General features: G+C 41.3%; 3 protein-coding genes across 3 annotated transcripts in view; 2 read left to right on the top strand and 1 right to left on the bottom strand.

The window, feature by feature from the left end:
- LOC137632066 (glutamate receptor ionotropic, delta-2-like) overlaps nucleotides 1-14,909 on the top strand; it is a 17,937-nt gene extending 3,028 nt beyond the window's left edge. Inside the window, exons 3-9 of the mRNA XM_068364044.1 lie at nucleotides 1-23; nucleotides 889-1,114; nucleotides 1,859-2,007; nucleotides 3,039-3,134; nucleotides 12,442-12,611; nucleotides 13,961-14,087; nucleotides 14,781-14,909. The exon at nucleotides 1-23 is cut by the window's left edge and continues 99 nt beyond it. Coding sequence (XP_068220145.1) covers nucleotides 1-23; nucleotides 889-1,114; nucleotides 1,859-2,007; nucleotides 3,039-3,134; nucleotides 12,442-12,611; nucleotides 13,961-14,087; nucleotides 14,781-14,852 — 863 coding nt within the window. The 3' untranslated portion in view covers nucleotides 14,853-14,909. The remainder of the gene's footprint in view (nucleotides 24-888; nucleotides 1,115-1,858; nucleotides 2,008-3,038; nucleotides 3,135-12,441; nucleotides 12,612-13,960; nucleotides 14,088-14,780) is intronic.
- Nucleotides 14,910-17,938: 3,029 nt separating this feature from the next.
- Nucleotides 17,939-74,126, bottom strand: LOC137632075 (vinculin-like). The gene is made up of 16 exons (XM_068364056.1): nucleotides 73,969-74,126; nucleotides 72,539-72,766; nucleotides 70,776-70,985; nucleotides 70,431-70,610; nucleotides 62,017-62,133; nucleotides 60,821-61,003; nucleotides 52,326-52,475; nucleotides 49,599-49,770; nucleotides 46,750-46,949; nucleotides 44,845-45,022; nucleotides 36,533-36,748; nucleotides 34,990-35,202; nucleotides 33,530-33,678; nucleotides 29,362-29,470; nucleotides 27,538-27,642; nucleotides 17,939-19,634 (listed from the first exon to the last, which is right to left on the bottom strand). Exons 1-16 carry the CDS (start codon nucleotides 74,035-74,037, stop codon nucleotides 18,940-18,942), a joined length of 3,174 nt encoding a protein of 1,057 aa, XP_068220157.1. The 5' UTR covers nucleotides 74,038-74,126; the 3' UTR covers nucleotides 17,939-18,939.
- Nucleotides 74,127-76,288: 2,162 nt separating this feature from the next.
- Mccc2 (methylcrotonyl-CoA carboxylase subunit 2) lies at nucleotides 76,289-115,223 on the top strand. Its single transcript, XM_068364055.1, has 12 exons — nucleotides 76,289-76,464; nucleotides 84,864-84,969; nucleotides 87,187-87,334; nucleotides 89,077-89,317; nucleotides 91,019-91,197; nucleotides 92,408-92,507; nucleotides 93,557-93,697; nucleotides 102,157-102,328; nucleotides 111,755-111,911; nucleotides 112,442-112,556; nucleotides 113,607-113,692; nucleotides 115,099-115,223. Exons 1-12 carry the CDS (start codon nucleotides 76,336-76,338, stop codon nucleotides 115,214-115,216), a joined length of 1,692 nt encoding a protein of 563 aa, XP_068220156.1. The 5' UTR covers nucleotides 76,289-76,335; the 3' UTR covers nucleotides 115,217-115,223.
- The last annotated feature ends 17,277 nt before the right edge of the window (nucleotides 115,224-132,500 follow it).

Genomic DNA, 132,500 nt, shown 5'->3' with positions numbered 1-132,500 from the left:
TATTTTCTCCATTCCAACCAATGGTATATACTATTTAGTAGCATGAATTTAACTCATACATGTTTTATGAACTGAATCTGAAAGTTTTATTTGATATTTTAAAACTTGGTTAGTCAGGAAATTGGAAAGCTAGCTCTAAATTCTGTTCTATTCTGGCTGCAACACAACGATCAAATACCTACCAGATATATAATTTACTAATAAGGGGGATACAGGCAGAGCTGTGCTTACTAGAATATTGTGGATCCCAAGGTAGAAAGAAATGTTCTCTTTGACAGATAACCAGATTCTTCGCTTGTGACCATCACCAATAAAATTTCATTTCAGTCCAATTTAAGAGGATTATTAACTAAATAATATATTCTTGCAGTCTAAAAAGTTCTGAAAATCCCCAGACAACTGGGACCATAGAATTTACAGTCTACTGACATATGCTCATTAAAAAAGCACTCTACACCTTGAATTTAAATGACCATCCCTCGAGTAGGGGGGGGAGAGGAAGTAGTCATACCCTGGTGCGAAGGGGTACCCAGAGAGGTACACGCAGAAACCACAATCTGTGTGTGTGCATGTTTATCTAAACATTTAGATAGGTCGAGTACAGTAGTTCTATAAAAGGGATTTTGACAAAGGAAAAATATATTTCTGGGCGAGGAACCTGTGTCGCCCAATGAAATGCTCCTTAAAGCACCATTTCAAAGATATAAATACTGCTAAATATACCAGAGAAAAAAGTTGCATGGAATGCTAGGAATATATCCAGCTCGCTCGCCCTTAAAGGGTGTCGGTATTAAAACTGGGGCGAGTGATACCACTACCAGAGATCCCTAAATATTATAAGGATTCTCTTAAGATAAAAATCTTATTTTTATCCTTTTCCCAAAACAGGTGTGGGCACTTATCATTCTTGCAACCCTGTTCCTCTGTCTCATCCTGAAGACCCTTTCGATGGTAACAGAGTCACGCATGGGACAAACGTCAACTGGAAGTCTCCAGGTGATCTCCTTCAATGTATTCCGGACCATAATCAACCAAGGAAATCTCATTTCAGTATCACTGTGGTCACACAGATGCATTTTCTTTGCGTGGTACAGCTTCTGCATGATCATTTACGGTAATTTATCTTTTTCACAATTTTTAAAGAAGTATTTCTGAGATGTTAAGTAAACTTCTAAACATTGCTTGTACAGAAATTAAATATTTTAGTCCAATTATTGATTGATTTTCCTAATTGAAAGGAAAGAATTGATTCAAAATCTATTACACTTATCTTTAGCTAAGTGAATATTCTACCAATGCACAAATGTTCATTTCTTGCGATATATCTTCCTATCAATACTGTATAATAAAAAAAATAATGAATAGTGAAAGAACAAATTTTTACAATAGATTCAAAATCCTATTGCACTTGACTTAATCTTAGAAAATATTCTATCTCTGCAAACGTGTCCATTTCTTGTGATATATCTCCATATCAATACTGTATAATAAAAATAATGAATAGTGAAGGAACAAATTTGCATTTGTAGTGATATATCTTCATATCTACCATATTATTATTATCATTAAATGCTAAGCTACAACCCTAGTTGGAAAAGCAGGATGCTATAAGCCCAGGGGCCCCAACAGGGAAAATATCCCAGTGAGGAAAGGAAACAAGGAAAAATAGAATATTTTAAGAACAGTAACATTGAAATAAATATTTCCTATATATACTATAAAAACTTGAACAAAACAAGAGGAAGAGAAACTAGATAGAACAGTGTGCTCGAATGTACCCTCAAGCAAATAATGAATAGTGAAAGAACATATTTGACAATCGGTATCAGAGTCTAACGCTATCTTCATAACTTTTCAGCTCTTTACTCTGGGACGCTCATTGCCGTGTTGGCCATACCATCGTACGAAAAACCAGTAGATTCTCTTACCGATCTTCCTTGGGCAGTCCTGCAGGAGGGGTATACCCTTGGGACGAGTCGTATGTCAATGATGGAGTTTCTTTTCAAGGTAAAGTTTAACCTTGAATCAGATGATAGAATTAGTTAAATAGATATAAGTATTTGAGAAAAAAATGGTAAGTATCAAAGGGTCCCAAAGATAAGTAGCACCACATGGAAATGGATATATAGAAGTAAAGATTTCATATTAAAAGATAACATATAAAAAAATAAATACCGTAATAACATAAAGGAATAGATCATGAAAACTCCTTTGATAAATCAAAGACAAATAATAAAAGATGAATAAATTAAGAAAACTTTTAAGATAAATAACAGGTAAACTAAGAAAAAATACTCCTATCCAACTGGTCAGTGAAAAAAGAAATTGCACCAAACTATACCTTTAATTTTGATGGTTCAACTATAGTATATTATTAAGATCACGAAGACACTCGTCCACAGTTGGAATTATAATGTTTGGATGATAAATGTTGTATTAGGAAAGCTTATCCAACTGAGTCAAATAGCCACTGGAATTAAAGAAAGTCAAAATAGCCATAAGAAACAAAATAGAAGACAGAAATCCTCAGAGGAGATAGGGAGCAACAGTTTAACCCTTTTACCCCCAATGGACGTACTGGTACGTTTCACAAAACTCATCCCTTTACCCCCATGGACGTACCGGTACGTCCTTGAAAAAAACTGCTATTTAAATTTTTTCTGCATATATTTGATAATTTTTTGAGAAACTTCAGGCATTTTCCAAGAGAATGAGACCAACCTGACCTCTCTATGATGAAAATTAAGGCTGTTAGAGCAATTTAAAAAAAATATACTGCAAAATGTGCTTAAAAAAAATAACCCCTGGGGGTAAAGGATTGGAAAATTCCAAATAGCCTGGGGGTAAAAGGGTTAAGTAAGACCACTTTCTAAATTACCTATATTGGATATAAAACCAAAGTTTACATGATTGTGTTATTGAATTTATCCAAGTATATAATTATGTACCTTTTAATTATGATTATGAAATTTTAGAGGATCATGTCCAGCAAGTTAGCTAATATTGAATAAAGTCTAATAAAAGCGTTTCTCTCGAAGTACGCCACTGAAGGTATCTACAAGGAAACGTGGGCATTATTCAACCACGAGGATCGAGACCAAAGCTTCATCCGAGGTGACACGGCATATGAAGAGGTAAGACAATTTGCAGTGATTTTCAACATACAAACACACACACACACACACACACATATATATATATATATATATATATATATATATATATATATATATATAAATATATATATATATATATATATATATATATATATATATATATATATATATATATGTATATAGCCTATATATATACTACATATATATATAACGGATTTTGAGCGAAGCGAAAAATCTATTTTTGGGTGAGATAGCCATGGCGTCCTGATGGAAGGTTCCTGTTTGGTAGCTTCCTTGGGTATAAGACTACTAAGATATTCCCAGAGAATTTAACCACAGGTTATCACAGAATTCTAACTTCTGGAGCGAGTATCTCAAAGGTTTCCCTTTAAGACATCGTAATACAACAGGGGACACGCATGTCTGGTCGTGCCACATAGCTATCTCCACCCCGAACAGAGTTAACGCTTCGGTGTGTAAGGGCTGAGAATAGCTGGGAGCCGTTCCACAGCTAATCTCACTCGTGGCTACTACTGATACTCGAGACGTAAACAAACGGACGCCATTGCTCTAATGACGTCACGCGCGTCTTTATCCTGGCGCCAGTTGCTGCCCATCACCATGATACAATTGTGTAGGGTGGGAGCAAACTGAACGAAGTAGTAGGGAGGGTCCATCAGGACGCCATGGCTATCTCACCCAAAAATAGATTTTTCGCTTCGCTCAAAATCCGTTTTTTGGGCTCAAGCCATGGCGTCCTGATGGAAGAGTACCAGAGAATCAATGTATCGTGGTAGATTTTCCCCCAGAGTTAAGTGCCTAGGCATTGACAAAACAGCAAAGTAATCTTAGGTAAGAACCATAGGAACGAAATATCCTGCCCCCCATTGGTAGGAAGTTCCCATGGGCTATGCCGACGTCAAAGTGGTATTGAAGGGCTATTCATCTTGACAGAAAAACTTTTAAGAGCTTAGAGATGAAGCAGAATGTTTGATATTTGTATAGGAACATTCTGAAGTAGGACAGTGGTGGTTGGGCACTGTGTGTAGAGTTCATCTCCTGATTATCAGAAGTAAGTATTCGTGTAGGAACCTTACTGAGGCAAGGTGAATATAATTTAGGAATAGACATCTTAAATTCTTCATGACCATAAGAAAGGAGGAATAAATAAAACTATGACAGTATGTATTTCATAGTAAGTAGGAGCTGAAAGAGACGCATAAGTAATAAAATAGAAATTTTATTTCACAATGCAGAAATTAAATAATTTACAGCAAAAGTAAAGTTCATTTACAGTAATAATAATGTACATAGAAATAAAGGCTTGCTCTTGAATCTGAAAGGGAATTTCAGGATTAGTAGGTACTCGTTCTCGAGGAACGCAAGTCTTTAAATAACACATCATGCTCAAGGCATGCGGCACTTGTGTGACACTATGACATTTCACCTGGGATAAGAACAGTTATAAAAGCACTAAGTGTTTTTAGACATCACTATGAATCACTCGAGGGTCAACATAGGCACCCGAAGAGTTAGAGTCCCAAGTAACTCACTGTTCTACGCAGAGTTAGGTGCAGGTTTCATAACACTACCTGCGGCTACCACAAAATGTTTGATTTCGTGCACTTGTTTCGCATAATGTTTAAAGAAAACTCGCGAGGACTTCCAGCCCGTAAAGTTTTTAAGGCTCTCAAAGTCCATGCTCTGAAAGAAGTTCAGAGAAGATGCCACTTTTCTAGGATCATGACCAGCGGGTGTACTGTTCGGATCCGCTCTGCGAATGAAGTAGGTGATTTTCGCTCTTAATTGTTTCAGTGACAGGTCGCTGCCCGATGTTTCTCCTTTGAAGAGTTGGCCTCCACCAAAGTTTGAAGTTCTGCGAAGATAGACCTTGAGGCTCTCTACTGGACATAGAGAGACATCCTCCTTCAGGGGGCATATTCTCCAAGGGCCCCATCTTTTGGTGGGTAATTCATTTTTGGCGAGAAACGTCGGATCAGGGGAGAGGGTCACTTCTCCTGAATCAGCAAACAGGATGTGTCCCTCTTCTCTTGATAATGCCACTATTTCGCTGACTCGAGCTCCCGAGGCGAGAGCAAATAAAAATATAACTTTCTGAGTCAGATCCTTGAGGGGGCATGAATCATTGTCCAAGTTGGAGGCGAAATGGAGCACCTTGTCTAGTGACCAGGAGATCGGTTTCGGAGGGGGTGCTGGGCGTAGGCGAGCACATGCTTTCGGCAGTTTGTTAAAGATGTCGTTGGACAGATCAATTTGGAAAGCATATAGAATTGGTCTAGTCAAAGCCGATTTGCAGGTTGAAATCGTATTGGCTGCTAATCCTTGTCCATGAAGGTGAATGAAGAAGGACATACAGAAATCAATGGTGATTTCTTTAGGATTTTTTGCTTTAACAAAGGAGACCCATTTCCTCCAGGATGATTCATATTGCCGTCTCGTGGATTCGGTCTTGTATTCCTCTAGGAAGTCTAGACTTTTCTTCGAGATCCCAAACCTCTTCTTTGCGGCAAGGGAGAGAAAATCATGAGATGAAGGTCCTTGATTTTCGATGATGAAGCGAAGACAGTCGACTTCTGTACTTGTTGAGAGAGAACTGGGCCCGGGAGAGGGATCAGCTTGGGCTGCAGCTCCAGGACCAGGGGGTACCAGTTGCTCCGGGGCCACTTGGGAGCCACTAGGGCCGCTGTCCCTTTGAAGGTTCTCAGTTTGGAGAGGACTTTCAACAGAAGGTTGGTGGGAGGGAACAGGTATATCTTCGACCATCTGTTCCAGTCCAGTGACATGGCGTCCACCGCTTCTGCTTTGGGGTCCTCGTACGGGGCTACGTACAGAGGAAGTTGATTGTTGTCGCTCGTTGCAAAGAGATCTATCTGAAGTTCTGGGACTTGATGAGAGATGAAGGAGAATGATCTTGCGTCTAGAGACCATTCCGACTCTATCGGGTTTGTCCGAGATAGAGCATCCGCTGTCACGTTGCGGAATCCTTGTAGGTGAACTGCAGACAGGTGCCACTTCTTCTTCTCCGCCAGACGGAAGATTGGGAGAAGCACCTGATTTATCTGGGGCGATCTTGAGCCCTGGCGATTGAGACAACGAACTACCACCGAGTTGTCTAGGGTTAGACGGATGTGGATCGAGGGCGGCGGGGATAGCTTCTTCAGAGTAAGAAGGACCGCCATGGCCTCCAAGATGTTTATGTGGAACGTCTTGAATAGTGGAGACCAGGTCCCTTGAGCTTGTTTCAGGTGGGAGTGACCTCCCCAGCCCTCCAGTGAGGCATCCGTGTGGATGTTGAGTGATGGAGGAGGGTGTTGGAGAGGAATGGACCTTTTCAGGGCCATTGCTTCCGACCACGGCTTTAGGAGGCGTCGAAGTCTGTTTGGAAGCCGTCTCTTGAGGTCTCTTCGAGCGATGGATGCCGATCGTCTCCAGACTCCCGCGGCATCCTTTAGCTGTGCACGAAGCACTGGGTTTGTCACTGAGGCGAATTGTAGAGAGCCTAGAACTCGTTCCTGCTGTCGTCTTGAAATGCGTTTGGATTTCAGTAGTCGCTTGACAGACCCTGCTATTTCCTTCCTTTTCTTCTGGGGGATGGAAAGGCGGTGTGACTGAAGATTCCAGTGGATTCCCAGCCACTGAAACTTCTGAGCCGGAGAGAGGCGAGATTTCTTCTCGTTGATCTTGAATCCCAGGTGTTCTAGGTACTGGGTAACTTCGTCGCAAGACTTTGTACACTCTTCGGGCGATGGAGCCCAGACTAGCCAGTCGTCGAGGTAGGCCATCACCTGGACGTTTCTTAGGCGGAGCTGTTGTACTATGGCATCCGCCAGCTTTGTGAAGATCCGAGGGGCCACATTGAGGCCGAACGGCATGGCCCGGAAGGCGTAGCTTTTCCTTTGGAGTCGAAATCCTAGGTAGGAGGAAGCGTGATGGTTCATTGGAATGTGCCAATAGGCATCCGCCAGGTCTATAGAGACCGTGTAGGAACCTTGAGGCAGAAGGGTCCTTATTTGTTGAAGCGTCAGCATCTTGAATTTGTTGTTCTCTATGAACTTGTTGAGGGGGGATAAGTCCAGAATGACTCTGAGCTTGTCTGAGTCCTTCTTGGGAACGCAAAACAGTCTCCCTTGGAACCTGGTGGACTTTACCTTCCTTATCACCTTCTTGTTCAAGAGGTCTAGAACATATTCTTCTAGAATGGGGGTCGATTGTTGGAAGAACCGCTGGAAGATTGGGGGTGGTTGCACCCAACTCCAGCCTAGACCGTTCTTGATGATGCTGTGTGCCCAAGGATCGAAGGTCCAACGATCCTGGAATTGGCGGAGTCTTCCTCCCACCGGAAGCACTTCATTGCTTCTGGTGTCCCGAGGACTTGTTGCCTCGGCCGCTAGCTCCCTTTCCTCCTCTACCTCTGGAGGGACGACGAGAGGCGTCTCTGCTTGCACCCCTGGACGAGCCTCTACCTCTGGCATGAAAGGTAGTGGATGGCTGCTCAAAGGCAGGGGTGAAGACCGGTGACTGTGACAACACCGGTTGGGGGACCAATTGAAAGGTCTGTTGTGGTTGGGCAACCACTTGGGAGGTAGCGGGTCCCGGAAACTGACGTCTTTGTTGACGTTGCTGGGGTTTCGGCTTTTGAGGTTTCCTCTTAGGCTGAGGTCCATCGTCCTGAGAGGTTTTCCTTTTTCTGGACATGCCCCACTTGTGGAGAAGGTTCCTATTCTCCGTGGCGGCTCTGTCCGTTATTTCCTTGACAAGGTCAGAAGGAAACAGGTGCTTTCCCCAGATGTTGGAGGAAATCAGCCTCCGGGGTTCGTGTTTCACGGTGGCACCGACAAACACGAATTCACGACAGGCTCTACGAGCCTTTATGAAATGGTACAAGTCCTTCATTACCGTGAGTAAGTGGGATTTGGCCAGTACCATGTAGTGATCGGGTACTGCTGTGTCACAGGCCATAACTTCAAGTTGGACTTGATGAGAAAGAGATGCCGCAAGCCTCTCCTTCGTGTCTTGTTCCCGGCGAAGGAGGTGATCATTGAGCTTAGGGAGGTCTTCATTAAACTGACGTCCGGCGACGTCAGGATCGAGCCTACCCACGACGAAAGTATGTTGGACATCTTTCCATTGTCTAGTGTCAGGGGGTGTCACGATGGAGAAGGGTCTGCACTCCTCCAGTGCAGGGCAGGGTTTTCCTTCTTCCGCCGCTTTAAGGCATGCAGCCAAGGCCTTTTCCAAAAATGGAAGAATCGCAGTGTCAGGTGCGACATATGTAGGATGCTTCTTGCTCAAGGCAGGAAGCTTAGAGCAGGTAAAGCCCCTGCTCTTAAATGCGGAGGCTAGCATAGCCTGGGCCTTTGCGAGATCGAACACTATCTCTTCTTTAGGTTCGGTCTCCTCCTTCGAGGCAGGTTCGGAACGAAGCCGGACGTAACAGTCCGGGTAGGCCTCGAAGCTTGGGAAGAATTCCACATCTTCCAACGGGACCGTGCCGATTTTGTCACTAACAAAGATCCTGCCGGTCGCAATAACCATATGCTCTGCATACCTCCACGGATTGGCATGAGAGCAAGCTGGGAGATCCTTGACCGAGATCTTCTTCGGTTCTCTGGATCCAATCATAGACCTGATGGACTCCTGGTTCTCCTTCAGTCTGTCGTCCATGACAGCTCTAATCAGTCGGATCAGTTCTTGGGTAGAAGAGGAAGGATCCGGGGTCGAGGAGGTAGACGGGATGGACACATCCGTCGGTGTAGGAGTAGGCGGAGGGATGGACGAGGGAGTAGCTCCAATCTCCGACTCGGTGTATTCCACCTTGTCTTCGTCCTCTTCGGCTCCTTGAGCCATAAGCGTCTTCTCCGTGTCTTCCGAGACGTCAGAGATCTGTTCATCATCCTCGGAATCTAAACGACACTCGTGCATGGACTGAGCCATGACCACATCAGGTTCCACCGTAATTTGGACAGTGGGGATTGCTTCCTTTGGAACCACTGAGTCAGGGGAGGCCTTAGGGAACAACAGGGACCTCAGTTCTTCGGTGGCCAGGTACGGTCCAGTAGCATTTCTCTGAAAACCACGCACCCACTTGCGCAGTTTTTCACGAGCAATGTCTCTAACCTCCGCTGAGGGAGGGTTATGGAAGGCCTCAACTAGGTAGGCCTGGCAGACCGTACATTCCAGTGGATTCCAGAACTTCCAATCCCCTTTCTTGTCTGAGCAAGGGGCGTGAGTCCTGCACGCCGTATGTCCGTAAAACTGGGAGCGTTTCACAGCACAGTATGCGAAATCGCACTTCATCTGCTCCTCCTGTGGAAGAAAGAGAAAATGAGTATGGGGGAGTCATAGGAATGGCTCTTAAATTAAGTTAATATTAATCATTAATTTTAACTTAAAGAAGGTGTGATGCATAGAGAATGAAACAGTAAAGGAGAACATGCTCCATGCATCCCGCCCGGCTGGTTACCATAGGCTTGGTCCTGGGATAATCCAAATGACCGAGATCATTGGATATAGTTTCCTAGGATTCCCATTATATTGGAACTCCATGGAAAGCCAAGGACAAGGTTGGGATCGAATTCATTCGGTTCCCAGATAAGAGCCAGAAGGTCTCATTAAGGGAAACTGCTTCTGGCAACCAGCCGCGCTAAGATGCACATAGCATGCTGGAAATAGAAGAATGCAAAGAGACAGCATGGTCACTAATAGAGCAGTACTAGGTACTGATCTTAGAAGCAAAGCAGCTTATCTATTTGCAAGGTAGGGCTATCTTAGTCTTATGATAGCTACAGAGAGGGGGTGCAAGTATTCTTGACGCCTCCGGGGCATCCGGCAAGCCGCCGGCACGCCGGAGCCCGCTCCAGCATAGATTCTGGCACTAGAACAGACAATTTTCAAAGTCAGTTAGATACCAGGATGGCGGCCGCCGGCACAACGGCGGCACGCCGGCAGGGAGCGGCGGCTCCGGCAGCCGGAGGATGCCGGATTGGTGACTGGGGTAAGGATGGTACAGGTAGTATCGGGTTGCCGGCAGTATATGCCGGCACTCCGGAGATCGACCGGCAAGCGGACGATTAGATAGGAGTAGGAGAGCTGCCGGTAGTAGCCGGCGGCAGCCGGCAGTCCCTCGGTACACGGGGGGCTGGCGGCAAGGGTAGGGAAGTCACCAAGAGGGAGGCAGGTATTGCCGGCAGAAGAGGCGGCAAGAGACCGGCACCCGGATAGATAGAGAGACAGGGGAAGGGGGGGAAGGATGCAGGAAGTACCTTCAGGGTTCCAGACATCCCTCCCCCTCCCTGAGGGGGTGTACCCATGATAGAGACAGGCTCTATCATCCATAAGCAGGGGTCACTAGGGACCGGGAGCAGGTAGCCCAAGGGAGGACTAGGGAACACCCAAGAGGGGGGGGGAGACTCCCTTATGCAGAGCCACACTAGTAACTAACCTTATAGGACACTATGAAGGTATATGTACCAGAGCGGACAGCACAGGGAAGCTCGGGTAGCCCTACTCATCCACCCTAAGGAGGATTTGTAGGACAGGGGACAGATGAGTATAAACTAACCTAAGCATAGGCTAGGCTATACAAGAGATAGGTGGGGAGGGAGAAGAGAGGGGTCTTCCCAGGAAGGGTTTCTGTACCAGAGCGGCCACAAAGGGAAGGGAGGACACTCCCTAACCTAAGATTAGGCTGATCGGCTAAAACGGTGCAAGAGTACAGTTTCAGCATGGAACAGAGAAACCTTCCTAACCCGGCCTAGATCAGGGCTAAAAGTCCTGAACTAGGCAAGGAAGAAGACGTATCGCTATCGCAGGAAAGTCGTAGACTATCCTAGCCATAGAGGTAGGCTAGCCTAACCTCACTCTCAGACGCAATCCTAAAGGGGGTTCATTCCTTTAGGGAGGACTGAGAGGCGATATAATACTCTATTAGACAATAAATCCCTTTACTCAGAAAAGGGATCAAGGCTAATTAGAGGGAGTGCCAAGGCAGGGGATGAAGGAAGCATATAGGGGTCCTAAGGTTAGGTTAGGCTAGTAAGAATCACTGACTAGCCTATCCCCTATATGGTCCCTGAAGGCGAAAACATTTGCATCACTAGTCAAAAGTATTGTAAAATAATAATGCCACTATCTTCATAACTTAGTCTAGGATCACTGATAAATCATGCATGAACACTTGTATATAGGCTCCTGGCCTGGGGGCTATAGTAGCCGACTGGTATGAGGTCAATCGATGACCGATAAAAAGCGTCTAAACACGATATAAAAGTTCCTAGCTATGAAGACTAAATAAACTAATGTATTCGATTAGTATATAAGGCCGGAAGCGTTGTTGTGGCTAACTAAATAGGACATGCAAAACAACAACGACGCCATAAAATGGCGGGTCCGGTAGAGGCACAGCTCTGCCACAAAACATCAATTATTTCGCGAAATAATATTTACTTTACGGCCAGAGCTTAATTAAACAATACTGGAACCTTGTACTCAACTTTCCAGAAGAAGGCGAGGCTGAAGGTAACGACATAGCGAAGATGCAAAGCGATAAAGTTCACACAAGGGAAAATCCGTCTCAGTAGGGCAGCTACTAAACAAAGGATAAAGACGCGCGTGACGTCATTAGAGCAATGGCGTCCGTTTGTTTACGTCTCGAGTATCAGTAGTAGCCACGAGTGAGATTAGCTGTGGAACGGCTCCCAGCTATTCTCAGCCCTTACACACCGAAGCGTTAACTCTGTTCGGGGTGGAGATAGCTATGTGGCACGACCAGACATGCGTGTCCCCTGTTGTATTACGATGTCTTAAAGGGAAACCTTTGAGATACTCGCTCCAGAAGTTAGAATTCTGTGATAACCTGTGGTTAAATTCTCTGGGAATATCTTAGTAGTCTTATACCCAAGGAAGCTACCAAACAGGAACCTTCCATCAGGACGCCATGGCTTGAGCCCAAAAATACATATATATACATATATATATATATATATATGTGTGTGTGTGTGTGTGTGTGTATATATGTGTGTGTATATATATATGTATGTATGTATATATATATATATATATATATATATATATATATATATATATATATATATATATATATATATATATATATATATATATATATATACATATATATATATATATATATATATATATATATATATATATATATATATATATATATATATATATATATATCCAATTGGCTTATCAATCAGCCATGTCATCAAAAATGATGTAATTAACATTATGGCTCCACTACAGAAAATTTGTTCTCAATGATGTGACACTTATCTAATTCTAGGTACTAAAAAGAGAAAAGTTTCTCTACATCGGTCCAACGCTGCGAGCGCACACGGAGGCTCTGAGGCATGGGAGAGAGAAGTTCCACATAGGAAAAGACTCTTTCTCTTCCATGTGGATCGGCTACGCATGTGCAAGAGGAGCTCCGTTTAAGAAAGAATTCAACAGATTGTAAGTGTCTCAATGATGAGTAATTCTAATAGTACTCAAAGCTGGTTTATATAGTACAGTATATGTATTTGATATCCACAATGGCTAATTAACCAAATGCAAGGGACGCACGGGTAAACACCGAAGATGCTATGAAAGGAGTGACGTAGTTGGCGTGGGTGGAGATACAGTAGAGGTAGTAGCAATCAGTAGTGGATGTAGAACAGCACCTCGTAGTAATGGGGATATTTGAAGAGGAGATATCTAAATGGCACGAGACCTCTGGTAGTGGTTTTTCATGCCCCAGTTACTATATACCGACACATATTTAGGTGAGCGAGCTGGGTTCATCCCTGGCATTCCTATGCAACTTTTTTCTCTGGTAATACATAGCAGTTATATATCTTAGAAATGATGCTAAAGGAGCATTTCACAGGCACAGGTCTCTCGCCCAGAAATAGATTTTTCATTCGTCAAAATCTCTTCATTCAGGTAAAAGTGACTCGTACAATTCTATCCCTGTATTTTAGCCTTAAAACAAAAGATCAATAAAACTAAATAAGATAGGATATTCCTATCCCAGATGTACAGTAGTATAATGTACAAAAGATTTTACGTATACGTAGATACATAAGCTAAACTAGATTTATATCTGTTTTCATAGCTTGATGGGTTAAAAAGTATTTTGCTGAAAAATCATGTGTACTGGTTTAAATCTTCCAATATGATGAGAAAGTTTCTTCAGTTATTCGTCCCTTAAATTAGGCTTAGTGGTAGCATGTGCACCAAAGAATTACAAACACATTAGTCAGCTACGACGTCATTATCATATGAAAATAAATAAACAAGCATACTACATACATATACACTCGCACACACAGTATATTTATGTACGGTATATATAAACATTAGGAGGATAGATGTGAGAGAGGCAAGAGAGCGTGCTAGAAATAGGAATGAATGGCGAGCGATTGTGACGCAGTTCCGGTAGGCCCTGCTGCTTCCTCCGATGCCTTAGATGACCGCGGAGGTAGCAGCAGTAGGGGATTCAGCATTATGAAGCTTCATCTGTGGTGGATAATGGGGGAGGGTGGGCTGTGACACCCTAGCAGTACCAGCTGAACTCGGTTGAGTCCCTTGTTAGGCTGGGAGGAACGTAGAGAGTAGAGGTCCCCTTTTTTGTTTTTGTTTCATTTGTTGATGTCGGCTACCCCCAAAATTGGGGGAAGTGCCTTGGTATATGTATGTATGTATATATAAACATTAACTGGATAGATAGATATTAGATTATATAATCTAGTTACCATTCTAATCCTCCCATTCTATATAAGATGAATCAATATCGTTTTCTCCGACTCGTAACTTTTCAGGATCTTAAGGATACTTCAAGCGGGCCTCATCATCAAATGGAAAGACGATGAGCTAAGGAAGATGAAGAAGGCAAGACCAGGCAAGGCTCCTTCGAGGCAACGCCCTATAAAGCTAATCTACATGCAGGTGAGATTTGACCTCTGTACTGAGGTCTTCCACTGTTTTGGGTTAGAGTTTTCTTGCTTGAGGGTACACTCAGGCACCTTATTCTGTTTCCTTATTTACTTTCCTCATTAGGGTATTTTCCCTGTTTGAGCCCTTAGGCTTATAGCATCCTGCTTTTCCAATCAGTGTTGTAGCTTAGCTAATAATAATAATAATAATAATAATAATAATAATAATAATAATAATAATAATAATAATAAGTAATAAGTAATAATAAAGGATTATTTATAAACCAAATAAAAATTTCATACATTGGAAAATACAAGGACAGAATAAACGGTCAAAATTGGCAGCAATAATTTGAAACAATGAACACCAGAATTCAGGGCCCAGTAGTAACTAACTAATATTATTATTATTACTAGCCAAGCTACAACCCTAGTTAGAAAAGCAAGATGCTATAAGCCCAAGGGCTCCAATAAGGAAAAATAGCCCAGTGAGGAAAGGAAATAAGGAAATAAATAAATGATGAGAACAAATAAACAATAAATCATTCTAAATCATTTTACACAATAGTATTTTCAGTGGACTTGTAATGACTATTATTCTATAAAACTATAAAGATGAAAGACAAAGTACTTAGATATCTATTATAATGTTGGCTGTATATTTGTCAGCGATATTCTCAAGTTAAACGCACTTCTTTCATTTCAGGCTGCTTTCTATGTGTTGTTACTTGGTTACACAGTCTCAACATTCACATTTCTACTGGAGAGATTTCATTAAGATATTTGTAAAATCAAATACAGTATATACTGTAATCTTAATTTGGGATGAGCTACTGTCTGCTAGAGGATATTACACATTTCGATGGCTATCTGAATTAAATGAAACGACTCAATATTCCATTTGAGAAGGAAAATGTACTATTGACTTTCATGAATAAAGATTTCTGCAAAGCGAATAAATGTATTGTTATTCCTACAAATATCATCTGACTATGCATGTAGAGATTATAAGAATCTTAAAATGACACTTCAATAAGTATGATAAACTTATAAAAATACTGTACCAATTTGAGGCACTTCTAATTTTGAGTGACATAGTACAATTTTTTCTTGGTGGGGTCTGATTGGTAACGTCTCTGCCTGGTGTTTGCCAGTCGGGGGTTCTAGTCCCACTCAGACTCGTTAGTGCCGTTAGTGTCTGCGATCTTACCATCCTTGTGAGCTAAGGTTGGGGTGTTTGGGGAGCCTATAGGTCTATCTGCTGAGTCATCAGCAGCCATTTGCCTGGCCCTCCTTAGTCCTAGCTTGGGTGGAGAGGGGCCTTGGGCACTGATCATATAAAATATGGTCAGTCTCCAGGGCATTGTCCTGCATGCTAGGGCAATGTCACTGTCCATTGCCTCTGCCATTTATGAGCGACCTTTAAACCTTTAAACATACACAGCAATCTATTGTAATGAAATTAATATCATTATTAGTTATGAACTAGAATGTTTACTGAGAGTAATCTATACTGACAGCCTCTTTAACGTTTCCATCGCTTCTAGAATGCTCAAATCACTGGAACATCTGTCCTCAGACAGCCTCTACAATGTTTGTAACGCTTCTAGAACCTTAATAACTTCCAGTTCTCTTTGGCTTATCATAATGCCTTGAATACTTTGTACATTTTGGATAAATGAAGATCTAATTATAGAGTCCTACCTTTTAGTCCGAAACAAATATATGTATAATTTGTAAATCAATAGTTTGTACTGTATATTTGGAACCCTAAAATCTATTTAAACAGCTATCTATTATACATCCCTGAGGAAGCAGTACAAAGGAATGTACCTGTTAGTGGGTGAGTTGCTTTGGCAAGCAGGACTTTTCCTCAACACACATATATATACAGTATACACGATGGCTCCAATAGTAAGGTTCCAAGTCTCTGTAGGAAAAAATGTGTCATGTTTTACAAAGACATTACATTATTATCATCATTGTTGTTGCTTGCTAAGCTGCAACCCTAGTTGGAAAAGCAGGATGCTATAAGCCCTAGGGTTCCAACAAGGAAAATAGCCCAGTGAGGAAAGGAAATAAGGGAATAGATAAACTACATGAGAAGTAATTAACAATTACAATAAAACATTTTGAGAACAGTAACAATAGTAAAATAAATCTTTCATATATAAACTATAAAAACTAAAAACAAGAGGAAGAGAAATAAGATAGAATAGTGGTCCCGAGTGTACCCTCAAGCAAGAGAAATCTGCCCCAAGACAGTGAAAGACAATGGTACTGTACAGGGGCTATGGTACTACCCAAGACTAGAGAACAATAGTTTGATTTTGGAGTGTCCTTCTCCAAGAAGAACTGCGTACCATAGCCAAAGAGTCTCTTCTACTCTTACCAAGAAGAAAGTGGCCACTGAACAATTACAGTGCAGTAGCTAACCCCTTGGGTTTTTTTGTTTGATAATCCGTGTTGTCATTTGCAAGAGGACAGAGGAGAATCTGTAAAGAATAGGCCAGACTATTTGGTGTAAGTTTAGGCAAAGGGAAAATAAACCGTAACCAGAAAGAAGGATCCAATGTATAGTAGTATTATCTAGCCAGTCAAAGGACCACATAACTCTCTAGCAGTAGTATTTCAATGGGTGGCTGGTGCCCTGGCCAACCTACTACCATATAATTTAAAAATTACTTCAGAGCATTGAAAGATTACCTTACACAGCATGAAATATTGCCTGGCCAACCCTGATATTATCACAAAAAGCAAATATTTTACCACAAACAAATTAGTAGTCAAGTAAGTGAATCTGCTAGTCTTAAAAAACCTTCAGATTTTCTTCATGATAGACTCAAGAATGAACTGGAGCTTTTAAATCTTCTCCAAGCAAATATATACAAACTTAAATACGTGAGCCACACTATTCAGGCACTCTGAATTATCTGATATTGTGTTTATAACTTTTAAACATCTAAAGTTACAACACTCATTCCTCTGAGCCGATCAATTATTCTTAGACTCCGCTGAAAACTCACAGGACTGCTTTAAACCGAGAGGTTAACCAGTGTTCCATTAAACCCTAGTAGAGTCCTGAGGTATGTGAATGGGAATGGGTTCCTACAAAACCCAGGAGTGCTCTATACCCTGAAGTTACCTGTGCCCCCTTACATCCATGAGGAGTTCTGTGCCATCCAGTTGCACAATAGTTCCCTGTTAAGGATTGCTTGAGACAGAAAGTCCACTGATGTTCTTCACTGATACCCAAGAAGTGTCCAGGTCAAATAGTTTGCCCCCATGCTCTACTTAAACCTCTGAAGAGTACCCAGGGTTAGGAAATTATCATATTTCTATACGACAGTACAATATATTAATCTAAATATCATCGGCAACAATAAATGTACTTGTAAAAAATATAATTAACTATTATCATCGCTAAAAATTGAATAAATAAAGGAATTTTGACGAAGGAAAAATCTATTTCTGGGCGAGGGACCTGTGTCGCCCAGTGACTAACACGCCCCAGTTACTATACCGACACCCTATAAGGGTGAGCGAGCTGGGTTTATTCCAGGCATTCCAAGCAACTTTTTTCTCTGGTATATTCAGCAGTATTCATACCTTAGAAATGACGCTATAAGGAGCATTTCACGGAGCGACACAGGTCGAGCCCAGAAATTTCAATGTTCCTTTCTATTGAAATATAATAATTTGCATATAATGAAACAAAGAAATATAACATCAAAATCTACACTGAACAATACCATGCCAATAATAGCATCAATAAATCTAGTGAATACTCTTTGGAGCACACAACCTCCCTGGTAAATTATGTTTGATTTCAGAAAGAAAAAACTAAGAAGTTTTATAGAAATATATTCAACATACTGTATATAAAAAATTACAAGCTACTGCAGTAACTAAAGTACAATACATAGTTCCTTCACCAATACTTATATCTTACGTACGATAAATAAAGAAATACTGTATAGCCTACATCTCTACATAATTACTGTACTTTACTTACACCCTCCTACATGATGAGACTGTAGAAGATTGAAGAATATGGTAAAGTATTCTAACATACTGTATAGTAAGTGTTTCCTTAAATATTTTCAAATTCCAGTTATGGATAAAAATTGAGCTTAACCCCTATTTTCCTAGTTGAAAGGTAAAGTACACAGGACAGTTGTGAGACCGGCAATGATGTATGGAGCGGAGACGTGGGCAATAAAGAAGACAGAAGAGAAGAAGATGGATGTGGCAGAGATGAGAATGTTGAGATGGATGTGTGGGGTGACAAGAAGAGATAAGATACGGAATGAGGTAATTAGGGGTATCACAAGAGTTAGAAAACTATCAGATAAGATCCAAGAAAGTAGACTGAGGTGGTATGGTCATGTCATGAGAAGAGATGAACAGTATATTGGAAGGAGAGTGATGGAAATGGAGGTACAGGGAACGAGAAGGAGAGGGAGACCAAAGCGAAGGTGGGTGGACTGTATCAAGGATGACCTTCGATCAAAGGGATTAACCGGTGATGAGGTGTGGGATAGAGGTAGATGGAGAAAGCTGACCAGAAACATCAACCCCACATAGAAGTGGGAAAAGATGTAAACAAAGAAGAAGAGGAGGATAAAAATTGAGCTTGAAAATATCATTGATTTAATATCTTTTTTAACTTAAATTAATTTCTTAAAATATGTTATGAAATGAAAAACAAAATCAATATACCAGTCACATATTCCCCACTGTAATAAATTCAATGTACCATAATGCTACTTCTTTAGACTATAATACAAATATAATTTTGATATATTCTTTACATTAATATTTGAATTATTACAAAAACAACAAGTACCTCATGAAATCAACCATTAAGTCATGTTCTCTTTGAGCGCTCTAAGTCGTTCCTGAACTAACTGAATGTCTTTAAGTCTCTGAGGGGTTCCAAACGTAGCACTGGAAGGACTCACTGAATAATTGGCCGTGAGCTGCTCTGTCGTCCTATCAGTCTCGGGTAAGGAAGTCTGTGAGGCAGATTTCACCAAAAACGGGGTATCGCTCAAATCAGCTATTTTGCTGATCTGATTATTAGCAGGCGATGCAATGCCTCTAACATTTTTACCTTTGCCAAAAGAGGTGAACGAGATTTGCATACCAGAGGGTTGCCAGTTGTGCCAATTGTTAAAGTTACTTGTGAAATCAAAAAGATTATTCTTAGCTGGCGTTTTGGTTTCTAAAATTGCCGTGAAGTCTTTCCAAACCGTAGGGTCTGCACATTCACCCAACGATTTCTCAGAGATGGACGAAGACGACTCTTCGCCCGCATTCTCGGAGGTACGGGGCTCCTCGTTCTCGAATATGACCCCGGACGTGTCGGTGCTCTTTATCTCTGGAAACTTTGGGTTAAAGGACACGTTTTGAATCTTGATACCGTGAAGACTTGAATAACTCTGGTTTTCTTTATCCCCATAACTAAAGTCTTGCCAAGGACACTTTCGCTTCTGCGTCGAAGGAGTAACTAGCGCTGTAAGGTCCCCAGCAAGAGATGTTAAGTCTTCAAGTATACCTACAGAAAGAAATCACTATAAGAGATTCTATCTAATTCTACAAGTACATTACATACCTTATTTAACAAGATGGCAAGGAAGATAATTACAACCCACAGAAGACTCACAACTTATGAAAACTTTTCTTAGGTTGCTTAAAGGCTTTCTTAATGTAACACAATAACTATACTCCACTGCATTTTGTCTGACCTTATACCTTCAGATTTTCCTGTTTAGTAATTACAAAACAAACCCGCAATGGAACTTTACATTCCTCTTTCAAATTAATTAAGAATTATTTCTTTTGTTAGAGTGATTCTATAGTACATTAATAATAATCTTTAAAGAATGACAGAATAATAAACAAAAGTATCGGAGAAACTTTTATTCACATCTGATATACAGTAAAAATTTATTTCATGAGTCTTTTGTCAGCGACGATTTAAAAGCAAATGAACAATACGCGATATGAAACGTTAAATACGCTGAACGAACAAGGTAAAACGACAGTGGAGGTCCTGTAGAGAGTGGGGTTCCCCTGCTATATGGGACTGGAAAAGCAGCCATCAAAGTAAAGTAAGTAAAGTAAGTATTTTATGCATGTCAGAATTTATTCCCCATAAGATGCGAGTCCAATGTGCTACTAATATTAATCATGCCCATGATAGAGTATAGAAACCTTAAAGTATACAGGCTTATCAAATATCTACAACTACAAATAGTTACAGAACTGAGCATTACCAACTACTAAACCAGTTTATGAGTACACAACATCTTTTGTATCTATAATCTATTAATCAACAGTCTTCCAGCTGATCAAAATAGGGTGTTACCTGCTAAACATAATACTGTATCTGTTCATTCATGTAAGTCCCATAATCCACAATCATAATGACATATAAATATGTTATTTTTATTAGTAAAATAAATTTTTGAATATACTTACCCGATAATCATGTAGCTGTCAACTCCGTTGCCCGACAGAATTCTATGGAGGGATACGCCAGCTATCACAATACTAGAAGGGGGTGTACTTACCAGCGCCACCTGTGGCCGGGTACTCAAGTACTTCTTGTTGACACCTCCTCAATTATTCCTCGGTCCACTGGTTCTCTATGGGGAGGAAGGGAGGGTCGATTAAATCATGATTATCGGGTAAGTATATTCAAAAATTTATTTTACTAATAAAAATAACATTTTTCAATATTAAACTTACCCGATAATCATGTAGCTGATTCACACCCAGGGGGGTGGGTGAAAACCAGTGTACAAGATTAAAGGATAGCTAAGTATCCCGTATTTCATATAATCAGTTATCCACAATAACAATGAAATAATAAGTACCTGGTAAGGAAATCGACTTGAACCGTTACTCTGCCTTTAATAAGATCGTCTTCCTTACTGAGCGCAGCGTTCCTCTTGGGAGGCTGAATCAACTCAAAGGTGCTAAAGTATACAGGGCTGCAACCCATACTAAAGGACCTCATCACAACCTTTAACCTCGGCGCTTCTCAAGAAAGAATTGACCACCCGCCAAATCAACAAGGATGTGGAAGGCTTCTTAGCCGACCGTACAACCCATAAAAAGTATTCAAGAGAAAGGTTAAAAGGTTATGGGATTATGGGAATGTAGTGGCTGAGCCCTCGCCTACTACTGCATTCGTTGCTACGAATGGTCCCAGGGTGTAGCAGTACTCGTAAAGAGACTGGACATCTTTGAGATAGAATGATGCGAACACTGACTTGCTTCTCCAATAGGTTGCATCCATAACACTCTGCAGAGAATGGCTCTGTTTGAAGGCCACTGAAGTAGCCACAGCTCCCACTTCATGTGTCCTTACCTTCAGCAAAGCAAGGTCTTCTTCCTTCAGATGAGAATGTGTTTCTCTAATCAGAAGCCTGAATAGTAAGAAACTGAGTTCTTAGAACTTGGAAAAGAAGGTTTCTTGATAGCACACTATAAGGCTTCTGATTGTCCTTGTAAAGGTTAAGACCTTTTTAGATAGTACCTAAGAGCTCTAACTGGGCAAAGTACTCTCTTCAGACCATTCCCCACCAAGTTGGACAGGCTTGGGATCTCGAACGACTTAGGCCAAGGACGTGAAGGAAGCTCGTTTAGCAAAAACCGAGCTGCAAGGAACATGTAGCCGTTTCAGATGTGAAAACAATGATCCTGCTGAAGGCGTGGATCTCACTTACTCTTTTAGCTGTTGTCAAGCACACGAGGAAAAGAGTTTTTAATGTGAGGTCCTAAAAAGAGGCTGATTGGAGAGGTTCAAATCTTGATGACATAAGGAACCTTAGGACCACGTCTAGATTCCAGCCTGGAGTGGACAACCGACGTTCCTTTGAGGTCTCAAAAGACCTAGGGAGGTCCTGTAGATCTTTGTTGGTGGAAAGATCCAAGCCTCTGTGGCGGAAAACCGCTGCCAACATACTTCTGTAACCCTTGATCGTAGGAGCTGAAAGGGATCTTACTTTCCTTAGATATAACAGGAAGTCAGCAATCTGGGTTACAGTGGTACTGGTTGAGGAAACTGCATTGGTCTTGTACCAGCTACGGAAGACTTCCCCTATAGACTGATAGATACTGAGAGTGGATGTTCTCCTTGCTTTGGCAATCGCTCTGGCTGCTTCCTTCGAAAAGCCCCTAGCTCTTGAGAGTCTTTCGAAAGTCTGAAGGCAGTCAGACGAAGAGCGTGGAGGATTGGTGTACCTTCTTTACGTGAGGTAGACTTAGAAGGTTCACTCCTAGAGGAAGAGTCCTGGGAATGTCGACCAGCCATTGCAGTACCTCTAAGAACCATTCTCTCGCGGGCCAGAGCGGAGCCAACCAACGTCAGCCGTGTCCCTTTGTGAGAGGAGAACTTCTGAAGTACCCTGTTGACAATCTTGAACGGCGGGAATGCATACAGGTCGAGATGGCACCAATCCAGCAGAAAAGCATCCACGTGAACTGCTGCTGGGTCTGGAATCGGAGAACAATACAACAGGAGTCTCTAGGTTATCGAGGTAGTGAACAGATCTATGGTTGGCTGACCCCACAGGGCCCAAAGTCTGCTGCAAACATTCTTGAGAAGGGTCCACTCTGTGGGGATGACCTGACCCTTCCGTCTGAGGTGATCTGCCATGACATTCATACCGCCCTGAATGAACCTCGTTACCAGTAAGCTTTCGATCTTTAGACCAGATGAGTAGGTCCCTTGCGATCTAGAACAACTTCCACGAAAGAGTCCCTCCCTGCTTGAAGATATAAGCCAGGGCTGTGGTGTTGTCAGAGTCCACCTCCACCACTTTGTTAAGCTGGAGGGACTTGAAGTTTATCAAGGCCAGAATAACCGCCAACAACTCCTTGCAATTGATGTGAAGTGTCCTTTGCTCCTGATTCCAAGTTCCCGAGCATTCTTGTCCGTCCAAAGTCGCACCCCAGCCCGTGTCTGATGCGTCCGAGAGGAGACGGCGGTTGTGTTTCTGAACAGCCAAAGGTAGACTTCCTTGAGAAGAAAGCTGTTCTTACACCACGCGAGAGAAGACCTCCTCTCTTCGGAAACAGGACTGAGACCGTCTCTAGCGTCATGTCCTTTATCCAGTGAGCAGCTAGATGATACTGAAGGGGGGGGAGGTGGAGTCTCCCTAACACGATGAACAGGGCCAGCGATGAAAGTGTCCCTGTTAGACTCATCCACTACCTGACTGAGCATCGGTTCCTTCTCAGCATGCTCTGGATGCATTCTAGGGCTTGGAAGATCCTTGGGGCCGACGGAAAAGTCCGAAAAGCTCGACTCTGAAGATCCATACCCAAGGAGACAATGGTCTGGGATGGGACGAGCTGAGACTCCTCAAAATTGACCAGGAGGCCCAGTTCCTTGGTCAGATCCATAGTCCATTTGAAAATCTCCAGACAGCGACGACTTGTGGGAGCTCTTAAAAGCCAGTCGTCTGACGGAGCCGGACACAAGATCATGGTACTGCTGCACAGTCTGTGAACTGTCAATCATGGGCAAGCGAGGAAGTACAGTGACAACCCGAATCTGTCTAGACTGTCTGGGTCGTACAGACAAACTCCTTATCGGGTTGCTGAGGTTGCCGCACTGCGTCACAACAAGTCACTTCTGTTGGTTGTTGAACGTCTTCCCCGTGACACATTGACTCCGTAAACAAAAAATCCTCTAACAAGGACTAAGCTTGGACTGCATGTCTTGTAACACAGCTCAAGGTCTATGGGAGCAGGTGTGGTAACAGACGGGATTAGCGACTGAAGTGGAACCATTACCTTCCCTGGAAGCATGTTATGCTTAAATAAAAGTCCATAGGAGGCTATGCAGCTAAAGGCTCCCTCCAAATGACAGAGTCCTCAAGGGAATATCAGAAGGAGGGAGAAAAGAACTTTCTCATCTACAGGGACCATATCCTAGAAAAGCTAAGTTCTCTCAGTGAGGGTTCACTGGTGCAAAAGCAGCAGACTAGAAGGCAACGTTATGAAACTGCTTGACAGTCTAGTGAGTTGGCAACAACCAAAGATGTGTGACTGAGAAGCATGCGGTAAGGTATGCAGAGCATGTTGTATGCAGAGTATGCTGTATGCAGAGCATGCTGTATGTAGAGCATGTTGTATGCAGAGCATGCTGAATGCAGAGCATGCTGAATGCAGAGCATGCTGTATGCAGAGCATGTTGTATGCAGAGCATGCTGAATGCAGAGCATGCTGTGTGCAGAGCATGTTGTATGCAGAGCATGCTGTATGCAGAGCATGCTGTATGTAGAGCATGTTGTATGCAGAGCATGCTGAATGCAGAGCATGCTGTATGCAGAGCATGTAGTATGCAGAGCATGCTGTGAGCAGAGCATGTAAGGTAAGCAGAGCGTGTGCATGGCGTTTAACATTTCTCAGAAATTCCATGACCAGTGCTAGAGTGCTTTATGCATGCTTGCATGGGGTTTTAATATCAACATAATATATACCTTACATTCATAACTCATGATTCATATTTTTGCCATATTTTGCGATATTGTTAAAAATATATTGCCAGGAATACAAATATATTTTTATAAGTAATACAAATAACCTCCATTATCATAGGTTTGAAAATGGAGGTAAGGTATGCTGAACAGCAGAGTCAGAACGAGCTGGAACAACAATAGTTGTGGTTTCCTCTTCAAGACTCTGTTGAGGGAACACCTGAGGCTCAGTCTGCAAAGGCTGATCAGCAGAAGGTAGGCTCATGGGTGGAGGAGGCTGACTCCTGGCATGAGTGGCTGAACTCAAGGGTTGCGCTTGCTGAGTGGTTGGCGGATGCGCAGTAGCAAGTTCCTGAGGAACGAGTTGAGGTTCCTGCGGTGTGAGCTGAGAGCGAAAAGGTAGTGGCTGCGCAGAACGCAGTAAAATTCTCGCAAGTTGAGGCTCCTGAGGCGCAAGGCTAAGGTGTTGAGGTGCTTGCCTTGAGGAGGGTTGAGCTCGCTGCAGCGAGAGCTGAGGAGACTGACTCATGGACGGGAGAGGTTGTTGTACCTCAACCGAGTGTTGCATCACTGGTGGAGCAGCAAGTGGAGGCGGAGGAAGAGAGGTATAATCCTCCTGATCCCATTGTAAAAGTTGCCTTAAGGAAGGCGGAGGCTGAACACCACTGGGAACAGCAAACTCAGAACGTGGCTCAACATCGTACGCCTGGCAGGTGGAACTGCGATCAGGCGGAGCGAGTGCAGGCGGAGGGAGTGTAGGCGGAGGCGCAACACTCTCAACCCGACACTCACGCATCAAGTCCGAAAGCAGTGCTTGCATGGACTGTAGTAGAGTCCACTTGGGGTCGGCAGAAACTACAGTAGGCTGAGGTAAAGCCTTAACAGTCGAGCTCTGTTGTGGCAGAACCTTACTCCTCTTAGGCGGAGTGCATTCAACTGATGACTGAGGAGAGTCAGAGCTAACCCAATGACTACATCCGGGTTGTTGAACTCTAACTTCGTACGTCTGGCATAGGTCTGGACTTTACGTTTAAGAGGTCTTGAGACCTGAGACCAGCGTTTTCTCCCCTAAATTTCTTCTGCAGACGAGCAAAATAAGGGCTCAATCGTCTGCGGGTGGGAGTGACGGTCTCGGTAAGACACGCCCACAACCACCGAGGATACTTCTGTGCGCCGATCAAGGCCTGCTGAACCCTTCTGCCCTTCGACATTGCTTCTCCCCTGGGCTTGGGAGCTTGCAAGAGGTCCCGGACTGGGAGGACGACTGGCGCGCACAGAAGTACCCTCACGCACAACACTGAACTTTGCGCTAATCACTTATCACTTTGATTTTCTGTTTGCACTTATTTCACTGAACTCGAAACTTTAAGTGGTTTGTACCTGAAACACGCAATTCTATCCTTTCTCAAAAGTTAGTAATTGCGAAAACAGAATTACAATGTAACAGAAAAATCTAATGAAAGATAAATAATTCAGTGGCTGGAAAGAGACTAAACACTAGATCACTCTAGAAACGTTTACCTTCTTCCCCTAAAGAGACTAGGGAGAAGAGTAAAAACGATAACAACGTTATTCGTACGCCTGGCAGGCTTGAATGAAACGTTTATTCTCCTCTTTCTCCCTCCGTCTCTATCTCTCTCTCTCTCTCTCTCTCTCTTGACTTAGAACCTGAGAGAAGAGCCCAATCATATATATCGTTAAAACATATTATTGTTAAAGGAAAAAACTGAAATATTTCCCAAAATGAAAAGTTCCTTTATTAGGATCAAAACCATTAAGTTAAGAAAAAATGAACAAAACGCTAGACACGGTTACTCTTACTGCAACGTGAAACCGTGAAACTCTTTCTCTTTCGTAACGATAGAGTGCAAGTTGAACGTTCTGAACGTCAACAACTGCAGAGACAAAACAAAACGTTAGTTCAACTTTGAAAACAGTACTAGACTATCAAAGAAATTCTTTCAAAGACATTAAAATAGCATAATATGTTAACAGGTAAAACCGAAATGACGGGCTCAATGTTAATTAACTTCGGTACCAAGAAAAGACCGCCTACTATTAGGAAGGTCGAATATAAACAAATATAAAAATTAATTTTAATAAGTTTATAATAAAAGGAAGTTAATCGAAGAGGCCTATAAGAGGCGGAGAGATATAAAATAAATCTATAACTTTTGTTACAAAATTAAGAAAGAGAGTCTATACTCTCTTAGACACCAACACTTCCGTCTAAGGGAAGGGTCGGCCATTGAAAGGTGAAAGAGAGTTCATACTCTCTTCGACACCATAATTAATCAAATTAATTCCAAAAGCTAACTAAGCTAATATAGAAGTTTCCAGTAAAGCGACAGCCGAAATCAAAGAGAAATACTTCACCAAAGTCGTGAAAATACTCCAAGAACATAAGCGTATCCCAGAACGTCTTGCCGGAAGCACGACAGAGGAATAATTGAGGAGGTGTCAACAAGAAGTACTTGAGTACCCGGCCACAGGTGGCGCTGGTAAGTACACCCCCTTCTAGTATTGTGATAGCTGGCGTATCCCTCCATAGAATTCTGTCGGGCAACGGAGTTGACAGCTACATGATTATCGGGTAAGTTTAATATTGAAAAACATTGTTTCCCTATTAAAATACAACGAAGTATGTTGATTAAATAGAATAATACTGTATACATAGATGAAGCTTCATAACGCTGAGGTAGCAGCAGTAGGGGATTCAGCGTTATGAAGCTTCATCTGTGGTGGATAACGGGGGAGGGTGGGCTGTGGCACCTTAGCAGTACCAGCCGAACTCAGTTGAGTTCCTCGTCAGGCTGGGAGGAGTGTAGAGAGAAAAGGTCCCCTTTTTTTCATTTATTTGATGTCAGCTACCCCCCCAAAATTGGGGAAAGTGCCTTGGTATATAAATAGAATACTGTATATCTATAAAATAGAAGGAATACTTTACAGCCAGAGACAACTTACCCGATAGCTCATTGCCGATACTTTGTTGGGAAGTCACAGGAGACTTCTCTTGCGCAATAAGTTCAGACACCTCTACGAGAGAACTTTCATCGCAGCTTCCAGAATCTGGTTATATGGTACGAAATATAAATATGTGAACGGAATCATATATTTCATTACAATATCATGTTGAATTATATTCTTTGAATTTTCTAGTGGGAGCATCAATATGAAAATACAAACTTTAGGCTTTGAATTTGAGTCCAGTCACACTTCATTGAATTTGAATCAAGTCACACTTCTTTGAATTTGAGTCCAGTCATACTTCATTGAATTTGAATCAAGTCACACTTCTTTGAATTTGAGTCCAGTCATACTTCATTGAATTTGAATAAAGTCACACTTCTTTGAATTTGAGTCCAGTCATACTTCATTGAATTTGAGTCCAGTCATACTTCATTGAATTTGAGTCCAGTCATACTTCATTGAATTTGAGTCCAGTCATACTTCATTGAATTTGAGTCCAGTCATACTTCATTGAATTTGAGTCCAGTCATACTTCATTGAATTTGAGTCCAGTCATACTTCATTGAATTTTGAGTCCAGTCATACTTCATTGAATTTGAATAAAGTCACACCTCATTGAATTTGAATCAAGTCACACCTCCTTGAATTTGAGTCCAGTCATACTTCTTTGAATTTGAGTCCAGTCATACTTCATTGAATTTGAATCAAGTCACACCTCATTGAATTTGAATCAAGTCACACCTCATTGAATTTGAATCAAGTCACACTTCTTTGAATTAAAGTCCAGTCACACTTCATCAATAACTAGAAATTGCTAGGCAAGTTGGTTTTATAGTTACTATACAAGCCTAAAAATCTTAGCAGCTATGCTCTTCTTATTATAAATGAAGACAGTTAATCTTAATCAATGAAAGGTTCTAAACCTATATCAATGGGTCAATATCATCTAAAGGAAACAAGAGTGTAACTAAATGAATTTTAATCAAGCTTTTAAAGGATCAATAGTTAAAGAAACTGTATAACTAAAGGCAGCTGCGGGAGAGAGAATTGCTAACCAGTTTGCTTCATCACTTGTGGTGTCCCTCAGCAAATATAATGAGATATCTAACCCGGAAAATTTTGTATGTGAAGAACTTTAATATTCATTTCATGAATGGTTATCTAATGTACTTCTCAATGTAAAAACAAGATGGAGATTAGGCACAAGTACTAGGCTTTAGAGAAAATTTATAGTAACTAATAAAATTATTTTCATAATACTCATATAAAAACAACTGGTAACATTATTCTTGTTAAAAATTATCTATAAATACTAAAAACTTCTCAGAAAAAGAACTGGTTTCCATCAATTCTCCAAAAATAGTGACTTACTTGGAACAATAATCAAGTGAATAAAAGAATTATTTTCATAATACTCATATAAACACAATTGGTAACATTATTCTTGTTAAAAATTATCTATAAATACTAAAAACATCTCAGAAAAGGAACTGGTTCTCACCAAGTCTGAAAATAGTGTCTTATCTCAAACAACAATCAAGTGAATAAAAGTAAATGGACAGATGTAGGAGCCAACTGGCAACAAAACACCAAAAAAAAAATTATAGTAACTATTTTCATACTATAACTACATTTGGTAACATGATTCTTATGCTAAAAATTATTTATAAATACTAAAAACATCTCAGAAAAGGAACTGGTTCCCATCAAGTATGAAAATTGACTTATTTCAAACAATAATCAAGGGAATAAAATAAAATGGACAGATGTACGAGCCAACTCACAACAAAACACCCAAAGATTTGCTTATTCTGTTACCTTCGAGTTGTCCCTCCAGATGGAGCCGTCTCTTATCGGGCTGAGTTGGAAGAGGTGGTAAGTCAGGTCTCTTCAGGGCTGCACTGATATCCAAATTTATTTCCTTGACCTAAAAAAATCAAGTGAATGCTTATTCTATCTTATTTTCTCTTTCTTTTTATTTTTTTTTAAGTTTTTATAGTTTACATATGAAAGATTTATTCTAATGTCACTATTCTTAAAATATTTTATTCTAATTGTTAATTACTTTGCTTGTAGTTTATTTATTTCCTTATTTCCTTTCCTCACTGGGCTATTTTCCCTGTTGGAGGCCTTGGGCTTATAGCATCCTGCTTTTCCAACTAGGGTTGCAGCTTAGCAAATAAAAATAATAATAATTTCATAAAAAGGGCTTAATGCTATCCTTACACCTTAATTTTAATGCTAGGGTAAATCAATGCTAACACGGAAAAGCTAATATAGAATTAAGTGTATTAATTGCCTGATATGTGTGTAACACATTCAAAGACTAAAAAACAAACTGAAGTACCAATAACATATTGGTAAAACATAATAAAAAACTTAAAAAGTAATTTGTATCTTTCCTCGTTATACAAACTTAAGTACAAGTGATACCTCGGTACTCGACCATAATCCGTTCGAGATCCGTGTTCGACCTCCGATTTGTTCGAGTACCGAATTTTTTTTCCCCATAAGAAATAATGGTATATATTCTATTCCGTTCCCAAGCACTCGAACAGGCCCAAAATATTAATAAAACGTGTACCTAAACAACAATAATTATCTAAATGTGTATGAAATTGGTCAGAAAATCCTATAAAACAATTTTAAACCATTTACTGTACTAAAATAAAACAATTTTAAACCATTTTCTGTACTGTAGTGAACATACCTTTGAGCAGCGGTTCGATGGCATACAGGGATGGATGTGGAGAGGATGGAAGGGGGAGGTTACTGCTTGGAAGGAGAGTCCCCTTCCATGATGTGGCGGGGTAGTTCTCCTTCAGGAGTTGTTTCTCTCTCCAATGAAAGGGTGGGCAGATCTATTTCAGGGGTTTCTTCTCTTCTTTGTCTCTTCTTTGGAGGAGAAACAGGCTTTGATGTAGCAGCTTTCTTTTCTTTTGTGAAAAACTGGTCTATTGTTAATTGTTTCTTCCTCCTCTGCAGTATTCTTCGAAAATGATACATGACACTATCATTAAACATATGCACTGCCCGGTTTGCTACTGCAATTTCTGGGTGGTATTTTTCAGCAAAAGCCTGCACATCTGCCCACTTGGAACAAATTTCATTGATGAGAGAACTTGGAACATCCTCCCTTACCTCATCCTCTTCTGAAGATTCCTGCTCCACAATCAGATCCTGCTGCTGTTGTTGTTGCAGGTGCAACAATTCCTCCACAGTCAACTCGGTAGAATGGCTTTCTACAAGCTCATCAATATCATCCTTGTCGACCTCAAGCCCCAAACTCCTGCCCATGACAACAATTTCCTCAACGACATCAGTGTCATCAGAAATTACAGGGGTAGCAGTGCTTGGACCCGCCTCTGGTTGGAAACCTTCAAACTCCCTCTCTGTGACACATGATGGCCACAGCTTACGCCAGGCAGAGTTCAATGTCCTATAGGTCACACCTCGCCAAGCTTGGTCAATCATGTTAACAGAGTTGAGGATGCTGAAGTGTTCCTTCCAGAATTCCTTTAGGGTCAACTTCGTGTCACTGGTCACTTCAAAACACTTTCTGAAAAGGGCCTTGGTATAGAGTTTTTTGAAGTTTGAAATGACCTGTTGGTCCATGGGCTGGAGTATGGGAGTAGTATTGGGGGGCAAGAATTTGATTTTGATAAAGCTGTATTCTTCTTTCAAGTCATCCTCGAGACCTGGAGGATGTGCAGGAGCATTGTCCATAACCAGAAGACATTTCATTGGCAAGCTCTTTTCAATGAGGTAAGCCTTAACCTGGGGGGCAAACACTTCGTTTATCCACTCAGTAAAGAATTGTCTTGTGACCCAAGATTTAGTGTTCGAGCGCCACATAACTGGTAGTGCACTTTTACAAATATTATTTCGTTTGAACACCCGGGGGTTGTCCGAGTGGTACACTAACAAGGGTTTGATCTTGCAATCGCCACTTGCATTTGCACACAGCAACAATGTTAGCCTATCTTTCATTGGCTTGTGACCTGGCATCTTCGTCTCGTCCTTGGTAATGTACGTATTGGCTGGCATTTTCTTCCAAAATAACCCAGTCTCATCACAATTAAAGACTTGTTGTGCGATCAAATTTTGTTCATTTATGTACCGATCGAATTCCCCCACGTATTTATCGGCTGCAATTTGATCCGAACTAGCTGCCTCCCCATGCCTAGTAACACGATGAATACCTGTTCTATTACGAAACTTTTCAAACCAACCCCTGCTCGCTTTAAATGTAAATGAATCACTTTCACTGGTACTCGGACTTTTCTTCACTAATTCTTCATAGATATGCAACGCTTTTTCACAAATGAACGCTTCACTAACACTTTCCCCGGCCAACTGTTTTTCTTTAATAAATATTAAAAGCAACTTTTCCATCTCCTCAATCACTTGTGGCCTTTGCTTAGTTACCGCCGTAACTCCCGTTGCAACATTCGCCTTCTTAATCATTTCTTTATGCTTTAAAAACGTAGAAATGGTCGACTTCGCCATTCCGTATTCTACCGCTAAATCGGACACTCGTACACCATTCTCATATTTCGCTATAATTTCCTTCTTCAACTCGATCGTTGTTCGCACTGTTTTCCTCTTCTCCTTCCCCTTAACACTCATTACTTTCTTGGGACTCATTATGAAAGCTAAAAAAGCAATTAAAAGCACTGAAAATCACTAAATCACAACGAATGCTGATCGCGCGTTGTCTGAGTGACGCTCTCGAGAGAACTGATGCTTCCCGAACAAGCGAGAGTGGCCGAGATGGCGCGATCATCACAAAGCCCATGCGGTCGTCACGTGTTCGGCTGGTCGAGTACCGAATTTTTGGTCGAGCACCGCAGCAAAAATTTCTCGAAAATTTTGGTCGAACTCCGAATTGTTCGAGTATAGAGTCGTTCGACTACCGAGGTATCACTGTACTTTTAAATAAGGGAAAATGTAATCACCAGAGGTGGAATGGCCGTTAAAATTGTTAACAAGGTAGTTAACGACAGGTGGTGAAAGCCCACCCACCTGTCACTTTTGACTCAGCTCAAGACTGAGTGGGGTAGTTGAGGTGGAAGGTTTAACTTTAATGAACTCTGGTTTCCATAGCAAGGGAAAATAAAAATTATTTTCATAACTTATTTGTTCCTACGCATATATGAACCTTTTGTCCTTTAAAATAGAGACTCACTTATTGGTGGGTAGGAAGTCCCATTAGAACCAAACTACTTGGTTTTTTTCTACCCTGAAATATGGCAGTCTCCCCAGTCCCTTTAGGGAGTGAAGGGAGACGACTCTATTAACCCCCTATTTTCTCATTGTAGGGATAAGTAGGTTAAATCTGGCCTGTACTTCTCAAGTACCTGCTACATGGTCAAAAAAAGAATCCTTCTCCCTGAAGGAGAGAGTCTGGAATGCTTCGTATGATGACCAAAGGGTTAGTATGTATTACACAAACCTCCCCCTCATAAGGGAAGATGAGGGAGAACTATTTCTGGTCTAATATGAATGGTGCTCAGAAGTGTAGCTTACCAGCATCAAATTCACATTCAAAAGACAGTGGTGAATTTCAGAATTTGATCTCCATCATAAACAAGTATTAACTCATTCAACATAACATTCAAAATATAAGTGTACAAGACAATAACTACATGCTAACATGTTCTCTAGTCTTGGGTAGTGCCATAGCCTCTGTACCATGGTCTTTCACTGTCTTGGGTTAGAGTTCTCTTGCTTGAAGGTACACTCGGGCACTCTATTCTATCTAATTTCTCTTTCTCTTTTGTTAAAGTTTTTATAGTTTATAAAGGAAATATTTATTTTAATGTTATTGCTATTCTTAAAATATTTTAATTTTCCTTATTCCCTTTCGTCACTGAGCTATTTTCCCTGTTGGGGCCCCTGGGCTTATAGCATCCTGCTTTTCCAACTAGGGTTGTAGCTTAGCAAGTAATAATAATAATAATACATACATACACAAACGTCATACCTTGAGAGAAAAATTTCTTTTCGACGAACGTGCCGAAGATAAGGTGTTGGTCGAGCGGCTGAGAAATTTGGTGATATCTATAGACGTAGAGTCCAGACCCAATGTGTCGCTTGTAATAGCTTGCATGGATTTTGAATGATGTCCTTGCACTGCCAAAAGAAACATCAAGTTAACATAAAATTAAATGCTTCAACAAAAATATGTTGTCCTTGCACTGCCCAAAGAAACATCAACATAAAATGGAATGTTTCAACAAAAATATGTTGCCCTTGCACTGCCTAAAGAAACATTAAGTTAACATAAAATGGAATGTTTCAACAAAAATATGTTGCCCTTGCACTGCCTAAAGAAACATTAAGTTAACATAAAATGGAATGTTTCAACAAAAATATGTTGCCCTTGCACTGCCTAAAGAAACATTAAGTTAACATAAAATGGAATGTTTCAACAAAAATATGTTGCCCTTGCACTGCCTAAAGAAACATTAAGTTAACATAAAATGGAATGTTTCAACAAAAATATGTTGCCCTTGCACTGCCTAAAGAAACATCAAATTAACATAAAATTGAATGTTTCAACAAAAATAAGTTGCCCTTGCACTGCCTAAAGAAACATAAAGTTAACATAAAATTAAATGCTTCAACAAAAATATGTTGTCCTTGCACTGCCCAAAGAAACATCAAGTTAACATAAAATGGAATATTTCAACAAAAATATGTTGTCCTTGCACTGCCCAAAGAAACATCAAGTCAACATAAAATGGAATGTTTCAACAAAAATATGTTGATTGTATCAACGGCAACGTTCTCCATACCAATAAGATTCTTCATCCTCATAGCTAAAGGAAAACAGACTTATAAGATAATGATACACTATTACTTTAAATAAGATCTTGAGACCACAGGAACTTCTCTGTAATTCATATTTTCTTTTCCCAACATGCTGGTCATCTTTAAATTTACGTTGTTCTGATGCTTACGTCAAACCTAAAAACAAATCTTTCTTCAAGTCCTATGAGACTGCAAATGTGATATCAGTTTGATCTACCTATTTTATAATAATAATAATAATAATAATAATAATAATAATAATAATAAAATAATAATAATAATAATATGTCAGCCTTGCGAGTATTTAAAACATTATCAAAATCTTTCTAACAATGGACATTTGCCAATAACATACTGTACATCACATATTCACTATGTATTAATCAAATCATTATCATAAATTATTTCAGTGATATCATTAATTCAAGATTCTCGACTCTTAGCTGTTCTTAGCTGAAAGGCAAAAACTGAAGTAAGCAAAGATAAAAAAGTGTGAAAGCTATTTATCAAATCAAGATATTAATTTAGTTATTCTAATGTCAATAAGGAGGTAGTTATTGGCAAGCCTGCATCCACTTATGATACTAGACATTAACCATTATTTAACATAAAAAATCTAAGTAAACAAACTTGTAAGATTTGTATTCGTCAACTTGTATCTTCCTTCGCCAAGTTTTGATGCCGATTTCATAGACTTCAACTGATTCTTCGGTCTCTCGCATCTATTCTCCTCATCAAGTGGTTCTTTCGATGTTCTTGGTGCGGACCTTCCTGTGAATGGTGTAGCTACATCGACTGGAATGTCTTCGATGTTAGAGGTGATCAACTGATGTTTGTCTGTTTCTGTAGGAGAGATGAGAATATTTTTCTATTTAGTTAAATATTAGCTTTATTTCGCTTTCAAATAGTCAATCTTCTGTAGGCTCATGCCACTTCATATATAATACTGAAAATTTCAGTCTCAACTGGATCAGAGCCAACAAACTTGAACTAATATTGTTTGAGTGTCTGACTTGCATTGGAAAAAACCTTATAATCAATATCTCATGAAAGAAAATTGCATTGAGCTAGGTTTAACTTTAACCCCATCGCCTTGAGTTCAGTTGGTACTGCTAGGGTGCCACAGCCCAACCTCCCACATTATCCACCACAGCTGAACTCGGCTGAGTCCCTGGTTAGGCTGAAGGAACGTAGAGAGTAGAGGTCCCCTTTTTTGTTTTGTTTCATTGTTGATGTCGGCTACCCCACAAAATTGGGGGAAGTGCCTTTGGTATATGTATGTACCATCGCCTTGATAGGCAAACTAATTAATAAAACCTCCTTGTGGAAAGAATCCAAATTTTTCTTTGACTCAGCAATGTATTTCATAATTTTATTCATCTCATACAGGTATCAGTTTTCGTTTAGTGACAGGGGTATTGAGTTCTTGACACTGATTTAAAGATATTTCCGTGAAGTCAGGTGCAGCAACTGACAGAATAATGGCTTAGAGGTATATACATGTGAAAGAGACCCATAGGATGATGTATAAAGGCCAGGGTAAAAGAGAAAACACAAAGAGCATTAATAGCAGTCCAAATATTTAATGAGGATGAAGAGCGGCAACGACCGTACACCATCCGAGCCAAAAGCAAAGTGAGCTTATTCGCAGTTGTGTGAGTGGGAGGGGTAGCTAAATATAAATAAAATAAATATCTCCTAATTAAAATAAATATCTCCTATATAAACTATAAAAACTTTATCAAAATAAGAAGAAGAGAAACAAGACAGAACAGCGTGCCCGAATGTACTTGTCATCAAGTTAAGGCGTTTCAATACTACAATAACCATTTTGAAATTTACCCTTCCTAAATCTGCTATGGTTAGGTAATGGTACATCTAAAATAATAAACGGATTTTGAGCGAAGCGAAAAATCTATTTTTGGGTGAGATAGCCAAGTCGTCCTGTCATATATACCCTTAGGAAGCTACTGAAGGAACCTTCCATCAGGACGACATGGCCTAAGCCCAAAAAAAGAAATTACACAAAATCAGAATCTGCTATGCCAAGATAATGGTACATCGAAAAATAATAAGAAAATATAAATCTCAGGCATCAAAGGATTGACCTTAGTTGAAAATGTACTTAGTATAGGATGTATGACCTATACAAGTTCTAAACTGAGTAACATACCACTTAGTCTAGCAGGTAATGGCTTCTTAGTCACTCTTTTCGTGTCTGCATAACTGTATTCTTCCAAGAACTGCAAGTTTTCTTCATTAAGGGAACTTGAAAGGCGAGACATTAGAGTCAGCGTCAGCTGCACTCTCTTGATCAAGCTGCGATGACGAGACAGATCTTTTGGCGAATCTAGAACTAATCCAAGGCTCTTTTTCATCTCTGATATGGCTGTAAATGTTAGAGAAAAGTAAGATTCTAAATAAGTTTCATGATTCATATATATAATACTTGTTTTATCATTTCAATGACTATAATTCTTTTTATTAATGCTGAATAACCATTCATGATAAATGAAACTTATTCCTAAGCTCTGTCATCAAAGTCTACTTAGGATTCACTAATGACTTTGTAGGAATGAAAACCATTCCTAACTAGAGGGGCACTCAGTAGAGCGCAGACCTCCGTCACGGCAGCTTATTTCTCGACCTTGACTTCGACTTTTGACTTTAACATGCATTAATTAGCATGAATTTTCATAAACTCAAATATGATATTTTAATTATAAAATAAATTTTTGAATATACTTACCCGGTGAATATATAATAGCTGAGCCTCCGGCGGCTCGACAGAAAAACACAAAAACTCGCGAGCGATCGCTATGAAGGTTGCGGGTGTGCCCACTAGCGCCAACTATCGGCCAGATACCGCATATACATGTAAACAGACCCAATTCTTCTCATCCCGCTGGGTCTCTATCGGGGAGAAAGGGGGGCCTTTAATTTATATATTCACCGGGTAAGTATATTCAAAAATTTATTTTATAATTAAAATATCATTTTTAAATATTTAACTTAGCCGGTGAATATATAATAGCTGATTCACACCCATGGTGGTGGGTAGAGACCAGAGTTAATTAAGTTTACAGCGTATATGCTCAGAGTTTTTGACAGTTATATCATAACAAAACCCAAATATATATAGGTACCTGGTAAGGAAGTTGACTTAGACGATTACTCTGCCTTGTTAGTCTGTCTTCCTCACGAAGCCCAGCGATCCTCTTAGGATGCTGAGACTCCCAGGAGCTGAAGTATCAAGGGCTGCAACCCATACAACAGGACCTCATCAAACCCCTAATCTGGGCGCTCTCAAGAAATGACATTTGACCACCCGCCAAATCAAAAAAGGATGCGAAAGGCTTCTTAGCCTTCCGTACAACCCAATTAAAAAACATTTCAAGAGCAGATTAAAAGGATATTGGAATTAAGGGAATGTAGTGGTAGAACCCTTACCCACTACTGCACTCGCTGTAACGAATGGACCCAGTGTGTAGCAGTCCTCGTAAAGAGTCTGGATATCTTTTAAGTAAAATGACGCGAATACCGACTTGCTTCTCCAAACGGTCGCGTCCATAATACTTTGCAGAGATCTATTTTGCTTAAAGGCCACGGAAGTTGCTATAGCTCTTACTTCGTGCGTCTTAACCTTAAGCAAGCATCGGTCTTTTTCATTCAAGTGAGAATGAGCCTCTCGTATTAAAAATCTGATAAAATATGACAAAGCATTCTTTGACATAGGCAATGATGGTTTCTTAACTGAGCACCATAATGCCTCAGATCCACCTCGTAAGGACTTAGTACGAGCTAAGTAGAACTTAAGAGCTCTAACTGGACACAGCACTCTTTCAAGTTCGTTGCCTACGATCTCTGACAGGCAAGGTATATCAAAAGACTTAGGCCAAGGACGAGAAGGCAGTTCATTTTTGGCCAGGAAACCAAGTTGAAGTGAACATGTGGCTTTTTCTGTAGAAAAGCCGATGTTCTTACTGAAGGCATGAATTTCACTGACCCTTTTAGCCGAAGCCAAGCACACTAGGAAAAGCGTCTTGAGGGTGAGATCCTTCAGGGAGGCTGAATGTAATGGCTCAAACCTGTCTGACATGAGGAACCTTAGGACCACGTCTAAGTTCCATCCAGGAGTTGCCAAACGACGTTCCTTAGAGGTCTCGAAAGACTTAAGGAGATCTTGGAGATCTTTATTGTTGGAAAGATCTAAGCCTCTATGACGAAAGACCGAAGCCAACATGCTCCTGTAGCCCTTAATCGCGGGAGCTGAGAGGGAGCGAACATTTCTCAGATGTAAAAGAAAATCTCCGATTTGGGCTACAGAGGTACTGGAAGGGGACACAGATGCTGACTTGCACCAGTCTCGAAAGACTTCCCACTTCGACTGGTATACTCTGATGGTAGAAGCTCTCCTAGCTCTCGCAATCGCACTGGCTGCCTCCTTCGAAAAGCCTCGAGCTCTTGAGAGTCTCTCGATAGTCTGAAGGCAGTCAGACGAAGCGCGGGGAGGCTTTGATGAACATTCTTTACGTGGGGCTGACGTAAGAGATCTACCCTTAGAGGAAGACTTCTTGGAATGTCTACCAGCCATTGAAGTACCTCGGTGAACCACTCTCTCTCGGGCCAGAGGGGAGCAACCAACGTCAACCTTGTCCCTTCGTGAGATGCGAACTTCTGCAGTACCTTGTTGACTATCTTGAATGGTGGGAATGCATATAAGTCCAGATGAGACCAATCCAGTAGAAACGCGTCTATGTGGATTGCTTCTGGATCTGGGACTGGTGAGCAATAGATTGGTAACCTTTTGGTCAACGAGGTGGCAAAGAGGTCTATGGTGGGTTGACCCCAAGTAGCCCAAAGACTCTTGCACACGTCCTTGTGGAGGGTCCATTCCGTGGGTATCACCTGACCCCTCCGACTGAGACAGTCTGCCAAGACGTTCAAGTCCCCCTGGATGAATCTCGTCAACAGGGAGATGCCTCGATTTCTTGACCATATGAGAAGGTCCCTTGCGATCTCGTACAGCGTGAGGGAGTGTGTGCCTCCTTGCTTGGAGATGTACGCCAAAGCTGTGGTGTTGTCTGAGTTGACCTCTACCACTTTGTTTCGAAGAAAGCTTTCGAATTTCATCAAGGCCAAGTGGACTGCTAATAGCTCCTTGCCGTTGATGTGCATGCTCTTCTGACTTGAGGTCCACAGACCCGAGCATTCCCGACCGTCCAGGGTCGCACCCCAACCCAAATCCGACGCGTCTGAGAACAACACGTGGTTTGGGTTCTTGACTGCTAGGGATAGTCCCTCTCTCAGACTGATATTGCTGTCCCACCATTTCAGGCATGCCTTTACTGGTTCGGAGACTGGGATTGATACCGTCTCTAACGTCTTGTCCTTGTTCCAGTGAGAGGCTAGATGGAACTGGAGAGGCCGAAGGTGTAGTCTCCCTAGCGAGACAAACTGCTCCAGGGATGAGAGAGTCCCTACGAGACTCTTCCAACTCCTGACTGAACAAATGTTCTCTTTTCAGCATTAGTTGGACTTTGAGCAGGGCTTGTTCTATTCGGGTGGCAGACGAAAAAGCCCGAAAAACTGGACTGCGAATCTCCATCCCCAAATATAGAATAATCTGGGATGGGATCAGTTGGGACTTTTCTAGGTTGACCAAAAGTCCCAACTCCCTGGCCAGACTCAACGTCCAATGTAGATCCTGCAGACAGCGATGACTGGACGATGCTCTGAGAAGCCAGTCGTCCAAGTACAGGGAGGCTCGGATTCCCGATAGATGGAGGAATTTTGCCACATTCCTCATGAGCCTCGTAAACACGAGAGGAGCAGGACTGAGGCCAAAGCACAGGGCTCGAAACTGGTACCCCACATTCCTGTAAACAAACCTCAGAAAGGGTTGGGAATCCGGGTGTATAGGAATGTGGAAGTATGCATCCTGAAGGTCGAGAGAGACCATCCAGTCGCCTTCCATTAATGCTGTCAAGACAGCCTGGTAGACTTCATCGTGAAGTTTGTCTTGACAATGAACACATTGAGCGCACTTGCCTCTTACGTACTCCTGCAGTGAACGTGGCTGCCAGATCATTGGAGCCATCCCTGATAGACTTGTTCCTGCAGAGAACGTGGCTGTCAGATTATTGGAGCCATCCCTGATAGCCTTGTTTATGCATGACATAATTGTACAGCAAAACTTCAAACGCTCGAAAAAACTCCTAACAGGAGATGGTCTAGCTCTAAAGCCGACCATAAAATCTTGGAGCGTCTCATGGCCAGGCGCCAGGGAGAGTCTATGAGGTTTGAGAAGTCTATCTGGGCAGAGGCAGGAACTCCCAAGCCGAGAACTTCTCCCGTGTCATACCAGACTCTCGCTCTATAAGCCAGTTTAAAAGGAGGGAAAGCAAAGGCTGTCTCCCCCAAACTTCTCCTGGTGATCAACCAGTCGCCTAGCAAACGTAAAGCTCTCTTAGAAGAGCGAGAGAGCACTAGCTTAGAAAACAACGGCTTCGAAGTAGCTAGGCCTAGTGTAAACTCTGACGTTTAGGCGAACGAGGAGCAGCAGTTACAAAAAGATCCGGACAAAGATCCTTAAAAATCAGCATGATTTATTTAAAGTCCATAGAGGGCTGAGCAGCTTTAGGCTCCTCTCCGTCTGACAGAGTCCTCAAGGGAATATCAGTAGGAGGGGGATCAGCAACTTCCTCATCTGAAGGAACCTTGTCCGACAATTGCCGAGTCTCAAGCAAGGGAGAGACCTGCCGTGGTGGCAATGCTTGACAAGCAGAGTCCACACGCAAAGGAGCAACAGTAGCAGTCAAGGACGCTATGTCATGTAACTGCTTAAAGGACTGACCAGCAACAACAACAGGTGCGGGAGGACGCTCGACGTCAACTCGAGACTGCCTTGACTGCCTAGACTGAGCAGTCAAAACAACTCTTGACTGCGGTGCTTGACGCTCAACGTCAAAACAAGTCAACTACGCTGGTTGGCGAACGTCCTGAACGTCAACAAGAGCAAGCGGCAGCGGCTGAACGTCCACAAGCGGCTGAGAGTCAACACGGGACTGCATCGAGTGAGGCTCTACAAAACGTGATTGACGTGACTTTGTAACGTCAACGTCAACAGGACGAGAAAAGGCTCGTTTGGGCGGCTGACGGCCAAGATCTCGATCAGCTAAGCGGCGAGGATCATCGTGAACCTGCTCAGCAGAATAGTCCTTCATAAGAGAGGCAAGCTTATTCTGCATGTATTGCAGTACAACCCATTTAGGATCAACGGGAATGGGTGCGGTAAGAGACGAGGGTAACGTCTGTGACTGCAAAACCTTGCCTACAATAAGACTCTCGGAGCCTGTGTTACGCTTCTGTTTAGGCGTTGAGCAGTCTTCCGATGACTGCACAGGGTCAGAGCTGTCCCAATGGCTACAACCAGGACGCTGGACCTGTCCTTAAGGGACTGACTTTCGCTTTAAGGGTCTCGAAACCTTGCTCCACGGTTTCTTACGCGATAAGCCTTCGGATGACGAGGAGAAAACCGTCTCGCTCGTCTTATGGTAGGGGCGGTCTTGACGAGACACGCCTGAAACCATAGAGGGAACGTCTGTTCGTTGGTTAAAGCCTCTCGAACCCATAAGTCCTACGACATTACTTCTCCCTGGGGCATGAGAACTTGCAAGAGGTCTCGGATTAGGCGAACGACAGGCACGAACAGACGAACCCTCTGTCGCAACACTGATAACACTTTGCGCAATTATCACTTTATCACTACGATTTTCTGTTTTGCACTTACTTCACTGAAATCAAATTTTTCAATAATTCACATTAGGCATGAATAAAACTGATTTCTACCTGAAGCACGCAATTCTACCCTACATCAAAAGGTTATAATTGCGAAATAAGTCGTATAATGTAAGCACATTAATACAAGCAAAAAAAACAGTAAACATATATATCGAATAAAACGGAAATATATAAAGATAAAAGGATCAGTGACTGGGGAGGAGACTAAACACTAGTTCATTCAAAACTACGTTTTCAATCTCTCACCGTACAGTGCCTTGGGACGAGAATAAAAACTAAAAACGTTTTATCCTTTCTCCCCGTACAGAGACTTGGGACGAGAGTAAAAAACTGACTCGAGAACAACGTTACTCGCTTGGGACGAGAATAAAGATCGGAACGTTCTCTCTTCCTCTCTCTCTCTCCGTCTCTCTCTCTCTCTCTCTCTCTCTCTCTCTCTCTCTCTCTCTCTCTCTCTCTCTCTCTTGATTTCACACCGAAGAGAAAAGCCCACTCACCTTTCGTCAATAAACAGGTTATTTGACCAAAGGAAAAAACTGAAAGGACTAAGAAATTGAAAATTAACAAGTTCCTTTAAATTAGTATTTAAAACATTTCAGTTTGAAAGAAGAATGAACAAAACGTCAGAAGCGATTTACTCTTTCTGCAAAGTGAAACCGTGATTCTCTCTCTCTCTATCGTAACGACAGAGCGCAAACTGCGTAGCATAAATAAACCAAACGTTAGTTCATCTTTGAAACAGTACGAAGACTATTCAAAGAAAATCTTTCATAAAATATCTACTAAAAAATATTCATTTAATAAGTTTTAAATCATTTTCTCTGTAAAAGTTATTTACGATTGAAAGGGCTCAACGTTGTTTAACTTCGGTTTCCAAGTTAGGACCGCCTACTCTCGGATTAGGGGAGGAATAGGTAAGGCCGCATATAAACAAATCATTAAAATTTATCTTGATGTTTATTATAAATGGAAAGCTAATCGAAGAGGCCTAATAAAGGCGGTTGATATATAAAATATATAGAGGAAAATCTATAATTAACAACAACAATTTATAACGTGATAAGATAATTGCTAAAAGCCTAAAACACACTTCCGTACTAAGGGAAGGGTCGGCCATTTTGAAAAGTCAAAGAAAGTAAAAAAAAACAATCCAAAGTCATCAACAATTAAATCTATCCAAAAAAGAGTTCAAGATTTAAGTTGAAGATAAAACACCTGCAATGCGAAAGCTCAAACCAAAAGGAAGTACTTCACCAAGACTGTTGAAAAACTCCAGGTTAACAGCGAGTAATGGTACGTCTTGTCGATCAGACCGACAGAGAAGAATTGGGTCTGTTTACATGTATATGCGGTATCTGGCCGATAGTTGGCGCTAGTGGGCACACCCGCAACCTTCATAGCGATCGCTCGCGAGTTTTTGTGTTTTTCTGTCGAGCCGCCGGAGGCTCAGCTATTATATATTCACCGGCTAAGTTAAATATTTAAAAATGAACCAAGTTTGAAGTCTCTGTGATAACGATGTCCAAATTTATGGCTGATTACGTGAATTGGACATTTTGCTTGACCGTCACCTTGAACTTCAAAAATGTAATAATTTCCAGCTTTTTATATAAGTTCCATTACTCTAGAATTAAAATTGTGGCCAGGAAGCTGTTAACAAAAAAAAAACACAAACAGGGGGTAAAACATAACCTCCTTCCAACTTCGTTGGCAGAGGTAACAAACCATATGATCATATGGGGCATCACTATCAACGTACCATGTGCAGCACACTACGGACAGTATCAAAGATAAGCTTTAATAGCACCTTAATCCCCCTTGGTCCTTTCCTACTTAGATATAAAGTTTCTTTAACTTTACCTTATTCTAATTTTTAGATCTCTTTCATTTAGAAAATCCTCCAAGTGAGCCATACAAGATGCTTATTTAAACTACTGTACTTGATAGCATATTTTTCCAGGTTTAGTTGTTTCACTGTTGATTACAGATTCAATTTTTCAAAAGTTTTTTAAATTTACTGTATTTTATCAAAATAACATAAAAACACAGTATTTTCACGAGCAGTAGCCTACTTTTCCTTTGAAAAAATCTTTCTATTCATGAATTCATATATTTTTTTTTTTAGAAATTTGTTTTGTTATATTATCTTAGTAATAGTAAAGCAATATGATTCCATAAGTAAAACAGCATTATATTCAAATTAAAGCAATTATGTGATAGTGTAATAATTTTCGTATATAAAAGGGGACTTCCTCCCACAGAAAAAAAAAAAAGGGATTTTGACAAAGGAAAAATCTATTTCCGGGCGAGGGACCTGTGTTGCCCAGTGAAATGCTCCTTGAAGCACAATTTCAAAGGTATAAATACTACTAAATATACCAGAGAAAAAAGTTGCATGGAATCCTAGGAATATATCCAGCTCGCTCACCCCTAAAGGGTGTCGGTATTAAAACTGGGGCGAGTAATACCTCTACCAGATATCCCTTTCCAATTAGACTTCTCCCTCCTCAAAATCCCCCGTTAATATTTCTTATTCCCTATAAATACTCCAGCCTTGTTGGTAGTGAAGTAACACATACATAAAATAAGAGGTCTGAATATTGAACTTCTTGAAAATCCAAAAATAAAGTAATAAATGTATATTTTTAAAAAGTAGAACAGTAAAAATGGTATAGTACTAACCCATTTGAATATCATCTTCCTGGCGATCTGTCAAAAAGCTGTCAAGTCGATGCAGAGCAAGAATTCGCGAGGAAAGAGAAATCACGTTCTCAACGTGTTTCTTGATCCACGACATATCCTGGGTATAGAGCTGTTCTTTCAGCAATGCCCAAGATTGGTGGACTTCTTGTTTGGTAACCTTTTAAAAGAAACAGGGGCAATTAAACACAATAAAAAGATTATTGGTAATTATTTCAAACATGAGAAGAGATGAACAGTATATTGGGAGAAGAGTGATGGAAATGGAGGTACAGGGAAGGAGAGGGAGACCAAAGCGAAGGTGGATGGACTGTATCAAGGATGACCTTCGATCAAAAGGATTAACCGGTGATGAAGTGTGGGACAGAGGTACATGGAGAACGCTGGCCGAAACATAGACCCCACATAAAAGTGGGAAAAGAAGCAGACAAAGAAGAAGAAATGGAAATTATTTCAACAGTTTATCCGATGTTAATGTGTCTAACTAATAAAAAAAAAAAATAAGGTATAGCGTAACCCTAAGCAACTCAAAATATTCTTTTCACAGATAAAACAATCTAATAACTTCTCTTGACATTCTTTTTAAGTATTCAAAACAATTTAAGCTTCAGTGTTTACTACAAGAAGTTTAGATTTCTATAGTTTCCCTTATTTTACAAAGAGTATAATGTTCTTTCTTATGAGGGTTTTCAAAATGTTCAAAATACTAATATATGAAATATATGGTAAAAATATCACAATACATAATTCTAGTCAGTCTGCTATTATGGCCTACTTAATCTTCCTAATCCACTTTCTCATTTCAACTATTTATTCACATAGAAACATAATTAGAATTTGATACATACCAATAATACACAATTTTTTTCTATAGTGCCACCTTTAAAATCATACATCCCTGTGATAAGATTAGCATATATTATAATTGACAATCATCTCAAATAAACTGCCTTTCTTGAACCAACATCTGTTCATAACTTCGGTGAATAAAATCTGAGGTCTTTACAATATAATAAAATAGTAATCTTTTATTACTTTTCATCAGTATATAAGAAAAGGTAGTTATATTGAGTATAGATATGGAAAAGGAAGTACTGTACTGATTTATCTACCCATCCAAATGTATCATCCTCATCACAGGTACTTGTGAAGCTCATGTTTCAAGAGGATATAGAGATGAAAGAAAAGAAAGCAAGAACAGAGGTAAGGGATAAAGCTAAAAAGTATGTACAGCAATAGGGTAAAGGGCCATGGTTAGATTTACCCAGTCATCTATATCTTGAGCTTTCAATTCAATACTTCTCCATTCATCATCTCCTACTTCACGTTTCATAGTCCTCAGCCATGCAGGCCTGGGGCTTTCACCGATCAGAATTCCAACCGTTTGATCCAAATACTCTCACACATATCTTTCAGTACTAATTAACCAACTCTATTGCCTTTATAGCTTGTCTCCTTTCAACCAATGTTGTTATTCAGGCTATAAACAATGGGCATGTTAGGAAACAAAATTTTTATATAAATTCACTAATAACAATCAAATTGGGTTTTCTTAACCATAGCAGTTTCTGAAAAACTAATACATTGATCATAAATGCCTTTCTAAAAACTAACACATTGAACATAAATGCCTACGGACAAATGCACGCATTTTCTAGAATGTACGCTTTCATCCATCTTCTTTCTTCAGACAACTTTTGTTTTTTTAGTTTGACATGAAAAGTGGGTAATAAAACTGATATTACTTAACTGGATATAAAAAGCGGAATAAAAAACTGATGTTTCTTAGTCGGACATAAAAATTAGGATATAAAGGATTGGTTTGTAATAGAATTTCTTTAGAAAATATACCCGAGAAAATAAAAAATAAAAATTCTCTCAACTCACGAGTGAAAATGCAGAGGGATCCATGATTTCGTCCAAAGTGTTGCAGAGCAGTTCTACAGCCATGCTCCAATGCTTTGCAAGCATGTGAGCATGAGCTTTGGCATGCACGTGATGGTCATTATGAGCATTTATAATGGAAGGAATCAAGCAGGTCTCAAGCCATTCCAATGTTAAGAGGCTGTTTCGGATGTGGCGAACTCCTGTTTTGCACAAACATAGATGATCTAAGTTTCGAATATATCACGTTTTAAAAACCATATCTTTATATAAGTTTCCATTGCTATCCATCATAACTGAGGCTTATAAACATTCACAATTGAGTCTTACATCCTAAAAAATCATACATTAATAAATTAACTTGTTAATCAAGCAGATATAAAGTCACAGTATGCACTGTATACGGCCTGTGATTTTCCGTGCCGCTGACATAAAAGACTTTAATAGGAGAACTTTGTAAAAGGGTTGACTAAAGAAAGGTGGGATTAACAGCAGTTAACCCTTTTATCCCCAACGCTATTTGGAACTTTCCAACCCTTAACCCCCAGGCGTTTTTTTTTTTCAAGCACATTTTGCAATATATTTTTTTTAAATTGCTCTAACAGCTTTAATTTTCGTCATAGAGAGGTCAGGTTTGTCTCATTCTCTTGGAAAATGCCTGAAGTTTCTCATAAAGTTATCAAAAATATGCAAAAAATGGTAAAAATCAGTTTTTTGCAAGGACGTACCGGTACGTCCATGGGGGTAAAGGGATGAGTTTTGTGAAACGTAACGGTACGTCCATTGGGGGTAAAAGGGTTAAGCATTGTAGGGTGTGATTAGTTAACTGAATTTCATAAACGAACCGAACCACAGATAAAAACTCGCAGTTTGTTTCCAGAACACCTCTATATGTAAACTTCTGATCTGAATTTCATAACCAAAACTGAACCGCAGATAAAAATTCGCAGTTTGTTTCCAGAATACCTTCTCTATATGTCAATTTCTTATCTATCTCTCTCTAATCAGCAAACAAAAACTATCCTAAAAAGGGATTTTGACGAAGGAAAAATCTATTTCTGGGGAGAGACCTGTGACGGCCGGTGAAAAGTCCTTCTATCTACCTTTTCTGATATAAATCTTCCAAATATACCAGAGAAAAATAAAAGCATGGAATGCAGAGGTTACTACCCTCGCGCGAGCACCTCGTGAGTGTCGTGTCTACATCAGGGGCGTGTGAAAACCACTATTCACAGGCTGTCTTCCAGTTAGATAACTCCTTCATCAAAGGGAAGGGCCGTAACAAAGACCCCAGAAACCACACTTGCACCACGCCACCGCCACCTACACGAACACCCTCCAGGTCATCCTTCTGTTTTGGACTTGCCCGCTAAGTCGTAATTGTTTTGTTCGGTGTTTTTCGCAAGTGATTGTCGTTAATTCAACATATTTTTGGAAACAATGAGGCATAATTCAAGTAATTCTAGATAACAATCCCTCTGTAACCTCAGCTAGAAGAATTCACCTCCGTGCTCATGTGTCCTCTCCAGCTGTTTCATACAAACGTCATTACTGTACTCTTTTCTACAATTAAATTATTAAATCAATTTGCTTTCTAATGGTTTTGAGCCAAAGCAGGAATGGATAGCAATTGAAACTTATACAAGTCTAATATTTATATTTACATATAGACATATGGCACTTATCTAAAGGGCATGCAATTAAGGTTATATAAAAACATCCATGAAGTATACTACGGTTAAAACTCTGCAGATCTAGATTTCACAATAACGGGCATATTGTAAAAACAAACAAAGCTTAAAAAATCGAATTGAGTCTTGTTTAAATCATGCTAAAAAGTGCATTGCTTATCAAAAAAGGATCTGTTAATATCTTGAGCAAAAACAATAATATTAAGTTTTATATTTGCAATGAGAAATTAGCTATTCATAACCACATTAAGAGAATAGGGGAAAATAATGAAAGACTTATAAAGGGATTTTGACGAAAGAAAAATCTATTTCTGGGCGTGGGACCTGTGTCGCCCAGTGAAATTCTCCTTGAAGCACAATTTCAAAGGTATAAATACTGCTAAATATACCAAAGAAAAAAGTTGCATGGAATGCTAGGAATATATCCAGCTCGCTCACCCCTAAAGGGCGTCGGTATTAAAACTGGGGCGAGTGATACCACTACCAGAGATCCCTTTCCAATTAGACTTCTCCCTCCTCAAAATCCCCCGTTACTACAAGGTGTCGTTCACTGAAAGACTTATAATATCACAGTATCAACAGAAACACAATAGAAGACAATTATGTTCTGTACAAATAATGAAACTGAAAAACTTAGGCAAAATAAATAAAGCATCAATGAAGCAAAAGAACTTGCAAAACTATACACAGATTCATATACTGTTACTATAAAAACTGTACATTAAAAAACTCTTTTGTTACTATAAAGAAATTGTTACTTCGGTATTAACCCTTTTACCCCCAGACTATTTGGAACTTTCCAACCCTTAACCCCCAGGCGTTTTTTTTTTCCAGCACATTTTACAATATATATTTTTTAAATTGCTCTATCAGCCTTAATTTTCGTCATAGAGAGGTCAGGTTGGTCTCATTCTTTTGGAAAATGCCTGAAGTTTCTCATAAAGTTATCAAAAATATGCAAATGAAAATGTAAATAGCAGCTTTTTGGAAGGACGTACCAGTACGTCCATGGGGGTAAAGGCATGAGTTTTGTGAAACGTACCAGTACGTCCATTGGGGGTAAAAGGGTTAAACAAACTGCTCTTGTATCATACAATTATGATTTCAAGATAAATCATCATAACTTTAAAATAAATAAACTGAATAAATCATGCCACTTACTCAAGTTATCTGATGTACAAGCAGCTGCAAACCCTCCAACCTGAAAGATGTGATCCACGTGGATATCGAAGTTGGCAATGAGGTCCTCTAATGCTTTCGTGGATGTGACTTCCTGGTTGGGTTCCAGAGCTTTAAGGAGGGCTTCGAGTGGGGCGAGTGGAACCGCGAAAGTCTAAAAAAGAAGAACCACATTAGAGGCGATTCTAAAATGTACATGTTCATATGTGTACGGTAGTGTATATCACATCTCATAAAATGAACAAGTATATTGATTTGTGATTTAGCTGATGAGGCGTAAACAAAATCAAAATATAAAAGAAAATCTTAAGTTAATTTGTGATTTGTTCCTTTCCTGGGTTAGAGTTCTCTTGCTTGAGGGTACACTCAGGCCCACTATTCTATCTGTTTCCTTCATTCCCTCCTGCCTACATAATTCTATCCACACAAAACTAATCGCAGATAGCCTGCTTTCTCTAGTAAACAGCTGCAGAGGACCACGCAAAATGCCTCTTGCTCAGAGGAAATGCAGGACAGTCTCCAACCATGAAGTTCCAGCATCTTCATGGATTGATCTTACCTCTGAAGATGCCAAGCCTTCCTTAGGTCACTCATCGTCAGTGGTCTGCAAGCAAGCGCTTCGGGTTTATGTTAGTGTGTGGTGATCATCTCCCATTATACAAATCCTGAATAACTCCCTCAGGTAGATCAGAGTTCTCCCTTCCCCTGAAGCATACTCCCCAGGCCTAAACCAGGGGTGTACATGCAGAAGTTATTAAATAGCAAACTAAAAGAGGAGAGCAAGGTGCTAAACAGTATCCCCGGCAATTCATGGGCTTGCCAGAATCATGCTTTACAAGACCGCCTTCCTGCTACTCAACAAAAATGCCTGACTAACAGGAGGCCATGATCTACACTGTAAAAACTAGATAATTGCGAACAATTATACTCTAAAATGTGGGTCTAGCATTGGTTTATACATAAACCAAAGCAGGACCAACACACGGGCATTCTTGCTTCATTCTATTATAAACTAATCAAACAAAAGGGGAAGGAAAAATTAAACAACCTTAGCTAGGAGACAACAGTATGTCTGTACTTGTTGCAGCCAAAGACAAAGTGAAACATCTTTGGCAGGCAGGTGGGCGGGTCTACCCGCTAACACCACCTGTTGTCAACTACCTAGTTAAATTCAAGGGGAAAGGACAAAAGGTTTGTATACATAGAAACAAATAAAATACTTTACTCATGTTTTTTATTTCCACTGGATTATGAAAGGTGACAGAATATGCAACTGCAGGTTCAAGGAAAAAACAATGAATATCATAAGAAGATGAACATAAAAATGGAGGTAAGAAATTTAGCCATAAAGCTAAGTGATGGAGCATGGGAGACAGAGAAAAAACCTCACAATTATTTTATGAGTCTCATCTTATAAGAAGGATGGAGAGATGAAAGAAAGGAAGCAAGAACAAGGCTACGGGAGAAAGTTAAAAAGTAAGTTTACAATGGGGCAAAGGGATATTGCAAAGACTGATTTGTTATTGCTAAAATGCACCTTATGTCACGAACCCACTTAAGTGTCAAGAGAGAGGGTCCAAGAATGAACAAAATTCCACAGCATTCAATAGAGTAAATAGTAGTCATTAACATGCTTTTCTATACCTGTGATTTTAAATCAAAATCAGCATTTTTACACGATTGCAACCATTCATTGATAATGGTAGTGAATCTCTTTGGATAGGCATATTGGCAATAAAAAACAGGCACAACATTACAACCACATTGGGTTGTAATGTACACCCTTTACCCTTTTGCCAAAATCATATTTATCATAGTCCCTGATTTAGCTTTTTCAATCACTTTTGACAACTGTTCATACTTCAGTAAGATGGTGAAGGGAAGATCAACTCAAGTCCTTAAGACATGACCATGTGCTAAGTCTTTGTACTCGTTTTATATTTTTGCTGACATTGCCCAACTTCTTGTGTTTGTGACCCAATGTATAAATACCTGTATTTACTAAGTATGAAAATAAAAAAAAGCCAATTCTTCTCTTGGAAATCCAGTTTCCTCTTGCCCTTATCATTAATTTTGTCTTCACTTTCTTAACCCTTTTACCCCCAGGCTATTTGGAAATTTCCAACCCTTTACCCCCAGTGGTTAATTTTTTTCAAGCACATTTTGCAATATGTTTTTTTTAAATTGCTCTAACAGCCTTAAATTTCGTCATAGAGAGGTCAGGTTGGTCTCATTCTCTTGGAAAATGCCTGAAGTTTCTCAAAAAATTATCAAAAATATGCAAAAAAAATTTTAAATAGCATTTTTTTGCAAAAACGTACCGGAACGTCCATGGGGGTAAAGGGATGAGTTTTGTGAAACGTACCAGTACGTCCTTTGGGGATAAAAGGGTTAATAAAATCACCTAATATATATATGTAACAAACTATTCTTGTTGCATTTACTGCAACAAGAAAACAGCAAACATTTCCACTTCTTCACGTTGATGTCAGAGCATCAAGTGCCAAAAGCATCCGTTAAAAAAATTGTAACAAGTATAGTACTATAATTGCTACAAATCAAGACAAATGAAAGCCAATTGATAAGTAAAGTAAAGAGGAAATAGTTCAAAGCCTAATCATTTACATATCATCATGAGTTAGGTTCTCGGCACGAGAGAATGTAGGGACATAAAATGTAACTATTTTAAAACAATAAAAAAGCTCTCACCTTCACAATCTGACGAATCAGTGCCGTATTCACCTTCTGTTCCAAAGCTTCTATGGAGTCTGCTAACATATCTTTCGCAAGATTAAAATCAACGTCGTCGTGCGACTCAAGACGCTCAATACCAACAAGGTGTTTCAACTGCTTTAGAACCTGTAATGAATTATAGGATATCTTAAAGACATCATCAACCAAAATATATCATAGGAAAAGAATTATCCACACACTCCTTAGTCCTGTGTACTTTATGCCTGAACTTCCAATAGGTCTAGGTCTTCAACTATTCCCTTTTCACTCAAGCTTTCCTTCATGGTTTCATCCTGCTACTTTTAAACCTATTATTATTATTATTATTATTATTATTATTGTTACTTGCTAAGCTACAACCCTAAGTTGGAAAAGCATGATGCTATAAGCCCAAGGGCTCCAACAGGGAAAATAGCTCAGTGAGGAAAGGGAACAAGGAGAAATAAAATATTTTAAGAAAAGCAACAATACTAAAATAAATATCACTTTATAAACTATAAAAACTTGAACAAAACAAGAGGAAGAGAAATAAGATATAAGATAGAACAGTGTGCCTGCGTGTACCCTTCTTTACAGATATCCATAACATCTGCGCCTATTTCCTACCCATTGGAGATCACAGCTTTACAATAAGCGAGTTTTCACGCAACTATATTTGGAATATTCACTGAAATTTTGTAAAACTTCAATGCATTAGACTGGCAAATAAAAAATATAAGATACAATATTTCCTAACAAAACAGACTGTCTGCTCTTGCCTTAAATAAAATTCACAAAATGTTATTTTCATTAGTAAAATAAATTTTTGAATATACTTACCCGATAATCATGTAGCTGTCAACTCCGTTGCCCGACAGAAATCTAAGGAGGGATACGCCAGCTATCACAATACTAGAAGGGGGTGTACTAACAGCGCCACCTGTGGCCAGGTACTCAAGTACTTCTTGTTGACACCTCCTCAATTATTCCTCGATCCCACTGGTTCTTTATGGGGAGGAAGGGAGGGTCAATTAAATCATGATTATCGGGTAAGTATATTCAAAAATTTATTTTACTAATGAAAATAACATTTTTCAATATTAAACTTACCCGATAATCATGTAGCTGATTCGCACCCAGGGGGGTGGGTGAAAACCAGTGAACAAGATTAAAGGATAGCCAAGTATCCCCAAATTTCATATAACAGTTATCTCTAATAACAAATGAAATAATAAGTACCTGGTAAGGAAGTCGAATTGAACCGTTACTCTGCCTCTTTTTTAAGTTCGTCTTCCTTACTGAGCGCAGCGTTCCTCTTGGAGGCTGAATCAACCCAAGGTGCTAAAGTATATAGGGTTGCAACCCCTACTAAAGGACCTCTACACAACCTTTAACCTAGGCGCTTCTCAAGAATGAATTGACCACCCGCCAAATCAAAAGGATGCGGAAGGCTTCTTAGCCTACCGTAACAACCATAAAAACAACAAAAAGAATTCAAGAGAAAAGTTAAAAAGGTTATGGGATTAAGGGAATGTAGTGGCTGAGCCCTCACCTACTACTGCACTCGCTGCTACGAATGGTCCCAGGGTGTAGCAGTTCTCGTAAAGAGACTGGACATCTTTCAGATAAAATGATGCAAACACTGACTTGCTCCTCCAATAGGTTGCATCCATTACACTCTGCAGAGAACGGTTTTTATTAAAGGCCATCGAAGTAGCTACGGCTCTTACTTCGTGGGTCCTTACCTTCAGCAATGCAAGGTCTTCCTCCTTTAAGTGAGAATGTGCTTCTCTAATCAGAAGCCTTATATAATACGAAAGCCCATTCTTGGACATGGGTCTCGAGGGTTTCCTGATGGCACACCATAAGGCTTCTGACTGTCCTCGGAGAGGTTTAGACCTCTTGAGATAATATTTGAGAGCTCTGACAGGGCAAAGAACTCTCTCAAGTTCGTTACCTACCATGTTGGAAAGGCTAGGTATCTCGAACGATCTAGGCCAAGGACGTGAAGGAAGTTCGTTCTTTGCTAGGAATCCAAGCTGGAAAGAACATGTAGCAGACTCGGTCGTAAAACCAATGTTCTTGCTGAAGGCATGAACCTCACTGACTCTCTTAGCTGTTGCCAGGCAAACGAGAAAAAGAGTCTTGAGGGTAAGGTCCTTGAATGAAGCTGACTGGAGAGGTTCGAACCTAGATGTCATAAGGAACCTTAAGACTACGTCTAAATTCCAGCCTGGAGTGGAAAGACGACGATCTTTAGACGTCTCAAAAGACTTAAGAATGTCTTGAAGGTCCTTGTTGGAAGACAGGTCCAAACCTCTATGGCGGAGAACTGAGGCCAACATACTCCTATATCCCTTAATCGTAGGAGCTGAAAGGGATCTCTCATTCCTAAGATGAAGCAGGAAGTCAGCTATTTGGGTCACAGAGGTATTGGTAGAGGATATTGAATTGGCTCTACACCAGCTTCGGAAGGCCTCCCACTTAGACTGGTAGACCCTACGAGTGGAAACCCTTCTTGCTCTGGCAATAGCCCTGGCTGCCTCCTTCGAAAAGCCTCGAGCTCTAGCGAATCTTTCGACAGTCTGAAGGCAGTCAGTTGAAGAGCGTGGAGGTTTGGATGTAACCTGTCTACGTGAGGTTGACGTAGAAGGTCCACTCTTAGAGGTAGAGTCCTGGGGAAGTCTACTAGCCATTGTAGTACCTCTGTGAACCATTCTCTTGCAGGCCAAAGGGGAGCAACCAGCGTCAGCCGTGTCCCTTCGTGCGAGACGAATTTCTGCAGAACCTTGTTGATTATCTTGAACGGAGGGAATGCGTACAGGTCGAGATGGGACCAGTTCAGTAGAAAAGCATCCACATGAACTGCTGCAGGGTCTGGAACAGGAGAACAAAACAGAGGAAGTCTCTTGGTCATGGAGGTGGCAAACAGATCTATGGTAGGTTGACCCCACAAGGTCCAAAGTCTGTTGCACACACTCTTGTGGAGGGTCCATTCCGTGGGAATGACCTGATTCCTTCTGCTCAGACGATCTGCTGACACGTTCATATTGCCCTGGATGAACCTCGTGACTAGAGAGAGGTTTAGACTTCTTGACCAAATGAGGAGGTCCCTTGCGATCTCGTAAAGGCTCCTCGAATGGGTCCCCCCTTGCTTGGAGATGTAAGCCAAGGCTGTGGTGTTGTCCGAGTTCACCTCCACCACTTTGCCTAGCAGGAGGGACTTGAAGTTCAACAGGGCTAGATGAACTGCCAGCAGTTCCTTGCAGTTGATGTGGAGAGAACGTTGTTCCTCGTTCCACATTCCGGAGCATTCCTTTCCGTCCAAGGTTGCACCCCAGCCCGAGTCCGATGCATCTGAGAAGAGATGAAGTTGGGGGGTCTGGATGGCCAATGATAGACCCTCCTTGAGAAGGAGGTTGTGCTTCCACCACAGGAGAGTGGTCTTCATCTCTTGGTTGATAGGGATAGAGATTGCTTCCAGGGTAGAACTCTTGTCCCAATGAGCTGCAAGGTGGAATTGAAGAGGGCGGAGGTGGAGTCTGCCCAGCTCGACAAACAGGGCTAGGGACGAGAGAGTCCCTGTGAGACTCATCCACTGTCTCACTGAGCAACTGTTCCTCTTCAGCATGCTCATGATGCACTCTAGGGCTTGGCTTATCCTGGGTGCCGATGGAAAAGCCCGAAAACTCTGACTCTGAATTTCCATTCCCAGATACACGATGGATTGTGAGGGAATGAGTTGAGATTTTTCCAAATTGACTAATAGACCCAGGTCTCTGATAAGGTCTAAAGTCCAATGAAGATTCTCCAGACAACGACGACTCGAGGAGGCTCTCAACAGCCAGTCGTCTAGGTAGAGGGAGGCTCTGATGTTTGACAAGTGAAGGAATTTGGCTACATTCCTCATCAGAAGGGTAAAGACCATAGGAGCTGTGCTTAGGCCAAAACACAGGGCTTGGAATTGGTAGACGACCTTTCCGAAAACGAATCTTAGGAAAGGTTGGGAGTCTGGATGAATCGGAACGTGAAAATAAGCATCTTTCAAGTCCAATGAGACCATCCAGTCCTCCTGTCTGACCGCTGCCAAGACCGACTTGGTTGTCTCCATCGTGAACGTCAGCTTGGTGACATACTCGTTGAGAGCGCTGACGTCCAGCACAGGTCTCCAACCTCCTGTCTTCTTGGCCACAAGAAAGAGGCGGTTGTAGAAGCCCGGGGATTGATGGTCCCGGACTACAACCACAGCCTTCTTCTGCACAAGAAGCGACACCTCCTGGTGCAAAGCTAGCCTCTTGTCCTCCTCTTTGTAGTTGGGAGAGAGGTTGATGGGCGAAGTGGTCAGAGGAGGTTGAAGGAAGAATGGAATCCTGTAACCGAACCTCAGCCAACTGACAGACTGTGCGTCTGCACCTCTCATCTCCCAAGCTCGCCAGAAGGTCTTGAGTCTGGCTCCTACTGTCGTCTGGAGAATCGGAGAGTCAGTGTTTTCCTTTGGATGGCTTGGATCCTTTCCTGGACTTGCCTCTGTAAGAGTCTGGACGGGAGCTTCCTCGGCTGGGGGCTCTACCACGAAAGGGCGGTATGAATCTAGTCGCAGGGGTATCAGCCACTGGGGGGCGGTAAGTCTTAGGGGCTGAGGTGGTAGCCTTAGACTTACGAGCCGAAGAAGCTACAAGATCGTGCGTGTCCTTCTGTATCAAAGCAGCCGACAAATCTTTAATGAGCTCTTCGGGAAAAATAAACTTCGAAAGAGGAGCAAACAGAAGTTGTGAACGTTGGCAAGGGGTAATGCTGGCAGAAAGGAAAGAACACAGCTGTTCCCTTTTCTTCAAAACCCCTGATACAAACAAGGACGCTAGCTCGCCCGATCCATCTCTGATGGCCTTATCCATACAGGACATTAACAGCATGGCAGAATCTTTGTCCGTATGGGAGGTTTTCTTGCTGAGGGCCCCCAGGCACCAGTCGAGAAAATTAAACATTTCAAAAGCTCTAAACACTCCTTTAAGCAAGTGATCCAAGTCCGAGAAGGTCCAACACACTTTTGAGCGTCTCATAGCAGATCTTCGAGGCGAGTCTACCAGACTTGAGAAGTCAGCCTGGGCAGAGGCAGGTATTCCCAAGCCTGGTGCTTCCCCTGTGGCATACCAAACGCTCGCTTTCGAAGTGAGCTTCGTTGGAGGGAACATGAAGGAAGTCTTGCCAAGAAGTTGCTTAGACTGCAGCCATTCCCCTAAGATCCTAAAAGCCCTCTTGGAGGATCTAGCTAAGACAAGCTTGGTATAGGAAGACTGAGCTTGTTGCACTCCCAGCGAAAACTCAGATGGTGGAGAGCGGGGTATAGCTGAGACAAAATGGTCTGGATAAACCTCCCTGAGAAGAACCAAGACCTTGCGAAAATCAAGAGACTGTGGAGAGGGTCTGGATTCGTCCACGTCCGAAGAGGGATCAAGGTGTGCTTCCTCATCATCCGAAATCTCAACCCCAGAATGAGGCGACGGGATCGGAAACGAATGCTGAACCGCAGAGTCAGAACGAGCAGGAACAACAACAGAGGTGGAAGGAGGAGGTGCAGCAAGTTCCTGTTCCTGTGGTATAAGTGGAGCGTGAATAGATCGAGGCTGTGTAGAACAAGGTAAAGTTCCCGCAAGCAGAGATGTCTGAGGAGCAGGATCAGGGTGCACGGGTAGAGCTCGGTGCAGCAGCTGAGCAGACTGACTCACTGGTACAACATCGTACGCCTGGCAGATGGAGCTGCGACTGGGTGCAGCGAGTGCAGGCGGGTGCAGCACAGGCTGAACCGGTGCAGGAGGTTGGTGCACCACCGGTGCAGGCGGGTGCAGCAAAGGCTGAACGGGTGCAGGAGGTTGGTGCACCACCGGTGCAGGCGGGTGCAGCACAGGCTGAACCGGTGCAGGAGGTGGGTGCACCACCGGTGCAGGCGGGTGCAGCACAGGCTGAACGGGTGCAGGAGGTTGGTGCACCACCGGTGCAGGCGGGTGCAGCACAGGCTGAACCGGTGCAGGAGATAGGTGTACCACAGGTGCAGGAGGTACAGCACTCTCAGCACGACACTCACGCATCAGGTCTGAAAGCTGAGCTTGCATGGACTGAAGCATAGACCACTTGGGATCAGCAGAGACAGTAGCAGACTGAGGCAAAGCCATAACAGTGGTTGCACCACCGGTGCAGCTCTGTTGTACCTTACTCCTCTTGGGCGGAGTACACTCGCTAGAAGACTGAGGCGAGTCAGAGCTGAGCCAACGACTGCAACCTGGCTGAGCACTCGAGGGTTGGACTCTGCGTTTAAGCGGTCTAGAGACCTGAGACCAACGTTTCTTCCCCGAGGGAAGATCAGCGGACGAGCGGAAGACGGGCTCAATCGTCTGCAAGTGGGAGTGACGGTCTGTGGTAGACACGCCCGCAACCACTGAGGATGATTCTGTGCGCCTAACAAGGCCTGCCGAACCCTTATGCCCTTCGACATTGCTTCTCCCCTGGGCTTGGGAGCTTGCAAGAGGTCCCGGACTGGGAGAACGACTGGCTCACACAGAAAAATCCCCACGCACCACACTGGCACTAACACTAGTACAAGGCACTGCACCGACACTAGCACTCGTCACAGCACTGGCACTAACTTCACCCACTGCACTCTTGGCCTTCAACTCTTTCACTTCGGCCATCAGAGACTTATGGTCACTTACCACTGACTCTACCTTATCGCCTAAAGCCTGAATAGCACGTAAAACCACTGACATATCAGGCGGAGGGCACACAGTAGGTTCGGGGGTAGCCACTACAGGGGTAGGATCAGGAAGAGGATCATGAGATGAGGAAAATAAAGAAGAGTGAGAAGAACTCCTCCTAGCTCTAATTCTCTCTAACTTAGAAGAATACTTTAAAAGTCGGACAAAATCCAATTCCGAAAGACCGGCGCATTCCTCACATCGATTTTCTAACTGACAGGGTATGTCCCTACAGTCAGAACAAGCGGTGTGAGGATCTACCGAGACCTTCGGAATACGTCTATTGCAAGACCTACAACGTCTATGGGAGGGGGCTTGCGAAATGTCAGACATTTTGTTTTCAAGAGAAGTCAAAGGGAGATCCAAAAAACAAGCAAAAATTCGTTAACCGTTAAACTGAATTAAATAAAAGCTATCTAGCTAATATCAGAAGGTTTCCAGTAATGCGACAGCCGTAAATCAAAGAGAATACATCACCAAATAAGCGAGAATAAACTCGAAGACCATGAGCGTATCCCAGAACGTCTAGCCGGAGGCACGACAGAGGAATAATTGAGGAGGTGTCAACAAGAAGTACTTGAGTACCTGGCCACAGGTGGCGCTGTTAGTACACCCCCTTCTAGTATTGTGATAGCTGGCGTATCCCTCCTTAGATTTCTGTCGGGCAACGGAGTTGACAGCTACATGATTATCGGGTAAGTTTAATATTGAAAACTGAATTTTACAGAATATTATATAACATTTATTATACAGCATTGCAAATAGTGTAACATGTACATATGATATATAGAATTGAATTTATAGATTTGAGTTATTTAGCCCAGAGCTGGGGCCTGTGAGGAGCTTCATTCGTCAAGGTAAAACCCTAGAGTTACACTGAGGTAAAAATTAGATGAGGTCAAACAGCAAGAATTAAGAAAGGAAGCAAGAATGGAAGTAAGTAGAAGGATATAACCCAAGTGAAGCTACAAGCCGAAAGAATACTGCACGATATGAAAAGCATTCAAGGAAATATTTTATGCTATAAAAATTAAGTGAAATAAGCACAAGTTTAGTATTATTATTATTATTTGCTAAGCTACAACCCTAGTTGGAAAAGCAAGATGCTATAAGCCCAGGTGCCCCAACAGGGAAAATACTTTATGCTGTAAAAATTAAGTGAAATAAGCAGAAGTTTAGTGTTATTATTATTATTATTATTATTTGCTAAGCTACAATCCTAGTTGGGAAAGCAAGATGCTATAAGCCCAGGGGCCCGACCAAGGAAAATAGCCCATTGAGGAAAGGAAACAAGGAAAAATAAAATAGTTATTGATATGTTGGTCTTCCCTATTAAACAACCAATGTCTGAACTCTTTAATTAATTTCATTTTCTTGGATTTTGCTTTAATTTTAGTCATTCATAAATCAAAAATACTATTATATATAGAGTAAAGTAAATAATTTTGGATATTTCTGAAGAGCGAGTTGATAAATCTCAATTTGAAAGTAAATAGAATAATTTCATGTTTATTCAATATCCATCTAGAAATTGAAATGATAGTAATGTATGACCTTAATAAAAAGATAAAATACAGTACAAAGGATTCTTTTTTTGATAACATTTCGTTAAAGTTTCTTATTGTAGCAGTAATCTAGTAATAATAAAATGACAAGAGATGAAAAGCCACTAATAATAAACGTATGAATATCAGACATACTGAGCTCGATAATTAATGAAAAAGAAAAATGACAAAATCTTACATTTTCACACATGCTCATTATAGCTCGATTATCATCCGGACAGCTGCAGTAGGCTACCGCAACGCCATGACGTAGTACTTCTTCTAACAAGGATTTAACCTCTTCGCTAAGAGGGACTTGATGCATATCTGAAGAGTCATTAAACTTTTCTTCTCTCATGAGCAAATCAAGAGTTTTGTCAACCTGCAAAATAATTCAGTATAAAAATCACTGGAAAATAATATAGACATTGAGTGAGAAATAGAGCAACATATTAAATAATGAGATGGATATCTAACCCTTTTACCCCCAAAGGACGTACTGGTATGTTTCACATAACTCATCCCTTTACCCCCATGGACGTACCGGTACGTCCTTACAAAAAACTGCTATTTACATCTTTTTTTTGCATATTTTTGATAATTTTTTGAGAAACTTCAGGCATTTTCCAAGAGAATGAGACCAACCTGACCTCTCTATGATGAAAATTAAGGCTGTTAGAGCAATTTAAAAAAAAATATACTGCAAAATGTGCCTGAAAAAAAATAAGCCCTGGGGGTTAAGGGTTGGAAAGTTCCAAATAGCCTGGGGGTAAAAGGGTTAATGAAGGTTTATATACAGTATAACACATTTTGAATTGCCTAAATAAGTGGCATATATATCAAATGCAGCTACTGCAGAACATGGTAAGAAACAATCCTCTTTTTCACGATAGGAATGAGAAAAGAGGGTGCATACACTCCCACCGTTCTCTTGCTTATGGTGCCGATATTCAGTCCGAGTGGGACCCAACCTTCTCCCAGTACAACAGTGGTAAATGTATCACTAGCTCACACTCACTTGACTAAGCCTAAAGGTATAAATTATTGGGCGAGTACCATCACTCACACACAAAGCAGATCAATCACTTCTAAGTACCAAGGGACTTTAAGTGCATGGCCTTCCCAAGTTCACACACAACTATCCTTTGTCTTCATCTTCTCAAGGAATAAATATCCGACAAAGGGAATAGAGGAGAGAGAAGAGATTGGTAGAGGAGGAAAAAAGTGTGAATTCTCCTTCCCTTTACAACAAACATACAAACTATAGTGGAAAGAAAAAGAATCCAACACCTCACGCTGATGTATCTCCTTATCTATAGAACAAAAGACTTGTATTTACGTCAGAACAAATAGCCGAGTAAAATACTGCATTAACATAAAGTACATCATACTCACACATGAAATGAATGTCCCGGCTTCTTCTAGATCGTAGTTATCACTTCCTTGGCCAGCCTGGTATTCAATATCTTGTAGCAAAGTCTGTATCCTTTTTAACACCAATTCTCTGCTGGCCTGTTCATGAGAAACAAATAATTACTTCTTAACCCTTTTACCCCCAGGCCATTTGGAACTTTCCAACCCTTAACCCCCAGGCTTTTTTTTTTTTTCAAGCACATTTTGCAATATATATTTTTTAAATTACTCTAACAGTCTTAATTTTCGTCGTAGAGGTCAGGTTGGCCTCATTTTTTTGGAAAATGCCTGAAGTTTCTCAAAAAATTATCAAAAATATGCAAAAAAAAATGTAAATAGTAGTTTTTTGAAAGGACGTACTGGTACGTCCATGGGGGTAAAGAGATGAGTTTTTTGAAACGTACCAGTACGTCCTTTGGGGGTAAAAGGGTTAACAAGGTGGTTCATTAGTAGGAGGTAGGTAAACAGTTGAGTACTTTCCTCTACTCTGTTGGTGCCCCTACATTTTTTCCTTTGGCAACAAGGATTATGTCTGTGATTAGGTTGCGATTATGATCTAGTACTATGGTTTTACTGGTGCTAGAAAGGAATGGGGGAAGAAGCGTGGGAAGTGGTAGGGGTGGGAGGAGGGTAGTCGTAGTAGAGGGCAGTAGTCGGATGTAGAACGGGCCCTCGTAGTATCGGGAGATATTGAGGAAGGAGAGGGCTAACTGGTGAGGGACCTCTGGTCCTGGTTCTAACACGCCCCAGTTACTATACCGACACTCTTATTAGAGTGAGCGAGCTGGGTTTATTCCTGGCATTCCATGCAACTTTTTTTTCTGGTATATCTAGCTTTATTTATACCTTGGAAATGGTGCTATAAGGAGCATTTCACGGAGCGACACAGGTCGAGCCCAGATATGTTATTTTTATTAATAAAATAAATTTTTGAATATACTTACCCGATAATCATGTAGCTGTCAACTCCGTTGCCCGACAGAATTCTATGGAGGGATACGCCAGCTATCACAATACTAGAAGGGGGTGTACTTACCAGCGCCACCTGTGGCCAGGTACTCAATCATTTGTTGTTGACACCTCCTCAATTATTCCTCGGTCCACTGGTTCTCTCTGGGGAGGAAAGGGAGGGTCGATTAAATCATGATTATCGGGTAAGTATATTCAAAAATTTATTTTATTAATAAAAATAACATTTTTCAATATTAAACTTACCCGATAATCATGTAGCTGATTCACACCCAGGGAGGTGGGTGAAAACCAGTGTACAAGATTAAAGGATAGCTAAGTATCCCATATTTCATATAACAGTTATCTCAAATAACAATGAAATAATAAGTACCTGGTAAGGAAGTCGAATAGAACCGTTACTCTGCCTCTTTATTTAAAGTTCGTCTTCCTTACTGAGCGCAGCGTTCCTCTTGGAGGCTGAATCAACCCAAAGGTGCCAAAGTACACGGGGTTGCAACCCCTACTAAAGGACCTCTACCAAACCTTTAACCCGGGCGCTTCTCAAGAATGAATAGACCACCCGCCAAATCCAAGGATGCGGAAGGCTTCTTAGCCTACCGTAACAACCATAAAAGACAACAATAAAAGTATTCAAGAGAAAGGTTAAAAAAGGTTATGGGATTAAGGGAATGTAGTGGCTGAGCCCTCACCTACTACTGCACTCGCTGCTACGAATGGTCCCAGGGTGTAGCAGTTCTCGTAAAGAGACTGGACATCTTTCAGATAAAATGATGCAAACACTGACTTGCTCCTCCAATAGGTTGCATCCATTATGCTCTGCAGAGAACGGTTTTTATTAAAGGCCAACGAAGTAGCTACAGCTCTTACTTCGTGGGTCCTTACCTTCAGCAATGCAAGGTCTTCCTCCTTTAGGTGAGAATGTGCTTCTCTGATCAGAAGCCTTATATAGTACGAAAGCCCATTCTTGGACATGGGTCTCGAGGGTTTCTTGATGGCACACCATAAAGCTTCTGACTGTCCTCGAATAGGTTTAGACCTCTTCAGATAATATTTGAGAGCTCTGACAGGGCAAAGAACTCTCTCTAGTTCGTTACCTACCATGTTGGAGAGGCTAGGTATTTCGAACGATCTAGGCCAAGGACGTGAAGGAAGTTCGTTCTTTGCTAGGAATCCAAGCTGAAAAGAACATGTTGCAGATTCGGTTGTAAAACCAATGTTCTTGCTGAAGGCATGAACCTCACTGACTCTCTTAGCTGTTGCAAGGCAAACGAGAAAAGCAGTCTTGAGGGTAAGATCCTTGAAGGAAGCTGACTGGAGAGGTTCGAACCTAGATGTCATAAGGAACCTTAAGACTACGTCTAGATTCCAGCCTGGAGTGAAAAGACGACGTTCTTTAGACGTCTCAAAAGACTTGAGAATGTCTTGAAGGTCCTTGTTGGAAGACAGGTCCAAACCTCTGTGACGGAGAACTGAGGCCAACATGCTCCTATATCCTTTAATCGTAGGAGTAGAAAGGGATCTCTCATTCCTAAGATGTAGAAGGAAGTCAGCTATTTGGATCACAGAGGTATTGGTAGAGGATATTGAATTGGCTCTACACCAGCTTCGGAAGACCTCCCATTTAGACTGGTAGACTCTACGAGTGGAAACTCTTCTAGCTCTGGCAATCGCACTGGCTGCCTCCTTCGAAAAGCCTCTAGCTCTAGCGAATCTTTCGACAGTCTGAAGGCAGTCAGCCGAAGAGCGTGGAGGTTTGGGTGCAACCTGTCTACGTGTGGTTGACGTAGAAGGTCCACTCTTAGAGGTAGAGTCCTGGGGAAGTCGACTAGCCATTGCAGTACCTCTGTGTACCATTCTCTTGCAGGCCAAAGGGGAGCAACCAGCGTCAGCCGTGTCCCTTCGTGCGAGACGAATTTCTGCAGAACTTTGTTTATTATCTTGAACGGAGGGAATGCGTACAGGTCGAGATGGGACCAGTTCAGAAGAAAAGCATCCACATGAACCGCTGCAGGGTCTGGAACAGGGGAACAATAAAGCGGAAGTCTCTTGGTTATGGAGGTGGCAAACAGATCTATGGTAGGTTGACCCCACAAGGTCCAAAGTCTGTTGCACACACTCTTGTGGAGGGTCCATTCCGTGGGAATGACCTGATTCCTTCTGCTGAGGCGATCCGCTGAAACATTCATATCGCCCTGGATGAACCTCGTGACCAGAGTGAGGTTTAGACCTCTTGACCAAATGAGGAGGTCCCTTGCGATCTTGTAAAGGCTCCTCGAATGGGTCCCTCCTTGCTTGGAGATGTAAGCCAAGGCTGTGGTGTTGTCTGAATTCACCTCCACCACTTTGCCTAGCAGGAGGGACTTGAAGTTCAACAGGGCTAAATGAACTGCTAACAGTTCCTTGCAGTTGATGTGGAGTAATCCTTGTTCCTTGTTCCATACTCCTGAGCATTCCCGTCCGTCCAAGGTCGCACCCCAGCCCGAGTCCGATGCATCTGAGAAGAGATGAAGATTGGGGGTCTGGATGGCCAATGATAGACCCTCCTTGAGAAGGAGATTGTGCTTCCACCACAGGAGAGTGGTCTTCATCTCTTGGTTGATAGGGATAGAGACTGCTTCTAGAGTCGACCCCTTGTCCCAATGAGCAGCAAGATGGAATTGAAGAGGGCGGAGGTGGAGTCTTCCTAGCCCGACAAACAGGGCCAGTGATGAGAGGGTCCCTGTGAGACTCATCCACTGTCTCACTGAGCAATTGCTCCTCTTCAGCATGCTCATGATGCACTCTAGGGCTTGGTTTATCCTGGGGGCCGATGGAAAAGCCCGAAAATCCTGACTCTGAATCTCCATTCCCAGATACACAATGGATTGGGAGGGAATGAGTTGAGATTTCTCTATATTGACTAATAGACCTAGGTCTCTGATTAAGTCTAAAGTCCAATTGAGGTTCTCCAGACAACGACGACTCGTGGAGGCTCTCAACAGCCAGTCGTCTAGGTAGAGGGAGGCTCTGATGTTCGATAAGTGTAGGAATTTCGCTACATTCCTCATCAGATGAGTAAAGACCATAGGAGCTGTGCTTAGGCCAAAACACAGGGCTTGGAACTGATAGACAACCTTTCCGAAAACGAATCTCAGGAAAGGTTGGGAGTCTGGATGAATGGGAACGTGAAAGTATGCATCTTTCAAGTCCAACGAGACCATCCAGTCCTCCTGTCTGACCGCTGCTAAGACCGACTTGGTCGTCTCCATCGTGAACGTCTGCTTGGTGACATACTCGTTGAGAGAGCTGACGTCCAGCACCGGTCTCCAACCTCCTGTCTTCTTGGCCACAAGAAAGAGACGGTTGTAGAAGCTCGGGGATTGATGGTCCCGGACTATAACCACTGCCTTCTTCTGCACAAGTAGCGACACCTCCTGTTGCAATGCTAGCCTCTTGTCCTCTTCTTTGTAGTTGGGAGAGAGGTTGATGGGCGATGTGGTCAGAGGTGGTTTGAGGCAGAATGGAATCCTGTAACCGTACCTCAGCCAACTGACAGACTGTGCGTCTGCACCTCTCTTCTCCCAGGCTCGCCAGAAGATCTTGAGTCTGGCTCCTACTGTTGTCTGGAGAAACTGAGAGTCAGTTCTTTCCCTTAGATGTCCTGGATCCTTTCCTAGACTTGCTCCTGTGAGAGTCTGGGCGGGAGCTTCCTCGGCTGGGGGCTCTACCACGAAAGGGCGGTATGAACCTCGTAGCCGGGGTATCAGCCACTGGGGAGCGATAAGTCTTGGGGACTGAGGTGGCAACCTTAGACTTACGAGCCAATGAGGCTACAAGATCGTGCGTGTCCTTTTGTATCAGGGCAGCAGACAAGTCCTTAACTAGCTCCTCGGGAAAGAGGAACTTTGAGAGAGGAGCAAAAAGGAGTTGTGACCGTTGGCAAGGTGTAATGCTGGCGGAAAGGAAGGTACACAGTTGTTCCCTTTTCTTCAACACCCCTGATACAAATAACGACGCTAGCTCACCCGATCCATCTCTGATGGCCTTATCCATGCAGGACATTATTAGCATGGCAGAATCTTTGTCCGCAGGAGAGGTTTTCTTGCTGAGGGCCCCCAGGCACCAGTCGAGAAAGTTGAACATTTCAAATGCTCTGAACAACCCTTTCAGTAAATGATCCAGGTCTGAGAAGGTCCAACAAACCTTCGAGCGTCTCATAGCAGTTCTCCGAGGCGAGTCCACCAGACTTGAGAAGTCAGCCTGGGCAGAGGCAGGTACTCCTAAGCCTGGTGCTTCCCCTGTGGCATACCAAACGCTACCTTTCGAAGCGAGCTTCGTTGGAGGGAACATGAAGGAAGTCTTGCCAAGGTGTTGTTTAGACTGCAGCCACTCCCCTAAGATCCTTAAAGCCCTCTTGGAGGATCTAGCTAGGACAAGCTTAGTATAGTTGGACTTAGCTTGTTGTACGCCCAGCGAAAACTCAGATGGTGGAGAGCGGGGAATAGCAGAGACGAAGTGGTCTGGGTAAATCTCCCTGAGTAGAGCCAAGACCTTACGAAAATCAATCGACAGTGGAGAAAGCTTAGATTCGTCCACGTCTGATGAGGGATCAAGGTGTGCCTCCTCATCATCCGACACCTCATCAGCAGAGGGTAGCGAAGCGATCGGACCAGAATGCTGAACCGCAGAGTCAGAACGGGAAGGAACAAAAACAGTGGTTTCCTCTTCCAGTAACTGTTGAGGGAAAACCTGAGGCTCAGACTGCAAAGGCTGAACAACAGACGAAGCAGAAGGCAGGCGCATGGGTGAAGGAGGTTGACTCCTAGCAAGAGAGGTTGAACCCAAGGATTGCACAAGCTGAGCGGAGGACGGAGGCGGAGTAGTCCGTTCCTGTTCCTGTGAGATGAGCGGAGCATGATGAGGTTGAGGCTGCGCAGAACAAGGTAAAGTTCTCGCAAGCTGAGGCTCCTGAGGCGCAAGTCCAGGGTGTAGAGGAGCTTGCCTTGAGGAGGGTTGAGCTCGCTGCAGCGATGGCTGAGCAGACAGACTCACGGAGGGGAGAGGTTGTTGTACCCCAACCGAGAGTTGCACCACTGGTGGAGCAGCAAGGGGAGGCGGAGGAAGAGTGGAATAACTCTCCTGATCCCAAAGCAAGGATTGCCTTAAAGAAGGCTGAGGCTGAACACCACTGGGAACAGCCAACTCCGAAAGTGGCTCAACATCGTACGCCTGGCAGATGGTGTTGCGACCAGGCGGAGCAAGTGCAGGCGGGGCGAGCACAGGCGGAGCGAGAACAGGCGGAGGGAGTGTAGGCGGAGGAGGAGGTGCAACACTCTCAGCCCGACACTCACGCATCAAGTCCGAAAGCTGAGCTTGCATGGACTGAAGCAGGGTCCACTTGGGATCGGCAGAAACGATAACAGACTGAGGTAAAGTCTTAACAGTCGGGCTCTGTTTTGGCAGAACCTTACTCCTCTTGGGCGGAGTACAGTCGACAGATGACTGAGGCGAGTCAGAGCTGAGCCAATGACTGCAACCTGGCTGAGCACTCGCGGACTGGACTCTACGTTTAAGCGGTCTCGAGACCTGAGACCAACGTTTCTTCCCTGCTAGTTGATCAGCGGACGAGAATAAGACGGGCTCAATCGTCTGCAGGTGGGAGTGACGGTCTAAGGAAGACACGCCCGCAACCACCGAGGATAGTTCTGTGCGCCTAACAAGGCCTGTCGAACCCTTAAGCCCTTCGACATTGCTTCTCCCCTGGGCATGGGAGCTTGCAAGAGGTCCCGGACTGGGAGGACGACTGGCTCGCACAGAAAAATCCTCACGCACCACACTGGCACCACTAGCACTTAGCACTGCACCGACACTAGCACTCGTCACAGCACTGGCACTAATTCCACCCACTGCACTCTTGACCTTCAGTTCTTTAACTTCGGCCATCAGAGACTTATGGTCACTTACCACTGATTCTACTTTATCGCCTAAAGCCTGAATAGCACGCAAAACAACTGACATATCAGGCGGAGGGCACACAGTAGGTTCGGGGGTAGCCACTACAGGGGTAGGAAAAGGTAGGGGATCATGAGGTGAGGAAAACATAGAAGAGTGAGAAGAACTTCTCCTAACTCTACCTCTCTCTAACTTAGATGAATATTTTAAAAGACGGACAAATTCCAATTCCGAAAGTCCGGCGCATTCCTCACATCGATTTTCTAATAGACAGGGCCTGTCCCTACAGTCAGAACAAGCGGTGTGAGGATCTACCGAGGCCTTCGGAATACGCCTATTGCAAGACCTACATCGTCTATGGGAGGGGGCTTGCGAAACGTCAGACATCTTGTTTCAAAGAGTTAGTCAAAGGGTGATCCTTAACCGTTATATCAGTATTATATAAAAGCTATCTAGCTAATATAAGAAGGATTCCAGTAAAGCGACAGCCGTTAATCTGAGAGAATACTTCACCAAATATCCGTGAATAAACTCGAAGACCATAAGCGTATCCCAGAACGTCTAGCCGGAAGCACGACAGAGGAATAATTGAGGAGGTGTCAACAACAAATGATTGAGTACCTGGCCACAGGTGGCGCTGGTAAGTACACCCCCTTCTAGTATTGTGATAGCTGGCGTATCCCTCCATAGAATTCTGTCGGGCAACGGAGTTGACAGCTACATGATTATCGGGTAAGTTTAATATTGAAAAATATATTTTTCCTTCATCAAAATCCCTTAATTGTTGAGAGTATAAAAACAATCTTCTTATATTTAAAACCTGTGTCAAACTTTTAGACAACTTTTATCAATGTGCTTTGTTAAGAAGGGATCTAAACTTGTATAAAAATGAAATTCTTATATTTTGAAAACAAAAATTTTAGTCGCAATTAACCCTTTGTGTACTGATCCCTCACAAAAAGATTTGGTAATCAAGCTCACGGCCATTTTCTGGGACATTTACTTAGCTAATCTTGACACCAAAACTATTAGATATAGGACCTTACAACTATCTAATCGTAGTGCTAATCAAATATCCTTCTCATTGATATATAATTATAAATATTTGTGAAATTTTCTTCTTCTTCTTCGTCTTTGTCTGCATCTCTTCACACTTCTATGTGGGGTCGATGTTTCTTGTCAGCTTTCTCCATCTAGCAGTTATCTTATTCTGATAATATTCACTGTCCATATTCGTTTTGGCTAATTTTTCATGACCGGATGCCTTTCCTGCCGCCAACCCTCCCCATTTACCCGGGCTCTGGACCGGCACCAAATTGAGGTTGCCTCTTTTATTATGCATAAATAATAAAAGAGGAAAAATTTATAACAACTAGCCCAGCCAACTCTTCTGTCAAAGACTCTTCATTAAAAAATTCAAGCCGAAAGGTTTGCATATGTGTAGGTACAAGCATTAATAATCCCACCGCTGATAAACATCACACTCAACTAACCTTGACTTGTTTACTGAGTGGATGGCTGACAGTTGCAGTGCAAGTGGATGCAAGAAGCGGAAGTGTGTGGCACAGCTGAAGAGCTAATAATTGAAGTGTCTCGCTCTGTGCTCTGCGATACAGATCTTCACAACGATGTTGTATGAGACTAAGGAGGTTGCCGCATGCTGAAACCACTTCCTGCAAACACAAGAATAGAGTAATCAGATAATTACATTACAGTATATATTATTTGATAATGTCTACGTGCCAGCACCAATACCCATACATTACTAGAGAGTTCATATTTGTATGATCAACACCCTAGTACAGTACCTTACAATATGAACCTGAATCCTAAACTACCTGGAAGTCTTCCGGTAAATGCTGTACAAAATGTACTTGCTGGAGACGAGATAGCTGTTCTTGCACGACTGCAATGGACTTGGCAATCTTCCGTACTTGAGCTCGGTCCCAAGCTAAAAGGGCCTCTGTTAATACAGTCAGGAGATTCTCCGAGTTTTCAATAATGTCAGACCAAACTTCGTCGTTTTCCCTGACGCCGGCATCACCACGCTGTAAGAGTAGAAAATACAATTACAAATTGTTCCATACAATGTAAGATCATATATGGTTAGCAGAGACTACTATGATGTGATTCTAATTAAAAACCAAGTACAGGTACTGTACAATTCTTGTAAATATTATCATATTCATTATCAAAATTAACCCTTTTACCCCCAGGCTATTTGGAACTTTCCAACCCTTAACCCCCAGGGGTTATTTTTTTTTCAAGCACATTTTGCAGTATATTTTTTTCAAATTGCTCTAACAGCCTTAATTTTTGTCATAGAGAGGTCATGTTGGTCTCATTCTCTTGGAAAATGCCTGAAGTTTCTCATAAAGTTATCAAAAATATGCAAAAAAAAAATGTAAATAGCAGTTTTTTGCAAGGACGTACTGGTACGTCCATGGGGGTAAAGGGATGAGTTTTGTGAAACGTACCAGTACGTCCTTTTGGGGTAAAAGGGTTAATGTTATAATGTCAAGTTTTATTTTTACAGGGCTAATCATAAAATCTTTACTGCTTTCAAATCCTAACCTTCATCTATACCTCTTTTCCACAACTTTCTAGACCTAGTTACTGGTTTTCATCCTCTCATTTCTATACCTACTAGGGCTTACCTATCAGTCTTATTTCCAACTAACTGCTCCTCTCCACTTCTCTCCCAAAGTCCAAACTACTTCAATCTCTGAGAGCTTTAAGTGTACTTTCCAATCTCCAATAATTTTAAGTTAGTCCCCATTCTTTCTTTGGCATATACAAGAGGTCTAATACAAGCAGTGGGTATATTTTCTGTTTAACAGTTATCTAGTTATTTCTTTCCACTTCACCCAACATGTTACTACTATATATTACTATTTTTTTTTTTTTTTGGTGCACTCTGAAGAACAGCTTCATATTCCAGTCTATGCGTAAGGTAACTAAAATGTTCCTCCTTTTCTAAACCTTGTCCTTCCACCACAATTTGATCCTCCTCCTCCCTATTTGATCTTAGTACACATTATTATCACCATAATGATTATCAAAAATGATGGCTGCCTCAGTACCAATTATTTTAGAAATACAGTAAATAAATTAATGAACAGGGGTGAATAAATACCCTTTGCATGGTGAAGGCAATAAGGTTATTTATTATTATTATTACTATCATCATTATCATAATTATTATTTAAATATAAACTGTAACCCTATCTGGAAAAGCATGCTACCAGCTCAAGGGCCTTTGTAACCCCAAAAACTTTAAGCAAGAAGAATCCATGTGGACTGGAGATCAAAATAATCTGACAATGACAATCGATTCCACGAATATCGTGCAAATCATTTCTTCAAAATAAGACTGGAAATATTACTTGCGCAAAAGAAACAAAGATCAGTTTCCACTATTAGAGGCACTCGGATACCAATATACAAAGTTAGAGGATATGACCAGAGATAACATCTACTGAAGATTAGGCTATCATAAAATATAGGTCTGTTGAATAAAATCTTTCAAACAATAACAAGATCAAAATACAATAAAGATAAATTACAAACAACCAAAACAATATTGCATCAAATAACTTACATGAAGATCTCTTGTGAAATCGGTGAGAGATTCAATTACTTTATCCAGTCGGTTCCTGACATTCTGAATTTCTGAACTCAGCAATTGATCTCTCTGACTATTAGCGTAGGACGATAGACGAGACACCAGTAATTCGCAGGCATTCTTCACGGACTGGCATTGTTTCAATAACTTCATGACAGCCGTAGCATCACAGACAGTGCCATGCTTTCCTCTAAGTTCTACAACCTGCAAGAAATAAAATGTCTGTAATCTAAGCACTTACTACCTCCTATAAAAAAAGCTTTTATATTTCTTTCACATTTTTCACTTCCATCTTAACCTTATATATTCTTGTCCCATCATAGTTCTGTCTTAAGCATTGTCGGTGGTTAATGCCAAACTTCTGAATTAGTCATGTTTATGGCGTGGGCATCAACATGAAAAACATGAAATAGAGGGTACGTTTTATAAATTACAAAATTACTACGGTAATTTCAATTTTCTATGCTTTCAACTGCACAGCCAATTTAATATGATAGTTGCTTTTGAAAGAAGATTTTATTAAGTACCTTGCTGCTAAAGGGAAGCCCTTTGCTATGTCAATAAAAATTACTTCTGAGCCTCAATGAGCCAAAGCTACACAATGAATTGACAAAGTGGAAACGGGAAGAAAGCACACTACGTCAATACAATTTTACAGAAATTCTTGGCTAAATTGGAACAAATATATTACCATAGACCTCTAAACACGCTTGCCTGTACATAGGAGCTTGATGTTTTTCTTTATTCGGGAGCAAAGCGAGCGCACAGCAAAGCAAAAACCCATTCAGGACTATCGAAATATTACCGAAATCTAACAGTTTTTGCTCCACCATGAGCTCGCTTCGCTCGCAAAAGAAAATCATCAATCTTCTATGTACCGGTGTGACGGTCTGAACGATCCCCCGGTCTCAGCATTCTCCTTGACATTATATAATGGTTCTTTTCCACCATTAGCTCGCTTCGCTCGCATGAAAATAAAACATCAAGCTCGTATGTACTGCAAGCGGTAATGTTGAGCTGCGCACGCTAACATTAGAGGAAAATAAAACATCAACCTCGTATGCACTGGCAAACGGTAATGTTCGCGCATGCGCAGATTATCAAGGAGAATTCTGAGACCATCACACCGGCAAGCGGTATTGGATGGGTGGGACTCTATCGAAATATTACCCTATTTACTATACATTACTTAGTTATGTTAGATAGTATTAGGTAAGGATAAATGTTCAATTATCTTACAATGAAACCCTAATTATATCATATATGGATCATATCTTGACTAAATAAACCTAATGCTCCCCAAAATGCTTTTCGTAAATCTACCCGTAATCAAATTCAATTCCGTCTTGAGTCAGTCTTGAGCCGCCATGAATTCAAACTCGTAGAGAAGGATTAATAATCCATACCTGATTGGCAATTGGGCCGAGAACATTCAACACTGATTTAGCTTTGGTGCACACTTCGATATTCTCCATATTTCATGTCAGAATTAGTCTAAATATCGATAAAAATGGCAACGATTTTTTGAAATTTCTGCCAAAAGTCAAACTGTTCCAGCGACAAAAACAATGCTTCTTCTTCTTTCAGAAATTCTGTGAGAAACTGGGCCATTATGTCGTCTGTTATATTTATCTTCCTGGGTGTATATTTGCGATAAATGTTGATTTATATGAATATGCTATGAAAAACTGACATGATAATCATTTAAAATCGTAATAGATTGATTATTATAACTAACAATGCAATTAACCAAATAAAAAAAGGAAATTCTGGGAGAGACTTGGCCACTATGGTGTCAGTGTTACATTTTATCTTCCTGGGTGTATATTTGCACTAAATGATGATTTATATGAATATGATATAAGGGTCTGATATTATAATCCTTTAAAATCTTAATAGATTAATTATTACAACTCAAAAAGCTATTAACCAAATAAAAAAGGAGGCAAACGCTGTACCATGTCCCTGTTCTCATTCAATGACCATAAAGATATTTCTTTTCTTTCTTTTTTTGTCATAATGATATATACAAAATGTAGATCAACATTATTAAGTAAAAACTTTTTACTGTTTTACCATACATATTTTTTTTGCAAGTAAAATATTATAGCAAAAAAACAAAAGAGGAGGAATAACTCATAGGATCAGATTATAATGACAATCTTTATATAACATAGTAATCCAATGGGCCAACCATGCAGAACTATCTTCTACTACTTTTTGCATTGCCTATATACGAAAATACCTTCTGACAGTGGATATTTTCACATTTTAAGGGCTGTCAATAGGTTATTGTACATATTTTAAACTAAATTCTTGTTTTAATTGGCTGCCAGTGTCAATTAATGTCTTAAGTGGCCCTTTTGGTAGAGTGGTAGATAGAGTTACATTAGTCAGTCCTGATCATAATAGTTTATCACAAGTTTCTTTACACAATGCACATTCTGATTTCTATAAAATCAATGTTTCTAAGATGATATCCTGCAGTTTTTACTATATAATTCATTTGTGCATTATGTGCGTGTGTTTTGGAAGTTTGTGTGTGTGTGTGTGTGTGTGTGTTAAATACTAGATTAATGTACATCTAGAATAACTAATTATAGTATATTATCTGTGTGAAGTCTAAAGAATCAGGAACTTAGAACTAGCCAAAACATAGAACGTGGTACTAGATGTATTCATATTGATATGCGCCATAAATTAACCTTTTCATATCATAAATGTTAATTATTGGGTTTGCCAAAGCACTAGCTACCCATTGAGATACTCCCACTAGAGAGTTATTGGGTCCTTTGACTAGCCAGATAGTACAGTGCAGTATTACATTGGATCCCTCTCTTGTTACAGCTCATTTTTCATTTGGCTGAACATATATTGAGTAGTCAGACCTATTCTCTACCAATTCTCTACTTTCCTTATATTTACAACACTAAGATAACCCAAATATGCAAGGGGTTAACTACTGCACTGTAATTGTTTAGTGTATACATTCTTCTTCTTAAGGGTAGACGAGACTTTAGCTAGGATAAGCAGCTCCTCTAGGAGAAGACACCCCACAATTAAACCACTATTCTCTAGTCGTGGATAGTGCCATATCCTCAGTATATGGTCTTCCACTATCTTTGAGTAGTTCTCTTGCTTGAGGGCCACTCGGGCACACAGTTTTATGTTTCCTTATTTCCTTCAATCACTGAGCTTATAGCATCCTGCTTTTCCAACATGGGCGTAGCTTAACAAGTGATAATGATGATATTAACTACACCCCTTGTTATTACCTATGGATACCAATAACAAATAATTAATCTAACCGGTGATTAAAACACTGTTAGCAATTCATAAGAGTTTAATTTCTTTTATGAATTTTAAGCTCTCTTAAATATCCTATTAATGGCAATTCTAATATTCCTTCTACAAACAATTGTTTGCACAATGAAACAATTAATTTTGATTTGTAAAAAGAAAAAAAAGAACATTATGTAACTTGTCTGAAAACTTTAAGGAGAAGGGGTTGCGTTCGTAGCATTGCACTTTGATTTATTAGATATATTTAATAAAAATTAATCTTATAATAATAAAATTTAGCATCATACAGTTATAGACACATTTATATGTTATTATTTATTAAATTAGAACTATAGATTTCAATATAAATCCAAATAATTGTTCAAGAACACTCGAACAGTTCATAAATAGCAATAATAAACGCTACCACCTCCAGTGGCCCGATCTCTGCCGATGTTGATACCTGAAGCTCTTCAGGATCAAAGTGAAAAATGTTGTCTAGTAAATATTACCGGCTCACTGCTTGTGCTTGTCGTTATTTAAGAGGACGAAGGGAATACCACAATGACACTGTGAATGTAATTGGCACTAATCCGGATAAGAATTCTCCAGAATTCCAGGTATTATAAAATTTTTTATTCCCGTGAAGACGTTTTCGTGGTTTGCCGTCTGAAAAGATAGGCCTCTTGTAGACGTTTGAGATTCACTTTTACCGGATATTTATTTATTGTTTCATTGTATTTTGAATATATTTATTAAGATAAGCTTGAAAACATACTAGTATAGGCTTAATGGCAGCCAATTTGATGTAGGGACAATTTATTAATGCAGACGCCTACCGCCAGTGCCGTCTATCGTCGTTTAGGCTCGTGATTTAAAAATGTTTTTTTTTTAACATTTTAAGGTGATGTTTATTGATGTTTTCGATTTTAACACATTTCTACTACTATGCTGTAAGAAATTTAATTATTTAATTGTTTGCAACTTAATTGGATACCGGTTATTACCGGTTTATCAATGAATTGGCAAGTGGTCAGATGGTAAATGTTTATCCATGCACCTGCTCATATAAACAACAACATAAGTCAAAATTGACCACATTACGTTGCCGAAACTGATGATAACAAGGTGTTATCATACCTCGCTTCAAGGTTGAATGGGATAAAAGTAAAGATTGACAATTTCATTATTTTATCTATGGCATAGGTAAAATAAGCTTAATTACAATAATAAGAATAAGCTAATAAGCTTTGCACCTATCTATAAAACGATAGGGGTGTATGTATGATAGCGGCCAGCTATTTGTATGATTACGGCTAACTTAGAATACGGCAGTGTAATTGGGGGTCATAGGGGGGGATGTTAGCCCCTCCCCCCATTAGGTAATTAGGTAAGGACACAGCTTGTAGGTTAGGTTAGGGGGGGGAAATTTAGGTTAGCTGATGTTTATTTATAATCCACAAGGGAGGAACTGTCCGCTGATATACAAAGGCTCCCACTTGCTTTCACACTTACCTGACCTAGGACATTATCCCGTCCTTACCCTGTCATCTTCTATCGCGCTATGTTATGGCATTGGAGAAATCTAGTTTATGTAGGCTATGAAATTTAATGACCTGTGAAGTCTATTATGCTGTATGTTGGCTATGTTATTTAATACAATTATGTGGGCATACTTGGGGTGTATGTATGATATCGCCCACCTGTATGTATGATGAAGGCTGACTAAAAATACGAAAGTGTAAGGGGGGTCGCAGGGAGCTTTTGTTGCATTGGGCTACAGAATACTACTGCTTTTGAGTTGCAGTCGGGTGATACTGTAACTGAGAGGCAAGATGAATGGAACTAAACTTTATTAAACAATCATCGAGTTTATATACAGTGACTTTCGAGCAAGAACGTCACAAAAATTCAAATATAAGGCATGAACTAGCACGATAACACAGGTTAGCCTATTAACCCTTTTACCCCCAGGCTATTTGGAACTTTCCAACCTTTAACCCCCAGGGGTTATTTTTTTTTTCAAGCACATTTTGCAGTATATTTTTTTTTCAAATTACTCTAACAGCCTTAATTTTCGTTATAGAGAGGTCAGGTTGGTCTCATTCTCTTGGAAAATGCCTGAAGTTTCTCAAAAAATTATCAAAAATATGCAAAAAAAAAAAATTTTCAATATTAATCTTACCCGATGATCATGTAGCTGTCAACTCTGTTGCCCGACAGAAATCTACGGTCGGGATACGCCAGCGATCGCTATACAGGTGGGGGTGTACACAACAGCGCCATCTGTGAGTAGGTACTCAAGTACTTCTTGTCAACAAGAACTCAATTTTTCCTCTGTCGTGCCTCCGGCAAGACCTACTAATACGCCGTCCCTAACTGGATTTGTTTTCACAACTTTTTGGTGAAGTACACTATTCCAGTTTTGAGCTTTCGCTATGCAGGGGTTTTATCTTCATTTCAAAACTTGAACTCGTTTTGGATAGATTTTATTATGGTGACGAAGAGAGTATGGACTCTCTTTCACTTTTAAATGGCCGACCCTTCCCTTAGACGGAAGTGTTGGTGTCGAAGAGAGTATAGACTCTCTTTCACTTTTTATGACTCACCCTTCCCTTAGACGGAAGTGTGTTTAGGTTTTTGGTAATTTTGCTTAACAAAGTTATAGATTTATTTTATATCTCTCCGCCATTTATAGGCCTCTTCGATTAACTTTCCATTTATTATAAACTTATAAAAATTAATTTTTATGTTTGTTTATATGCGACCTTTCCTAATAGTAGGCGGTCCTTACTTGGAACCGAAGTTAATTAACATTGAGCCCGTCATATCGTTTTTCCTGTTAAGAATTTATGCGATTTTAATTTTAATGTTTTTGAAAGAATTTCTTTGATAGTCTCGTACTGTTTTCAAAGTTGAACTAACGTTTTGTTTAGTCTCCGCAGTTGTTGACGTTCAGAACGTTCAACTTGCGCTCTATCGTTACGATAGAGAGAGAGTATTTCACGGTTTCACGTTGCAGTAAGAGTAAACCGATTCTAGCGTTTCGTTCATTCTTTCTTAGCTTAAATGGTTTTAATTCTAATAAAGGAACTTTTTATTTGGGAAACCTTTCAGTTTTTTTCCTTTAACAAATAATATGTTTTAACGATATATATAATTGGGCTCATCTCTCAGGTTCTAAGTCAAGAGAGAGAGAGAGAGAGAGATAGAGACGGAGGGAGAGAGAGGAGGATAAACGTTTCGTTCAAGCGGGTAACGTTGTTCTCGTTTTTTGCTCTTCTCCCTAGTCGCTATAGGGGAAGAAGGTAAAACGTTTCTAGAGTTTTATTCTTGTTCCCAGGCTTTATGCGGTGAGAGATTTTAAACGTAGTTTATTTGATCTAGTGTTTACTGTAGTCTCTTTTCCAGCCACTGAATTCTTTATCTTTCATTATGTTTTTCTGTTACATTGTAATACTGTTTTCGCAATTACTACCTTTTAATGAAGGATAGGATTGCGTGTTTCAGGTACAAACCACTTAAAGTTTCGAGTTCAGTGAAATAAGTGCATACAGAAAATCAAAAGTGATAAAGTGATATGCGCAAAGTGTTAGAGTGTTGCGTTCGAGGGTTCGTCTGTTCGTGCCAGTTGTTCACCTAGTCCGATACCTCTTACAAGCTCCCAAGCCCAGGGGAGAAGTAATGTCGAAGGACTTATGGGTTCCACAGGCCTTGATCGACGAACAGACGTTTCCCTCCGTGGTTTCGGGTGTATCTACACACGTTGCCGACGTGATCACCCCACCCACACAAAGACGAGAGAGCCCATTTATTCCTCGTCTGCGGAAGAGGTTTCTCGCAGAAACCATGGACCAAATCTTGCAGCTTTTAAGTGCAAGTCGGTCCCTTCCGCGCAAGTCCAACGGCCTAGGTGTAGCCACTGGGTCAGTTCGGACTCGCTGCAGTACGACAACTGCACACCTCCCAAGAGAGGCAAGGTGGTACCGCAACAGGCAGTAACTCCGTCTGTTGCCGCACCAGCTGTTTTAGACCCTCAGTCACAACGGACAGTAGCTCCGTTTGTTGTTGTCTTTCATAGACCCTAGTGGTCCATGCTGCAGACTATACAGTCTCAGATTGCTCCTTCATGCAGGAGTATCGTGCTGGAAGGTTGACAATGCACCTGTTAACCTACAACCCGCCGAGGTTGTGCGCTCAGCAGATACTGCGGCTGCCTGCTCCCACCCTCCACCTGTGAGAGCTCCACCACCGATGCGCAGTCCACCCTGCCAGACGCATGTTCTTGCTGCACCATCTGCTAACATGCGTGAGCTACCGCATCAGCAGTGGGAAGGTTCTGTAGAGCTGCCGGGTTCCAGCACTATGCGGCATTCTCCGCAGCCCATGCAGCATGCTCTGCATACCTTACAGCATGCTCCGCATACCATGCAGCATGAGCCGCATACCTTACAGCATGCTCCGCATACCATACCGCATGCTCCTCAACCCACCGCAGCCCCTCCCACGCACCAGCACTCTGCTTTTGTTGTTGCCAGCTCCCACACTCCGACTGCGGAGAAGGTTGACGATGCACCCGTGGGCCTACACCTCCCACGGTTGTGCGCCCGGCATGGCTTCCTGCTCTCACACTCTTGTTGTGAGAGCTCTTCCATCCATGCACAGTCAACCCTGCCAGATGTATGATGACTCCCACACACAGAGCACTCCGTTGCCGTGCGTGAGCTACCACAAGCTGCCGTGTTTTGACACGATGTGTCAGCCTCCGCAACACACTGTGGTTACCGCCACTCGCCAGCAGCAAACTAGTCAGTCAGGAGTTGAGGCTTCCCCACACAACTTTGGTTGTTGCCAACTCACAGACTGTCATACAGTTACATGACGTTGCCTTCTGGTCTGCTACTTATACACCAGTGCTGTATGTCCTCACGCTCCTGTTGTGGTTGACAGTTCAGTTTTTGACAGTTCACAGACTGTCAAGCAGTTTCATAACGTTGCCTTCTGGTCTGCTGCTTTTGCACCAGTGAAACCCTCACTGAGAGAACCTAGCTTTTCTCGGATATGGTTCCTGTAGATGAGAAAGTGCTGTTCTCCCTCCTTCTGATATTCCCTTGAGGACTCTGTCATTTGGAGAGGAGCCTTAAGCTGCTTAGCCTCCTATGGACTTTTATTTAAGCATAACATGCTTCCAGGGAGGGTAAATGGTTCTGCTTCAGTCGCTAACCCCGTCTGTTGCCACACCTGCTCCCAGAGACCTTGGGCTTTGTTGCAAGACATGCAGTCCAAGCTTAGTCCTTGATAGAGGATTTTTTACGGAGAAGACCCTTCTTGCCAACGACCTTCCTACCGGTTGGTTGTACGCCCTGTTGACGCTGAGGTTTCCTACTCACGTCCGCCAGTTGAGATGGTTCCTCCACCGGTGCGACCCAGTGTGGGTTGCCAGTCGCACGTTGATGTTATGCTACTCTCGGAGGTGGTTGTGGACGTTCAGTGTGTCACTGGGAAGACGTTCAACAACCAGCAGAGGTGACTTGTTGTGACGCAGTGCGGCAACCTCAGCAACCCGTTAAGGGGTTGTCTGTAGTACCCAGACAGTCTAGACAGTTTCGGGTTGTCGCTGTACTTCCTCGCTTCCCCATGGTTGACAGTTCACAGACTGTGCAGCAGTACCATGATCTTGTGTCCAGCTCCGTCACGCATCCACCAGTGCGACCGGATTCAGCGAGTCAGACGTTGCCCACTCCGTTGCCGTTTCCTCATCAGTTTCGGATGAGGAACCCTCTGATGAGGACATGGCTGAACAAGAAGATCAATCCCCAGTCCTGCTATCCATCCAGAAGATGCTGAAGAAGGAATACGGCCCTGTCAGGCTGTGGATGAGTCTGGTTAGGACACTGTCATCCGTGGTGCATTTGGTGTCACTTGGAAGACTACACCTCCGTCCTCTTCGGTTTCATCTAGCTCTTCACTGGAAAAGGACAAGACGCTAGAAGCGGTCTCGATCCCGGTTTCCGGAAGATAAGTCTGGTCTAACCTGAGGAAAGGACTTTATCAACCTTTTATAGGGTCTTCCCCTGACTGTTCAGACTCCCAACCACGTTCTCTTCTCAGACGCATCGGACGTAGGCTGGGGTGCGACCTTAGGCGGTAGGGAATGCTCGGGATTATGGAACTCGCGTCAAAGGACAATGCATTTTAACTGCAAGAAGCTTCTGGCAGTAAGTCTGACCTGGAAAGCTTCAGGTCTCTCCTTCAAGACAAAGTAATGGAGGTCAACACGGACAACTCCCTGCTTTGATGTTCATCTCCTAGCAAGGAGGGACCTACTCTCTGACATGGTGCGAGTTTGCTAGTGACCTCCTCTCCTGTTCAACAGGTCTAGACTTTTCACTAGGAACAAATTTCTTCCAAGGCAACTTGAATGTCTTAGCAGTTTGTCTCAGTAGGAAGGGACAATAATTCCAACATTTTGGACCCTCCACAGAGATGTATGCAAGAGACTTTGGGTCACCTGGGGCCATCCAACCATAGATCTCTTCGCAACCTCGATGTCCAAGAGGCTCTCAACAGACCCAGCAGTGGTTCTTTTAGATGCCTTTCTACTAGATTAGTCTCATCTAGATCTATATGCATTCCCTCCGTTCTAGTTTGTCAACAAGGTACTGCAGAAGTTCGCCTCTCACGTTGGGACAAAGTTGACACTAGTTGCTTCCCTCTGGCCCGCGAGAGAATAACTTACCGAGGTACTTCGATGGCTAGTAGACGTTCCCAGAACTCTTCCCCTAAGGGTGGACCTGCTACGTCTGCCACGCGTAAGAAGGTACTCCAAGGCCTCCACGCTCTTCGTCTCACTGCCTTCAGAGTTTCGAAAGACTCTCGAGAACTAGAGGTTTTTCGAAGGAGGCAACCAGAGCGATTGTTAGAGCAAGGAGAACATCCACCCTTAGAGTCTACCAATCGAAGTGGGGAATCTTCCTAAACTGGTGCAAGTCAGTATCCGTATCCTCGACCAGTACCTCTGTAACTCAAATAGCTGACTTCCTCTTATATCTGAGAAAAGAGCGATCTCTTTCAGCTCCCACTTTCAAGGGTTACAGAAGCATGTTGGCATCAGTCTTCCGTCACAGAGGCTTAGATCTTTTTAACAATAAAGATCTACAGGACCTCCTTAAGTCTTTTGAGACCACGAAGGAGCGTCGTTTGGTTACACCTGGTTGGAATTTAGACGTGGTTCTAAGATTCCTCATGTTAGACAGGTTCGAACCCCTTCAATCAGCCTCCCTGAAAGATCTCACCTTTAAGACTCTTTTCCTGATATGCTTTACCAGCTAAAAGAGTCAGTGAGATTCATGCCTTCAGCAAGAACATCGGATTTTCATCCGAAACGGCTACATGTTCTACATCTTGGTTTTCTAGCCAAACACGAGCTGCCTTCTCGGCCTTGACCAATATCGTTCGTTATTCCAAACTTATCGATATGGTTGGAAATGAACTAGAAAGAGTATTATGTCCTGTAGAGCTCTTAAGTTCTATTTTAAAAACCTTTATGAGGCCCGTCTGAAGCTTTATGGTGTTCAGTTAAGAATTCATCTTTGCCTATGTCAGAGAATTCTTTATCCTATTATTTTCAGACTGTTAATACGAGAAGCTCATTCCCTTCTGAATGAGGAAGACCAAGCTTGGCTGAAGGTAAGGACACACGAAGTTAGAGCTATCACAACTTCCGTGACCTTTTAATAAAATAGATCTCTGCAAAATATTTTCGACGCAACCTTTTGGAAAAGCTAATCAGTGTTCGCGTCTTTTATCTTAAGAATTTCCAGTCTCTTTACGAGAACTGCTACACTCTGGGACCATTCGTAGCAACGAGTGCAGTAGTGGTGGGGGCTCCACCACTACAATTCCCTAATTCCAGAACCTTTTTAATCTTTCTCTTGAAATATTTCTGGGTTGTCCGGAAGGCTAAGAAGCCTTCCGCATCCTGGTTGATTTGGCGGGTGGTCAAATTCTTTCTTGAGAAGCGCCTAGATTAGAGGTTGTGATGAGGTCCTTTAGTATGGGTTGCAGCCCTTAATACTTCAGCACCTAGGAGTCGCTCAGCATCCTAAGAGGATCGCTAGGCTCAGTAAGGAAGACGTACTTAAAAAGGCAGAGTAATGGTTCAAGTCGACTTCCTTACCAGGTACTTATTTATTTTATGTTTGTTATTTTGAATAACGGCTAAAATAAGATACGGGATACTTAGCTTCTTTGTTAACATGTATGCTGGTCTCCACCCACCACCCTGGGTGTGAATCAGCTACATGATCATCGGGTAAGATTAATACTGTATTGAAAAATGTTATTTTCATTAGTAAAATAAATTTTTGAATATACTTACCCGATGATCATGAATTTAAGGACCCGCCCTTCCTCCCCATAGAGAACCAGTGGACCGAGGAGAAAATTGAGTTCTTGTTGACAAGAAGTACTTGAGTACCTACTCACAGATGGCGCTGTTGTGTACACCCCCACCTGTATAGCGATCGCTGGCGTATCCCGACCCTAGATTTCTGTCGGGCAACAGAGTTGACAGCTACATGATCATCGGGTAAGTATATTCAAAAATTTATTTTACTAATGAAAATAACATATGTAAATAGCAGTTTTTTTGCAAGGACATACCGGTACGTCCATGGGGGTAAAGGGATGAGTTTTGTGAAACGTACCAGTATGCCCTTTGGGGGTAAAAGCGTTAACAGTGCAGGGAAGAGTGAGTGATAGGATAAACAGTCAAAACTGTTATAGTGTACGAGCGTGTATGAAACAACTGTGGTACACTTTGTAAAGGAATTGGTTTTGAAATTTGTCATATATGTGAAGTTGGCCCACTGTGGATAGCCCACTTATGCTCCCAAATATGGTTAAACATCTGGTTATAAATTTACTTTTCTTTTTGCGTATGATATATGGTCGATACTTATTTTAGCTGATCATTGAAAATGAAATATACGAATCTATTATTGATTAATGATTCTAGGAAAATGAGGCCCGCATGGCAGCGTTGGTGGGTGAGCTTCGGGATAAAATTCACGCGATTACTCTCGGCGGAGGTGAAAAGGCCATTCAGCGTCACAAAAGTAAAGGTACGTGAAGGAGGCCACCAAGTTTTTGTACTGTACCTTAGACTTGTAATATATAGAAGTTATTTAGACTTGTAGGACGTTGAAGTTTTTTCAATCTAATTAGTTTTCAGGGTTAAGCACTAGTATTTATGTAAAATGATTTCATGGTTGAAATGATTGATTCTGTCTCAGAACTTATTCCTACGCGTATACAAACCTTTTGTCTTTTAAAATAGTGAACATGGCTAAAGCGAAACTGGAAGAGATATTGAAAATATTAATTAGATAGTTAATGACAGCCAAGTAGCTTTGCCACCCCCCCCCCCTCACTTTTTTCTTCTGTTGAAATGTGTACGGATGTACAGTTGCTGTTTAAGCAAAAGTTATTCGTATGCAAATGCAAACTTCTGAGTCAATTAAATGAGTTACTCTTAGTTCCGTTTTCTACGACCAGACAATAGTAAAAGAAAAGGGGTGCTGTAAAATGATTAGTCACCTAGCAACCCCACTTTCTTTCAGAATGTTAATGTTAGCTGATGCTATTTAATATGGAAGCCAAGGAAATTTGTACTTGCCGGGGAAAGGGTGAACGTCACATCGGTTTATTGCTAAGCTGGCTGTAGATCCATACACTCAGTGCTTCATGTAGGGTGCATGATTGTGCAAAATCGTCTTCGCGGGCTGAGTGTAGGCCTTGGTCTCCTATGCAGTGACAAACGTTTGCCTTGGGTAATGCCCGAGAAATCGCAAAGGAATTCTTTTACCTCTGTTGATCCCTCATTTAGTGTGACTACTAACGCTACTCCTAGTCACATGCCGCCCCTGGCTCGGTCTCTGGGGAGTATGTACTAGGAACATGGAGCCCTTGGAATCATGCCGGTGGGCTTTTCAGGTTTTAGTGGCATCTGGGGTTCCCCAAGTGATTACCCCATCCAGGTTGGAGGCTCTTCTCCTGTTTGACATGTAGGCTGCCACCGAAGAGTTTAACCTAAGGAAGGCTTTGATCTTCTCAGGTCTTTCAGGAAGGCCCTGTTATGTCCTTGTTAAGGGAGCTGGTATCGAAGGATACCTGGCCCCTTGTGTCCCGAGTTGCCGTATCTTTCCTGTTTGATGCCAGTGAAGAAGGGCGTAGTAGTTGTCCCCGGTGTCAGTGACCCAAAATGATGTCTCATGTCGGACAGCATTTACAAAGAGATGGGTTTCCTGGGTCTTAATACTGGCTTCCTTTTGAGCCAGTACTGCCCAAAGCCCTAACAGCTTCTACATCCCTATGAAAAGTTGTTAGGAACGGTGACTATGTCCAGGGAAGGAAAGAGTCATCTGTATTTGTTCTATGGGACTTCGTCCCACTAATGAGTGAGTCCTCTATTTTCAAGGATAAAATGTTTATATATATGAAGTAACAAATAACAAACGACCCTTCTCAGTCCTACGCCTAAGGGCAAAAGGGGTTATTCAGTGACAGGCAGTATGGCTGGGAATGCCCCTCCTGTCATTTGTCATTAACTAACTGTCTTGTTAATAATTCAGTGGTTGTTACAGTGCCACCGAAGAAAGATATATGTTTTAGAGGACTCTGGTTTCTATAGCTAGGAAAAATACAAATTACATTTAAGATTTATTTTTTTGTTTCCCAAGACCCTTACAGTGTGAAGATTTCAAAATATACTTTTAGCGATTACAATCCAAAGTAATTTTTTGTTAGACATTCCTTATTAAAATATGTCATTAGAATTTGGGCTTTTGCTAAAAATTTGGTAATACAGTACTGTAAAGGGTTTTGAGGCTGATGTTTGACCATCACTAGGAACTTATCTTTATCTTTAAGACTGATGTTTGGTATATCCTTTAGCAATTGGTAATGGTGGAACACATATCAGTTATACAGACATGGCTGATTAGTTTATTAACACTTATTTTTGAAGGACATTGGGTCATTTTATATTTGCTAATGGGATGAAGTATTACTTTTGAATTCAGTAAGTCACAGACACAAGATTGTTGTTGTTGTGTGTTATAATACAAGTGCTTTATTATACATAATTTTTGTTTAAGGATTTTTATTTATAATTTGTTGGGTATTGTATTATGTTTGACAAGATGAATTTTGTAGAAAATATTTTTTTTTCTTGATAGTTCACTTGGCATTTTCATACAATTTAAATACTGTATGTTTAGAACCTCTGTTGTGCAATATTTCATTGTAATAAGTTAATGATTAATTTCTTTGGTTTGTAGGCAAGCTTCTGGTTCGCGAACGCATCAGTAACCTGATCGATCCGGGCACACCCTTTCTAGAGCTAGGCCAGTTGGCTGGATATCAGATGTATGGGAAGGAAGAGGTCCCAGCGGGAGGCATCGTCACTGGTATTGGTAAAGTGTCTGGGTATGTAACTTTGAGATTCATCTTTTTGTTACCTCTGCCAACAAAGTTGGAAGGAGGTTATGTTTTACCTTCTGTTTAAGTGTTTGTTTCTGAACAGCTTCCTGGCAGCAGTTTTAACCGTAGAGTAGTGAAACTTGCAGGGATTACCTGATATGTAAAAAGCTGGAAGTGATTAAATTTTGGAATGTCAAGGTCACAGCCAAGCAAAATGTCCAATTCACTTAATCAGCCATAAGATTGGACATCGTTGTGACAGACTTCAAACTTGGTTCATATTTGAGTGTATGAAAATCCACACCAGTTAATACATGTTAGGTCTATGGTCAAGGTCAAGCAAAAGGTTGAGAGATAAGCAGGTGGAGGTCTGTGCTTGACCAAATGCCCCTCTAGTTGAATAAGAAATATATTTCCCTGTCCAATCAAATTAAAATCGTTGAATAATTACGATAGTTAACTGTTTGTTGTTTTTCATATCTCCTATTTGTACATACATACATATACCAAGGCACCTCCCCTAATTTTGGGGGGCAGCCGACACCAACAAATGAAACAAAAAAGGGGACCTCTACTCTCTACGTTCCTCTCAGCCTAACAAGGGACTCGACCGAGTTCAGTTCTCCTCTTTGTATTAATCATATTGTACTTTTAAGTGTCATTTTTGTTTAAACTACAACATATGTACTCATGAAGTTATTAATTTTTCTAATATGAGGGATTTAGTTTAAATAATTGTTTGGTTACGAATTACTGTGAATTTCAAAGAAGGAAACGATGCTGTTAATATGTCTATGCATTCCCTTTTGTTGTGTGGTTTCTTGCTATAGTTGTTTCTGTTGCAAGAAAATAGCTTCTCATGCTATCTATCTTTAATGGATTTTTTTAAACTGCTTCAGCCTAAAGTACACATCCGGAGTTTCCCTTCCTACTTCTCTTTATAATAAGCTCCCACTAGACATCAAAGGACTGAAGATATTAAGGCTTTCAAGAGGAAACTGAAGACTTACTTGTTCTCACAGTGCTTTGATAGTGCGGATTTTACATTAAGCGAGCAATTTGCAGTATGAAATGTTGAATGCTTTTGAAAGAACATGATAAAAGGACTGTGGTGGTCCTGTAGAGACTAGGGTTCCCCTATGGTATAGGACCAGAAAAGCAGCCCTCAAAATAAAGTAAAGGAGTGTCTGCTGTTTACAGTCCATGCAATATTTCTCAAATTTCTTCTCATTTTGTAAATTGTGTTATCCCAACTTGAGACGGAGGAGGAAAGAGTGTGTTACAGTGGTCCTTCGGCTTTTAGCTTTATACTAGCCTCCTGGTAACTAGTTTACCATATTTTTGCATGGCTGCAGATCGATCCCAGCCCTGGACCGTATACAGAATAAGCAGTTTACTTGGAGGCTACTACTGTTGTGGGGCACCATGGGTCGGTTGGCCTTGCCAGGCTAACGTTCTGGTGTGCATCTCTTCGGATGATACTGGAATTGAAACCAGACATCTTCACATGATCTCCATTTTTCCCCTGGCTATTACTTTGCATTGCAAATGCAGGTTTTCTCCTCAATTGGACCCTTGTATTATGTGGCTTGCCTGACTTCAGTTTTAATAAGAAATTGCATTAAGTAGTTATATGGCAGCTGCCAACCTTTAAGAAAGTGAGTTTAATGTACAAATCTTAATTTTTAAGGAATTACTATAGTTAATATGCCTGTACTTCTTGATAATTATTTTTTTCTATCGACCAGGGTGGAATGCATGATCGTTGGTAACGACGCAACGGTGAAAGGTGGCAGCTACTACCCCATTACTGTGAAGAAACACTTGCGAGCGCAAGAAATTGCCCAAGAAAACAATTTGCCGTGCCTGTATTTAGTGGACTCCGGAGGGGCGAACCTTCCAAGACAAGCTGATGTCTTCCCAGACAGAGACCATTTCGGTAGGATTTTCTACAATCAAGCAAATATGTCGTCTCGGGGGATATCCCAGGTAATGTGTACTTCCCAAATATGCTTTATATTGGTGTAATTTTTCTGTATAACGACATGCCAGTAATGATATGGTTATTGAAATGCCCTTTCTCTGAAAGGGTTATGGTCATTTATCAAAGTAAATGTTGCTTGGATCTAATGTACTATTTGAATATAAGAAATTATTGTCATATATTTTTCGTGTGAAGTTCCTACATTTTTACCTCCGCACACAAAGTTGGAAGGAGGTTATGTTTTACCCCCTGTTTGTGTGTGTGTTTGTTTTTGAACAGCTTCCTGGCCACAATTATAATTGTAGAGTAATGAAACTTGATGGGATTAACTTATGTAAAAAGCTGGAAAATATTAGATTTTAGAAGGTAAAGGTCAAGATCACAGTCAAGCAAAATGTCCAATTCACGTAATCAGCCATAAGTTTGGCCATCGTTGACTCAGACACTTCAAACTTGGTTCATATTTGAGTGTAGGAAAATCCACACCAATTAATACATGTTAAGGTTAAAGGTCAAGGTTGAGCAAAAGAGTCAAGAAATAAGCTGCCTGTTGCAATGGAGATCTGCACTTTACTGAGTGCCCCTCTATTTTTTGGTACTGTGATCGAGTTAAATTCCATAGTTGTGAAGGAGTGCATTGAAAGAATTTTAATGTATTACAAATGGACTGCCACTGAAATGTGACCAAAGGTTGGAATCAGTTAAAGCAGTATTGAATATTGAAGTGGCGAGTTTCAACTAATAGAAACCTTATAACAGTAATGGAGTTGAATAGTAGTCAGAGGATATGCAAAAAACAGGAAAGTGGGGGTACTAATTCAAAATATTTAACTCTGCCAACGAACCTGGAAGGAGGTTATGTTTTATCCCTGTTTGTGTGTTTATGAACAGCTTCCTGGCCACAGTTTTAACCCTTTACCCCCAAAGGACGTACTGGTACATTTCACAAAACTCATCCCTTTACCCCCATGGACGTACTGGTACGTTCTTGCAAAAAACTGCTATTTAAATTTTTTTTTTGCATATTTTTGATAATTTTTTGAGAAACTTCAGGCATTTTCCAAGAGAATGAGACTAACCTGACCTCTCTATGACAAAAATTAAGGTTGATAGAGCAATTTAAAAAAAAATGTACTGCAAAATGTGCTTGAAAAAAAATAAGCCCTGGGGCTTAAGGGTTGGAAATTTCCAAATAGCCTTGGGGGTAAAAGGGTTAACTGTAGAGTAATGAAACTTGCTGGTTTTAACTATTATGGAAAAAGCTGGAAATTATTGAATTTTTGAAGATCAAGATCAAAGGTCAAGGTCATAGTCACGGTTGAGCTAAAGGTCAAGAAATAAGCTGCAGCGGTAGATGTCTGCGCTTTACCGAGTATTAACCAAAGATTTCTCTTCCATTTTTTACCGTTAGAATGTAGTTATTTACAAGATTAGTAGAGATCTCTCAAATATTTTATAACATACAGGAAGTCTTCAACTTAAACACATTTGACTTAAAAAGTTATTATAAATTTAGCTTGCTATATTAAATTATATAATATTTTATTACATTATTTCTTTATTTTATCTTTGTTATTCTCAGTTGGATTCGTATTTGTCTCTTCAAATGTTTGTAGGTTAAGGACCTTTGTATATGCGGATTTGCATTGACCTTTTCTAATCAATTAAATTCTAATAATACATTAATGAATATATGATTTCAACAGATAGCTGTAGTACTTGGCTCTTGCACGGCTGGTGGAGCCTATGTTCCTGCCATGGCTGATGAATCCGTAATTGTTCGTAAGCAAGGAACTATATTCCTAGGTGGACCTCCTCTTGTCAAGGCTGCCACTGGGGAAGAGATATCGGCAGAAGATTTAGGCGGTGCGGATTTACACTGTGGGTAAGGAACTTCACTGTGTTATTATGTCTAAGTTAATTTCTGTAGGTTTACACAGCTGTTCTTTTAAGCCTTACGCGTGTTTTTGGAAGCTGCACACGGACAAACGTGAAAATACATTTGTTCTGTAACTGGAATACTGTAAAGTAAATTCACCCCTAGATAAATAGCTAAGGTTTGTATTGTTAGGAAAAATGCAAATTATCTATGAATTTGTCTTTTTACCGTCAGACTTGTGCCATTTTCAGTAACTTCATGTTTGACCACTCCAGTAAATAAAAGTACTTAGACGTCAAAGACTGTCCATGCATTTCTAATGCGCATATGTTACCCTAAGGATACTTTATGATTTGGGGATAAGAGAAAGTGTTATGTCTTTGCTATAAATTCACTAATTAAGGACAAGTCTATTAAATGTGCTACTGTGCTTTGAGACACGGAACTCTTAAGCCATATGCAAAGGCCAAAGCTAGTAGAGAAACGTCAGGCTTGTCAAATCCTTTAAGCCTGATTTAATGTCTTTTATGACTAAGTATTAAAACATTTGATAAAATCTCTTCTAATGACAAGAATATCTTGCTATTGTTCAGATATTGCAGAGATAATCATCTAAGTTGCTAGGTGACCATTTCTAGTAAGTTATTTGAATTCATGAATTGGTCTAGAGACTAAAGAAGGAAAGTCTGTATTATAAAGTTATGAATTTTAAGTTAAGGAAGGATGGTTTTGTGTTGATATTTTGTAAAAGTTGTTAGAATTTTATTTTAAACTAGCCTCTTTATTGAATATTTATCCCATAGGGTTTTTGTACTATCATTGTACCTCGCTGGGTCCGTGGTTAGCTTTTTAATATACCTCAATTCTCATTTCCTTTCTTCCATCCAGCCGTCGAATTTCCTTCAAGTGTAATGTAACTATAGATCCCCCCCCCCCCCCCCCCCGTCCGACGTGATCAATAAATGGCTTCCAAGGCCAAAGCGCTGGCCATGTAACATTAATTCACAGTTAAAAATAACTCAGTTATTTTATACTGTTGATTCCTTTATTGTGAGCATGCTTCCAAAAGCTGAGCATAGATTTTTAAGCATCTAGTCTTGGAGTATATAGGATATATATGCTTTGCTCTATTTTATATTATTCAGTCTTGTGTCGTGCTACACCCTTGCTCCTTTGAAAGTCCTTTGATAAATAACCTTCCAAATTTACTCCTCAGAAAGTCTGGTGTTACGGACCATTATGCCCTTGATGACACTCATGCTCTCCACCTTGCTCGAAGAATTGTACGGTCGCTCAATCGTGTTAAAAAGCCAGAGGTGATGTACAAATATTACATGTAGTTTAGTGCAGTGTGAGTTTTGCTTGATAGTCTTTTTTTTATGATCGTTTATTTGATGTTGGCACTATAGGTGAAACTATTTATTGTAGTTGGGTTATTAAGGTTGGATCAAGGTCAAATGTGGAGTAAAAATGATTTTTTTAAAACAATCGATTAATTTATTGTAAATTTTTTTTTTATCTAGTTTCAACAGTTATTTATTGTAAAGTTTCTTTTAACTAGTTTCAGCAGTTGCTGCTGTAATGTCTAATAACTTATAAAGGACTGAGAAATCTCTCTCTCTCTCTCTCTCTCTCTCTCTCTCTCTCTCTCTCTCTCTCCGCGTTTTTGTGTGCGTGCGCGCGAAGCTTGTTGAATGTAGACATCTACCCTTGCACTAGAAATTTCTCACCTTGCCTCTCTCTCTCTCTCTCTCTCTCTCTCTCTCTCTCTCTCTCTCTCTCTCTCTCTCTCTCTCTCTCTCTCTCTCTCTCTCTCTCTCTCTGTGTGTGTGTGCGTGCGCTTCTCTCTCTCTCTCCTCTCTCTCTCTCTCTCTCTCTCTCTCTCTCTCTCTCTCTCTCTGTAATGTGCTAGGAGTGTTATCAAGGTAGGCAGCTTATATTAAATAATCTTTTAAGCTTTTGAATGTCTTTACTAAACCCTTAACCCTTTTACCCCCAAAGGACGTACTGGTACGTTTCACAAAACACATCCCTTTACCCCCATGGACGTAACGGTACGTCCTTGCAAAAAACTGCTATTTACAATTTTATTATTTTTTTTTTTTTTTTTTTTTTTGAGAAATTTCAGGCATTTTCCAAGAGAATGAGACCAACCTGACCTCTCTATGATGAAAATTAATGCTGTTAGAGCAATTTGAAAAATATATACAGTACTGCAAAATGTGCTTGAATAAAAAATAACCTCTGGGGGTTAAGGGTTGGAAAGTTCCAAATAGCCTGGGGGTAAAAGGGTTAAGAATATTAGACTTTTTGTGTAATGAATTATAGTGATACTTTTTACTAATGCTTGCAATTTTGTTTCCAGGTTTCTTTAAGAGAAGTGAAAGAGCCTCTCTTTGACGCTCACGATTTATACGGCATCGTCGGGGATAATCTGAAGAAGACTTACGACGTGAGGGAGGTAATTGCTCGCGTGGTCGATGGATCGGAGTTTGACGAATTCAAGGTCTGTATTGCTGTTATTTCGGTTTAATGTCGTGGTGTCAGTTTTGAGTTTGATGATGTAATTTGAGTTCATAGAAGTTACCCAAGGAAAACCTGACTGATGGTTTTGACTTGTTCATTCCAAGCTTCCTAAGTATAACTCATGGTTCTTATTGTGTAATACTCATTTGTTTTCCTTTATTTTATATTTGTTCCGTAACTGAAATACAAACCATGCTATTTACATGGGGGTGATTACTTCGGCGTAGCTGAATGACGAGCCATAAAAGTTTTAACGAGGGTTTCCTACCCCGCCGCTAGTTAGCGGGGGTTAGGGAGGGGTAGCTAGCTACCCCCCCCCCCCCCCATCTCACACACACCGGTGAAAGGCTCACTTTACTTTTGGCTCGGGTAGAGAACAGACCTGTCTGTGCTCTCCCTCGCTTTGACTGTCATAATTAATGTCTGTTTTGCTTTTTCTTTTTCGCAGTGTGACTGAAGTTGGCCTCTGCCGTTATGCCGACTTGCCCTGGACTTCCTGGCCGCCCTTGTGGGACCTTTATGTCGGCGGTCGACACGGATCCCCACACCTTGTGCCCTCACTGCAGGGGCCAACGGTGTGATAGCGGTAACGTATGTATTGAATGTAGGGAGTGGTCTACCTCCCAGTGGGAGAGGTTTGCCTGGCGCTGTAAGAAGAAGGCCAAAAGGGATCTTTCTCCTTCAGAGGCTTCTCTGAATAGAGAAAATTCCCGAACTTCTTCTTCCGTTGCCCTTTCCTCCTCCGAAGATCCCCTCGAGCGGCCTCTTCCGAGAGGCCGGCGAGTGGTAGCGTAGACCGATGTGCTTTTGACCGATCCCGGGGTGCGGGAGAGGTAGTTGCCTCCCATAGCGAAGCAGCTGCCCCTCCTCCCCCGGAGGAGGGTTTTGTTTCTAACAATGATTTATTGCAGCTTTGGGCTTCCTTGGGGCTTCAGGGTTCGCCCTCCAAAGAAGCCCTGTTTGACATGATCAAACTGGGTGCAGCCATCAAACAATTGCCGACTACAGCGGAGATAGATCCTCTGTCTGTGGTTGACGTTGTTGTTACGGAGACATCCCGTGGGTCTAGCCAAACTCCCGTTCCTGTGGCGGAGGTAGCGGAAGGATTAGACTCTCCCTCCGAACATCCTTCGAGGGGGAATCTAAGTTCCACGGTCTCTCCTACCGGCGATTCTCCCCCTCGGGGGAGTTCGCTACAGAGACTCCTCTTCGGAGGCCCATTGATGGTCAGCTTGCTGATCCCGCGGCCCCTCATGGGCGTATAAGGCGGAAGGCTCGTCCTCCCCTTCGCCGTAGAGGCCTTCCTTCCCCTTACAAGGGGGTTAAGAGGCGCCTCTTCGGTTTGTCGTCGCCACAATCCTCTGCGGAGGAGACGACTCGCCGTTCTCCTGTCCTGCCAGCTACCAACCTAGACCTCTCCGGGGATCGTTCGCGATCCCCTTCGGAGGATGGTCGTCCTCCGGGACATTGTGACCTGTCGCCCAGACCATCCACTTCCAGAGTTCCTGATGCGCGTGACGCGCCACCTGATACTGCCACTGCGCAGTCTCCGGGCCCTTCGGGGCTGAAGGGTCTTGAGCGCCAAAACTGCGCCTCTTGCCCTCAAGCGCCTGGCACCGCCTGAGTGCTCGCCTGCTGATGATGCTGCTGTTCCTGACTTAGCGCCTCGGCGCTCACCCTCAGGTGTTCGCGCCTCCGTTCCTATTACGCGCCAGGGTCTCCCTGCGAGCCCACGCCCTTCGGCGCCCCGGCGCCCTCCAGCAGTTCCTGAGATAGCGCGCCAGCGCTCACCTGCGCATATGCGCCCAGTTCCTGACACGGCGCTCCAGCACCCTCCGGTGCCCCAGAGGCCACCTGCGCCATCGCGCCCACCAGCAGTTCCTGATACGGTGCTCCTGCGCTCACCTGCGCATACGCGTCCACCGGTGCCCCAGCGGCCACCTGCGCTCACGCGCCCTCCAGTTCCTGCATCGTTGCGCGCGGTCCAGGAGGCACCTAAGCTGGCGCACAGGCTCCTACGGATTCGTCGCGACCGTCTGGGGAGACGCGCGACACGCGCCCACGCGCGGTTCCAGCTCCAGCGCCCACGCGCGGTTCCAGCTCCAGCTCCCACGCGCGGTTCCAGCTCCAGCGCCCACGCGCGGTTCCAGCTCCAGCGCCCACGCGCAGTTCCAGCTCCAGCGCCCACGCGCGGTTCCAGCTCCAGCGCCCACGCGCTCACCAACGCGCCCTCGCGCTGCGACATCTCAGCGCGTTGCCCAGGAGGCTCCCAAGTTAGCGCATGGGCGCTCACGGCCGCCTCTGGGCTCTCCCTTCAGACCGCGCGAGCTTGCATCTGATGCAACTGCGCACGACGCTCCGGTAACGCGCCCTGTTCCTGTATTCAAGGTGACCAAGGTAGCCCTTCAGCGAACACCAGAGCGTCCTCATCCAACGGCACGCCCTGCGCGGCCGCCGCAACAACGCACTCCGGTGCGACCGCATCCTGATGCGCGCCCACGATTGCCGACGCGACCAACGCGCCCACAGCTGAGTATGCCAGTCTTATCCGACCAGCGCCAACCTCTGCGCCATCCAGGTAGCTCGCGGCGCTGCTCCAGCGCTAACGCGCCCTCGGCCAGTTCTTCCGGACACACGCTCAGGCGCCCCCGTTATCTTGCGCCCTTCGGGGCCGCACCAGGTCGCTGCGCGTTTGGCCGCTTCCTGCTCCGGCTCCTGTTCGCTACACGCATATGCCATCGCCTACGCGCTCTCGCGACCACGCTCCCGCTCCAGCTGCTGCGCGCTCATGCGCCCGCGCTATAGCCAGCGCGCCGTGGCTCCTGAATCCCCGCCCTTGCACCAGCCCCCGCCCGCGCGGATGCGCGCGTGAGTTTCCAGTATCGCGCCAGCCATTCACGTGCGACCCTGACCAGGGCCCGGCTTACGAGCCCCAGCGCGAGTGCCGCCAGGCGGACTCCTCTTCGTCGCGTTCCCCTCCCCGCAAGCGCAGACCAGCGCGCTCGCCGGAGGAGGGGCGCTTCCCGGACAGGTCTAGGGACTCTTCTCTTTCAGCCCTGCAGGCAAACCCTCGTTTGTCGACTCCTCCTAGGATCCATCGATCCCTTTCCCTCGAGAGGGGGTGTCTGACAGCGCGACTGTCACACAGCAACCCTGGTTCGGCACCCTAGTCAGAGCCCTTGTGCAGGCTATTAAGCCCGCCCTCTCTGATTCGGGCCATGAACCAGCGGCAGCTTCCTCCCCCCTGAAGAGGAAGAGAGGAGTCTCTCCCGTGGAACCTCCTCCGAGGCCTATTCTGTCTCCGCGCAGATCCTTGCGCAAGGCTCCTTCTCCCCCCCAGACCTTCTCGCCCTCCCCTACGGAGGAGGATTACCCCTCCTCAGGAGAGTCTGATGAGCCGGAACACTCGCCCATCGCACCAATGGGGGAGGCTCCACCTCTCCCCGAGAGGTCTTCTCGTCCAGAGGTGGAGAAGAGCCAGCCCCCTTCGCTGCTCGAGTCCTGTATCCCGCCCTGGAGGGAGCCTAAGGACTCTAAGACGATTCCCAAATCGTCAGCGAGGATCAGGCAGGAACCGTCTAGAGCCGTCGAGGATGTCCACGTGTCCCCCCGGGAAGAGCCACTGGGGACGGGAGACTTCGCTGCCAGTCCTTCGGGAGGAGAGCACCAGGAGTCAGAACACGCGTTCTGGCATGTCCTGACCCTCATGAGGAACCTTAATGGGATCCCAGACCCTGAGGTCCCACCTCGTGAAGGGAAGGACACAGTCCTGGACCGCGTCTACGGCACCCAGAAACCCTCTAGGGCCAGTGCAGCTTTGCCCTGGTCTCAGGGGATGAAGAGTGCCAGGGACAAGGTCGAGGGCCAGCTCTCTGAGCTTGCCTCCTCCAGCAGATCGAGTGCCGGTAATAAGCTCCTCCCTCCTCCTCGAGTCCACCAGAGGAGGTACTTCGAGATCCTCGAGGAGTCTTGTCTGAGTCTTCCCTTACACCACTCCGTGGAAGAACTCACAGGGGGAGTCCCTCTTGAGAGACACTCCAACCGGCACGTGTCCTTCTCAGCCACTGAGATCCTAAGCCAGGAGAAGGTCACCAAGTGCGCCATGCAGGCGACTTCGTGGCTCGACATCTGGCTGGGGTCTCTGGGCATCCTGGTGTGGTCCGAGGACCCCTCCAAAGAAAGCACCAGGAAAGCGCTGGAAACCTTTCTTCTCTCGGGCACACGGACCATTGAGTTTCTGGCCCACCAAGTCTCGAGCTTGTGGGCCAATACGATCGTCAAGCGTCGGGACGCTGTGGCCGAGAGGTTCCATCATAAGGTACCCAGTGCAGAGGCTAGCAGGCTCAGACACACTTCCGTTCTCGGTAAGAGCCTGTTTGAGTCTAAGGACGTGGAGCTCACTGTTGAGAGGTGGAGGAAGTCCAACCAGGATTCTCTCATCCACAGGGCCCTGACATCGAGGCCCTACAATCCTCCAGCAGTCCAGCAGGCCCGTCCGGCTAAGGACACAAAGAAGACGACCACAGCGAAGCCCAAGGTGTCTAAGCCCTTTCTTGCCAAGAGCAGAAGGGGCAAGAAGTCCTCCAGGGGAGGCAAAACCCCTAGAGGTACTAGCCGAGGCCGGAAGCGCTAGGGTTGGCAATCCCCCTGCATGTCCACCAGTGGGGGGATGCCTACAGAGTTGCGCGACAAGGTGGCAGCAACTCGGGGCGGATGCCTGGACGATCTCCGTGATCTCTCTAGGTCCAGTGTCGTTGAGCTCTTTTGCCATGGGATCGGCAAAAGGGCAGGCCCTCCGGGCCGAAGGCCAGACCATGTTGGAGAAGGACGCTCTCCAGGAGGTTGTAGACGGGTCCCCAGGCTTCTACAGTCGACTCTTTCTTGTGAGAAAGGCGTCTGGAGGCTGGAGACCAGTCATCGACCTCTCGACTCTGAACGGGTTTGTCAAGCAGACTCCGTTCAACATGGAGACGGCAGACACGGTCAGACTTGCGGTGAGACCACTAGACTTCTTGTGCACACTGGACGTGAAGGACGCGTACTTCCAGATCCCAGTCCATCCGTCTTCAAGGAAGTACCTGAGATTTTGCCTAGACAACAAGATCTACCAGTTCAAGGTGCTGTGTTTCGGTCTCTCCACAGCTCCTCAGGTGTTCACCAGAGTATTCACCATCATCTCTTCGTGGGCCCACAGGATCGGCATCCGTCTCCTTCATTATCTGGACGACTTGCTGATCCTAGCGGACTCGGAGGCAACCCTTCTTTGCCACCGAGACAGACTCCTCAAAGTTTGCCAGGATCTTGGGATCGTGGTAAACCTCGAGAAGTCCTCCCTGCAGCCCTCTCAGAAACTGGTATATCTAGGCATGGTCATAGACACCAATCTCCACAAAGCCTTCCCATCAGACGAAAGGATAGCAAGGCTGAGGAAGGTTGCGAGACCTTTCCTCAATCGAGAAGAACTCCCAGCCCAATCGTGGCTTCGTCTCCTCGGCCACCTCTCCTCCCTGACCCCTCTCGTTCCCAACTGTCGCCTCAGAATGAGATCCCTCCAGTGGCGACTCAAGTCTCGGTGGAGTCAAGGACACAACTCCCCGGACACCTTGATCCCGATGGGACCTGCAGAACGGGCGGACCTCAGTTGGTGGGGGGCAGACGAGAATCTACAAAAGGGAGTGGATCTTCTCGTCCCTTCCCCGGATTTGATGCTGTTTTCGGACGCATCAAACAAAGGGTGGTAGGCCCACGTTCTGAGCCACAGGACCTCAGGCCTGTGGTCAGAATCAGAAAAGTACCTTCATATAAACCTGCTAGAAATGAAGGCCGTATTCCTGGCACTTCAGAAGTTCCATCAAGTCCTGGCGGGCCACTCTGTGGTGGTGATGAGCGACAACACCACAGTGGTGGCTTATATCAACAAGCAGGGAGGTACCTTTTCAGAACAGCTATCCCATCTTGCAGTAGAGATCCTGAGATGGTCCGAAGTCCACTCTATTTCACTAGCGGCTCGCTTCATTCCAGGCAAAAGGAATGTGCTCGCCGACAGTCTGAGCAGAGCGACACAGATAGTGAGTACCGAGTGGTCTTTGGATCCTCAGATAGCCAACAAAGTCCTTACTTTGTGGGGTTCCCTGATGGTGGATCTGTTCGCTACGGCGCTGAACACCAAGCTCCCGCTGTACTGCTCCCCAGTCCCGGACCCCAAGGCTCTCTGGCAAGATGCCTTCCAACAACGGTGAGACAACGTCGATGTGTACGCCTTTCCCCCGTTCTGTCTGATGAGGAGGGTACTCAACAAGACCAGAACATCGGTCAATCTCTCAATGACCTTGATAGCTCCGCTATGGCATCATGCAGAGTGGTTCCCGGACCTTCTGCAACTCCTCACGGAGATTCCGAGGGAGCTCCCTCCACGTCGCGAGCTACTCAAACAACCACACTCCAACATCTACCACAAAGCCGTAGCTTCGCTTCGACTTCACGCCTGGAGACTATCCAGCATCTCCTCAAAAAGAAAGGATTTTCGCAACAAGTTGCGAACAGGATGTCTGGCCACCTGCGCAGGTCATCCGCAGAAGTCTACCAGGCGAAGTGGCAAGTTTTCTGTGGTTGGTGCCGTGGAAGATGTATCTCTCCCCTCGATGCCACTTTACCAGCAATAGCGGAGTTCCTCGTTTATCTGCGGGAGGAAATGCGCCTTTCAGTCTCGGCAGTGAAAGGCTATCGCTCAGCCTTAAGTCTTGCTTTCAGGCTCAATGGAATGGACATTTCCTCCTCGCTGGAACTCTCTCTCCTCATACAGAGTTTAGAATTTACCTGCCCTCAGTCGGAAGTGAGACCTCCTCCTTGGAACGTGGTTCGAGTTCTCAGGTCTCTAAAGAGACCTCCCTACGAACCATTACGCCAGGCTTCTAATCGCCACCTTACCTGGAAGACGGTGTTCCTGCTAGCTTTGGCCTCGGCCAAGCGAGTCAGTGAACTTCATGGTCTCTCCTACGACGTTGCCCATTCAAGGAAACGGGGGAGGTAACGTTCAGCTTCGTCCCTGAGTTTGTTGCCAAGACTTAAAACCCGGGAATGCCGGACCCAAGGTTCGACTCCTTCCAGGTTTCGAGTCTCCGTTCTGTAACAGATGACCCAGACCATCTCCTACTGTGCCCAGTCAGGAGTCTGAAGTTGTATCTTAAAAGAACAGCTGCAGTTCGCCCCCAGGTGCGAGCTTTGTTCGTGAGCACCGGGGAGACGAAGAGGAGGGTCACCAGGAATACCATCTCGGCCTGGATGTGCAAGGTAATTCATCTGGCCTTGAATCCTGACCCTCCTCCGTCACGTCTCCGTAGGGCACATGACGTCAGGGGCGTGGCTACGTCCCTGGCCTTCAAGAAGAACTTTTCAGTGACGCAGGTCCTTCAAGCTGGGGTGTGGAAGCGTCAGACCACCTTCACGGCCCACTACTTGCAAGACGTGACACACAGGAGGCTCGATACGTTCTCTATCGGCCCTGTGGTGGCTGCACAACAGCTGGTCTAACCTCAGGCTCCTTATTGGACAAGTAGCAGAAGGTTGAGGGCATTGTTACCCGGTTTTAGTCTGTGTGAGTGAAAAGATCTGTCTGGCACTTTACTTTTCTTCATCCTCTCCTCCCTTGGAGAAAGCAGCATCCTGGGTCCTTTGCACAGCTGACCTCGAACCTCTGCAGGTAAGCCATGCTTCCTTGTGTTCCTAGTATTAAGTTGTAATACTGTCATGTCCCCATACCCTGACGAGGTGGTATTGGGAGAGTCCTAGCCTAGATTTCCATCTGAAGAACTCCAGGTCAACTTCCTAGGACGAGTCACTGCTCACCTTCACACACAGCTTACGTAGGCCGCAGCAGTTTCACAACTGCCAGCGAGGAGCAGGGACCCCCTCACCCCATGAGTTCGTTCAAACTCTGGTTCGGGGTCCCCGGGCAAGCCAAAGCCAGTATGGAAGGTTACTTACCACCCTTCTTAAGGGTTAAGTCACCCCATGTAAATAGCGTGGTTTGTATTTCAGTTACGGAACAAATGACAAATTCGTAGATAATTTGTATTTTTCCTAACTATACAAACCTTAGCTATTTACAGTTATGTGCCTGCCAGCCCTGTCCCCCAAGATAAGTCCTACCTCTAAGTAAAGTGAGCCTTTCACCGGTGTATGTGAGGGGGGGGCGGTAGCTAGCTACCCCTCCCTACCCCCCGCTAGCTAGCGCGGGGGTAATACACCCTCGTTAAATTCTAATGGCTCGCCATTTCAGCTACGCTAAAAGGTAAACCCAGTGTAAATAGCTAAGGTTTGTATGGTTAGGAAAAATACAAATTATCTTCGAATTTGTCATATTGAGTTTACACCATTTACACCATAAAATTAGATTTATAGTCAAGCTTCTCGTAAAATAAATGTTTTTATGTTTTCCAGGCTATGTATGGAGAGACGTTGGTGTGTGGATTTGCCCGCCTGTACGGTTATCCAGTTGGTATCATCGGTAACAATGGTGTACTTTTCTCGGAATCGGCTGTGAAGGGGACGCATTTCATTGAACTATGTTGTCAGCGCAAGATTCCTCTCATTTTCATGCAGAATATAACAGGTAGGTTCAGTTGTCTTAGATAATAAATACTGTGGCCTGATTGGTAACGTGTCTGCCTGGTGTTTGCCAGTCGGGGGTTCGAGTCCCGCTCAGACTCGTTAGTGTCATTAGTGTCTGCAACCTTACCATCCCTGTGAGCTAAGGTTGGGGGGTTTGGGGGAGCCTATAGTATCTGCTGAGTCATCAGCAGCCACTGCCTGGCCCTCCCTGGTCCTAGCTTGGGTGGAGAGGAGGCTTGGGCGCTGGTCATATGATATATGGTCAGTCTCTAGGGCATTGTCCTGATTGCTAGGGCAATGTTACTGTCCCTTGCCTCTGCCATTCATGAGCGACCTTTAAACACCTCGGGTAAGAGTTCTGAGCATTGTGATGATGCCCCGAAAATGGGAGACGTCTCTTTGTCGTTTCCGTATTGGTCACACTCGGTTTGACCCAAGAGTTTCTGCTGAAGGGCGAACACCAACCATATTGTGACCACTGTTTGGTACCTCTAACAGTGAGGCATTTGTTGATCGAATGCCCCAATTATAATAACTTAAGAAATAGATATATATTTGAGGCTCAAGGTGGGGGTGGCAAGTTCGTCCTTGCCAAGATTCTAGGACATGATGTGTCCTACTGTGCAAGTGGCATTTTTAGATTTATTTCAGAAGCAGGTCTTCTGAAAACTATTTTAACTTTTACATTGACATTAAACTTTTATGGTTTTAATTGAATATTTTTATTTTTTTTTTATATATACATAGACTAAATGATATCGTTGTCAATGATCTTTTATGTCAGGATACCTGAAAACTTTAAATCAATCAATCTGAGCATTGTGAATCAGTTATACTGTAATGTCCAATATAGAAGTATTTTTACTATTGTTTAATGAAGGCTAAAGGTTCAAACAGAAAAGATAAGCCAATATAGTATATTGGGACTGTGGAAAATATAGGATACATAAAATTGGGAACTAATGAAGACAATGTTTTTTATAAAGGAAATGCCAAAGCAAAAATGTAAACAGTTAATGCCTAGCCTTAACTCTCAAGTGTGTAATAGGTTAATGCTGTGTCTACTGTTCACCCAGTAGAAAAATATAGAAGCCTTTAACAATTTTTATGAGACAGGCTAATATTGACTTCAACATTTGCAACCTGCTAAGTTAAGGCTCATGAAGAGGTTAACGAAATAACTTTTCTTAGTTTTATTATTGATGTGTACATATTTATATAGGACAAATCATACATACATACATATACCAAGGCACCTCCCCCAATTTTGGGGGGTAGCCGACATCAACAAATGAAACAAAAACAAAAAGGGGACCTCTACTCTCTACGTTCCTCCCAGCCTGACATTATCCACCACAGATGAAGCTTCATAATGCTGAATCCCCTACTGCTGCTACCTCCGCAGTCATCTAAGGCCCCGGAGGAAGCAGCAGGACAAATCATAATTACTATTAACTTGTAAAGTATGTTTATATTATTATTGTTATTATTACTTGACAAGCTACAACCCTAGTTGGAAAAGTAGAATGCCCCAAGCCTAAGGGCTCCAACAGGGAAAATAGCCCATTGAGGAAAGAAAATAAGGAAAAAAATAAACTAAAAGAGAAGAAATAAACAATCACAATGAAATATTTGAACAGCAGTGGTGAAAAAGTAGGATGGAGAGATTAAGTATATAAGAAAACGCATATGGAATTGAGCAATGAAAGATAAAATCCAATGATTAGTACACACAGAGACGTTGAAAAGTTAGCAAAGGAGCAAAATGTGACATAAGCTGGCTAATGACAGGTGTACATAAAGGGACGTTGAAAAGTTAGCAAAGGAGCAAAATGTGACATAAGCTGGTTAATGACAGTTGTCAAGTTTCCAGACACTGTTCTTTCGGATTTGGTGAGATTTCTTTTTTGGAAAAGCATTTTTTGAGTTTTACCATAATGTGATAGGAAGGTTTATAGCAAGGATCATAGAAACTAAATGTCAGACAGCACATCATTGAATTGCTTAGGAAAGGGAAGCTTAAACATTATTATTATTATTATTATTATTATTATTATTATTACTTGCTAAGCTACAACCCTAGTTAGAAAATAGTTCAGTGAGGAAAGGAAACAAAGAAAAATGGAATATTTTAAGATGAGCAACAAGATTAAAATAAATTTGTTCCGTAACTGAAATACAAACCACGCTATTTACATGGGGTAATTACTTTGGCGTAGCTGAAATGACGAGCCATAAGAATTTTAACGGGAGTTTACTACCCTCCGCTAGTTAGCGGGGGGTAAGGAGGGCTAGCTTGCTACCCCTCCCCCCTCACACACAGTGAGTGCTCCACTTTACTTTTGGCTCGGATGGCGAGCGGATGTCTCTGCTCCCATCCTCGCTTGACGGCCATTAATGTTTTGTCTTTTACTTACTTTTTCTTATACCTTCTCTTAGAAGTTCTCCCGTGACGACTGTCAGCTCTTCAGTACATCCTAGAACGAACGATAAGGAGGTTCGCCTCCAAGGGTAGTTAGTTAACTTCCCTTCTTACCCTTTTCCTGGTCCTAAGGCGGTTATGCTCTTGGGGCTGAGCGACCGCCCTTGTAAATATGCTCAAGGGGCTGAGCGGTTGCAAGGCTGGACCAGGGTACTTCTAGCGACTATGCTCTCGGGGCTGAGCGGTCGCTTCTGTAGCTATGCTCAAGGGGCTGAGCAGCTGCAGGATCAGTCTTGTGACCTGTCTCGTTCGTGAGGGAGGCCGCTCTAAGGGCTCCTCTTCGGAGGATTGCTCCTTGGTCTCTTCTACGAAGTGTCTCCTCCCGTTCGCGTGAGAGGACACTCATAGAGATTCCTCTCCGGAGGATTGTTCCTGTTTACGTCAGCTGATCCTACGGCCCTTAGGGGCACCATCACCAGTCTCTTCTACGAAGTGTTCACCTCTCTCGTTCGCGAGAGAGGCCACTCATAGAGACTCCTCTTCGGAGGTTTGTTCCTGTTGGAACAGCTTGCTGTTCAGTCACTAACACTTCGGTTTTTAGTGACAGGGAAACTTCGGTTTCTAGTTACACTGACCCTTCGGGGTCTCGTAACATTAGTTATGCAGATCCCTTGGGCTCTCGTAACTTTAGTCACCACTACACTTCGGTGAGTAGTGACAGGGAAACTTCGGTTTCTCGTTGCGCTGACCCTTCGGGGTCTCGCAACTCAACCCTTCGGGGTCTCGCAACACAGGCTACGTTAGACCTTTGGTCTCTCGTGCCCTTGGTAGACCTGCTGACCTGCCGTATCCGTTCCTGGCTGCTGACGAGCTTTGAGCGCCCACGCTCCCCGTTATCCAACGGGCTCCGATCCCTTCGGGGCAGAAGAGGCTTTCTCACATCGTGAGTAAGTCCCTTAAGCGCCATGTATCCCCTGTGCGCCAACGTTCGCTTGTGCGCTAGCGCTCGGGTGCTGTTCCTGCTGTTCCTGAGACTGCCATCCAGAGACATCCTGTTCCAGAGACTGCCATCCAGAGACATCCTGTTCCAGAGGCTGCTAACCAACGTTCCCTGCGCATTAGCGCACATCGTTGGAGTTCCTGAGATAGCGCACAGGCGCTCACCAGTGGTTCAGCCTGCGGTGTCTCCAAGTCTCTTCTACGAAGGACACCTCTCCCGTTCGCAGGAGAGGTCCCTCATAGAGACCACTTCTCGGAGTGTCAAGCAGTACTTCCAGTTTATCGTCGGCTCTCTGAAGCAGACCTGCCTTGGTCCTTTTCAGGGGATGCCCTCCCTTTTAGGGACACATCCCAGTTCCTGATCTACCAGTTAGCTGATACTTCAACCTAGCGCACGCGCGCAGACGATCTTCATACGCGCGTAAGCGCCGAAGATCGTCCGCGCGCGTGATGGTATCCCGCACGCGATCATCGAGGATCATCCGCGCGCGATCGTCGAAGATCGTCCACTCGCGGGCAACGATTGACATCAAAGCGCACGCGTGCGCACACGCGCCGACGATCTTCTGTTGGGCACTAGGCGTGCAAGCAACGACGATCTTCATACGCGTAAGTGCCGAAGATCGTACGTGCGCGGAATGGTTTCCCGCGCGCGATCATCGAGGATCATTCGCGCGATCGTTAAAGATCGTCCGCGCGTGGGCACCGATGGTTTCCTGCGCGCGATCGCCGACGATTTTCTTTCGCGCGCGAGCGCCGACGATCTTCACACACGCGTAAGCGCCGAAGATCATTCGCGTGCGCGCGATCGCCGATGATCTTCTTATGCGCGCAAGCGCCGACAATCGTGTTTCATAGCCGAAAATTGTCCGCGCGTGGGCCCCGATGGTTTCCCGTGCGCAATCGCCGACTCTGTCGCGGGTAAGCGCCAAAGATCGTCCGCACACGGGATGGATTCCCCCATGCAATCGCCTACGATCTTCTTATGCGCTCAAGCGCCGACAATAGTCTTACTTAGCCAAAGATCGTCCGCGCGCGGGCACCGATGGTTCCCCGTGCGCAATCACTGACGATCTTCTTTCGCGCTAGCGCCGACGACCTTCTTACGCGCGGAAGCACCCAGGAACGTCCGTGCGGGCACCGATGGTTTCCCGCGCGCGATCGCCGATACTCGCGTGAGCGCGAATATTCTGCTACGCACGGTTCATTCACGCGCTACCCAGAACAGGGCTTTTCGTACGATCACCAGTGTGATCAGCGCACCGATCGCCAACGCGATCACGCCCGAGTTACATCAGGGATTCTGGCGGACAGGGCATCATCGCGTTCCCCTCCCCGCAAGCGCAGAACAGCGCTCTAGCCGGAGGAGGGGAGGTTTCCGGACAGGTCTAAGGACTCTTCTCCTCTCATTGCAGATTCTCAACAGGCGAACCCTCATGTGTCGACTCCTCCGAGGGATCGAACGATCCCCTTCCCTCCAGAGGCAGTATCTGACGTGACGACTATCAGTCAGCAGCCCTGGGTTGACACCGTTGTCAGAGCACTTTAGCAGGCGATGAAGCCTGTGCTTTCTGACTGGGGTCACAATTCAGGGGTAACTTCCTCCCCCCCGAAGAGGAAGAGAGGAATCCTTGACGTGGTATCTCCTCCAAGGACTATCCTGTCTCTTCGCGAGCCCTTACGTAAGGCTCCTATCCCTCCTCAAACTTCCTCCCCCTCCCCTGCGGATGAGCATTACCCATCCCCAGGAGAGTCGGAAGATCCGGTCCTCTCCCCATCACACCAATGGGAGAAACCCCGCCTCTTCCTGAGAAGTCTTCTCGTACGGAGGTGGTAAAAAGCCTTACATCCTTCATTGCTGAAGTCCTGTACAGTATCCCTCCTTGGAGGGAACCGAAGGACTCGAAGTCTGTTTCCAAGTCTTCCGCAAGGACCCGACAGGAACCAGATGGACCTTTAGAGAATGTCTGCGAGTCTCCCCAGTAAGAGCCTCTGGGGACGAGAGACCTCGCTGCCAGTCCGTCAGGAGGAGAGCTCCACGAGTCAGAACATGCGTTCTAAGTCCTGACCCTCATGAGGAACCTCAAGGGGATCCCAGACCCAGAGATTCCTCCTTGTGAAGGGAAAGATACGGTCCTGGACCGAATCTACTGCACCCAGAAACTCCCTAGGGCCAGTGCAGCTTTTCCCTGGTCTCAGGGGTTGAAGAGCGCCAGAGACAAGGCCGAGGGCCAGCTCTCTGAGCTTGCCTCCTTCAATAGATCCAGTGCCGGTAACGAGCTCCTCCCTCCTCCCTGAGTAGGGATCGGGAAAGGGACAGGCACTCCGGGCAGAAGTCCAGACCATGTTGTAGAAGGACACTCTCCAAGAGGTTGTGGACGGGTCCCCAGGCTTCTACAGTCGACTCCTTCCTGTGAGAAGGCGTCTGGAGACCAGTCATCGACCTCTCGACACTGAACGGGTTTGTCAAACAATCTCCGTTCAGTATGGAGACGGAAGACACGGTCAGGCTTGCAGTGAGACCACAAGACTTCATGTGTGCACTGGACCTGAAGGACGCGTACTTCCAAATCTCAGTCCACCCGTCTTCAAAGAAGTACTTTAGATTTTGCATGGAAGACAAGATATACCAGTTCAAGGTGCTGTGCTTCGGTCTCTCCACAGCACCTCAAGTGTTCACCAAGGTGTTCACTCTGATTTCATCTGGGCTCACAGGATCGGCTTCCGTCTCCTCCGTTTCCTGGACGCCTGGCTTATCCTCGCAGACTCGAAGGCAACCCTTCTTCGCCATCGAGACAAGTTTCTCGAACTTTGCCAAGATCTAGGGATCATGGTAGACCTCGAGAAGTCCTCTCTGGACCCCTCTCAGAGTCTGGTATACCTAGGCATGGTCATAGACACCAATCTCCACAAAGCCTTCCCTTCAGACGACAGGATAGCAAGGCTGAGGAAGGTCGCGAGACCTTTCCTCACACGAGAAGAACTTCCAACCCAAACGTGGTTACGTCTCCTCGACCATTTCTCCTCCCTGGCCCGTCTGGTTCCCAACAGTCGCCTCAGGATGAGGTCTCTCCAGTGGTGACTCAGGTCGCGGTGGAATCAAGGACACGACTAACCAGACACCTTGATCCCTATAGGACAACCAGAACAGACAGACCTCCAGTGGCGGGTAGCAGACGAGAACCTACGAAAGGGAGTAGATCTTCTCGTCCTCCCCCCAGACTTGATGCTGTTTTCGTACCCATCAAAGAAAGGGGGGGGGGGGGGTTACGTTCTGAGCCACAGGACCTCGGGCCGGTGGTCAGAATCAGGAAAGTACCTTCACATAAACCTGCTAGAGATGAAGGCCGTGTTCCTGGCACTTCAGAAGTTCCACCAAGCCGGGCGGACTACTCTGTGGTTGTGAGGAGCGACAACACCACAGTGATGGCTTATATAAACAGGCAGGGAGGTACTTTTTTGGAACAGCCATCCCATCTTGCAGTAGAGATACTGAGATGGTCCGAGTTCCACTCGATCACCCTATCCAGCATCTTCTCAGAGAGAGGATTTTTGCAACAAGTTGCGAACAGGATGTCTGGACACCTGCGCAAGTCATCCGCAGTAGTCTACCAGGCGAAGTGGCGAGCTTCCGTGGTCGGTGTCGTGGAAAGGTTATCTCTCCACTCAATGCCACTTCTAGGAATAGCGGAGCTCCTCGTTTATTTGCGGGATGAAATGTGCCTTTCAGTCTCGGCAGTGAAAGGCTATCTCTCAGCCTTAAGTCTTGCCTTCAGGCTCAAAGGATAGATATTTCTTCCTCGCTGCAACTTTCTCTTCTCATACGAAGCTATGAACTTACCTGCCCTCGGTCGGAAGTGAGACCTCCTCCTTGGAACTTGGTTCGAGTTCTCAGGTCTCTAAGGAGACCTCCCTACGAACAACTACGTAAGGCTCCAGATCACCACCTTACTGGGTAGACAGTGTTCCTGCTAGCCTTAGCCTCGTCCAAACGAGTCACATGGTCTCTCATACGACAAACGGTTCATTTTCCCTTTGCCTACATACACACTGAATAGTCTGGCATATTCTTTACATATTCTCCTCTATCCTCATACACCTGACAACACAGATTACCAAACAATTCTTCATCACCCAAGGGGTTACTGCACTGTAATTGTTCAGTGCCACTTTCCTCTTGGTAAGGGTAGAAGAGACTCTTTAGCTATGGTAAGCAGCTCTTCTAGGAGAAGGACACTCCAAAATCAAACCACTGTTCTCTAGTCTTGGGTAGTGCCATAGCCTCTGTACCATGGCCTTTCACTGTCTTGGGTTAGAGTTCTCTTGCTTGAGGGTACACTTGAGCACACTCTCCTATCTTATTTCTCTTCCTCTTGTTTTGTTAAAGTTTTTATAGTTTATATAGGAGATATTTATTGTTGTTACTCTTCTTAGAATATTTTATTTTCCTTTTTTCCTTTCCGCACTGAGCTATTTTCCCTGTTGGAGCCCCTGGGCTTATAGCATACTGCTTTTCCAACTAGGGTTGTAGCTTAGTAAGTAATAATAATAATAATAATAATGGGGGAGGTAACGTTCAGGTTCGTCCCTGAGTTTGTTGCCAAGACTCAGAACCCGGGAGTACCGGACCCGCGGTTCGACTCTCTCCAGGTTTCGAGTCTCCGTCCTGTAACAGATGACCCAGACCATCTCCTGCTTTGCCCAGTAAGGAGTCTGAGGTTGTATCTTGGAGAACAGCGGCAGTTTGTCCCCAGGTTCAAGCCTGGTTCGTGAGCACTGGGAAAACGAAGAGAAGGGTCACCAGGAATACTATCTCAGCCTGGATTCGCAAGGTAATACACCTGGCCTTGAATCCTGATCCTTCCCCGTCACATAGCCCTAGAGCGCATGATGTCAGGGGCGTGGCTACATCCCTGGCCTTCATGAAGTATCATTCAGTGACGCAGGTCCTACAAACTGGGCTGTGGAAGGGTCAGACCACCTTCACAGCCCACTACCTGCAAGACGTGACCCACAGGAGGCTCGATACGTTTTCTATCAGCCCTGTGGTGGCTGCACAACAGCTGGTCTAAACCTCAGGCTCCTTAATGGACAAGTAGCAGAGGGTTGAGAGTATTGTTACCCGGTGTTAGTCTGCATGAATGAAAAGGTATGTCTGGCCCTTATTCTTTTCTTCATCCTCTCCTCCCTTGGAGAAAGCAGCATCCTGGGTTCTCTGCAGAGCTGACCTCAAACCACTGCAGGTAGACCATGCTTCCTTGTGTTCCTAGTATTAAGTGTAATACTGTCGTGTCCCCATACCCTGACGAGGCGGTATTGAGAGTGTCCTAGCCTAGATTTCCTTCTGAGGAACTCCAGGTCAACTTCCTAGGACGAGTCACTTTTCACCTTCGCGCACACCTTACATAGGCCGCGGCAGTTTCACAACCGCTATCGAGGAGCAGGGATTCCCTATCGTCTGAGTACGTAAACACACTAATATGGAATCCCCGGGCAAGCCAAAGCCAGTATGGCAGGGACTTACCACCCTTCCTAAGGGTTAAGTCACCCCATGTAAATAGCGTGGTTTGTATTTCAGTTACGGAACAAATGACAAATTCGTAGATAATTTGTATTTTTCCTAAACTATACAAACCTTAGCTATTTACACATATTTGCCCGCCAGCTCTGTCCCCCGAGATAAATCCTACCTAACTAGCGGAGGGTAGTAAACCCTCGTTAAAATTCTTATGGCTCATCATTTCAGCTACGCCGAAGTAATTACCCCATGTAAATAGGTAAGGTTTGTATAGTTAGGAAAATACAAATTATCTACGAATTTGTCATATCTCCTATATAAACTATTAAAAAGATTAAAACAGGGTTTAATCTTTGGTTAGTAGCTTAATTATACATAAAATACAAGGTCGACTTTTAAGAGATATCCTCTTTAAATTTAAAATCAATTATAATCTTAGAGTAAGATTGTGTCCTGATACAGTTCATGATTTATACTATTTTATCCAGGTTTCATGGTTGGCCGAGAGGCAGAAGCAGGAGGTATCGCCAAAAATGGTGCCAAAATGGTGACGGCTGTAGCCTGCGCAAAGGTTCCGAAATTCACAGTCGTCATCGGGGGTTCTTACGGAGCCGGAAATTACGGAATGTGTGGAAGAGCGTATGGGTAAGTCTGGTATTCTATATGTACTTGGTTTAGTTTTTGGATTGATATATTGGAATTCACATACAGTACTCTCAAAAAGTTTCAATATTTGAAATTTTTCTTTTAATGCTGAAGTGTTATATTCTGTGAAAAACATCGGAAATCAATTTCAGACTGCTAGTAATGTTATATTCTGTGAAAAACATCGGAAATCAATTTCAGACTGCTAGGAATTAAAGTATTAAAATTGTTTGCAGTCTAGAGTTTCTTTTCTTTTCAATTTTTTTTTTAAATAGCATAGTGTAACATTTTTGCTACTGTGGGTTTTTACACACAAATCTGTGGGTTTGGCAAGCTCTTTGTGGGCGAGTCATTTTGCATACTATTTGTGTGTAAAAGTGGTAATTTTGTGGATAAGCGAAATACACTTATTCACTTTTATTAGTACCTCAATATATTGTGAGAAGGTACTTTGAATATTCCTGGCAGGGCATAACAGAGACTATGTAGATGGGTTCAAGATGATTTCTTAAACATTGCTATGTTCGCAGGCCAAGATTCATGTACATGTGGCCCAACAGTCGTATCAGCGTGATGGGAGGAGAACAGGCTGCCGGAGTGTTGGCACAAATCACAAGAGACCAAAGAAAAAGAGAAGGGAAGGAGGTATGAAATTGAACTTATTTCTAGCGTTATTATCCGAATGATTTTGTAAGCTGCACATACTTTTGATTGAAGTAAAGGTTTATATTGATTTTCATTGTGAACATAATTTTTTTCATGGATTTTTGAGAGGTTTTTAAAATAATTTCTGATTTTCATGTATTGGAAGTTGGTTAGGAAGGAACGTAGAGAGTAGAGGTCCCCTTTTTGTTTTTATTTCATTTGTTGATGTCAGCTACCTCCCAAAATTTGGGGGAAGTGCCTTGGTATATAGATGGATGGAGTATTGTTGTTTGGTGTTTTAAAACTTGTAAATTTTATGTGAATTGCTGCCATTACAAAGTTATGTCTCATTCATATGTACACATCCAAAGTAAATTTCTTTTTAATTTTTATTTATTTGTACAAAAAGAAGAGCTTATCTTGCTAGCTATTATTATGAGCCTATAATTTACAGTAGTTTTATATTTTTAAATATATTAAAAAAAAATTATCAGGAAGAATAGGTACACTTTGCGATGAAGTAAATAACATATCCTCATAAACGTCAAGCTAGAATTGCTTGTTTTTAACCTCCCAGATTGGTATAGAATGGACCAGGGATCTTGTAATGTTAGGCAGTTTAAGTAGACCACTAAGTGATCAAAATGAACATTCATTACATTTGAATGTTTTAAAAATCCCAAGTTAGGAATATGTATCGTATAAACAAATAACTGTTAATAATGTAAGGTATTTTTGACGTAAAATAAATTTAGTTTTATGGTTCAATATGAACATTCATTAAGTTTTTAAGTTTCCAAGTTAAGAGATGTATCGTATAAACAAATAACTATATTAATACTGAAATGTATTTTTGACGTAAAATAAGTTGTTTTATGGTTCAAAATGAACATTCATTACACAAGAAGATTTTTTTAAATTCCCAAGTTAGTATATATATATTGTATAAACAAATAACTATCTTCATACTTTAATGTATTTTTGACTTGAAATAAATATAGTTCTGTGGTTCATGTTCTAAAAATGGAAAAATTCTATTAAATTTTACAGTGGACAGATGAAGAGGAACAGGCATTAAAAGCTCCCATCATAAAGCGGTTTGAAGCGGAGGGTTCTCCGTACTTCTCAAGTGCAAGGTAAGCATATTTGTTTCATTAAGTAATTGCTATTTTTTAACCCTTGAAACACCTGTAAAATGAAACTACATCTTCAGTATACAGTACTTTAGTCATGAACAGTTGTCATCAGAGAAGATATCTCCTTAAATAAGGATGAACTTTCTTCTTGTGAACATCGCCTGACGTTCATATTACTTCTCTCTCAAAGCAAGTTAAATGTCGACGTCTACCCTTAAACTAGAAATTTCCTGTCTTCCTTCTTTGTAATTGGTCTTATGAACCTCCCGTGGTATTCGTATTGCTTCTCTCTCGAAGCTAGTTAGATGTTGATTTCTACTCTTAAACCAGCAGTACCAGCTGAACTCGGTTGAGTCCCTTGTCAGGCTGGGAGGAACGTAGAGAATAGAGGTCCCCTTTTTGTTTCTGTTTCATTTGTTGATGTCGGCTACCCCCCAAAATTGGGGGAAGTGCCTTGGTATATGGATGGATGGACTCTCAAACTCAAAATTTCCCATCTTTATTCCTTGTAATTGATCTTATGAACCTCCCCTGCCATTCATATTGCTTCTCTCAAAGCTAGTTAAATGTCAATGTCCACACATAAACTAGAAATTTCCCGTCTTCGTTCCTTGTAATTGCCCAACCACTCTTAGTTTAGTATTGGAATACAGTACATGGTGTTGCATTACAACACTTGAATGGGTAGATCATATACTTTTGGTTTTATCATCACTCTAGGTGCTCGAGCACTCGATACCCGAACTCAAGATTGTCATTTTGTTTTGTAGGAAGTTCTATGGAAGAAAGGCTAGTTAGTTGAACGATGTTGAGACTGCGTCAAGTTTTTAAAACTTGTGAATCCTTTTAAGTGTATGTTATGTTTATGATGGATGGTTAGGGTCCAAGTAGCACTATTGTCAGACAAAAGTTTCTATTGCTTCTATAGATAAAATGCAGTTGGGTTTGGGGATGTAAACTGTAATTGAGGACTATTTATGATTCAAAGACTTATTAAAGAAAAGCATGCTACTGTATTTTGCCTTCAGAGTGAGACTATACGTATAAGGTTAAATGAACTGCTGATCAATTGAAAATTGAAGCTTCATCGGTGGTGGATAATGTGGTAGGGTGGGCTGTGGCACCCTAGCAATACCAGCTGAACTCGGTTGAGTCCCTTGTCAGGCTGGGAGGAACATAGAGAGGAGACATCCCCTTTTTTGTTTCGTTTGTTTGATGTTGACTACCCCTCAAAATTGGGGGAAGTGCCTTGGTATATGTATGTATGTATAATATGCATTATACATACATACATACATACATATACCCAGGCACTTCCCCCAACTTTGGGGGGTAGCTGACATCAACAAGGAAACAAAAAATACCTTTTTATAGTGTAATTTAACTGTTATATTTTCTCTTCTTAGGTTGTGGGACGATGGTGTCATCGACCCCGTCAACACCAGGCAAGTCCTCGGCCTCTCCTTATCGGCGTCCCTGAATGCTCCGATACCCAAAACAGACTTCGGAGTTTTTAGAATGTAAACAAAGTTTATCTTTCTTGATTAACTTAGATATCGTTGTAATTGCATTAGGAATTGGGAAGGGAAAGTATTGTCGCCTTGTGTTCAGGTTACGGTTTATAAAGAGTTATGATAGTAGGTTTTTATGTGATAGTTTTCAAGTAAATTCTACAAATGTTATGTTACAGTGATATTAGTTTAGTATGGTTTTTCATTCATTTATTTTGTACAGTAGTATTTTTTTTAGGAAACCAGTGCAAAATAAACTTTATTTTTATTATGTAGTAGTAATGTAGTATTTGTTGAGTAGAGTACAGTAGTTGTAGCAATAATGAAGGTACATGAATTTTGTATTGCAGAAAAGGTAGTAATGTAAGTTTGGGTTTTGTAAAATGTTATTACTGTACATTACCGAATATATATGAAAGATGTACATTTGGTATCGTATTTTTGGGAATGTAGAAAATTTGTACAAATGTAGTCATACTAACCTGTATTTATTTGCTTTACCTTCTACGGTCTTAACATTTTTGAGATGGAGATTGACTTTCGAAATATAACACTCGTATACTTTGACGCTAAACCTTAACCCTTCAACCCCCAATGGACGTACTGGTACGTTTCACAAAACTCATCCCGTTATCCCCATAGACGTACCGGTACGTCCTTACAAAAAACTGCTATTTACATTTATTTGCATATTTTTGATCACTTTATGAGAAACTAAAGGCATTTTCCGAAATAATGAGACCAACCTGACCTCTCTATGACGAAAATTAAGGCTGTTAGCGTAATTTGAAAAAAAATATATTGCAAAACGTGCTTGAAAAAGAAAACGCCTGGGGGTTGAGGGTTGGAACTTAACTAAAGGCATTTTCCAAAAGAATGAGACCAACCTGACCTCTCTATGATGAAAATTAAGGCTGCTAGCGTAATTTAAAAAAAAAAAATTATCGCAAAACGTGCTTGAAAAAGAAAACGCCTGGGGGTTAAGGGTTGGAAAGTTCCAAATAGCCTGGGGGGGTAAAAGGGTTGAACTACTTGGTAAGAGTAGTAGATCGATTTGATAGTCCTGCAAAAAATAGAAGAAAAACATTTCTTTTGAAAAGATATTGAATTAATCTGAACCTTAAGAACTACTTGGTAACGAGCTGTTGATTGATTTGACAGTCGTACAAAAAATTAAAGAAAAACATTTCTTGAAAAGATATTGAATTAAGCTGAACCTTAAGAACTACTTGGTAGGGAGCATTTGATTGATTTGATAGTCATGCCAAAAAAATTGGTTGAATGACATTTCTTTGAAAAGATTTGAAATTGATCTTATTTTTGGGGGAAGTTGGAGTTAGGCTTCATTCTAAGCAAATTAATATTCAGATGATTTTGAGTTGAAGCAGCTATTTATTTTCATTCAGGTCATTGTATTATTCATTTATTATTCTTCTAAGATCTTTGTAATGTTGAGATGGGGATCGATTTGAAAAATAGATTACGTGTATAGCGTGACCTCAAGAACTGCTTCGTATGGAGCAATAGATTTGATAATCGTGCAAAGAAATTCTCAAGTCTGTGGATGAAAAAAAACATTAATTTGAAAAGATTATAAATTAATCTTATTTCAGGGAAGTTGGAGTTTAATCTTGATTGTAAAGAAATTAATATTCACATGATTTTGAGTTTAAAGAAAATATTTGTTTGCATTGAAATAATTCTACTGTACATGTATTAATTTTGTGATAGTATATAAGAAACTTATATTTGCTCTCTCTCTATCAATAAAATTGACAATAGATGGTTATACTCTATCAATTGAGAGAGATTTATTACACACATTCTTGGTACTTTAATTGGCAATGTAGATAATTCTGTTATGTTCTCAGAAAATAACTTGGTATTTTTTGTTGTAATACACCAAACTTGATAAAATGAATTTTATTGTAGTGTATTAGTATTATCTTATTTTTTTTTAGTTTTGTAGTTTTACGTATTTCTGTATAGTAGTTAAACATTTAGTGGCTTTTGTTGGTAAGCAGTACATTCCATTTTTTGTGTGGATATAATTTGATTGAACACCAGACGACCGTCTTCAGTTTTGATTTATTTGTCAATAAATTAAGCAAAATAATGAATGTATGCTGGTGTTTAAAGACAAATCAAAATTTGAAAGCACATACATATACCAAGGCACTTCCCCCAATTTTGGCAAACAAATGAAAAAAAAGGGGACCTCTCCTCTCTACGTTCCTCCCGGCCTGACATGGGACTTAACCGAGTTTGGTTGGATGTCAAAAAGCTTCCTTATTCTTCCTTTTCTTTTTAGATACTCAATCTATTTGATATAAAAGGCTACACAGTGTTGTTTAGCATGGCTGAATAGACTGTAGCTATTGGAAAAAGTAGTACCGTCTAAAAAGTATATAGATATTCTCATGGTTGGGTTGTAGGATGACTAACAACATTTTTATGTTTGAATGTTGATACTGTACACTGCATGAAATTAATGTAATGAATTATATTTACTAGCATATTTATTTAGTGACAACTATTGTCCAGGAATGAGAGTAAATGAAAGTGATGGAAAAATTTATTTAAGATATGGCATCATTGTCTGTGAAGTACAGTATGTCTTAGGAAGAGAATTTATGCATACATTGACACGTGGATCGACAACACCTGTGATGCCACATAGAAAACCATAGATAGTTACTTTATCACATAGTTTCTAAAGTACAGTATGTCTTGGAAAGAGAATTTATGCATACATTGATACGTGGATTGACAACACCTGTGATGCCACGTAAAAAACTATGGATCGTTACTTTATCACATAGAACACTATGGATCTTTATTTGGTTGTTTTATAATAGTTACATACATACATATACCAAGGCACTTCCCCCAATTTTGGGGGGTAGCCGACATCAACAAATGAAACAAAAACAAAAAGGGGACCTCTACTCTCTACGTTCCTCCCAGCCTAACAAGGGACTCAACCGAGTTCAGCTGGTACTGCTAGGGTGGCACAGCCCACCCTCCCACATTATCCACCACAGATGAAGCTTCATAATGCTGAATCCCCTATGATAAAACTTGAAATTGCCTTCTTATTTTACAGATAAAAACTTAAAACTTCTTAGTTTGCTTTGTTATTGTTCATTGCCATTATGGTACTAACATTTGTGTTCGAAATTGCAGTTGTCTATTTTGTAACTTTAGGAATTAGCCTTTCTCTTTCCCAATTAGAATTTAGATTGAAAATTGGCCGGTGTTCAGTTAATAAACGTACTTTTAGTCCAGTATATTGTGTGATGTATTAAATATTCATTGAGTATATAAAACTATGATTTGTATAAAACTATTGAGTAATTTGTGTATTCTAAAATTAAGCAATCTGGAAATATATTCCTGCGGTATTTTTACACGAGAATACGATCAAATTCTCTAGTCATTGTGTAATTAATTTTAATGTGACTGAAAGATTTTTTTGTAAGTGAATTTGGTTCATCGCCGCTTAAACTTTACCGAGTTTAATACTTTCCTCTCCTCTCATTTATAAGGTCCTCAACTTGACATTCGGAGATACAAAATAACTTAAATTATAAATATCAGGTATTGTATCGTAAGTTCATAATGAAATATTGTAAGACTTATATAATTTAATGCAATAAGCACGGCAACATTTGCAATATTAAACGGAGATATTTGTAGAATTTTGCAGCTGAAAATCTTAGGCGTGCGAGTTATTGAAGCCTTCCATATGCCAAGGCTTATAAAATTTAATGCAGTAGGCAAGATGACATTGCAATGTTAAACGGGACGATTTTTTTGACTTTTGCAGCTGAAATTCTTAGGCATGCCAGTTATTGAAGCCTAATCTATGCCAACATTTTTTAAAATTCAAATTACAAACAGATTCTTGGAACCAATTACGTTTGCAAGTTGAGGGCTTCTTATATTTGCAAAGTATAATACAAAAAAAAAGGGTTAACTATTTTTGTAGTTCATGTAGAGTATGGTAAATATACAGTATGTTGATTTCCATATGGTATATATTTTCCTAAAATGTCCATTATTTTTCTTTCAGTGGCGTTGATAGATTTGAACTGTTGCTTGTAAGAAATATGTTATTACTTTGAGTGGCTTTATCGAGTAATTTAAGAATTGGTGGTTTCACGGCTTTATCGAGTAATTTAAGAATTGGTGGTTTCACGACGAAGGGAAGGTGGTTCTCCGGCTTGACCCTATAGGTAGGATTGATGTCATTTCAATGCACTTTTTTTTTTTTTTATTTTACTTTGTATTTTGCACATTTTAGTTTCTGCACGTTATTGATTTGGAATTGGTAGAGTTTTATCTCTTTTACGAACATTTATAAAGGTGATTGTTTAAAGAATAATGCGAAATATTTAATCGACTCGCCTGGATGTCCTCCTTCGGTAAAATTGGATGGAAGCTGTACATCCAGTTCAAGATTAAGGGATGATAAGCACTAGTGTGCGTTGGGCATAATGCTGCTGCCAGTCAGCGGTGTTGTTATTATTATTATTATTATTATTATTATTATTATTATTATTATTATTATTATTATTATTACGACTACTAGCATTACCAGCTAAGCTACAACCCTAGTTTGAAAAGCAGGATGCTACAAACCCTTGGGCTCCAACAGGGTAAACAGGCCAGTGAGAAAAGGAATTAAATCTTATAGGCTATAAAAAGTAATGAATAACAATATAGAATATCTTGAGATCAGTATATAAAAAAGAAAGAGAGATTAGTGTGCCTCAGTGCTCAGTACCATCAAGCCAGAGAACTCCAATCCAAGAGAGGGGTAGACCATGATACAGTCTGTCACTACCCAAGACTAGAGAACAGTGGTTTGTCTTTCTCCTAGAAGAGTTGATTTCTGCAACTAAAGTCTATTCTGGCCTTAACCCTTTTGCCCCCAATGGATGTACTGGTACGTTTCACAAAACTCATCCCTTTATCCCCATGGACGTACCGGTATGTCCTTGCAAAAAACGTTTTTTTTTTTTTATATATTTTTTGCACATTTTTGATAACTGTATGAGAAACTTCAGGCATTTTCCAGAATAATGAGACCAACTTGACCTCTCTATGACGAAAATTAAGGCTGTTTGTGCAATTTAAAAAAAATATTTTGCAAAATGTGCTTGAAAAAAAAAACGCCTGGGGGTTAAGGGTTGGAAAGTTCCAAATATAGTTGGGGGTAAAAGGGTATTAAGTGAAAAATAGTATCAAATAAGATGGATAAGTAAGTAATAAAAAGATGTGTTAGGCAGGATAGGCTAGAATGTGATTCAAGTAAAACGTTGCCGGGAAAGAATTGGCAAAGCATATTCTAGAGCCCCTAGATTTTACGCTTTCAGTGATTCGTACGAAATATCATTGCTGTTCTTCCTTTGGAAGGATGGAGATCACCCAGTAATTTGAAGGAGTCCTGCAACACCCATTTTCTTTAAGCAAACCTCTCTGTCGATTACGTACGTAATCTTGAGATGTCTACATGGATAGCAAAGTGTCCCCCTCTCTGACTGGTCGGCTGCGGATTCGAACCTATGCCACAGGCTTTTACAAAGTCCGAGCTTTCTGCCCTAACCGACTTAGCCTCGCTGCTGGGAGGAAGGACGCTCGTGACTGACAGGTACGATACATGAACATACGCTACCGGTGTCTAAGCGATGTCAGGCAGGGCAGCCAATCAGGACTACGGTCTATCCCAAAGCCAAAGCAAAGTCCTTTAAAAAGAAGGCATCCGGGCTTACTCGATACCAATGGGAAAAAAAACACGTTAGTAGCGGAAGAAGAATTTAAAGAAAAAGATACCGCTCCCTATTAGGTATGGTACTCCCTTTCCGTAATATTTACCAACAATTTGAAAGTAGCGTCTCCCTGGGTGGGGATATAGTTAAATACATAGCTGCTGGGGTTTTAGTTTCCCATTTTCATCTGGAAGTCACACCGACAAACCCTCTATTCCACTTTTCTGTTTTGTGTTTTTAGTGTTTATTTAGAAAAGCATTTAGTGGAAGATAAGTTTGCCCTAGTTTGTTGAAATGCGAGTTTGTGCCACACATAATATTATGAAGCTATTCAAGAAGATTTTTATCTATGCATGTGGGACACCATTTTTTAGGATAGGTATGCTCAGCGGAAGTGTACATTAATCATGCAAAAGTCAGGAATAGTGATATAGTAGCTAAATGTTGAAAGAGAAGTGCAAAGTAATCTGTTAAGTACATACTGTAGAAGTCTAGTTATTCTGTTGGAGTATTGATAGAAAAGGAACGGTGATAGTGATCAGGATGGTTTTAAATTAATTCAGACTCCAGACAGGAAGGTTACACCAATTTTGAAAAACTCACCGAATGAAGTAAGAGCAAGATAAGACGGCTCGTTTTGTAGTAGGTGATAGAGTATGCTTGCCCAAGATGAAATCTAAAACTTGATTGTCTTAGAGTGGGTAAAAGAGGAAGATGTTTGGAAAAAAGGTAATGCAAGGTTATCTTTGTCTTTTTACCCCTTCAGCGTAGTTCCCTCCACCAGGTTGAGGGGAACTGCAGTTTATTTAATTGATGATATACCCACTTTACGTAGGTCCTTTATGGAAAAAAAAAAAGATTTGGAAATCCTGAAGGATCCCTTGTGGTAGTGGTATCACTCGCCCCAGTTTTAATACCGACATCCCTTAGGGGTGAGCGAGCTTGGTATATTCCTGGCATTCCATGCAACTTTTTTCTGTGGTATATTTAGCAGTATTTATACCTTTGAAATGGTGCTTTAAGGAGCATTTCACTTGGCGACACAGGTTCCTCGCCTAGAAATAGATTTTTCCTTCATCAAAATCCCTTTTTTCTAAGGGTAGTGTGAGCAAAGGTCAGGTCTGCGATGAGAGTGTAGATCCGTCCTTTGTAATTGAACTCCTTTACTAATTAGGTTCTGGGTATAATGTTCTAATCCTTGAAGGATTGTGCTAAAGAGCACCAGGACAACATAACCAAGATGTATGTAGGGATTTCTAAAGTGTGCATATTGGACAGTTGGAGACTTCTATTGAACTTGCACAGATCTTCAGTAACTTTGTTCGGAAAATAGAACATGTTTTGTTTCCTCGGCAGCGTAGAATCAAAATCAAGAGCTGATTTTGTATCTTCTACTTAGTTCACTCCTAGAGGCATAGAAGGTAGTAAATCTAATGGAACAGGCATCTTACAATACCTCTTTGAGTAGTATATGCGCAGTCTAGGGGACAAAAATATTATGTTGTTCCCCTGCATTATTCAGCCAAGATCAAGGCAATAACAAAAGTAACTGATGATGCACCAAACTACCAGATCAAGCTGGAGTTGCATTTTGACATCTTTTTCTATGGGTCTTGTGAGAGGGCTGCTAACCACCATTGATCTCCTAGCCACACATGTCCCCCTGAACATATCCTGCGGCCTCTTGAAGAGTTTAACAATACATTTCTTCCAACACAGGGACTTACCTCGAACTACTTTCTTAGGAGTTACCTGGAACCTCCTCTCAACCGACCAGAGTTTTGTGTAGTTTACCCTACTTACGTTTTCTATGATGGTAGGCCTAGGTGGAAGGATACGTGCCCTGAGGGCAATCTCGAGGCAGGCCTCATGTTAGCTTGGGTCTTGACCTTCAGTAAGTTGTCTGGTCGCGTCGTGATATCATCCCGACGCTCTCCGTATCTCAGTGGGGGTTTAACAATACATATTTGAACATATGTGATTTTCTATGAAGGTCATCACGCAACTTGGACAATTCTAAATGTACAACTCTAAGTGTACAAAAGTAACTACTTTGGGTGATGAGAAAGTGAGATGTTTAAGGAATAAGAAAAGAGAAATTAAACATTCAGGTGTAGATGGATGGCAATAAAGATGATCAAGAGATGGATACACAGGAGGATATATAAAGTAATGAAGGAAACAAAGAAAATGGAAGGCAAGCCATAACATATTAGTGGATAACTGATCAAGTAATTTTGGTGAAATTATTAGTATTATGGAAGTAAAGGCTTAAAGAACGGATATTAGAGAATAACGCCCGTAATGAAAATGTAAGTACTATAGTAAGTTGTTGATTTGAAAGAATACAGTCCTTCATCAAGGGAGTGATTATTTTGAAGACTATTTGGAATCTGGACGAGAGAGTCTGAGCCGAGTGATGTAAGAGTAGAAGGGGTTGGTGTAAGGTTTATGATGGTTGAAGATATAAGGAAGGCAGGCAGTTAATAGATGAAAATGGAGACTAAGAAATTTTGGAGGAGAATCCAGGGCACAGTGGTGAAAGCATTGTTAATTGGTTTATTGACGTTAGTAAGTTGTCTAGATGAGGAACGATTTTTATTAACTACTGTACTTCTCTATACTTATTTCCTTAACTCACTTTGTAAGAGTAGAAGGGGTTGGTGTAAGGTTTATGATGGTTGAAGATATAAGGAAGGCAGGCAGTTAATAGATGAAAATGGAGACTAAGAAATTTGGGAGGAGAATCCAGGGCACAGTGGTGAAAGTATTGTTAATTGGTTTATTGACGTTAGTAAGTTGTCTAGATGAGGAACGATTTTTATTAACTACTGTACTTCTCTATACTTATTTCCTTAACTCACTTTGCTATTTTTCTCTGAGCCCTTGGGTTTATAGCATCCTGCTTTTTCAAATAGGGTTGTAGGTTAGCTAGTAATAATAGTGGGTAAGAGAAAAGAGAAATAGGAGACTGATAAATAAAGTGGTATGAGCTTTACCAGCAAAGGTACATGGTAAGATTTTCAAGCAGAAAATAATGCATTTGATGAAAAGATAGCCGAGGGTTAAGACTCAAGATATTGCTATGTAGTAATTACTTGGTGTATTGTACATGAAGTTAGAACATTTATGGAAGGGAGTAACTGGTTTATTGTGAATGTTGATCTAAAGGCCTGTCCACACTATCAGACATGCCCGACCGGCAAAGAGTGATACCAGATCCGCTAATGCTAACACAAACTATAGTCCATTTCTTTTATCGAGGCATATATGCACTGACTCGCAGGGGTGCCCTTTTAGCTGGGAACAGTATCCTGATTGCTGATTGGTTAGACAAGATAATTCTAACCAATCAGCGATCAGGAAACTTTTCCGAGCTAAAAGGGCACCCCTGCGAGTCGGTGCAAATCTGCCTCGATAAAAGAAATGGACTATAGGAGGGTGAGTGGCAGGCACGAAGGTGTCGTCAGAAGCGAGGAAACGACGGGCCTACATGAACAGACAGCTGCCTGTTGGTGAGTTTGGAAGAAACACCCGAAACACTTTGTTAATAAACTCAAGAGAGTCAGGGGCTGATACAGATGAAGTTTACAGCCCAAAATTATGATGCTTTGGTGAGTTATTGTTTCCTCAGTGATGGTGACACTGTATCAATATACTACATAATGGATGATAGTACAAGGAAAGCTTCTGACTTGTATATAAACTATTCTATGCTCGTTATTTGTTTACCAAAAAATATACTCTCTCTCTCTCTCTCTCTCTCTCTCTCTCTCTCTCTCTCTCTCTCTCTCTCTCTCTCTCTCTCTCTCTCTCTCTCTCTCTCTCTCTCCATAATTCAGGATTCTTTAGCAATTTCTCTTATTGCCAACTGGCAGCACTGTTTGTTACCAGATTTTTGTCTGTAGTTTTTCCGCTTTTGACGTCATCAATCCTCATTCTCAAAACCCAATGGGATCTGGTATCACTGTTTGCCTGTCATGCATGTCCGATAGTGTCGACAGGCCTTAAGTAAAAGGTTTTCACTGTTTAATACTGTATCATTATGAATAGTAATATCAGTCAGAGAAAGGGCATAAACGGTAGGTACAAATGAAATATGATTGATTGTAAACGAAATGTTATTTGGTGGATATCTACATACAGTATTTGATATTATTGATTGAGATAGTGAGGAGAGATTGCAAAAACTAGTAAAAGATTTTTATTAGTTGTAAAAAGATGCAATTTAAAGTAAATGGGGGAAAGTACTTTTGTTACTAGGGTAACTGGTAATTCGAAAGAGGAATCATCTCCTCCTATGCCTATTGACGCGAAGGGCCTCGGTTAGATTCCGCCAGTCGTCTCTATCTTGAGATTTTAAATTATTACTTCTCCACTCATCATCTTCCACTTCACACTTCATAATCCTCAGCCATGTAGGCCTGGGTCTTCCAACTCCTCTTGTGCCTTGTGGAGCCAAGTTGAAAGTGTGGTGAGTGGTTTATATATGGAAGGTGTAAGAATGGGAGTAAAGTAGTTGATTCATAGAGGAATCTGTAGTGGTAAGATGGAAGAAGAGGCAAGTCACTAAACAATGAAAGATTGAATAAAAAATTCAAGTTGTACATTTAAGATTTGGTTGAGAGTTCTGGGTGGGAATTTATGCAGAAGAATTGTAGAATTGAGGTGTTTTTAATGGTAAGGATAAAAGTAGAATTCAAATAGAGGTTGAAATAAGATAAAAAAAATATTAATTTTCTTCATACATCAGGACTTGGAGACCAATAAATAAATTTCATTTTCTGCATACATCATGATTTGGAATCCAATGAATAGATTTCTCATTTCTGCATACATCATGACAATGAATCCAATAAAAGTTATACATTTTCTGCATACATCATGACAATGAATCCGATAAATGTACATTTTCTGCATGCATCATGTCTTGGAATCCAGTAAAAGTCATACATTTTCTTCATACATCATGACATTGAATCCAATAAAAGTTATACATTTTCTTCCTACATCATGACATTGAATCCAATAAAAGTTATACATTTTCTTTATACATCATGACATTGAATCCAATAAAAGTTATACATTTTCTTCATACATCATGACCTTGAATCCAATAAAAGTCATACATTATCTTCATACATCATGACATTGAATCCAATAAAAGTTATACATTTTCTTCATACATCATGACATTGAATCCAATAAAAGTCATACATTTTCTTTCTTAAATCATGACATTGAATCCAATAAAAGTAATACATTTTCTTCATACATCATGACATGGAATCCAATAAAAGTTATACATTATCTTCATACATCATGACATTGAATCCAATAAAAGTTATACATTTTCTTCATACATCATGACATTGAATCCAATAAAAGTTATACATTTTCTTCATACATCATGACATTGAATCCAATAAAAGTCATACATTTTCTTTCTTAAATCATGACATTGAATCCAATAAAAGTTATACATTTTCTTTATACATCATGACATTGAATCCAATAAAAGTTATACATTTTCTTCATACATCATGACATTGAATCCAATAAAAGTCATACATTTTCTTTCTTAAATCATGACATTGAATCCAATAAAAATTATACATTTTCTTTCTTAAATCATGACATTGAATCCAATAAAAGTTATACATTTTCTTCATACATCATGACATGGAATCCAATAAAAGTTATACATTATCTTCATACATCATGACATTGAATCCAATAAAAGTTATAAATTGTCTTCATACATCATGACATGGAATCCAATAAAAGTTATACATTATCTTCATACATCATGACATTGAATCCAATAAAAGTTATACATTTTCTTCATACATCATGACATTGAATCCAATAAAAGTTATACATTTTCTTCATACATCATGACATTGAATCCAATAAAAGTCATACATTTTCTCTCTTAAATCATGACATTGAATCCAATAAAAGTTATACATTTTCTTTATACATCATGACATTGAATCCAATAAAAGTTATACATTTTTTTCATACATCATGACATTGAATCCAATAGAAGTCATACATTTTCTTTCTTAAATCATGGCATTGAATCCAATAAAAGTTATACATTTTCTTCATACATCATGACATGGAATCCAATAAAAGTTATACATTATCTTCATACATCATGACATTGAATCCAATAAAAGTTATACATTTTCATACATCATGACATTGAATCCAATAAAAGTTATACATTTTCTTCATACATCATGACATTGAATCCAATAAAAGTCATACATTTTCTTTCTTAAATCATGACATTGAATCCAATAAAAGTTATACATTTTCTTTATACATCATGACATTGAATCCAATAAAAGTTATACATTTTCTTCATACATCATGACATTGAATCCAATAAAAGTCATACATTTTCTTTCTTAAATCATGACATTGAATCCAATAAAAGTTATACATTTTCTTTCTTAAATCATGACATTGAATCCAATAAAAGTTATACATTTTCTTCATACATCATGACATGGAATCCAATAAAAGTTATACATTTTCTTCATACATCATGACATGGAATCCAATAAAAGTTATACATTATCTTCATACATCATGACATTGAATCCAATAAAAGTTATACATTTTCTTCATACATCATGACATTGAATCCAATAAAAGTTATACATTTTCTTCATACATCATGACATGGAATCCAATAAAAGTTATACATTTTCTTCATACATCATGACTTGGAATCCAATAAAAGTTATACATTTTCTTTATACATCATGACATTGAATCCAATAAAAGTTATACATTTTCTTCATACATCATGACATGGAATCCAATAAAAGTTATACATTTTCTTCATACATCATGACTTGGAATCCAATAAAAGTTATACATTTTCTTTATACATCATGACATTGAATCCAATAAAAGTTATACATTTTCTTCATACATCATGACATTGAATCCAATAAAAGTCATACATTTTCTTTCTTAAATCATGACATTGAATCCAATAAAAGTTATACATTTTCTTCATACATCATGACATTGAATCCAATAAAAGTCATACATTTTCTTCATACATCATGACATTGAATCCAATAAAAGTTATACATTTTCTTCATACATCATGACATTGAATCCAATAAAAGTCATACATTTTCTTTATACATCATGACATTGAATCCAATAAAAGTTATACATTTTCTTCATACATCATGACATTGAATCCAATAAAAGTTATACATTTTCTTCATACATCATGACATGGAATCCAATAAAAGTTATACATTTTCTTCATACATCATGACTTGGAATCCAATAAAAGTTATACATTTTCTTTATACATCATGACATTGAATCCAATAAAAGTTATACATTTTCTTCATACATCATGACATTGAATCCAATAAAAGTCATACATTTTCTTTCTTAAATCATGACATTGAATCCAATAAAAGTTATACATTTTCTTCATACATCATGACATTGAATCCAATAAAAGTCATACATTTTCTTCATACATCATGACATTGAATCCAATAAAAGTTATACATTTTCTTCATACATCATGACATTGAATCCAATAAAAGTCATACATTTTCTTTCTTAAATCATGACATTGAATCCAATAAAAGTTATACATTTTCTTCATACATCATGACATGGAATCCAATAAAAGTTATACATTATCTTCATACATCATGACATTGAATCCAATAAAAGTTATACATTTTCTTCATACATCATGACATTGAATCCGATAAAAGTTATACATTTTCTTCATACATCATGACATTGAATCCAATAAAAGTCATACATTTTCTTTCTTAAATCATGACATTGAATCCAATAAAAGTTATACATTTTCTTTATACATCATGACATTGAATCCAATAAAAGTTATACATTTTCTTCATACATCATGACATTGAATCCAATAAAAGTCATACATTTTCTTTCTTAAATCATGACATTGAATCCAATAAAAGTTATACATTTTCTTCATACATCATGACATGGAATCCAATAAAAGTTATACATTATCTTCATACATCATGACATTGAATCCAATAAAAGTTATAAATTTTCTTAATACATCATGACATGGAATCCAATAAAAGTTATACATTATCTTCATACATCATGACATTGAATCCAATAAAAGTTATACATTTTCTTCATACATCATGACATTAAATCCAATAAAACTTATACATTTTCTTCATACATCATGACATTGAATCCAATAAAAGTCATACATTTTCTTTCTTAAATCATGACATTGAATCCAATAAAAGTTATACATTTTCTTTATACATCATGACATTGAATCCAATAGAAGTCATACATTTTCTTTCTTAAATCATGACATTGAATCCAATAAAAGTTATACATTTTCTTCATACATCATGACATGGAATCCAATAAAAGTTATACATTATCTTCATACATCATGACATTGAATCCAATAAAAGTTATACATTTTCATACATCATGACATTGAATCCAATAAAAGTTATACATTTTCTTCATACATCATGACATTGAATCCAATAAAAGTCATACATTTTCTTTCTTAAATCATGACATTGAATCCAATAAAAGTTATACATTTTCTTTATACATCATGACATTGAATACAATAAAAGTTATACATTTTCTTCATACATCATGACATTGAATCCAATAAAAGTCATACATTTTCTTTCTTAAATCATGACATTGAATCCAATAAAAGTTATACATTTTCTTCATACATCATGACATGGAATCCAATAAAAGTTATACATTATCTTCATACATCATGACATTGAATCCAATAAAAGTTATACATTTTCTTCATACATCATGACATTGAATCCAATAAAAGTTATACATTTTCTTCATACATCATGACATGGAATCCAATAAAAGTTATACATTTTCTTCATACATCATGACTTGGAATCCAATAAAAGTTATACATTTTCTTTATACATCATGACATTGAATCCAATAAAAGTTATACATTTTCTTCATACATCATGACATTGAATCCAATAAAAGTTATACATTTTCTTCATACATCATGACTTGGAATCCAATAAAAGTTATACATTTTCTTTATACATCATGATATTGAATCCAATAAAAGTTATACATTTTCTTCATACATCATGACATTGAATCCAATAAAAGTCATACATTTTCTTTCTTAAATCATGACATTGAATCCAATAAAAGTTATACATTTTCTTCATACATCATGACATGGAATCCAATAAAAGTTATACATTATCTTCATACATCATGACATTGAATCCAATAAAAGTTATACATTTTCTTCATACATCATGACATTGAATCCAATAAAAGTTATACATTTTCTTCATACATCATGACATGGAATCCAATAAAAGTTATACATTTTCTTCATACATCATGACTTGGAATCCAATAAAAGTTATACATTTTCTTCATACATCATGACATTGAATCCAATAAAAGTTATACATTTACTTCATACATCATGACATTGAATCCAATAAAAGTTATACATTTTCTTCATTCATGATATTGAATCCAATTAAAGTTAACATTTTCTGCATACATCATGACATTGAATCCAATAAAAGTTATACATTTTCTTTATACATCATGACTTTGAATCTAATAAAAGTTATACTTTTTCTACATACATCATGACATTGAATCCAATAAAAGTTATACATTTTCTTCATACATCATGCCATGGAATCCAATAAAATTTATACATTTTCTTCATAGGCTACATCATGCCATGGAATCCAATAAAAGTTATACATTTTCTTCATACATGATATTGAATCCAATTAAAGTTATACATTTTCTGCATACATCATGACATTGAATCCAATAAAAGTTATACATTTTCTTCATTCATGATATTGAATCCAATTAAAGTTATACATTTTCTTCATACTTCATGACATGGAATCCAATAAAAGTTATACATTATCTTCATTCATGATATTGAATCCAATAAAAGTTATACATTTTCTTCATACATCATGACATGGAATCCAATAAAAGTTATACATTTTCTTCATACATCATGACTTGGAATCCAATAAAAGTTATACATTTTCTTCATACATCATGACATTGAAATTAATAAAAGTTATACATTTACTTCATACATCATGACATTGAATCCAATAAAAGTTATACATTTTCTTCATTCATGATATTGAATCCAATTAAAGTTATAAATTTTCTGCATACATCATGACATTGAATCCATTTAAAGTTATACATTTTCTACATACATCATGACATTGAATCCAATAAAAGATATACATTTTCTTTATACATCATGACTTTGAATCTAATAAAAGTTATACTTTTTCTACATACATCATGACATTGAATCCAATAAAAGTTATAAATTTTCTTCATACATCATGCCATGGAATCCAATAAAATTTATACATTTTCTTCATACATCATGCCATGGAATCCAATAAAAGTTATACATTTTCTTCATACATGATATTGAATCCAATTAAAGTTATACATTTTCTGCATACATCATGACATTGAATCCAATAAAAGTTATACATTTTCTTCATTCATGATATTGAATCCAATTAAAGTTATACATTTTCTGCATACATCATGACATTGAATCCAATAAAAGTTATACATTTTCTACATACATCATGACATTGAATCCAATAAAAGTTATACATTTTCTTTATACATCATGACTTTGAATCTAATAAAAGTTATACATTTTCTACATACATCATGACATTGAATCCTATAAAAGTTATACATTTTCTTCATACATCATGCCATGGAATCCAATAAAAGTTATACATTTTCTTCATACATCATGACATTGAATCCAATAAAAGTTATACATTTTCTTCATTCATGATATTGAATCCAATTAAAGTTATACATTTTCTGCATACATCATGACATTGAATCCAATAAAAGTTATACATTTTCTACATACATCATAACATTGAATCCAATAAAAGTTATACATTTTCTTTATACGTCATGACTTTGAATCTAATATAAGTTATGCATTTTCTTCATACATCATGACATTGAATCCAATAAAAGCTATACATTTTCTTCCTACATCATGACATAGAATCCAATAAAAGTTATACATTTTCCTCCTACATCATGACATTGAATCCAATAAAAGTTATACATTTTCTTCATACATCATGACATGGAATTCCAATAAAAGTTATACATTTTCTTCATACATCATGTCATTGAATTCAATAAAAGTTATACATTTTCTTCATACATCATGACATTGAATCCAATAAAAGTTATACATTTTTCTTCATACATCATGACATTGAATCCAATAAAAGTTATACATTTTCTTCATTCACGATATTGAATCCAATAAAAGTTATACATTTTTATACATCATGATTTGGAATCCAATAAAATATATACATTTTCTTTATACATCATGACATTGAATCCAATAAATGTTATACATCTTTATACATCATGACCTGAAAT

Source organism: Palaemon carinicauda, chromosome 40 (genome assembly GCF_036898095.1).
Source record: "Palaemon carinicauda isolate YSFRI2023 chromosome 40, ASM3689809v2, whole genome shotgun sequence".
NCBI lineage: Eukaryota > Metazoa > Arthropoda > Malacostraca > Decapoda > Palaemonidae > Palaemon > Palaemon carinicauda.
This window is presented reverse-complemented; position numbering and strand designations above follow the sequence as displayed.

Excerpts from the sequence above, each read along its gene's own strand:
- LOC137632075 (XM_068364056.1), bottom strand. The coding sequence starts at position 74,037 with ATGGAGAATATCGAAGTGTGCACCAAAGCTAAATCAGTGTTGAATGTT. Across the intron at positions 49,771-52,325 it reads TGATTCGTCAGATTGTGAAG|ACTTTCGCGGTTCCACTCGC; the intron begins GTGAGAGCTTTT and ends CTTCTTTTTTAG. Across the intron at positions 36,749-44,844 it reads GGAAGATGATATTCAAATGG|CCATATCAGAGATGAAAAAG; the intron begins GTTAGTACTATA and ends TAACATTTACAG.
- Mccc2 (XM_068364055.1), top strand. The coding sequence starts at position 76,336 with ATGTTGTCTAGTAAATATTACCGGCTCACTGCTTGTGCTTGTCGTTAT. Across the intron at positions 92,508-93,556 it reads ATCGTGTTAAAAAGCCAGAG|GTTTCTTTAAGAGAAGTGAA; the intron begins GTGATGTACAAA and ends TTTTGTTTCCAG. Across the intron at positions 112,557-113,606 it reads GAAAAAGAGAAGGGAAGGAG|TGGACAGATGAAGAGGAACA; the intron begins GTATGAAATTGA and ends TAAATTTTACAG.